General features: G+C 32.0%; 3 protein-coding genes and 1 long non-coding RNA gene across 6 annotated transcripts; 2 read left to right on the top strand and 2 right to left on the bottom strand.

The window, feature by feature from the left end:
- Positions 1-2,558: 2,558 nt before the first annotated feature.
- On the bottom strand, positions 2,559-15,787 carry LOC106082561 (longitudinals lacking protein-like). 2 transcript variants are annotated; one of them, XM_013245148.2, is made up of 4 exons: positions 15,593-15,787; positions 6,124-6,665; positions 3,555-3,641; positions 2,559-3,486 (listed from the first exon to the last, which is right to left on the bottom strand). In XM_013245148.2, exons 2-4 carry the CDS (start codon positions 6,223-6,225, stop codon positions 3,292-3,294), a joined length of 384 nt encoding a protein of 127 aa, XP_013100602.1. In that variant the 5' UTR covers positions 6,226-6,665; positions 15,593-15,787; the 3' UTR covers positions 2,559-3,291. The 2 variants fall into 2 exon arrangements, with proteins under 2 accessions (XP_013100602.1, XP_013100600.1); XM_013245146.2 differs by having other exon boundaries at positions 15,457-15,787.
- Positions 15,788-17,284: 1,497 nt separating this feature from the next.
- On the top strand, positions 17,285-19,480 carry LOC106082554 (nitric oxide-associated protein 1). Its single transcript, XM_013245131.2, has 2 exons — positions 17,285-17,903; positions 17,964-19,480. The coding sequence occupies exons 1-2, from the start codon at positions 17,429-17,431 to the stop codon at positions 19,460-19,462; spliced, it is 1,974 nt and encodes a 657-aa protein (XP_013100585.2). The 5' UTR covers positions 17,285-17,428; the 3' UTR covers positions 19,463-19,480.
- Positions 19,481-20,370: 890 nt separating this feature from the next.
- LOC106082553 (CDK5 and ABL1 enzyme substrate 1) lies at positions 20,371-106,612 on the top strand. Of its 2 annotated transcripts, XM_013245128.2 has the most exons (10): positions 20,371-21,054; positions 31,282-33,773; positions 96,120-96,500; positions 97,977-98,100; positions 98,170-98,312; positions 100,884-100,916; positions 101,373-101,475; positions 105,629-105,822; positions 105,890-106,094; positions 106,168-106,612. In XM_013245128.2, exons 2-10 carry the CDS (start codon positions 32,647-32,649, stop codon positions 106,306-106,308), a joined length of 2,451 nt encoding a protein of 816 aa, XP_013100582.2. In that variant the 5' UTR covers positions 20,371-21,054; positions 31,282-32,646; the 3' UTR covers positions 106,309-106,612. The 2 variants fall into 2 exon arrangements, with proteins under 2 accessions (XP_013100582.2, XP_013100583.2); XM_013245129.2 differs by lacking the exon at positions 100,884-100,916 and having other exon boundaries at positions 20,374-21,054; positions 106,168-106,611.
- On the bottom strand, positions 68,259-69,614 carry LOC106082555 (uncharacterized). The gene is made up of 3 exons (XR_001220522.2): positions 69,208-69,614; positions 69,037-69,138; positions 68,259-68,644 (listed from the first exon to the last, which is right to left on the bottom strand). It is a non-coding gene; the product is annotated as an uncharacterized LOC106082555 (long non-coding RNA).
- Positions 106,613-144,179: the final 37,567 nt, after the last annotated feature.

A 144,179-nucleotide genomic window follows, 5' to 3' on the forward strand; every position in this document is an offset into this window, starting at 1 on the left:
ACCACCATGGATTCTGCTAAAATTTGGGAGCTATATCTGGGTATAGAGCGATTTGGACCATACTTTGCACAGTTGTTGAAAGTCATAACGGAACAATACGTCACTACGTGCAAAATTTCAGCCAAAACGGATAAAAATTGCGGCTTGTAAGAGCTCAAGAAGTCAAATATGGGAGCGATATCATGTTCTAGACCGATTTGAACCGTAATTGGCGCAGTTGTTTAAAGTTCTTTAAAGTCACCAACACCAAATTTTAGCCAAATTGGGGCTCAAGAAGTCTGATTGGAAGATCGGTTTATATGGCTTTTTGGCCGATTTAGACCGTACTTGACACAGTTGTTGGAATCGCAAAGGAAAACCACATGCAAAATTTCAGCCAACTCGGACAAAAATTGCGGCTTGTAAGGGCTCAAGACGTCAAATCGGCCGATCGGTTTATATGGTTATAGACCGATTTGGACCGTACTTGACCCAGTTGTTGAAAGTCATAGAATACAACATGGAAAATTTCAGCAGAATCGGGCATAAATTGCGGCTCCCAGGGTCTCAAAAAGTCAAATCTGGAGATCGGTTTATATGGGAGCTATATCTAAATCTGAACCGATATGGACCATTTTGCAATCCCCGAACTACATAAATATTAAGTATCTGTGCAAAATTTCAAGGGGCTAGCTTTACACGTTCGACCGTTATCGTGATTTCGACAGACGGACGGACGGACATGTCAAGGGCGAATCAGAACGTCGAGACGAATATATATACTTTAAGAGGTCTTAGGCGAATATTTCGGGGTGTTACAAACGGAATGACTAGATTAGTATACCCCCCTCCTATGGTGTTGGGTATAAAAATGGAAAAAAAAAACTATGTGAGTTTGAAATTGCTGTAACTATCTTTGATTTTCGAACTCGAAAATCTTGAAAACACCATGGGATTGGTGAAAAAGAGCTCTTTCTACAATTATGCAAAGTTTTCGTTAAAAAAAAAATTCCAAAGCTAAATGTATTTTTGGCCTAAAATGCCATTTTTGAGGTCGAAATCACTGTAGCTCCATCATGCATTCCGCAGATCGAAATTCGAAGACAAATCCTAAAATAAACAAAATTCCGTTAAATTAAATATTTTATTTTTTATTCGATTCGAATTTGTTCGAGGGGTCCCAGTTGCAAAATAATACTTAAAACTACCTTATTCACAATACTTAATGTAGATTTGGCATAGGTTTTTTGACAGTTTCAAATCAAATAAACCTATTTTAAATCTAGACTTAGTTTTGTGAACAAGGCCGTAAATAAAAAAAAGTTAGGGTCTATTTTGACTAACGACGCCTGTTGATCATTACATGTAACTAAAAACAAAAGACGTAGTTTTAAAATAAAGTAAAAAGTAAATCTTTTTCTGGAAGATCATTTGAACTATATCAAAGACCTTGGTGGGATAATTCACTCTTTGGTATAACTTTAGGATTTCATTACTCTTTCTTTTTTGTGCTCTTTTTCTTTATTAAATTTAATCAATTTTCTCAGACAAACTTATTTTTCTACTCCCTTTCAATTCGTACTCTTCTTTAACGTTTCTATCTCTCTATCTCTGTTGACAAGATGGCAACACTTTCTCAAATACATAATCAGCAAATTAAAACTAATTCCTTTGGATGATTTTATAATTTTTATTTTCCATTATTCATTAAAAACTAAGATTTTTATATTATTTTCACATATTATTTGTTTTGTGTGTGTGTGTGTTTTTTTATTATAGATAATTAAAATTAATATTTATGTTTATATAAGTAATAATTAAATGATAATATTCAAGTATCATTCATATCAATGTTGTGTCGTATTGGATTGTGTATGCATGTGTGTGTGTGTTTTTAGGGGGATCTGTTTTAGAGCGGTGAGAGATGTTTGCAAAAATAAGGCGAATTTGAACAAAAGAAAATAAAAAGAAAATACAGCATATAAGAAGAAATACATACATATATGCACGTATAAATAAATTAAATTAAAATGTGAAATTATCCAATTGAATATAATTATAGTCTACGATTACAAATTAAACATAGTTCGAATTAATTTAAAATAAGATAAATGTAAAATTAAAGAAAGTAAATGAAATACTTCGCAAAATTAAAATTATCAAAATGGAAAACTGAAAACTGCAAGTTGAATGTTGTAAACACGAGAGTAGAGCTAAGTCTGATTTGTTCCATTTGTTATCAAATCCTAAATCGAACATTTTTTGTTTTGATAATTTTTTTCTTGATAATTGTTTATGTATTTCTCATATAAAATGTATTTTTAGAATCGAAAAGATTTTAAGAGTATCTTTTTCTTTGCTGACGCACTCAGAACTTGCATTAAAATTTATCGTTACCAACTTTCTACACTTTAATTGTTTTTTTTTTTTTTTTTAATTTCTTCTTTTGAAAGTATTGCGCAAATAAAATGTTGCCATTATTTAATTGAAATCAAAGCTTTATAAAAAATTATTGCAAATGCCGATTTTTATCAACATAGTCTTCACCGAACGGCTTTAAAATATAACCTTAATAATGGTTCATTTTTGTTGTATTTTCATCTGCAGCATTTATTATAGTTTTTAAATTGTAAATGATAAATAGAGCTTGGATAAGCATGGGATATAATGGATGTTAGAAACGTTTTATATGTATGCAAGAAGATTTGTTTTAGGATCTAGGATGATGTTGTTGGCTTTTCTGTTTCATGGAAAATGTTGTCTTGTTGATGGTAAGCGTTCGTTTATTTCTACGTGTGTATCGGTGTTGTAGGTAGCAAAGAGCTTTGGAATATAGAAAAGAGACGATATGCTTGCCTTTAGGGTTATCAAAAATAATAAAACAATAATTTGCAAATTGCCATTTAAAAAATATATGCTTAAATATCGCACAATTAGGTGTAATCAAATGTAATTAGAGATTCAATTTACATATTATTGTTATTTCAGCTTTTTCTTAAAATTTCCCTCGATTTTATTCTTTGTTGGCTCTTAGATTCTCTTAGTCTTCATATCGTCCTTCTTCTATTCTCTCTAGCTCTTTGGTATGTAGCTGTATTTGTATATGGAGTGTTATTGTTGTAATTGTGTTGTGGCATTGTCTTTGCTGTTCATTTTATGCGGATATTGTATGTGTGTGTGTGTTTTGTATATATTTTTTTCGTTTGTTTTTTTGTTATATGCAGCAACCTCTTGTCCAATGCATAAGAAATGTATGTTTGTGGGTTTGATAGTTTTATTATGTCAAAAGTACTTAATTATAGTTTACCACCATCAACCTTCCCGCTTTATAGAACTGGGTGTTTCTGCTAAGCCTTTCACTTTGAGGCGATCAGCTGTCTTAAGGAATGCAGGTAATTGTTCTTGCGATACATTCACTTCACCCGCGTACATAAATTCTAAAATTGCCTGCAGATGTATATAGGAAACATCCTTTAATATAATGATAGGATGTTTGGAAGGATTTTCCTGAAAACGGAAACAAATTAAATTTAAATTTTTCTATGAAAAATAAGTTAATGGTTAGATTTTCTTACCTCTAGCAATGCTTTAAAATACGGACTGCATGCAGACAGTACCATTTTGTGTGCTTTGCATGTTTGACCTTCACAGGCAAGTGTAACCTTAAAAAAAAATACAAAATAGGAAAAATGATTTAAGGTGGAAACAAGTATCAGGTGATTAATAGCAGGCAAGGCCTACACCTGAAGTTATAACTAAAAAATTCCCAATTTTATGGCTCTACCGTTTTTAAGTACCAGATTGTCCCTATGGAATACTTATAGAACAGGGACTGCCGCCTCAGTGTACGTGTTTTGTACGTTTTTTGCCCTGGGGTGCAGGCCCCCTACTCTTCTGGTACGTGTCTGAATTGAATTGAAAATAGAGAATCGTTTGAGAACTCTGGTTTTTATCGGAAGAAGCTAATCCATCTTCGGTCGGTGTCTTTTCGAAAGTATTTAAGATTGACAACGTTACAGGAGAATAGGCGCTACGCCAACGAAAGCAAAAGTGGGCCAGGTAACGTTGCAAGGGGCAGGGTCAACGTAATCAACAGTGGGTCACAAGCGCCTTCTCAAGAGACTATGTGACCGAAAACATCAACCTGAATATTACAATGCCAGAGCCAAAAAATACGTTTTAATGGTTCTCGACCATTGGCCCATCGGGTCATCGTAGCTCAGAGGCAAGCGTATCCGACTTTGACGCTGAACGCCTGGGTTCAAATCGCGAAGAGAACATCAGAAATTTTTTGCAGTGGTGGTTGTTGTTGTAACCACTTTTTCATGTGGAGGTGGGGGATCCTCGTGAAGCTCCTGCAGGTGGGCAAGCTCGTTCCGGTCTAAAGGATCGATCATCGTGGAAACAGCGTGGCCATTGGGGTTTTAAAGGCACCGGTGCCACCCGACCTCTCACTGAGACTTTCCGCTCAATACCGCTGATTGTCAATGTTCCAGCTTGTATGGTGCTCACAGCTATCCCGTAGCGGTATTTACCATTAACGACGATTGGCCTTAATATCTTCTCAAACAGCCAGGCAGCCATTACATCCCTGGAGCAGGTATTTCTGAATACAAAAACCGCCCTCGACTGTCGCAGATCTTTCAATAAAATGGCTGAATAGTTCAAAATTCACCTGCTCTAGGTGTCGGGCCACAGAGATATCAATGGGAATTGTAAAGCGGACGAGCTTGCGAGACTAAGTACTACCTTACCCATTCCAGGGAAACTGCAATCTGTGGGTATGCCTCTAGCGACATTTGAGCTAAGTTTTCAGATTCTGGCCCGAAGGTCAACGAATGATAGATGGTCACAAACAGGGGGTTGTGAGCATTCCAAAATTATGTCTCCTAATCTAGACTGCTTTGCTGTCACTGTCTCAGTCAGTGTGTCCGTCATGACAGGTCACTGTCTAATCGGAAAACATGATGACAGACTTAAGGTTGCCAGTAACGACTTTTACAGAAGTTGTGAGGACAGTTGTGAGACTATAGAACACCTTCTGTGTGTGTGTGTCCCGCACTGGCAGTCAGAAGGAATTCCACTTTATGTTTTCATTTCTTTGAGAACCTCTCTGATTAAGTGGACGTAAACGTTCGCAAGTTGTTGGGGTTTTTAAAGCGATCTGGATGGTTCAAAGTTAGGAACTAGAAGGCATCTTTCTTCTTCTGAACTTGTGCTATCACAATGGACGAAAAGTGAGTCTGATGGCAGGCTGCCACTTAAACCTACCCTGCTTTAGGTAAACAGTTTACTATAATAATGTCGCTCTGCGGCAAGTCATTCGTACTAGGAAAAAAGGAGGTCTCTTATCTTTGAGCTTAAACTTATATAGTACAGCAATCGTTTATATGATAAAAAGTATCCCCACTGTTCCTTAATGCAATGTACATGAAAAAATTTGGTTATGTGAAATCGTGGACTTAATAAGTCAGAAAACCTGAGAGCTAACTAACATCTGTGTAAGGATGTCACACGAAGTGGGTGTGGGGAAATTGGTTTACTTCTTAAACCATTCCGTGGTGTTTATCAAACCTGCGCCTAATGTTAGTGACACATATCTAGAATATTCTATGCTTGACTTTTAGCTCCAAGTCAAGTATAGAACTGCGAAGATAGAGTTTTAGCTTTAACCTGGGTCTTAACTTTTGGTCGATATTTGGGTTCCACTTTAAAAGTCTTATATCAGACATCTGTTAACCGACTATAACCGCATGGTACTAGTATAAGCCAATGTCCATCACTAGATATGGTTATGACCATGATAAAAATGGTCCCTGTTTCTTAATGGAATGTCTAAGGAATCTAACTTTGATGACATGCCTATTTCAATGCAAGAAATTTAAAAAAATGCGCACCATATTTGAAACATCAGGTTTGAGTTTTTTGATGTGGTGCCAAAATGTTCAGCGTAACGTGGGGAGCTTTAGCTTAGTCCGAACCATTTCCTACAAAATTCGCTAGTCATATCTAAGGTCATGCCAAAAATATGTCTGTACCAAAATTTAACATGATCCGATGAAAAGTCAACAATTAACATATCCAGACAGATAGACAACGGTTTTTCTCGGCGTTAATTTCGTTATTTTGAATGAATATACTTACATCTGTAAAGCTTTTCTCGTCCCTTAAATGCCGAAACGACGTAACCATATTCGTTTGAAAATCGTTCCATTTTAAAAAGAACTGTTGATCGGACGACATCATTAAAAAGCCGTTTGTGTGAGATTTGCGCACGCGCTTTTTGTGTTAACGAAGATTTCAACGGAGACCAATGGGGGGAGAAAGTATATGTGATGATGACTCTTTCTCTTTTTTCGTCTTTTTTCTTTACTTAACTTTTCGAGGTAAGACAAATTATGTAGTGGTGATGTTGATGGTGGTGGTATGAACCATGAATTGTTGGTTGTATGACGAAAAACGCCCTTGTTGTGTAAGGTAATGGGTCGTTCGTTTGGTTGGATTTATTGTATTTGTTGTTATGGTAAACGCAAGCACGCCAAAAAAGTAAAACGTTTTGTTTTATGTTATGAAAAATCTCTGTTGTAATGGTGAGGACCGTTGTAAAATACAAAAGCGAAATTTAGAATTAAAAATTCTTTGGCTTTGTTTGTTTTAGTTTTTTTCCAGCAGCGACAGTGAAGGCTCTGAAAATGAAAGAGAAAAATTGTTTAAAAAAAACGAAACAAATTATAAATATGTATGTATATATAACAGTCTAGGTATTCCTAGTTTAAATCCTAATAACATGCCATCTCATAGCCACATGAATGTTTACATTACACATGATGCAGAATTTCTTTAAATTCTCAATCATAACATTTTAGCTAATAAAAAGCTTCATCATAGGGGAGATATTGTTTTTGCTCAAAAAGTAGCACACATGTACACATCTTCTATGCTTTTCTGCTCATTTCATAAAGTTAACCACTTCTTGTTTGTTTTGGCTGAAAATGTCAAATGTCTGGCCGTATTGATACCAATCTAAAGCATTCAACTCTATCTACATACACACATGCATATGTGCATACTAACAAAGCATCTAAATAAAAGACTACAAAGCAATTATGCGATATTTTCTAACGGCTTATGAGTGTAATAGATATAAAAGCGGGGGGGTTTGTTTAGAGGACAGGCAGAACAGGAAAGGCGTTCATACAACCATACACTTTACGTTAGACGACGAAGGAAGAAACCTATACACAAAATGCTGATGGCTTTGATGGAAATTTAAAATAAAAAATATATTGGAGGAAAGTCAACGTTTTTCCCTTTAACTGTAAATAACACCGAGGAATGAAATACAAATTTTATGGTGATATTCATTTTCATGGTTAATACTTTACTTTTTTTATATTGTACTTTATAAAAAAAACTAAGTGGATTAAAAAGGTTGAATGAATAGCCTACCATAAAAATGAGCTCACTCGAAGACCAATTTGGCACATTGCGATACCCGGGTATACGTTTCTCACATTAGGTGATGCGAGGCTCTAGATTAGAACTAGAGATGAGGGACACTGGAGAAGAGGGAGCGGAGTCAGTCAGCGCCTATCCGTTACGTACCCATTAGAGTTGGTCAGTTTGTAAGGGCCAAAAAATTAGGTTTTCAAAATCGTAATGTGCGACAAATTCTACTAATATTTTCCCAAAAAATCATGTCTGGAATCAATATCGAGCTTTCGGGGTTTAAGGACAAACTTTTGTTTTTGGGCCAATATAAATAAAACTTCTAGTTTTATTGTTGTAGCAGTGTGTTTTACACTGAGGAGGCAGCACTTGCCGATGAAGAACTCCATCAGGTCAATTCGGTACGTACAACCGGCTGCCATGGGATGCACCCTAGTGTTCCTATCGTATGACCGGTTCATGTAAAAGCTATATCAGTTTTTGTTATATACATATCAGAGTGTATAGTTATGTTGTTTTTGTTGCCACATTTTTATGTGGAGGTGGCGATCCTCGTCAAGCACCTGTATGAGCATGCTCGTTCCGGTCCAAAGTACCGATCGCCGCGGAAGCAAGGTGACCATTGATTTTTAAAAGGCGCCAATTACTCGCCTTGTCATATCGAGCATCATAGGCACTCAGTATTTGTGCAAGAGCCGGTGCCACCCGGCCTCTCACTGAAACTCTCCACTCGATACCGCTGATTGTCAGCGACTGCCGTTGCAGCTACTCCGTATGGTACATTCCATTATCCGCAACCTGTGGACGGTAGCTCGCATCTAACACATGCATAGGTCGTACCTCAATGTTCCCGCCAGTGTGGTGCTTACTGCTATGTCGTGTCGGGTTGTATAGTTATAGTTTGGTTCTGCTTATAAACTCATACAATTTTATAACGGTTAATTTCTCTTACCTACCCCTAATACAGAATAAAAGTAGAATGATATATGCACAACGTGCAGTACAAGTAACAGCCGTAGCAACAACAACTAACTACCTTTCACTTTTCAAGGCAATTTTAATTTTAAACATAGTGAACGAATTCAGATGTAGCTCATGCTTAAGAGGTACATTGACGTCGCTTCTTTGCCTAAAAAGAAATGAGCGAAACTTCATATTCATAGCTTACTTAATTTTTTTTATAAAGCATTGCTTAATTTTAAAATAAAAGGGATTATTAAAGATTTTTAAGCATTTGTTTCTAAAGAGGATTTATTATACCCTCCACCATAGGATGGCTATACTAATTTCGTCATTCTGTTTGTAACACCTTAAAATATGCGTCTAAGACCCCATAAACTATATATATTCTTGATCGTCATGTAATTTTAAATTGATCTAGCCATCTCCGTCGGTCTGTCCTTCCGTCTGTCTGTCGAAAGCACGCTTACTTTCGAAGAAGTAAAGTTAGGCGCTTGAAATTATGCACAAATAATTTTTAGTATTGTAGGTCGGTTGGGATAGTAAATGGGCCAAATCGGTCCATATTTTGATATAGCTGCCATATAAACCGATCTTGGGCCTTGAATTCTTAAGCCTCTAGATTATCGTCCGATTTGATTTTTATTTTACAAGTGGTATTTTGGTATCACTTCCACCAACTATGCTAAGTATGATTCAAATCGGTTCATAACCTGGTATAGATGCCATATAAGCCGATCTTGGATCTTTACTTCTTGAGCAGCTGGAGGGCGCAATTTTCATCCGATTTGGCTGAAATTTTGCATGACTTGTTATAACTTCCAACATTTGTGCAAAGTATGGTAAATCGGTACATAACCGAGTTAGGGAAGCAATCTCGTTGACACCGCTTTTAATTCAGCCGGTGACACATTCACACGACATGGTGATTAAATATCCAAATATTACTTTATATTATTGAGTTATAACAATTTTTTTTAATTTTAATTATATAAAAAAAAACTGTGGCTTTTGTAGATTAGTAGATACCGTACGCTTTTAAAATAATGTAATGGTATCTAAAATAGCTTGTGGAAAAGTTTGCAAGATGCAAAATGAATCTGTAAACAGTATCTACCTACACGTGCTCATATTCCCGTGGTGCAATGAATGAAAAAAATGTGTATCGCACTTACAATAAACAAAAACCAACTTCAAACTAATCATCTTAGGAAACCATTCAACATTCACGAATGTAAAACGAAATGAAATTCGAAATTGCAAAAACACCAAAATGGAAGGTATGGGCATACGAGTATAAACAATGTTTTGCTGTGCTGTTTGTTCTTTTATTGTTGCCACCGTCGCCTGCAAATGGGTGAATGTGGTTGTTTAGTGGCGTTGTTGTTGACGACGACTATGATGATGATGATGACTTTTAGCGTCGTGATGGTAATCGAGTTTACTTTTAAAGCATACAAATTTGGTGAAGTGGATGAGATGTCGAAACAGAACAAGAGTTGCAATGTGTACAACTTTTTTTCTTTTACTTAGGTCTTCCACAAAACTTGGAAAATTTGGTATTCACGAAGATGCAATTCACAGTCATCTTAATGGAGTTTCAGAAAATTTGTCAATATTTTCTAAAAATATTGAATAAAATTTAAAAATATAAAAGTCGGGATTTAAATTGTTGCTTTAAGACCTCTAAATGCAAATGCAAATTTTCCCATGAACATTTCATTAAAGAACAGGGGCAAACTTCTCACATATCAATGAGTGCTGTCCGATTCAAGTTTTAAGCTCAATGATAAGGGACCTCCATTTTATAGCCAAGTTCGAACGGCGTGCCGCAGTGCGACACCTCTTTTTGGATAAGTTTTTACATGGCTGCCATACCAAATGGTACAGCACCTCCCAAATGTCGCCAGCATTAGGAGGGGATAACCACCGCTGAAAATTTTCATGATGTTCTCGCCAGGATTCGAACCCAGGCGTTCAGCGTCATAGGTGGACACGCTAACCTCTGCGCTACGGTGAAAGGACTCTTGTTTAAAGTTGTAATTCTTTTAAAAGAATGCAATTTCCATTCATGATTTCGTTTAGAAAATGTCCTTGCCGCACGTATACAACCTCAAGAGGGCTATTGGTAATCGTTGAGGATTTAAACCACGTGTCATGCACTGACAGTATGGTTGTTGTTGTTGTAGCCACATTTTCCTGTGGAGGTTTCGATCCTCGTCAAGCTCCTGTAAGTGAGCAGGCTCGTTTCGGTCCAAAAGACCAATCGCCGCGAGCACAGGTGGTTACATTGGTTACATAAAGACGCCAATAACTCGCCTTGTCATATTGAGCATCATAGGCAATCAGTATTTATGCAAGAGCCGGTGTCAGCCGGCCCCTCACTGAGACTCTTCGCTCGATACCGCTTATTATCCCCGACTGCCGTTGCAGCTACTCTGTATGGATGCGACCGGTAGCTCGCAGCCGAGCTTTTCGCGACATCAATGAACACCACACAAATTGAAGCTCAATGTTCCAGTCTGTGTGGTGCTCAGAGCTATGCCGTCCCGGGAACAGTATGGTGTTATGGTCGGGTGGACGAAACTTCAAAACTCCATATACTGTTCATAACTCTGAAGGAATGGCAACAAGCTGGCTTGGGGCTATACAAGTTGTTGTGGCTGTAACCCCATGACAGCCGGTTGTTGTTGTAGCCACATTTGCATGTGGAGTTGGCAGCAAGTTCGTTCCGGTCTATACGACCGGTAGCCGCGGGAACATGATGGTAATTCAGCCAGTCTTACGTACCGGATTGACAAGATGGAGTCTTTCATCAACAATGGCTGACGCCTCAGTCACAACACACTGCTACAACAACAACCACCACCATCACTAAAGTTAAGGGAGTTTCCCTTTGGTCAAACCCTTATTTTATAAAAATTGGTGCAACACTTTACCTGTTAAAGTCGAATGAATCTCTAATACTCCTAGTCATAGAATGCACTTTGCCTTCTATACTAAATGTTCTATACTAGATGACAACGTCACTTTTATGCTTTAAAAGACTAGGACCGGGCCTACAACACTGTGGGTTTGCAAATACAAATTTTCCCATGAAAATTTCATTAAGGAACAGGGACAAACGTCTCACATATCAATGAGTGCTGTCTGATTCGAGTTTAAGCTCAATGACAAGGGGCCTCCTTTTTGTAGAGAAGTGGGATAAACACCGCTGAAAAATTATGCTGATGTTTTTGCCAGGATTCGACCCCAGGTATTTACCATGACTTGCGGCCATGATAACCACTGCGCTACGGTGGCCTCCCTTGTGTTGGTGGTCCAAATTCCCACAGTGTACAGAAATTTGACAGGAACACTACAGTACTGATAATAGCATTAGCCTTGGTAGAAACGTATGTCAAAGGCGTGTTGTGTGATCAAATTCATCTATTTCATTTCAATAGTCAATTAAATCCTTCAATTCCGGTGATATTTATTCTCATGGTCATTAGCAGGACTCATGCCCATTTGGGAGAAATAACATAAATATAATTCAGTTGTTGTTGTAGCAATGGGTTGTACACTGAAACGGAAGCCCTTACCGATGAAGGCCTCCATCGTACAAACTGCAGTGACAATCCATAATAGGCCATCACCATATTAAATTTTTTATTTAAAGAAAATTTGTGATTTTAAATGTGGAAATAATAAATTTAATCATTAAAAATGTGACAAATTTGAAAGCGAAATTTGAAAATTTCATCAGCCTGGGAAGGGGCATAGGAGGATATTAAGTACTAATAATTTTGATTAAACTTAAACCCCGTTTAGAAGCCATTAAATCCGGATTTAATGGCTCGATCACCTGTTTTCCTTTTATAAAATCAGCATAAATCCGGATACACGTTGCCTATTCCGGATACACGTTGCGTATTCCCATATTTTTGCAAATGTGGCAACTCTCAAAGCTGTACGCATTCTGTGATATGCATAAAAAATAGAAGGTGGAATAAATATGCAATTATTTCGATTAAATCAAGCTCTTATTTTATCGAAGATATACAGAAGACAGAGGGCGCTCCATTCGTAATTGACGTTCATAAGAAAAGCCTTTTGGATACAGAAAATGACAGCACATATGTAAAGCACATGCCACGCAATAGCAGCTTTAGGCGATTTTGTTATCAAAGCTTGGCATAAATACTGCTCATAGAAATAGTCAAGCATCTAAGCTTTTAAAAATCCACTTGTTCTGGGTGCCCGGTCACAGAAACATCCCAGAACAAGGGCGTTTGCAAGACGAAAACAGGATGCACTTTGAGGATATGCGAACAGCTAAATAAAATTTCAAAACCAAACATTTATATTTAGAAAACTGATATATTCCTATTCTATGATTTCTCTGTGGAAATTATTAAAATTTTATTTAGGTTGAATTGGCAGTCCATTCGATGCCAGTCTGAACTGTGGTGAAAAGGAAACGAATAAAAGCGTGCTAAGTTCGGCCGGGCCGAATCTTATTGAAGAATTGCGTCCTCTAGAAGCTCAAGAAGTCAAGACCCAAGAACGGTTTATATGGCAGCTATATCAGGATATACACCGACTTAGGCTTTACTAGGCACAGTTGTTAGATGTCATACCAAAACAATATGTGGAAAATTTTAGCCAAATCGGATATGGATTGCGTCCTCTAGATGCTCGAGAAGTCATGATCCAAGATCGGTTTATATGGCAGCTATACCAAAACATGAACCGATATGGCCCAATTACCATGCCAACGAACGTACACTAATAAGAAGTATTTCTGCAAAATTTCAAGTGCTTAGCTTTACTGCTTCGAATGTTAGTGTGCTTTTGACAGACGGACGGAGAGACGGACGAACATGGCTAGATCGACTTAAAATGTCAGGACGATTAAGAATATATTTACTTTATGGGGTCTTAGACGAATATTTCGAGGTGTTACAAACGGAATGACGAAATTATTATAACCCCATCCTATGATGGAGGGTATAATAAAAAAATTAAAAACATGTGATATGAAGAAATTCCAAGGAGATAGAAGGATATATGCGCCAATACGCAACAACAAATTCGCTGTATTAGAACCCATGGTCTTGAGGGCCGAAATATATGATGATTTCGGAAACTGTAAATCCCCTCCCAGAATGTCTTTGCGTCTATTGTTGCTGAGATATTTTGTTTCGTAGTATAGCCCTATATAAAGGCTAAGAGCCATCTATAAAGACCGAGATATCATTCTCTACAAATACAGTATTCGCTTCCTACTTCTCGCTCCCTAGAAAGCGAAATTCTAAGTAGTCTGAAAGCCTCCTCCATCTGCCCTCCGCATGCATGGTGTCCAGAAGGTAACCTTGAAACTCGGGAGGAACCCCGTCTGGTTCAAAACGGTGACTGTCGACCATCTCCTCGTTGTTATATGCCCTCTCAATATTCAGGAAGGCCGCCATCGCGTACTTCTTCAGTTAAAGAGTCGTCTCGAATTCACGCATCACTGCGTAGGCGACCGACCTGCCCTTTAGTTTTTGTTAATAAAATTGTTTGTCGTTGGCTTGAGCAGAAGACTCTTCATATCTGCAATAAAACGCTAAAGGTTGTAAATATCGATTCCCGTAGCAGCTTGGACGGCGTATTTTAAAACTATTTAGCGCCGAAGTGTGTATTTTGACCATTGTCGTCGATACGTTATTTCGAAAGCCGGCAGCACATATTACGCCTTATTTTACTTTAACAGGAAAATCAGCAGCACACATTACGATTAATTTTCTTTAGCCCTTTATAAGGACAAACGTCTGTACAGGTTAACTTATTACAATGTTTTACACAATGCTTTATATTAATCAGTTGCATGTTCATTGCATTTTCCCCCCAAACAAAGAAACCTTATCTGGCAACACTGCTCATCTGTCAAAAGCAAGAGATAGAGATACAATAAATGCAACAAATACAATAGAGTATTTGGAAAACTGAATGTGTAACGTAGAATGGAAACACAAAGAAGCATGGATTAGACAATTCATAGAGGAAGTGGCATAAAAGAAAAATAAGCGTGGGAATGTAAATAATGAACCCAGGAATATTAAAGTATGAAGTACATGACAGAGATAACAAATTAAAGATATAATGGACTTTTATTTATTTATGTATAAATCTAACAGGACAACTTTAGAATAGTTTTGGCGTTGACATTTATCTTGGGTGCTAATAAAACTAAATTATGCAAACTAAAAGCACATCACCAATCACAAAGAAAATATGCCCTGCATGGTTTAAATGAAAACTTAGTTTTGATTATAAACATCACCTTTCACCTTTTCTTTCTCTTACAAAAATCTGCTTATCATGTGGTAACTCTCTAACATTTCGGTTTATAAAAGACCGACTGATCTCTGCTCTCTTTCTCTCTTGTTGAACTCCCTTTTTAAACGAACGAAAAAAAAATCATTTTTGCGTACGTACTTTAGTTTACAATGAAAAAGAAATACACATAAACACACCAATGCATCTTCCCGGTGGGCAAAATGTTCAATGTCCGTTACCAATCGCAACTAGAAAAGCCACAGTTTGGAATTTGCTTGGATGCTTAAAGTTTGCTTTATAAACAATTAATGTATAAAGGTTTATACTCATAATGTTTTATATTTGCAACACAATGTAGAATATATTGATTTGCAACACAATGCCAAATTTTACCAGCCGGTGAGTATTTAAGTTAAAACAACAAATTTGGAAACGTTTGGTAAATAAAATATTTCGGTTCCCCTCAAAATATCAACATGATACTTATGCATTTAACATTTTCCATTGTCACCCTTAATGCATTTCAATCCATACCGCCTTTATTATAGATGTCCGCATGAAGACGTGGCCAACTGGGTCTATCTTCATTTTAAACAACAACACAAACCAAACCACCACCAAGAAAAAGACACCATCATCGTCATTGCCATACTAACACAAACGGCTTCTTTCGCAATAACATGAAGTATGTTGTTGTAATTCATAGAAATTTATCCATTTCGTCTTCTATAAATTTTTTATTTTCTGCTTCCATAATATATTTACCCTTTCTAGTTTAATGTCTAAAATCCTTTATATGATGCGTTTTAAAAGATCCCTTCTGTTTCGTGCTCACAATCAATCACACTTGCACACACACATACACCAATTTCTTTCTCAGAAAAATAAAATTTCACTGTACTTTCTTTAGTTTCGTTTGCCGTGTCTACGTCTTCCTGCTTTTTGTTCTTTGAAGTTGTTTAATAAACTTTGTGCCGAGTTTTTCTTTTATGTTTGCCGCTTTCTTTATTAATTATTTTATTTTATTTCGTACTATTTTTTGGATTTTTATTTCGTTTACCGTTTGTCACCTCTTCCTCTTATAAAAATTAATTTCTTTTGTGGCCCTCAGCGGAATCTAAAAGTCGATTTTCGACTTATCGATTAACGATTTAACTTAATAATTGACTAATCGATTATGTACATATCCATTCACAATGGAAAATTCATCCTAACGTGAACCCGAAATCACGTTATGGCCAGTTTGCATGGTACATCTTGATGCGTGGTCATTGTAAGTTTTGGTAAAAATAATGGTGTATGCGTCACATGAACACAGAACCATCAATCATGGCTGAAAAATCAATATCATTTGATTTTTTCGATGATTTCTGTCTATTGATTACCCTTTACACAGATATGTGTAATCATTATTTAACAGATAGTGAAAAACATGTTCTGTCCAAAATAAAATTTTAAAAGGTGATGCAAAGTGTGGAAAATTAAGTGAAATCAAAGAAAAGAAACAAACGATGCACCGTGTTTGGCAAAAGCCGTCAACACGTACACACGATGAGTACGATCATGATGTGATGTAAAATAGCCTTTTAAGACGAATTTTCCATTGTGAATGAACATTTACATAATCTCGGCACCTGACAGCCGACATAAATTTTTTAATTTTTGTCAGTACTTGGCAATGTGGAAGTCAACTTGTTCTATTTTTACATTCATTCTTTGGTTACGTTTTCTATTTTCAGCCGGAATATTTGACGTCCTTAATGATGTTTTCGCAAGTGGCCTAACCTTCTTTAGTGTATCTTAACAGCCATAGCAAGAATAAAAAGGTTGGAAAGGCGAAGTCGGCCGATCAGAACTGCTTATGAGAAAAAACACTGACGTTTTTGTTGGCAGTCAAATGAACGCAACTTCAAACGAAATTTTTTTCGTTTTCACAAATTTATGATTTGACCGGCTTTCTCATAACTTTAACAGTTATTACGTATAAAGAAATCGGCTAATGCTTTTAGGTTACGTCATACGAAAATAACATACAGGTGTGATAGCAAAAATTATGAATCTCAAGGCCAAGGCGGATTTAAGAAAGTGGTCTCACGCGAACAGCTGGTCAGGTTTGAAGGTAGTAAGATGACAGATTTTTCTTTGCATTCTCTTTGATTTTATCTTCTTTCTCGCATATTCTCTGTTCATGTACTCACACGTATGCACACACGCACACAAATTTCTTTATGAGTGTTGACAAACGTCGATCAGCTTCATGACAAGATGGCGGATTGCACCACTTGATTTATGGTTGTTGTACAAAAGAGACCACCTTTAATTGTTTCGCCATGGCTCAACGCGTTCATTCTGTTTTGGCATTTAGACCAACTTGACGCTGACTCTTTGATTGGGTAAAGACTATTACGCGATGAGCTGATCATCAGTTTTTTCTAGCGTCGTTGACAATAATTCTATGGCTTTGAATTTAGTCATGCATTTTTAATTTTAGAAACCAATTTAGTTCTCTATATATTGATATTTTAGAAGACATTTTTTATTTGGAGAAAGGCAAATTGTATATTATTTGGCCATAGAAAGTTCACATTTGAGTATATTTGTAAATATGTTTACATATATTCGTATGTGTTATGACCCCTAGTATACATGCGTTGCATTTTGCACTAACTAAGAGTTATGCACCAATCAGCTGTTTCTATGCTGTGAAATTAAAAACAAACTTCGTAACTGAAACATTATGTTAAATCTGAATAGAATCCTTGGTAGAATCAATAGACATCAATTAGCTCCATTATGCCGCTTTGTATCCGACCAGTTGCAGGAGACACCAACCATCAGTTTACGTCAGAGAACCTATTTGGAAACAAAACAGAGATACAAGAACCACGAGCACGTTGTTTATAGCTCTTATTTGGAAAAGCAAGAGGAACACATGAGTTATGGGCTGAAGAGGTCACTAATAAATAAACTGAAAAGAGATAGAAAAAGACAGCAAAAAGAGTTACAACTTGGTTATGGAAATAGTTCTACGGAAATACCTAAAAATTGGATGGATGAATATGAATATTACAGCGGACCCTTGAAGACGGCAGTTGGAGAAGACCAGGAAGTGGAGAATACACTGGGAACTGCAGATCCCTCAGTCCAAGCCTCCAAGGTGCCTTGTAATGGTTGTGGAGCTCATTTACATTGTAATCATCACACAAGACCGGGTAAGCAAAAGCAATTAATTAAAAATATTTTTTAATTTCATCTTCAATTGATTGTCTTAGGTTTTATTCCCCTTGAAATCTTCAATGGGCGCACTACAAAGGAGCTGAAAACAATAGTCTGCCAACGTTGTCATTTTTTAAAGCACTACAATATTGCCCTCGATGTTGAAGTTACCCCTGAAACGTATGTCGAGACCATATCTCGTATTCAAGACCAATATGCCTTGGCCATAGTTATCGTAGACCTTTTAGATTTTCCCTCTTCCATATGGCCAGACATGCAGCAAGTTTTGGGTTCCAAGCGCCCCGTATTCATAGTGGGCAATAAGGTAGATTTGTTGCCACGAGATTGTAATGGTTACCTGGACCATATTAAGCTTTGTTTAAAAGAGGAAATTATCAAAACCGGCTTCGATAAAATGAACATCAAATATGTCAGTTTAATATCTGCAAAGACGGGCTATGGCGTGGAAGAATTAATAACACAGTTGCAAAAGATCTGGGCATATAAGGGCGATGTTTATCTTGTGGGCTGCACAAACGTGGGTAAAAGTTCACTCTTTAATATTCTATTAAATTCCGACTATAACCGACCGGAGGCTTCTGAACTGATATCGAGGGCGACAACATGCCCTTGGCCGGGAACGACATTACAGATGTTGAAGTTTCCCATTTATAGGCCTTCCGAAATAAGAGTTTACGAACGTTTAAAACGACTTAAATCAGAAAAATTTGCCAAAGCCGAAATGGAAAAATTGCGTTTGGAAAATGCACGAAAAAATGGCATAATTGAAGATGCCGTACCGATGGGTGTCATTGGAAGGACATTCATTAGAAGTGAGGAAGACGAGGTGGCGGATCCCTTTGCCGTAGGTGCTGGCACATCGCCAATCACCACACTCAACGAAAGAAGTAAAGATTATCAACAAGCACGTTGGGTTTATGATACACCCGGTGTTTTGCATCCTGACCAAATAACCAATTTATTAACAGCAAAAGAGTTGATGGAATTGCAGCCTAAACAAATGATTTCACCCAGAGCTTATCGCTTAAAGCCTGGCATGAGTTTGTTTGTGGCTGGTTTGGCGAGATTAGATTTTCTAAATAGTAACAGTGAAGAGTTGGATTGGGTGCAAGTCTTCCTTTTTGCATCTTTCAATTTACCAACAATGGTGGTGAAGACTGAGGGTGCCCACCAAATATATGAACGATATTTAAATACTCCCCTTATGCATGTACCAATGGGAGATGACAAACGTATATCACAATGGCCTGGCTTGCAATGTCACCCCGAAGAATTTCACATCAAAGGTTATATTTTAAAGCCAAAAATTAATGAGGTCAATTGTGCAGCTGATATAACACTGTCATCGGTGGGATGGGTTGGTGTGCGTGTTCCTGTAGATATTGAGTGTACGTTTAAAGCATGGACACCGGGAGCAAAAGGCATCTACTGTAGAAATCCATCATTGGTACCTTATGCTGAACGTTTAATAGGCAAAAAGATACGAAATTCTTTGGCCTACAATACATCGAAACCCTTCATATTTAAGAAATAAAATTTTAGTCGATAACAATTTTTTTTTATTTTTTAACATAAGCGAGCAAGATGGCTGAAACGTTATGCTCATTATTTAATGACGCCAATAACTCGCCTTGTTACACCAAGTATCATAGTATTTAAGCATGATCCGGTGCCACCCGGCCTCTCACTCAGGCTCTACACTCAATATGGCTGATTATCCACGACTGCTATTGCAGTTACCCCTTTTACAGATGGTTGGTACATACACGTGCACAGTATCATCAGTATGGGCTTATAAGCATCTTCGTTCTTGTGGTACGTATAAGGTTGTTATTGAAGCAGTGTGTTGTACACTGAGGCCGCAGTCCTTGCCAATGAAGGACTCCATCAATCCAATACATACAACCAGCTGCCATGCGTAATATGTAATAGTATGGGTACACGGCAATAGTGTGTGTGTGTATATATCCCATTACTGATTTATACCCATGGAGCATTGTTGACGCCATAACATAGTATATATGTACTAAAATTTATAGTTTTTTTTGCAAATGGGACTATTAAAACAAGAAAAAAATCTTCAATGCCTATTATGTCATCCTGTTACGCAAAGAAAATTCCATTTGAGCTGCATACCTGCAATCGAAATTTTCGGTAACGGTAACAATAATTAGCGTAAGATATGTCATTGCATATCGACAATTTCGCCAGAGGTGGATAATGCCCTCAAATGAAATCGAAATTCCAAAAGTTGATGACTGGATTTTTCGATTTTTTTTAATCCACTGAAAATCGACCTCGACTTTTTAACTAATCGATTAGTAGAAAATCGACTTTCAGATTATTAATCTTCGAAGTGTAGAAGAGTAAAACAGTTCATTCAATAAAGAAATTAAAGAAATCTTTTACTTTTTAACGAAATTTTGCTTTATTAATTGTGAAATAAGCCTTAGTGAAGTTAGATCAAATAAAAGGAATAGCCACCATTAAAGGAATTGTTTCGTTTCCTATTTTTTACGCAATTTCCAATACTGCTCCCCCAAGAATCCCCCTGTCCCATACGTATGACGAACCAACAACATTGTTCCAGCACAACCAATCGTTTATTTGAGTAATCATCCAACGCGAGCAAGTGAATCAAAAAAAAAGCAACAAATACATATAAGAAAGGAAGATAAACAGTTCAAAAATATAGCAAAAAAAAAAAAAAAAACACAAAGACCACTATATACGCTAAAGGGGGAGAAGTCTGAGGTCGTATACTGGGGTTGTCTTGTCGGCTAACTAACCAACCACCCAACGGCGAAACCAATCTTGAAAAAATATGTTATTCTTATTATGAGTGTATCGTCTCGTGAGTCCGGTTGAGTGTGATTGAAAAAAATAAATAAAAAAGCAATTTAATGTTAAATGGCTATGAAAATATTTTGTTGTAAAATAGTGCAAAAGCTTTTTTGTGTCTATCGTGAAAAAATCCTTGACCACAAAATTTTTGATTCCTAAGTGTTTTGTTTTGTGTATTTTCGATAATAATTTTTGGCAAAATGGTCCGTTTGAAACACTTGTAAAATTTCTCAATCACCCACAATTGTGAAATATTTTTCTGCACTTCTTCCTGTTGAGGAGGTAAGTAGTTTTTGTTGTTGTCTTGTATTCCTTATTTATAAAATTTTCCATTTACTTTGTTTACACGCCTTCTTACTATTGGGGGAAAATCGATTTTCTCCAATAATACACAAACAACAACATACAGCAACAATTCATTGTATTTTTCCATCACTCTTTTTTTTGTACGTTTACCATACATCATCGTTGTTGTTATTTTCCTAGTGGTTGTTCTTTTCTTTTCCTTCTAATCCAACTTGGGCTTCTGGTAATTTCTGTTTTCTTGGGTTGCTTGCCTTTGCCGGTTTTTCTCTATTTGTTTTTGTACTTTCCTAATGCTTTCCCCATTTTTAGCTTAAAGTCGTCATCTCCTTCAAATCGTGACCTCCACGAATTGCCATTTTTGCCTTTGACCACGTGACGTATTATTTTTCTTATTGCGTTCTAATTGGAAAACCAGTCTTGTTTAAGATTTGAGAAATAGTATATCCGAATTATTGATAGGAAAACACTTTGCATTTAGAATTCGTCTGAAGCGGACGCTTCGGGATTCGATGCTTAGTCATCGTTATACACAGTACAGTTATAACTGTACATTGGTTTTAATTCTGTATTTTTAATACACGTGTTTTAATTTACAGTTGGTGGGGACACCAACTTCGGAAGTACAACCTGGCATATAGAGTCGTACTCTGCCATTTCGATTAAAGTCCAAAAAAAAAAAAAAAAATTGATAGGAAAATACATTTTCATAAAAAATTTTCTTTTGTCAATTTTTTATTAATTTTTTTTTTTCAAAATTTCATATAAAATTTTGTAAAATTTTTATTTCCCTACAAAATTTTAATTTCATCAAAAATGTGAGCAAATTTTTTTTCAAAGAAAATTTTGTCAAATATTCATTTTAAGAGAAATTTTTGTCCACATTTTATTTTTTAAAAAACTCTAAGTAGTTTCAAACACACATCGCCTTCTTTGTCTTATAGCCTTTATTTGTGCCGTATATTGGCATGGCCAGCAAAAAAGTTCGGTTTTGGGGATAGTACGGCCCCCCAGAAATTTTACCCCGAATTCCTGCTCCCAAAAATCTTTCATTTGAACCCCATACTGCCATGGTCGAGAAATTTGGCCGTTGTTAGGGTGGCTTTGAGTTGAATTGGCCTCCTCTCAAATACCTGTGATTTGAGTCCAATATTACCGTGGTCCGAATATTTGTGTATACTTTGAATAAAATACTCAATATATTTATATGTGATTACAGTTGTATAACTTTAAGATTGGTGTATGGAATTTTTAAAATAATTGGTTCTAATGTTACCTTCTGTCATTCACAATAGATGTGTTTCTTTTAATGTCCGTACTATTTGGTAAAAATCAAACCATGACAATCCTAAAAATGATATGCTACAGACGCCTGCAATGGTTGCAAGATGCAAACCTTAACCGCGCTGTCGTTTAAAATGATTTTCTTATATATAGCAAAAATTAGACACAAATGTAGAGATTTGCTGTGTTTTGTTTTATTACTATATAAACAAGCCGCGAAAGGCAAAAATAAAATGCAAAAAGTATCCAATACAGGTCTGTTTGTTTGACGTCAGGTGGTAACACCGTTGCCAACCTGTCAAATAAGTATAAGTAAAATTTGCAAAGCATATACGGGCATAAAAATCAAATAAAATTTGCTTATACTTGTGTATGAAAATTTAAATTTTATTCTTACATTCACAATAGATTAATTCTTCCATTCACAAGAGATTAATTATTCAATTCACAATAGATTAATACGTTGTACGGGATGGGCGCCTTCAAAGCATGGAAGTTAGGATTCAGCTTCTATTTCACCAAGAGCGAGTATAACGCCGCGAAGCTCAGAGATCTTATCACGGAGCAAATTCAGACACTTGTAGCTGAATGTGATATTCGGATCTCTGTTGTAATTACCTACCAAGCAACTCATTGTTCAAGCAATTCCCAAATGGAAGCTGTTTATAAATTGACTACGGTGAAAGGCGTGTCTTTGCCTTCCACGATCTTCTTATAAACACATTTTTCCGAACACTTTTCAAAATATGAGTATGAGAGTTCGAGCTCAAGTATTGAACCACACCACCAGTTATGAGAAATTGTTTATGTAGGAAGCTAAGAGTTTTAAGCATTTGCATCAAATCAATAAAAACGTCATAGTAACCGTTACGCTTTTAGCTGCGGTTAATGAAGGCTGCGACTTAAGTAACGGCCGATTTTTTGGGCATAAGAATCCAATTAAACGCCCGAACAGTCAGTGAATTTTTAAAGCCTTTGTTCTTCACGAGCATGAGCATCATCATCAAGAACTTTATTAGTAAATTTGAAATCTTGGATCTTATGGCTTCGATACAAAACCTGACGTTAATTTAATTTGTCAAGGTCGATTTATTTAAGATGCATGGAAAAACCATTTTGCAGAAGCATGTTCTAGTGGCCGAAACAATACTCATGCTTCTGCTGGAGAGTTTGCAATCACTATGGCGTATTTAAGCTTTATGACATTTGTCTAGAAGCATTGCAAATTGCCAAATTGTGAAGAAGATGGAGATGACGACCTAAACTGTTAAGTGCCACTTTTTAATGAGTTAGATTAGGGTAGTGATAACAGCGTTGCTAATTATAAACCAGCAGATAAGCTAACAACTCTTCAAAATGAAGAGACTAAATCTGCTCATAAAAATAAAAATGGCGCGAACTAGTAACATACATACAACAGAGTTGCACTAATCACTAATTTTGACAGATAGTGCACTCAATATTTTGTTGTTGGGCAACTGCCACTACCTGCAGATGAATATATCGTGGGTTTAACTAAGCTTAATTGATGGTAGTCCTCTGGCCTTCACTGCCAAATAGCCCGCTCTTTCATTCCCCCTTACTCAGCTATGGCCCGACACCCACCATGCTGTTCTATGAGAGGGCGTTAATCTTCTTGGTTGTTATTGCCGTGATGGCCATTTAACTGTCCGTAAAAATGTTCACACTCGGCGTACACGGGATAACACCATAACATCTCACACATTCCGTTATCACCCGGATCTCCGCCTACAGAACCGTATTACGGTCAGGCAGTCGGTGTTGATGTAGACCCCCACTCTGTCCTATAGCTTTGATCCATCAGTGTAGTATGACATGACCTTTCAGATGGCAGTACCAGAATTCCGTCAATTCATTCCTTCCTGGTTACCTATCGTTGCCTTGATTATACCGCGATGGTATGACCTGCTCCTATCCTCTATCCATTCCCCCAACATTGGTGTATGTGATATATATTGGGTTGCCCAAAAAGTAATTGCGGATTATTCATATAGTCGGCGTTGACAAATTTTTTCAACCGCTTGTGACTCTGTAATTGCATTCTTTCTTCTGTCAGTTATCAGCTGTTACTTTTAGCTTGCTTAAGAAAAAAATTGTAAAAAAGTATATTTGATTAAGGTTCATTCTAAATTTTATTAAAAATGCATTTACTTTCTTTTAAAAAATCCGCAATTACTTTTTGGTCAACCCATTACAATAATGGGTTTAAACTTTGCTCTCTAACATTCACAATAGGTGTATTATTTTAGTTGGTCACACTATTTTGGTGAAATCCAAAACAAGCAATAGATTCCGAAAGCAAGTCAGAACTTCAATGTCCTTTACAATTATTGTTCTATACATTACAAAAATAAGACGCAAATTTAAAAGATTTTAATTGTAAAAACTTCAATAAAACCGTTAACCGGCCAACTACAAATAGCTGTACCAGCGCAAATATATGAAATGATTCATACCTACAACTTCTGGCATGAAAAAACATATCAACATATTCTTTTTTTCATAATTTATTTTGTTAATATTTTTGTTTACAAAAATAGGCATGAACCGATGTTCACCCATGCCCTAACATATTTGAATTCAGAAAGCAAGTCAGAACCTCAATGTCCTTTAGAGTTATTGTTTAAACATCACAAAAATAAGACACAAATTTGAAAGATTGTTTTCTATTGAGATAGCTTTCTTCGACCATTAGATTTTTAATTCCAACCCGTTAAAATAAAAAATATTTCAAATTCATTCCTTGAGAACTCTTAATTGTAAAAACTTCGATTAAAACCGTTAACCGGCTAGAAACAATGAGCTGTAGCAGCGCAAATATAAGAAATGATTCATACCTACAATTTTCTGGTATAGAAAATAACCCCTAGAGGCTTACTGTTTTGTTTTGATCAACATATTCTTTTTTTATATTCTATTTTGTTAATATGTTTGTTTACAAAAATAGGCATGAACCGATGTTCACCCATACCTTAACATATTTGTGCTGCTCCCCTTTAAAGGCCGTTTAAACTTCAACTTCAGATCACATACACATCACGTTTCAAACGATAACAATTATGCATTAGTGGGTAAACTCTGTAAGCTGGTCACTAAACACACAACCAAACACTTTCGAAGCTTAATAAGAAGAAAAATAACAACGACGACGAACAATATTCGGGGGGCTCGGCTTTTGTGTATCGTATATCACTACTTCGTGTTTTTCTGTTGCGATATTTCGCCATCACCATCACATTTTGTGGTGTAGTTTTGCCGGCGAACGCAGAACGATCAAAACAATACTTTTCTCCTTGCTTGCACATACCTACCGCCATACTTGTACGAACATGCATATACGAGTACATATATAGGGGAAATACTATACCCCTAAGGTATGTATGTTTATATGTGTGTGTTTGTAAATGGGTAAACATACTTCGGTTTGTATAAATATGATGGAATTGTAATAAGAACTCCTTAGTTTAAAATTGAAAAGCTAAAAGTGAAGTACAAAACCCAACAAAGTCTTTGGAGAAGATCGCAGCAGCAAACTATTCTTGCATTAGATCCCCACACGAATAAACAACGTTCTAACATAAATGTGGCAACAAAAAATTGTCATCATATTTTATGGATCCCCCCTTCATCATTATCAGCATTTGGCAACCTTATTGCTGTATCTTTGTTTGACATGTTATCTGCATGATTTTGACATACCTTAGAGTAAGAAATTACAATGGCATACAATAACTAGAACAGAAGATTTGACTTAAGTCTCAAGACCAAGCTGTACGTCTGTCATTAGCAGTGGCAAATGGATAAAGGTAAATATTAAGTGAATTAAAGAGATTCAATAACAACAAAGTGATTGGGTGGTAAAAATTATGCCATGCAGTTGACATATGTTATAAATCATAAAGAAAGTGTTATTGTTTTAATCACAAATTGTGAATTTGAGTGTTATTGTGATTGTGTACAGTTATCAGTAGCTCATAATATAATCACAATAAAAATTCTCTCTTTTTTACTCACTTTAAATTTGCTGTTCAGAGTGCACAACCGATGAGATTGTAATAGATATTATATAATAGACTTTTGAAAGTAGTATATGATATTGATAAAAGGAGACAAATAATACTTGTGCCTTAAACAAATTGTATTTTTATAACTTCCACCATAGCATGGGGGCTTACAAATTTCTTCATCCTGTTTGTAACACATGAAAATATACATCGGAGACCCAACAAAGTTTATATATTCTTGATCGTCTTGCCGTGTTAAATCGATTTAGCCATGTCTATACTTTCGTCCGTCTGCCCGCCCGACCGTCTGTATGTCTGTTCGCCCGTCCCTCCTCCGTCTTTCTTTCAAAAGCACGCTAACTTTTGAAGGAGTAAAGCTGGGCGCTTGAAATTTTTGCACAAATACTTGCTATTAGTGTAGGTCGGTTGGGATTGTAAATGGGTCATATCACATTGACCGATATGACCCATTTACAATCAAGTTAGCGGGCATTTGAAAAAAAGGCGGAGGAGGCGACTTGCCTTCTTGAGCCTCTAGAGGGTGCAATTATTATGGGACATGGCTGAATTTCATGACTATTAAGGTCGATATCGGTCCATAACTTGATATATGTCCTATATATTTGAAAAATTCATTCAAAGAAGGTGTCAAATGCGATTTATGGTGTAGGGAATATAAGATTCGGCCTGGGCTAAATTATAATGCGCCTTTACATGTTTGTTATATAATTGGACAATTTGATGACAAATATTTTAACACCTTTTATAATCAGCACCATACAATGAGGGGTATACTAAGTTAGTCATTCGTTTGTAGTAATGTACAGGAATATCGATCTGCTACCCTATAAATAGTCTTGACATTCTATTCGATCGAGTTAAATTTATCTTATCGAAACTTACCAACTTATCTTTAACAGTTCAACTCCAAAAATATTCCTTTTCTATTATGATGATGTTTTTGTCACCAAGTCATTCCAAACAAGTAGTCCAGTGAGTTAGCATGTAGTCAGTCAGTCTCCCATAAAATTATTTTGGAAAACGTTCAATTGTCGCCTTTTTGCAATTGTTCTCTCCGAGACTGTGTGGCGTGGTATTTTTCCATTCGTTTGCCGGTGTTTGCGTCCCAAAATTGTTGTTTTGTTTTCATTTTTCGCAATGACTTTGGCCGTCTGGCATGGTCGTCGGGCTGTTGTGCAGGCGGTGGTGATACCATGGCAATCTATTTATTTATGCGGTTGCTATTGCCTTTGGTCATTGGAAATAAATAGAATGTAGTTTTCATTTAGTATTTGTGCCGATTGTAGGTTTGGTGTACAATAATAACTTTTTTTTTGCTTTCTATGGTTTTAGAAGTTTTTGTTTTATGGAAAAAATCTAGAATTTTAAATTTTTTATAATAAAAAACAAGTTAAGGTGCCATCACAATTTATGTTCTTGGCTTGTGACATGTCAAAATTTTGCTATTGTTAAAGTTGCACACATAGTGTGATACGAATGAAACTAACACATGAAAATCACTTCCAAGTAGTACTCATGGAACAATTAAGATGTAGCGTCATTAGCCCAACAACAAAAATCTACCCCCAACGAAACTACATTGATTCCCAAATGCCGTAAATTGAAATGTCAAAGTGGTTTTAGAAATATACTTTGTTTTACAACTTCTATTCATCAAATTTGTTATATATTTGTACTTTCATCATTACAACACTGTCCAGTGTATATGCCATAAACAAGTCATAAAAATAAGAAAAGGCCAACTATACGCCAAGAAATCAGAAAATTTGTCAAAGTTTTGTTTTTATAAAAAGTGTTTACTTAAATAAAACAAGTAAAAGCGTGCTAAGTTCGGCCGGAATTTCGGTCGAATCTTGGGAACCCACCACCATGGATTCTGCTAAGAATTTATACAAAATAAATTTAGTTGTAGGGTTTTATTTTATTCTTTCTACTAAAATTCTGTTAAACCAGAAAAAATTGGGACAGTTGTTGGAGGTCATAACAGAACACAATGTGCAAAATTTTAACTAAATCGGACAAAAATTTAAGTTTCTGAGGGCTAAAGATATCAAATCGGGAGATCGGTTTATATGGGAGCTATATCGGGTTAAAGACCGGTTTTGGCCGACCTTGGCACAGTTGTTAAAAGTTTTACCAGAACACTACATGCAAAATTTCTGCCAAATTGGACGAAAATTGGGGCTTCCAGATGCTCCAGAAGTCAAATCGGGAGATCGATTTATATGGGAGCTATCTATAACCTGATATAGCTGATTTGGACCGTACTTGGCACAATTGCTGGATGTAATTAGAATTGGACCGTACTTGACACAATTGCTGGATTTAATTGGAGAACACTGCGTGCAAAATTTCATCCAAATCGGACGAAAATTGTGGCTTCCAGGGTCTCAAGAAGTCAAATCGGGTGATCGGTTTATATGCGAGCTATATCAGGTTAAAGGCCGATTTGGACAGTACTTGGCATATTTGTTGGAAGTCTTAACAGAACACCACATGTAAAATTTCTCTCAAATCGGACAAAAATTGCGGCTTGTAAAGGCTAAAGGAGTAAAATCGGGAGATCGGATTATATGGGAGCTACGTGGCACAGTTGTTGGAAGTTATATCTGAACACTATGTGCAAATTTTTAGCTAAATTGGATAAAATTTGCGACTTCCAGGAGCTCGAGAAATCATATCGAGAGATCGGTTTATATGGGAGCTATAACTAAATCTGAACCGATATGGCCCTTTTGCAATCCCCAATAAACTACATCAATATTGAGTATCTGTGTAAAATTTCAAGCGGCTTGTTTTATGCGTTTGACCGCTATCGTGATTTCTACAGACGGATGGACATGGCTAGATCGACTTAGAATGTCGAGACGATCAACAATATATATAATTTGTTGGGTCTTATGTCAATATTTCGAGGTGTTACAAACGCATACCCCCATCCTATGGTCGTGGTATAAAAATGTTAAAATTTTAATTTTATAGAGAGTTTTGCTAAATTTATTTTTTATGGAAAGTTTTGCAAAATTAATTCTTATAGAAAATTTAATCAAATTTTATTTTTATAAAACTTTCAGTCCTATTATGAATACCAAATACCTGGGAGTTTTTTCCTATTGCCTTTTCCCCTATTTTGAATAACAATTACCTAGGAGTTTTTTCCCAACTCATTTTTCCCTTATTCCAGACAAAATTTAAAAAAGTTGAATTTCTCCCAGGGAAAAGGGTAGGAATTCTGAATCGAAATAAAGGGGAGAATTAGACGATAAAATTTAGGCAACAATTTTCCCAAACAAGTGAAAGGGAATTAGCATAAAAATTTTGTAATTAAAATGAGCTTAAAGTAGAATCGAGCAGCGCTCATTGATAAGTAAGAAGTCTTGATGGAATGTTCGTTGGCAAATTTGCAACATTGCACGTCAAACCATGAATTATTTAAAAAATTCTTCTTCTACTGTGACAGTATATACTCCACAGGAGTAGAAATAAATCCATAAGTCGCTTTTCAGCAGAGCTATGTCCAGCAGTCATCTCAAACACCATGAAAAGTGGACTCCGCACGGAAATGTCGATTAGATCTTCAAGTTCTAGCTCCATAAAAGTAGGTCTTTAGAAAAAGCAGCAGCAGTAGAAGCTAACCTCTATACTCCTTAATAATGTAGTTCTGCCTAAGAACGACCCGGTGGATTCAGCCACTTAAAAACGCCAACGTGCAGTATTTGTGCCCGCATGCAACAGCACGATAAAATTAATCCATTTATCTCCCCACCAGACCACTCTGGAGGCATCTCATTTTACCAAACGCTTTTTGCATGAAGACGAAAAGTTGTTATCACAACACAGAAATATCTTGACAAGCAGGGCCAACACGATACAATTAATCCATTTATCTGCCCGCCAGACCACTCTGGAGGCACCTCATTTTTGCATGAAGACGAAAAGTTGTTATCACAACACAGAAATATCGTGACAAGCTGTAGACCATAATGTGCACTATTCAAATATTGTACAAAAAGTGAAAAAAAAACATTACAAAAGTAATACTAAACATGTTTGTAAACTTGTTTAACATCCTTTTTAACTTCTATTTGTATATTTTTCCATTTTATATTCTTTTTTCCGAAAAATAATGGTCAAATGTTTAGCGAAATAAAACAGCTGAAGCAAAACAGCTGTTTTTGAAAATTCGAAATTCCCTCTCCCAAATTTTTCCTCTCCCCATTCAATCACAATAGGAGGATATTATTCGAGGGAGAAATTAATTCCCTGGGAGTTTTCAGAATTGGTCTGATTGTCAAAAATTTATTTTTAATACAAAATTTTCTCAACAATATTTAATTATAGAATTTTCTGTTTTATTATTATTGCATTAGCTTTAAATAAAGCTTTTTAAGCCTTTTTTAGTCCTATGCATTGAAAGCTATTTTCGAATGCAGCAGGCATGAGAGAGGTACAGTGAGAATACTTGTTAACTACTATAGGCAGTTAAGATAGTTGTTAACTTGCCCACCCTTATGCCGGTGTCAAAGCTTTTATACTCGCTCTCTATGATAGTTTTATCACCCCTCTCCTCCATCCCTCATTCTTATTATTGTTTTTTTTTTTTGGGTTATTGCAATTTCCTTTAGTTGTTGTTCATTCATTTTTGTCTTTTTTTGTTTGTTGTTTATTTTTGTTTTACATCCATTTCCACTTCCTTCTTCAACATTTTGGCGACGTGCAGGGCGACAGCAAATGCAAATATTTTACACCCAGCCATTCGGCCAACCATCTATCCACCCATTTCCCCATACCCAAACCCACCCATTGCACTACCATGCGCTGAGTACAATTTAAACATATACTCATATTTCTTTCTTTATATTGTCTATGCTTCCAGAATTTTCCGGTAAATCAAATTGAAACCTGCAAGCAGACGGTTGCATCAAAACGGTAACACCAACAAAAAAAAAACTGCACTAAAATTAAAAAAAAATAAACCAAAACGCCACCTCAATATAAAAATATCAATTGAAAATTTGTTTAAAACAATTTTCTTGGTAGCGGAATTTCGGTATAATTACTTGATTGCTTATTTTCGATTCGTGCAAAATAATAAAACGTCAAAATGTCGCGTTTAAGTACTTCGTTTAGTAGTAATTTATATTTTAATTTAAAGACTAAAAAGTTTATGTGATATTAGTTGAAAGATAAACGGACACTTATTTGCACTATCGACAGTCATTAGAGATTCCCGTTTCTTTTCAATAACGCCGCGCCGCTACTTGAAAAGTTTCCTTTGTTACTAAAGGAGCTTTGTTTGAGGAAAAGTAGAATACCAACAACAAGGACACGCTATATCAAACATTCAAGCCATCATCATCATCATTATCAAAAACCTAAAGATATATGAAACGGTGAAGCTGAAAGAACAGCTGTCTTAAGAGAAATATTTGAGAGAAAGAGAGAATACTAAAGAGAGAGTAAGAATATAAAGAAAAATATTCCAAAAAAAGAGATCACATCTATTGATCAATACTTAAGAGATAGCAGTTACTTTGTGTCAACGAAAGAGGGAGAGGAGAGGAGAGAGAGAGCTTAAAATAAACAGTGAAAAATAACTGTAAAACTGAATATTTTTAAATCTTTGTATTCACTGGAATTTAATCGAGGAATTCGTTTAAGGACAGCATTTGAAGAAATCTGTTGGAAAAATCCATAATAACCGATAGAAGCTACAAGAGCTGACAATTTCAATAGAAAAACGAGACAAAGAGAAAAATAAAAAGTCTATAGAAACGCTATACGAGATACATCAATTGAAACAAGAGCCCTACCAACCAGCAGAAGGTTACGTTAAAGCCTTGAATTCCATTGACAAAGCATAAAAGGACCTTAAAAAAGTTCAACCTAAGCTCTCTGTGAAGCCTTTAAAAACTTGATAACTTGAAAATTTCTTTAGCGAGACCTAGTCTTCAGAGAAAGTATCTTCTCATAAATCAACTCTTGGAAAAACTTTCTCTTATAGAAAAAACAAACTTCTCAATCCTCGTTTTCTCACAAATTAAAAAAAAAACAGTTGGCAACTCCTGCATATTTTTTTGGCCTGGCAATTTTTCCCTTTTTATTGCACCTTGCCTAAAGTGTAGCTCTTTCGCACACACACACACACACACAACACCACCTTACTCGTCGATAGATCATCAACGGTGACTGTTTGCTTTTAAAACAGAGCACATTCATAAAGCCCAATTGTTACTGCCTAATGGCAAGTAGTTCGTTCAATAAGACGAGACACAGGCGCAGACTGGCTGCGATCTCGTTTCTATCGAATATTTCATTAGATGGCACACATCGGGATACTAAATTTGCAACAATTGGCATCTGTGGCACAGGTGCAGGCAATAACGCAACGTCGGCAAGATTACGCACAGGAGTTGGTGGAGCGACAAAGTACGGCAACAACGAATATCTCAGCGAAGGAGACGAAAATCTATTTGACATCGAGGCGTCAGCAGGCGTTGGAGGTATTAGCAGCAGCGGCAACGGAGTGGCGTCAGCAGCAACGGCCTTATCAATTGGCAATGGCATCGGTGGCAAATTCAATTCTGTGGGAGTGGAACTATTCGGTCCTCAATACAATGGCAACAGTCTCAACAATAACAACAGCAACACCAGCAGCAGCAACAACAATAGTCAGCAGCAACAGCAATCCTTCTATAATCAACAACAAAAATCATTCTATCATCAGCCACAGCAACAACAACAACATTCCCAGCAACGCAATGGCAGCATTGGTGGCGGCAGCAATAAGTCCCAACATTTGCCCAGCAGTGCAGCAAATGTACTGCTGGCCAGCTGTGCAGGCGCTGTCGCAGCCATGGATGAAGGCCACATGGATGTATTGGCCTCTGGCGGTGCTGGTGGCGGCGGCAGCGGCAGCGGCAGCCTGGTGGGAAGTGATGATGCCGGTAGTGCAGATGGTGATGGGCATTTTAGTGAAACTGAAAATCTGGGTTACAACCTGATAAATGCTGTCCCAATGCCAAACGCTACAAGCGATGGAGGTAACAAACCTTTGGATAAATTGTCGACAAACGCTACAGCAACAGCAGCAGTTGCAGCAACCGCTGCCAATGTATCCGTTATCCAACGTAATGCTAAGAGACCCAACTCGGGCAGTGGTCGCCAACAGGGCAATGGCAATCTTAAATGTAATGGCAAGATCAATCAAAGACAACAGCCAACATCCACTCATCATCCAACTCAACAATATCATGCTGGCGGCAGTGGTGGTTCGGGAGCCGAAAGTGGCAGTGATTCCGATAGCGTTAAGATACCAATGAAGGTATCCAGCATGGGAGCAGGCATATTGATGCCGTTGCGTGAAAGGTGAGTACACGAATTTTTTAATTATCACATTAAAAAAAACTAACTACAACAAAATACAAACTATAAAAAACAAAAACAAGTACACCTTTACATTTTTATACATTCCACCATACGATGGGGGCATACTAATTTCGTCATTGTGTTTGTAACTCCTCGAAATATTCTTCTAAGACCCTATAAAGTATATATATTATTGATGGTCATGACATTTTAAGTCGATCTAGCCATGTCCGTCTGTCCGTTTGAAGTACTCTAATTTTCGAAGGAGTAAAGCTACCTGCTTGAAATTTTGCACAAATACTCTTTATTAGTGTAGGTCGGTTGGAATTGTAAATGGGTCACGTGGGTCATGTTTTGATGTAGCTGTCATATAAATCGATCTGGGATCTTGATTTCTTGAGCCACTAGAGGGCGTAATTCTTACCCGATTTGGCTAAAATTTAGCATGAGGTACTTTATTATGATTTCGAACAACTGTGCTAAGTATGGTGGAAATCGGGCCGTAACCTTATATATCTGTCATATTAACCGATCTGGGGTCTTGACTTCGTGAGCCTCTAGAGGGCGCCATTCTTATCCGATTTGGCTGAAATTTTGCATAACGTGTTTAGTTATGACTTCCACCAACTGTGTTAGGTATAGTTCAAATCCTTCCATAATCTGATATAGCTGCGATATCAACCGATCTGGGATCTTGACTTTTTAAGCCTCTAGAGGGCGCAATTATTAGCTGATTTGGCTGAAATTTTGTACAACGGCTTCTCCCATATCGGTCTATAATCGGATACAGCTCCCACATAATCCAATTTCCCTATTTTACTTCTTGAGCCCCTACGGGGCGCAATTCTTATTCGTATTGGCTGAAATTTTACACAGTGACTTCTACGATGGTCTCCAACTTTCAAATCAATTATGGGCCGAATGGACCCATAACTTGATTTAGCTCCAATAGCATAGCAATACTTTTATTTTATCCTTCGTGTGCCTAAAAAGAGATACCGGGAAAAGAACTCGATAAATGTTCGACTCGACCCATGGTGAAGGGCATATAAGATTCGGCCCGGCCAATCTTAGCATGCTTTTACTTGTTTTTAAAAAAATTTTAATATATTTTTAGAAAGTTTTAAAAAACTTAATATTTAGGAGATTTTTCCAAAATTTCATATTTTTAGGAAATTTAAAAAAAAAATCATTATAAAAGGAAATTTTTTGAAAATTACATATTTATAGGAAGTTTTTCCAAAATTTGATATTAATAGGAAATTTTTCAAAAATTTCATATTTATAGGAAATTTTTCAAAAGTTTCATATTTATAGGAAATTTTTCAAATGTTTCATATTTATAGGAAATTTTTCAAAAATTTCATAATTATAGGAAATTTGATATTTATAGGAAATTTTTCCAAAATTTCATATTTATACGAAATTTTTCCAAAATTTCATATTCAAAGGAAATTTTTCAAAAATTTCATATTTATAGGAAATTTTTCCAAAATTTCATATTTATAGGAAATTTTTCCAAAATTTCATAATTATAGGAAATTTTTCAAAAATTTCATATTTTTAGGAAATTTCATATATATAGGAAATTTTTTCAAAAATTTCATATTTATAGGAAATTTTTCAAAAATTTCATATTTATAGGAAATTTTTCAAAAATTTCATATTTATAGGAAAATTTTCAAAAATTTCATTTTTATAAGAAATTTTTCAAAAATTTCATATTTATAAGAAATTTTTCAAAATATTCATATTTATACAAAGTTTGTTAAAAATTTCATATCACATAAATTTTTTTTTAAAATTTCATATATATAGGAAATTTTTTCATAATTTGATATTTATAGGAAATTTTTCAAAAAATTCGCATTTTTTAGGAAATTTTTCATATTTACAGGAAATTTTAGTTTTTTTTATTTTTTAATTGTTTTTATCTATACAAATTCTGTTTTTTATTTTTAATATATATTTTTTGTTTCTTTTTTTAATTTGCTTATTTTTTCTGTTTTTTATTTTTTCTTTGTTTTTTATTTTTATTGTTTTTTTTTATTTAATTATTTTTTTAAATTCGTTTTGTTAATTTTTTTATTATTTTTATTTTTTAGTATTTTATTCCTTTTTTTATTTTGTTCAATTTTTTTTAAATTTATTTTATTAATAATTTTTTATATATTTTTTTAATTTGTTTATTTTTTTGTTATAAAAATTTTAATTTTCTTCAAATTTTTTTATATTTTGAATATTTTGCTAATATATTGTTTTAACTTGATTCTTTTTCTAATTTTTTACATTTTTATTTTGTTATATGTTTTTATTATTTTTTGTTAACTTATTTAATTTAAATTATTTATTTTTTATTTTTATTATATTTTGCTTATTTTTTGTTTTAATTTTTAAAATTTTGTTTTCTAAATTATTTATTTTTTTATACTTGTTTTATATATTTTTTTATTTGTCTTTTTTATTTTTATTTTATTTTTTTTAATCACCTTCAAGATTCAAAAGATTCTGCATCATTTAGACTAGGTCAATACATATTTAGGTGCGTTAACGTCGCAGTAGTCGTCACGTTTCATTTGCCATTTTAAAATGCTCTCATTTCAAAAATTATTTAAGTGCTAAATAATTTTGTGTGTTTTTTAAACTCAATTACCATAAACAAATGCATATGCTAAACTATTGTTTATAGAACGTGCCTTAAAAGGGAGCACTTTCAAAGAACAAAAAAAAAAATATATAATAGAATCTAAATAGCACAAAAACAAAGTATTGTGATTTCAACCATGAATTAACGAATGAATGAATGAATTTAAAAAGTAATTGCATTGCATTTGATTTTTTCTTGGCAATAGAACCACTTTTGCATAGATCTAATTTTACATATTATACCAAAAATGTTGGCTTTTTTATTATTTTATAGTATGGGGATGGTTTAGTTCAAGTTCTAGTATTTGTACAATTTAAAGACCTATGTGTCATATAGTATTTGATGTTTACGTACAATTTATCTCACTTTTCACATAAAATCTAAATAATTCATTGAATTACATTTTTACGTTATAATTTCTTTAGATGAATCCCTTGGCTTATAAATAATAAAAAGAAATTGTTTACATTAGATTGCGGGAACAAAATTGCCATCAGGTGTAAACACATTTGTCATGGTTACCCAACAAATAAATTAAACTGTATATAACTAATAAAAGCTTCAACAGCAATAAATAATAGCCAACTGTTAGCCTCTTACAATCAAGCGCTAAAACTGAACTGTGTATATGAAAATGTTTAAATAAATTGTGCAGAAAATATTTAGAGGGGACAAACATAACTCAAGTTATGTAAAAAAAAATATCAATGTAAATGTATGGTGGCACTTAGAGAAATGAAAATGAAAAAGAGTATTAAAAAAATAAAAAAATTAAACAAAATATTAAAAATAACAAAAAAAGCAAATAAAAATTGTGGTTATGGGGAGGTTGCGCCCTCCTCGGAATATCACAAAATGAAGTACCTATTTTCACAGGGGGCCAAACTATACCATCTGTGAAAATGTCATAAAAATCAGTTCAGCCGTTTTTGAGTCCACTCGGGGCAAACAACGAAATCGCAATGCTTTAAGTATACTTTGATACTAAAACATCAAAAAAAGTTTATAGCAAACCACTAACAAATGTTTTTTTGTTTTAATAAAGGAACTTTATCCATATGCAGAGGATAAATCGATTGGTGTTCCTTATTCTTCCTTATTCTATTATAATTTCTATTTAAATATGTTCGTCTAAATCTAAAGCAAATTCAATCTATAAACTTTACAAAATCATAAGATCATGTACCCCAACATTCCTAAACCAATGATTGGCATGATATAAACAAAAGTCAATATCAATTGAAACTCTATTGGGAATTTGGCATAACTCATCAAAGATACCCTTTGAAGAGCAAGCGAGCGAGGCTATGGAGAGAAGAGAGGTGTGAAATGGCTGATATAAGCAAACATTATCTTGCTCAGCTGTAAAATTTGCCTTACAATGCCGCCACAAACCGCAAAACGTGCGGTTGATAGTTGTTAGCTATGCCACTGCTGCTATAATTGTGGCATGCAATAAAATAAATATAAAACAACAACAACGAAAACAAAATGAAAAAATAATATATATGTATATCACATTTGCAATTTGAGGTTTGTGGGTTTTGGGTGTTTGAGCTATTTTTAAGGTTTTGATAAATTTTTCTGAGAGTGAAAGAGAGGGAGAGAAATGTTTGCTGTCTAACATTGTCTCTGTTGATCAATAGATACCAATACCAAACATGCCTGTGTTGTTTAATATAGGCCGGCCTTTGTTGTTGTTGGGCTTAGTGTTACAAAGCATTCACAAAAATGTTTTTCATTTTTGTTTTTGTTGTAAATCAATTGCAATGTTTATTGAAAGTGTTATAACACCATCTAAATCGAAACCTTGCATGAGTTCATTACAACTTTAAAGGTCATTGTAGGAAAATAACAAAGTTTACACTTGGAAAAAAATGATTAGAAATCAGAGATCAGGAAAATTGAAGTGTAAGAAGAAAAGTAGATTAAAATAGCTCTTTTTTATTTAAGTACTATAAAGTGCGGTACAGCGAAAATTATAAGGAAATGACATCTATCCAGTACCAGAGCAAGCTTATGTAGAACATCTCTGTTCAGGATTGCCATGATATGTTTTTCACACTAAATTGTGGCCAACTGCAGAAATATCTCTATTATGAATGGCAAAATAAAATGTATACCAAACGCCATAGAAAAAAAATAGAAATAAGAAAATAAATGCTTTTTTAAGCTTAGCTATCGAAGAAAGACACTTAAAACACAATTAATCCTAATATAATGTAAAAGCAAGATTGTGTTGGTACTAAAAATTCCTTATGATTGTATGTATTTTTTTATTGAAAAAGAATTATTAAAATTTAATGTTTAAGTCGACCATAATTTATAGAAAATTCGACATTAAAATGTTTATAAAAGGTGTATAACATCCACTAAATACGAGATGAAACTTCATTTGATTCGAAAGTGCACTCGATCACATATACTGGAGCTACTAAATCTGAACCGATTTTGACTAAACTTACTAGAAATTGTGGTGGGCATTGAGAAAAGCGTTGTACACAATTTTGGTTAATAAATGCGCTTGAAGTGGCTCTAGAACTAAAAATTTATATTTTTATCTTTATCTATATCTGAACCAATTTTTATGAAATTTACCAGTAATATTAAGAGTCAGGAGAAATTTCTTCCTGCTAAATTTTGAGAGAATCGGTTTACAAATAACTACATTATTGCAATATTAGTCCAAATCGGACGAACATTATATGGTAGCTATATATAAATCTGAACTGCTTTCGACCAATATCTATAGATATTGTGGCGGTCATCAAGGAAAGCGTTGTACAAAATTTTTACAAGACTAGTCAATAAATGCGCTTGCAGTCTATCTAGAAGTGAAAATCGAGCGATATACATATATGGCAGCTATATCTAAATGTGGACTGATTTCTATGAAATTCACCAGTGATACTAAGAGTCATAAGAAAATCCTTGCAGCCAAATTTCAAGAGAATCGGTAAACAGATTACTATTTTATTGCATTATTACTACAAATCGGAAGAACATATTATGTGGGAGCTATATCCAAATTTGAACCGATTTTTTCCATTTTCAATAGGCTTTGCCTTTACTTAAAAAAAATATATGCCTTTATTTTGTAAAATTGTTCCCCCATGTTCGGCATTGCTATGCTATAAATTTGATCATGATTTGTGCTCGTAATTTGGTTTAAATTTTAATATGCCATTCACAATAAATGTATTGTATAGTTATCTTCGGGTGGCCACATTTAATTGTGAATAATATATTGGGTTGCCTAAAAAGTAATTACGGATTTTTTAAAAGAAAGTAAATGCATTTTTTATAAAACTTATAATGAACTTTAATCAAATATACTTTTTTACACTTTTTTTCAAAAGCAAGCTAAAAGTAACAGCTGATAACTGACAGAAGAAAGAATGCAATTACAGAGTCACAAGCTGTGAAAAAATTTGTTAACGCCGACTATATGAAAAATCCGCAATTACTTTTTGGGCAACCCAATACCACTACAATGCCGGGATAGATGTCAATTTCTTATAATTTTGCATCTTCTCTAAAAAAGTTCTCACCCAGGGATTTTTCCGAAAGCGATGAATTGCATAAATATCCAATACGAATATAATGCATTTTTCCCTTATTCCCCTTTACATTCTCTAGGTATTTTCCCACTTATGGCACTATATTAAATAAAGGTTGGTACGTTCCAATACTCGTGTTGCATAACCATTTGCGTACCTATTTACCACCTTAGAAAGAAAAACCAAACATTTTGTTCAAAGCCCTAGTACCTATTTGATATAATTGCGTATTGCAATTGCCACATTGTCAACCATGTTGCAAGCGGTTTTTATTAACCAACACCTTCTCAAGAATCGATCCAATAGCCCAAGTTGCTTTAGAATACCGAGCCTTCTTCTTTTATTTGTTCCTCTTTTTCCCTACAACCAACCCAACAACTACCCTCTAACACATCCACACCAAAACAGTTGATCTTTATGTCATTGTGGTTGCCTCATCATGTTGACGTGTTAGTTGTTGTTGTGGTTATTCTGTGTGAGGAAAAATTGTGGAAATGCCAAGCAATGTATGAACATTTCATGGCAACTGTAGGTTATTGACACTCATTAATTTGAGATAGAAGAAAAAATGCATTTGAAAGCTTTTTTCGGTAATGTTTTTGTTTTTAGCTTTTTTGTGTGTGGTGGCCATGCTACAACAACAAGAACAAGTGTTTTTGCTAACACAGGGAGGTGTGCTGGGTGTACGTTTGTGTGTTAGGGGCTACAGCCGCCAAGCGAATGCCAGCTGAAAGCAAAACTGAGAAAACAAGGTCAACGCAGCTCCTAGAGAAATCCTAAAAATAAACAATCCACTCACTCATCATCACAGTCATAGTGGTGGCCAAAGCAAGCAGCGGCTTATGGCCACTACAATATAGTAGTAACTGTAAACGGTATTATGACAGCTAAAAGCAGTGTTGCTGCATTTCTCCCCTCCCATACATTACAATGGAAGCTTTAAGCCAAAGCTTTTTATTGCAATACAGCGTCTGTCCTCTCAATGGGTTCAATGTATTCTCGACCTTTAGTTTTCACAAACATAATAGTTGAGCCAACTCATTGTTGTTGTTATGGTTGTCCTCTCCCTCTCTTAGTTTTGATTTTTTTATTTGGCTGTTGCATAGACAACGACGCTTGCTGCGCTTGCATACAAAGTTGTTAGTTTTGCCAAACAAAAAGCTTTTGCATTTGTTTAGTTGTCTGCTCATCAAAAAAAAAAAAAAAATAACTAACCATCTACCCACCCACCTCTACTTTACCAGCCCATTATTGTTATAATGCCTCTTTGGTTTTCATGAAGCTCTGAACCTACCTCAATTCTCAGTAGAGTATGAAAGGCCTGAGAGTACTACAAGAGAGTACACTGTAACAGCCGCTGTCTCTTGTTGTTGTGTGAATACATTGCAGGCAAAGCTTTTCTTCTTTTTATTCTGTTGTTTGTAAGCCTGTCAATAACCGCTAACAATGTAAGTCTATTTGAGGCCAATATGTTTAATTGTGAAATAGTGTTAAACAAAATTGCTTAAAAAATATAGAAAATTTTAGGTATTTTAGAAAAATTTTATATATAAAAAGAAGTGCTAAAAAATATTTTTAATAAATTGTAGCAACGACCAAATTGTCCATAATTTTAAAATATTTTCTATGAATTTTGGCAATTTTGGTGGAATTTTTTTTATAAAAAACAATTTTTTCATAGTTTTCTATAAAAAATCAAATTTTGACAAAATTTTTGGCGAAAATCTAATTTTCACAAATATTTTGGCGAAAATCTAATTTTCACAAAATTTTTTATGACAATTATATTTCGACAGAAATTTCTATGCAAATCCACTTTGGACAGAATTTTCGACGAAAATCCAATTTTGAGTACACTTGCGATAAACATTTAATTTTGTCACAATTTTCTATGAAATTCCAATCTTGACGAAAAGTTTAAGGAAAATAATTTAAAATTTGACAAAATTTTTTCTTAAAGGTGTGATTTTTTGAGAAATAAGGTCTAGACCTCTAACTTTTTTCTTTTTGTCACTCGCCATTTCATTGAAAGCAGCTGATTTTGTAAAAGAGACACAGCTGTTTTCAGTGAGTTGGCGAACGAATCGAGTAACAAAAATTAAAAGGATTACTGGTCTAGGCCGATAGTTTTATTATTAATCAAAAATGTATTTTTATATAAAATTTTTGCGAATATCGAATTTTGGTAGAAAAAAAATCCAAAAATAGAATTTTTTAATTTTGTTTTAATAATTTTTTTATTTTTTGTTTCCTTAATTTTGAAATTTATTATAAAAACCAAATTTTGGTGAAATTTTTTATTTAAAAAAAAATAATATTTACATAATTTTTGAAGAAAATCAATTGACCTACAGCCGGTCAATCCATACCAAGCAACCATACAAAAAATTGCAAAAATTACTTAAGGTCAACAATCCTCATAAAAATCAAACTGTAAAAAATTTCTTTAAAAATTAATTTTGACAAAATTTTTTATGAAAATTAAATTTTGACAAAATCTATCTAAATATAAAAAATTTGATTCTGTGTTTGTTTGGAGGCAACTTTGTAATTTTGCTGGTTTCTTAAAATTTTCACAAAATGTGGGGAGTGGTCTGAAAGGAGAAATTGGCTATATATTTCTTTGATATAGGAAACGGGGAGACCTTGTTAATATGAGGCTTAAAAGAAAGGTATTTGGTGCTAGAACTCGCATTTGTTAACCAAATTTGCTTGAGCTCGCATTTGTTATATTCGGAGCGAAATGTCTGAGGGACCGTCCCACTAATTTTTAATATTATTTGTAAAGCTTAAAAAAATTATTTGTTTCTATCAATTTCTATTAATCCTTTTTTCAACATAAAAATATTTTTTTAACTTATTTGACAGTAAAATCCTTTTTAAAGAGATTTCTACGAAAATTCAATTTTCTAGAATTTTATAAGATTTTATAAGAAATGCAATTTAGAAAACGTTTTTAACAAAGATTAAAAAAAAATATATTGCGTCGATATTAATAAGTTACTCCCGAGCGAAGTTTGTCCCTTTCCGCTATAAAATCTATTTCGAATTTCGTTTGTCTTTCCCTCTCTATCTGCTAGTTTTATGTGAGAGATATATACTACGAGTTTGTGACGAAGCTTTTATCTGGGTTTTGAGCCGTTTGTACTAGCTGAAATTGTGAGTAGGAGGCTTTATTGCTTTGTATTTATGAATTGCATGAGTTCAAGGAAGTTTAAAGCCATATCCCCTTTCGTCTGTAATCCATTCTTTTGTTAATTACTATTTCACTCTCTTTCTCTCTCTCTTGCCTTCCTCCTCTCTCTCTCTCTTGCCCTCCCTCCTCTCTCGCTCCCTCTTTTGTCCTCACCCTCACTTTTATCGTCACCCCCTCTCTTTCTTGCCCTCCTTCTATCTCTCTCTCTTACGTTGATTCATTAACAAATGTCCTATGCTTTAAAGCTTTTATCTAGCTTTTAGAACTTTTGGGTGGTAAGTTGGGAAAAGATTCGTTGGTTGCTTTGTATTTTCGAATTATCTGAGTTCAAGGAAGTTTAAAATCGTACACCCTTTCGTCTGCCAAAATTTTTCGGATTTCTATTTATTTCTCGCACTCTCCCACTCTCTCGCTCTCTCTATCTACTTGTTCCATTAAGATTTGTCTTTTGCATTAAAGCTTTTGTCTTTTTGGACTTTTCGGTTTGTAAGGAGGGGAAAGATGAGTTGCTTGCTTTACATTTTCGAATTGCCTGAGTTCAAGGAAGTTTAAAATCGTATACCCCTTCCGTTGCCGCTGAATTGTTTTCCTTCCTATCTGTCATTCTTAGGGCTCTTAACATAAAAAGTTGCACTTTGTATATGGTTAAGCGGTCCTTTTGCGGGCTTTTGCTTTTATGTGAATTTGCTATTATTTTTTATTTTCAAAGAATTTAAATGTCTTTTTTGTGATTTTTTAAATTATATGTATGAGATGGAACTTTCTCTTTGATATTGGGTATAGTAGGGCCGAATAAGCAGACAAATTAATCTGAAAATAAATTTTGTTTTAGGATTAAACTTACAAAGATGAAAAATTAAGCATTAAATTAAAATTAAAAACAATTAGAATAACGACAAGCAAAATCATGCTAAGCCCGGCCGGGTCGAATCTTATATTCCCTCCACCATGGATCGAATTTGTTAAGTACCGGTATCTCATTTTAGGAAAACAAAGGACTCAAACAATAGACTCAAAAGCGGCTGAACCATTTACCTTGAAATTTTCACTGTGTAGGTTGGACTGGAAGGAAACATAGGCTATATAATTTTTTGATATCGGGAAGGGGGAGGACCCTCCCCCTTACCCCAAAAGTACTAACCAAAAATGAAAGTGGACCGATCGCGACAATATGGGATTCAAATGAAAGGTATTCAAGAGTAGAGTACGAATAAAAGTTGGGTCCAAGTATCTAGGGGGCCGCCCCAACCCCAAAACCCCTTAAAACCTTTAAATGGTATTCGGGAGTAAATTACTAATATGGTCAGGAATTAGGAATAGGCTTTATAAATTATTGATAACGGAAGGGGGTGGACCCTCCACCGTTACCCCAAAAACACCACCCAAAATCTAAAGTGGACCGATAACGACAATATGGGTATCAAATGAAAAGTATGCGGGAGTCGATGTCGAAGTATAGGGAGTCACCAAAATGGGCACATTAGCCAATCACGGATATATGGGACTCGGTTTGTTTGCTCCGTACAGACTAAAAAACGGCAAAATCTATTTTCTCGAAATTTTCGCATATTGTGTAGGTTGGTCTGGAAGGAAACATAGGCTATATATTGGGTTGCCCAAAAAGTAAAAAAAAGAAAATCCTTCCTACCAAATTTCAAGAGAATCGGTTAACAAATGACCATTTTATTGCATTATTACTGCAAATGGGATGAACATGTATATCGAAATCTGAACCGACTTTTTACAAATTTCAATAGGCTTCGTCTCTAGGCCGGAAAACTTGATCATACCAAATTGAAAGACAATCGGATGAAAATTGCGACTTGTAGTTTGTACACAAATTAACATGGACAGACGGACGGACGGACAGACAGACAGACGGACATAGCTAAATCGAATCAGAAAGTGATTCTGAGTCGATCGGTATACTTATTAATGGGCCTATCACTCTCCTTTTTGGGTGTTACAAACAAATGCACTAAGTTATAATACCCTGTACCACAGTAGTGGTGTAGGGTTGCCAACAATGGTGAATAGGTTTTGTGGTGAATTCTATTGCCAACAATGGTGAATAGATTTTGTGACTTTTACTTCTCTGGCTGTTGGATTTTCTGATTCATTGTTTGAATCAGATTTTGTTTTATCGCTTTCATCATCTCATAGGTAGTTATCTGTTTTCCTTGTCCTAAAATCATCAAAGTCAGTATAGATCTACTTTGCATAACCTTTTTGTTTAGCTTCATTTATTTTTCGAAGTGTCCATCACAGATTATTTACATGTACTTGCCTGTTTGTGTCCATATAAGTGGGTTTATAAAGGGTGATTTTTTTGAGGTTAGGATTTTCATGCATTAGTATTTGACAGATCACGTCGGATTTCAGACATGGTGTCAAAGAGAAAGATGCTCAGTATGCTTTGACATTTCATCATGAATAGACTTACTAACGAGCAACGCTTGCAAATCATTGAATTTTATTACCAAAATCAGTGTTCGGTTCGAAATGTGTTCATTCACCGTAACGTTGCGTCCAACAGCATCTTTGAAAAAATACGGTCCAATGATTCCACCAGCGTACAAACCACACCAAACAGTGCATTTTTCGGGATGCATGGGCAGTTCTTGAACGGCTTCTGGTTGCTCTTCACTCCAAATGCGGCAATTTTGCTTATTTACGTAGCCATTCAACCAGAAATGAGCCTCATCGCTGAACAAAATTTGTCAAAATTTGAACACATTTCGAACCGAACACTGATTTTGGTAATAAAATTCAATGATTTGCAAGCGTTGCTCGTTAGTAAGTCTATTCATGATGAAATGTCAAAGCATACTGAGCATCTTTCTCTTTGACACCATGTCTGAAATCCCACGTGATCTGTCAAATACTAATGCATGAAAATCCTAACCTCAAAAAAATCACCCTTTATATTCTATGATTCTTGACAAGCGCTTCTGACTAATGGCATTTGAACTAAAGAGATAAAAAAATAAAAAAATTATAGAAAATATTTGTACGATACACAAAAGTTTCTGCAGAAATAAAATGTTGAGCAAATTTGTCATAGAAATAAAATGACAAAAGAAATACAATTTTTGGTGAAATTCATTATAGAAGTAAGACTTTCTAATACAAAAAAAGGTTGACGAAATGTTTCTAGAGAAATAAAATTTTGACATTTTCAAAAAAAATAATTGACAAAATTTTCAAAAAAAATCAAATATTGACAATATTTAAAAAAACAATTTTTGACAAAATTTTCAAAAAATCAAATTGTGACAACATTTTCAAGAAAAAAAAACAATTTGTAAATTTTCAAAAAAAAAATAAAATTTTGAAAAAAAGGTTGACGAAATGTTTCTAGGGAAATAAAATTTTGACAAAATTTTCAAAAAGAAAAAAAAATTTGACTAAATTTTCAAAAAAAAAAAATCAAATAACAAAATTTGACTAATTTTTCTATAGCAACAAGAATTTTGACCTAACTTTCTGAAACAGTTGAAAAAAATAGTTTGACAAATATTTTTTAGAGAAATAAAATTTTGGCAAAAATTTCTAAAAATCAAATTTTGACAAAAATTTTAAATGAAAATAAAATTTTGACAAAATTTTCAGAAAAAAAAATCGAAAAAATTTTCACAAAAAAAAACGGAAAAATTTAAAAAAAAAATCAAGTTTAGAAAAAATTTTTCAAGTTTGAAGCCATCATACCTAATATGGTTGAAAAATCTTCTAACCAAAGACGGAACGCGTCCCATAGTGGTTGGTGTGTGTTTATATCTTTGGCTTTCCTTTTCCATTTGCATCTCCGATCATTGAGCTCGTCTCGAAAGAGAAACAAACAAAAATTGTTTTGAAAAATTAAAAAAAAAAACAATTTGTAAAAATTTTCTACAAAGTTAAATTTTGACAAATTTTTCTATAGCAACAAAAATTTTGACTTAAAAAAATTTTTGATTAAATTTTCAAAAAAAAAAAAATTAAATTTTCATATAATTTTCAAAAAAAATTTTTTTTTTCAAAATTTTCAAAAAAAAATCAAAATTTTACATAGTTTTTCAAAAAAAACAAATGATAAAATTTTTCTACAGAAATAAAATTTCTAAAAAAAACGAAATTTGGCTAAATTTTCCAAAAAAAAATTTTGATAAAATTTGATAAAAAAAAAATTTCATAAAATTTTCAAAAAAAAAAAAAAATTAAACTTTCAAATAATTTTCAAAAAAAAAAAAAATTTCAAGATTTTTCAAAAAAAAATTAATTTTTCACATAATTTTCAAAAAAACAAAATGACAAAATTTTTCTACAGAAATAAAATTTCTAAAAAATCAAAATTTTCCATAAAAAAAAATTTGATAAAATTTAAAAAAAAATCAAATTTTCACTTAAAAAAATTTTTGATTAAATTTTCAAAAAAAAAAAAAAATTAAATTTTCATATAATTTTCAAAAAAAAATTTTTTTTTTAAATTTTCAAAAAAAAAATCAAAATTTTACATAGTTTTTCAAAAAAAAAAACAAATGATAAAATTTTTCTACAGAAATAAAATTTCTAAAAAAAACAAAATTTGGCTAAATTTTCCAAAAAAAAATTTTGATAAAATTTGATAAAAAAAAAATTTAATAAAATTTTTTAAAAAAAAAAAAAATGAAATTTTCAAATAATTTTCAAAAAAAAAAAAAATTTCGAGATTTTTCAAAAAAAAATGAATTTTTCACATAATTTTCAAAAAAACAAAATGACAAAATTTTTCTACAGAAATAAAATTTCTAAAAAATCAAAATTTCCCATAAAAAAAAATTTGATAAAATTTAAAAAAAAAATCAAATTTTCACATAATTTTCGAAAAAAAAAAAATTTTTTTCTACAGAAATAAAATTTCTAAAAAAATCAAAATTTGGCTAAATTTTCCAAAAAAAAATTTTGATAAAATTTGATAAAAAAAAATTGATAAAATTTGATAAAAAAAAAATTGATAAAATTTTCAAAAAAAAAATTTCAAGATTTTCCAAAAAAAATGAATTTTTCACATAATTTTCAAAAAAACAAAATGACAAAATTTTTCTACAGAAATAAAATTTCTAAAAAATCAAAATTTTCCATAAAAAAAATTTGATAAAATTTAAAAAAAAAATCAAATTTTCACAAAATTTTCAAAAAAACAAATGTTTTCAAAATTTTCAAAATAAATCGAATTCTGACAACATTTTCAATAAAGAAATTGTAAAAATTTTCTACAAATTTACAATATTGACTAACATTTCTACAGCAACAAGAATTTTGACTAAATTCTTTAAACAATTTCACATCCCCAATATGTTTATATGAACATTTTCCCATCATCTCAAAGGAAATAGCTAAGAATAAACTCCCGTCATTGGTCTGTTATGAAACACATCAACATTGCCAGCGAGATTTAAGATTTAATTTCACGGAATTTAATACTCCCGGAATGTCTTGTCTGTTTACTCAGCCCCAAGAATGGCATTACTTGACGTTGGTCAGGCTGTCAGTGATGAGGTAGGCACAAAAAGTCCACCCATTCATTCATTCATCAACTCAAACATCCATTTCAACAGTCGGTGGAATCATCCATTCATGCATCTATGATTCAACTCTTTTTTAATTTGTTTATTTTGTTTTTCTTGTTTTGGGGACTAATGGCAACTTTAGGGCAGCCCCGCAATTATTTCATATGATTGTATTTTTTATTTTTATTTTTTGCTCAAGTTATAGCTTACTTCCTGTGGGAACATTTCCAGTTTTTACGTTGCACATAAACAAATATCTTCATAACATAAAAATATACAAATTGTACTACAAAAAAATATTATTCCCCCAATAAAACAAACATCTAAAATTTATGATGATGGCAATAATTATGAAGATGATGATCGCCTTCATTCATTCAAGAATTTTTTTTTTCAATTTTGGTTTCCTTACATTCTACAACGAAAAAAAATCATTAATGGTTGTTAAAGTTTTAAATTTCACGCAGGAATTTTGTTTTTTCCTCTTTCATGAAAACAATCCATCTACTAAGGCGGAGAAGATCAACACTTTAACAATTAGGCTTGAAATGGCAAAAGTTTTGTGTACAAAAAAAAAAAACAAAAATCGTAAAGTGGGTTAATCAGAAAATAAAGGCGAGAGAGGTTGTATTGAGAAAAATTTTAAATGAGCTTAAAGAGGAAAGAAACCCTATTCTATTATTCTAAGAAATAAAAAATTAAAAAAACATTAAAAAATTAGAAGAAAAAATAAAACAAAATTAAAAAAATAAACAAAAAAAAAATCAACAAAAAAAAAATCAACAAAAAAAAAAATAAAAAAAAAACAAAAAAAAAATTAAAAAATATTAAAAAATATTAAACAATGAAAAAAACAAAAACATTTAAAGAAGAAACAAATAAAAGCGTGCTAAGTTCGGCCGGGCCGAATCTTGGGAACCCTCCACCATGGATTCTGCTAAAAATGTATACAAAATAAATTTAGTTGAAGGGCATAATTTTATCCTACATACCAAACTTCTGTCAAACCAACAAAAATTAAAGCTTCTAGGAATCGAACAAGGATGATCGAGAGACTGTTTTACTGAAAGCTATATCAGGTTGTAGACTGATTTGGACCGTATTTGGTACAATTGTTGGAAATCGCAATAGAACATCGATTGCAAAATTTAAGCCAAATGGGACAAAAATTGCGGCTTCTTGGGGCTCAAGAAGTCAAAACGCGAGATCGGTTTATAGCTATATAAGGTTATAGACCGATATGGACCGTGCTTAGGACATGTGAAGGAAGTCGAAAGAGAACACTATGTGAAAAATTTCAGCCAAATCGAATGAAAATGTTGGATTCCAGGGGCTCAAGAAGTCAAATCGGGAGATCGGTTTATATGGGAGCTATATCATGATATAGACCGATTCGGACCGTACTTAGCACAATTGTTGAAAGTCATAACAGAACACTTGGGGCAAAATTTCAGCCAAATCGGATGAAAAATGCGATTTGTTAGGGCTCAAGAAGACAAATCGGGAGATCGGTTTATATGGGAGCTATACCAGGTTATAGACCGATTTGGATCGTGCTTGGCACAGTTGTTGGAATTCATAACGGAAGAACACATGCAAAATTTCAGCCATATCGGATGAAAATTCCGGCTTCCAGGGGCTCAAGAAGTCAAATCGGGAGATCGGTTTATATGGGAGCTATATCAGGTTATAGACCGATTCAGAACGTACTTGGCACAGTTGTTGGAAGTCATAACGGAATCATACATAAAAAATTTTTGCCGAATCGGACAAAAATCCCGGCTTCCAGGGGCTCAAGAAGTGAAATCGGGAGATGGGTTTCTATGGGAGCTGTATCTAAGCCTGAACCGATATGGCCCATTTGCAATCCCCAACAACCTACATCAATATCAGGTATCTGTGCAAAATTTCAAGCGGCTAGCTTTATGGGTTCTCTCCTGGCATTTTTTAAACAATTTTCTCTCATGACATTTAAAAAAAATTCTATCGCAAGGCGTTTTCCGAGGCATTTTCTCTTAATGATAAATTGTAGGAATTTTTTTTCTAAAGAGAGAATTTACCATAAAATTTCTATCGAGACCTTATTGCTAGGAAATTTCCTCCCAAGATATTTTTTTTTTAATTTTTTATGTAATTTATCTCTTGAGATTTTGCAAGAAGTTTTCTCCAAAGACATAAATTCTTAAAAAAGTTGCTATAAGGACATAATTTCCAAGACAAAATTTTTTAAAAATTTGCTCTCATAACATTTAAAAAAATTGCTATCACTAGAAACTTTCCAAGACATTTTCTCTTAATAAAAAATTGTACACAATTTTTTTCTAAGAAAAAAATTTCTATCAAGACCTAGTTGCTAAGGAATTTCCTCCCAAGTTATATTTTAAAACGTTACTCCTATGTCATTTTAAAGAATTTTTCTCTCATGATATAAAAAACTTTGAATTTTAAGTAAATTTTCTCTCAAGACATAATTTCTACTAGAAAGCCACCGTAGCTCAGAGTTTGGTATGTCCCCCAAGCCGCTGGACGCCTGGGTTCGAATCCTGGCGAGAATATCAGCAATGGTTATCCCCTCTAATGCTGGCAACATTTGTGAGGTACTATGCCATGCATAGAAGCCATGTAAAAACTTCCGCCCAAAAAAGTATCGCACTGTGGCATTCTATTGGCTCAATGATAAGAAGGAGGTCCCTTATCATTGAGCCTAAACTTACATAGGACAGCACTCATTGATAAGTTTGCTCCTGTTCCTTAATGGAATGTTCATGGGTAAATTTGCATTTGCAATTTCTATCAAGACATAATTTTTTAATAAAAAATTTCTTAGAAATTGTGCCATAAGAGAAAATTTTTTGAAATGTTGTCTTTAGATAAATTTTCTTTTCTTATTTTTAGTTTTTTGAAAATGTCATGAGGAAAACAAAACCTTATTTCCAAGAAAATTTCTCTAAAGAAAACATTTTCAGAAAATTTTCTCTCAAGACACAATTTCTAGGAAATTTTCTCGCAAGACATAAGTTGTTAGAACTTTTCTCTCAAGACACAATTTCTAATAGATTTTCGCCTAAGACAAAATTTTCTCCAAAGACAAAATATTTTAGCAATGTTTAAAAACATAAAATTTTCTCTAAAGACAAAATTTAAAAGTAAAAAATTCTCTTGAAAATTGCCAAAATTTCCACTTGCTCCGATTTGTTTTGTGTTTTTGTACAGTTTTTATTCATTGTTGCAGGCCTACAATCTGACTTTATTTTCGAGATTTTGTTCTTAATTTTCTTATACTTCTTTATGCTTTTTTATTTTTTTTTATTTTTTATTTTTTTTTTATTTTTTATTTTTTTTTATTTTTTTTTTAATTTTTTGTTGTTTTTGTGTTTTTTTATTTTTATTTTTTTTTCTCCCCTTTTACTTTATATTTGGATTTTTTAAGCACCTGGCGAATGGTGTAGTCCTGAAACATGAAAAGAAATCCATCTTTTTTACCTTTGAAAGACCAACATTTTTTTCTTCTTTTTTGAAATAAAAGCGCAGGAAGCTAAAAAATGCATCAAGGCCATGTTGAAATGCATAACTTGTATGGGAAAGCTGAAATTGCATTTGCCGAGAACGCAGTACAGCATTCATTGCCTTGACCAAGACCTTGAAAAAGGATCGCATATTCTATGGCTGTCTCCTGTGTGGTTTGTGATGCACAAATATAGGGTTGCAATGCTCAGTATGAGATAATGCAAACCAAAAAGGCAAAGTTTTATGGATAAGACTAAAGGGGAGAAAATGAAATTTCCATCATTCGACATTCATGTAGAAATATGCAAGGAATTATTTTTTTATATTTATTTTTTTATGTCTTTTATTTTTTAATTTTTTTTCTAGTTTTTTAATTTTTTTTTCTATTTTTTATTTGTTTTTATTTTTTTGTTTTTATTTTTATTAGTTTTTATTTTGTTATAAGTTTTATTATTTTTTTTATATGTTATTTTATTTGCTTTTGTTTTCTTATATTTTTAAAATTTTTTATATATTGCATATTTTTTTGTTAATTTTTTATTTATTTTTCGTTATTTTTATTATTTATTTAATTTTTTTGTAATTGTTCAAACTTTTTATTTTAATTTTGTTTTAATGTTATAGTTTTATTTTGTTTAACCTTTTTTTTTAATTTTTTATATATTTCTTTGTTTTTGTATATTTTTTATTTTTTACATATTTTTTATTTTTTTATTTTTATTTCCTTTTTATATTTTTTTTTATTTTTATTCCCTGTTTTTATTTTTTTATTATATTACGAAATATTTTTTCTAATTTATTGTTGTTTTAGTTTTTATTTTTGTTTCACTTTTTTGTTTAATATTTGACCTGTTTTATTTAATATATATTTTTTCCTTCTTTGTATTTCATTTTAATTATTTTTTATTCTTTTATTTAGTTTTTTTTTCTAATTTATTGATGCTTTAATTTTTTTTTTTTAAATTTGTTTTTTTTTAATTTTTTAATTTTTTTTTATTTAGTTTATTTTTTTTAATTTTTTTATTTGTTTTCAAGCTAAACGCTTGAAATTTTGCACAAATACTTCTTATTATTGTAGGTCGTTTGGCATTGTAATTGGGCCACATCAGTCCATGTTTTGATATAGCTGCCGTATTAACCGATCTTGGATCTTGACTTCTTGAGCCTCTAGAGGGCGCAATAATCATCCGATTTGGCTGAAATTCGGCATGACGTGTTTCGTTATGACTTCCAACAACTGTGCCAAGTATGGTTAAAATCGGTCCATAGCCTGATATAGCTGCCATATAAACCAATCTCGCATCTTGACTTCTTGAGCCTCTAGAGGTCGCAATTATTATCCGATTTGGCTGAAATTTTGTACAACGGCCTTTCAACATACTTGTCAAATATAGTCTGAATTTCAGCCAATTCGAATAAGAATTGTGCCTTTTAGCGGCTCAAGAAGTAAAATAGGGAGATTGGTTTATATGAGAGCTGTATCAGGCTATAGACCCAGCATCATACAGCTCCCATATAAACCGATCTCCCAATGTTGCTTCTTGAGCCCCTAAAGGGCGCAATTCAGAGATACCGGGAAAAGAACTCGACAAATGCGATCCATGGCACGCTTTTACTTGTTTATATTTTTACGTTTTGCGCTAAATTTATGGGTCTTGAAATATTAAATACAATTAGCTATTGTCTGGCTGCAGACTGTGCAATATTAATTTAATTTCTTTTGTTTTTTTTGTAATTTTTTCTCATTATTTTATTTATTTGTACTTTTTTTTTCTTTTTTATTTATGTGTTTTTTGTATTTAATTTATTTTTTCTATTTGTTTTTGTAATTTGTTTTTGTTGTTTTATTTCTTTATTTTTTTAATATTGTTTTTTAATTTTTAAATATTATTTTTTATTTTTTTTAATATTATTTTTCATTTTTTTTAATATTATTTTTTATTTTTTTTTTTATTTTTATACGTTTTTATACTTTTTTATTTGTTTTTGATGCTTAATTTTTTTGATTTTTTTTTATTTTTTTTTTATTTTTTTTTAATTTTTTTTTTAATTTTTTTTATATATTTTTTTTAATTTTTTTTTAATTTTTTTTTATTTTTTATTTTTCAATTTTAGTTAATTAAATATAATAATAAAATTGAGTAATTTTTTTTCATTTGTTTTTTTTTTTCTTTGATTTGTTTTATTTTTTTTGCATTAGTAAAATTGAGTATTTTATTTTTATTTGTTTATTTACTTTTTTATTATTTTTGATTTTTTTTATATAATATTTTATTTTTTTTATTTTTTTTTTAAATTTTTTTTAAAAATTTTTTTATATATTTTTTTTTAATTGTTTTTTAATTTTTTTTTATTTTTTATTTTTCAATTTTAATTAATTTAATATAATAATAAAATTGAGTAATTTTTTTTATTTGTTTTTTTTTCTTCTTTGATTTGTTTTATTTTTTTTTGCAGTAGTAAAATTGAGTATTTAATTTTTATTTGTTTATTTACTTTTTTATTTTATTATTATTTTTAATTTTTTTATATTTTTAATTTTTTTATATAATTTTTTATTTTATTTTTTTTTTTATTTAATTTTTTTGCAATACTTTTAATTTTTTTGTTAACCTTTGGTTGACCTTTTTTTAAATCACTCAATTTGTATTCGAAATTTAATTAAAAAGACCTCAAGCCAAACAAAAACTCAGTAATAAAATTGAGCATTTTTTTATTATTTTTTTTTTTTATTAAAAAAGAAAAATAAATTTAAAAAGAATTCAGTAAATTGACTAAATTTTTTATATGTTTTTTTTTTTTATTTTATTTTTTATATTTTTTCCATTGCAAATTTCTAGTTTTTTTTTGCAATACTTTCTGTTTGGCCTCCTTTTTGTTTGAAACATAACTCTTCTTCTACCTCTACTGTACGTACAATGGCTGCTATTATGTCATCCTCAGACAAGAACAACACAAAAGGGATTTGGAAAAAATTACCTAACTACCTTACTACTTGCCTCACAGCCAGTCAATAGGCAACAGGATTGTTGCGTCAAGCTCGTTTCAAATTTCAAAACATTTTCTTAAGATCGTTGTCGTGGTAGTCGTTGTTGTCTTAGCACCTGCCACTTTTTTGCATTGGCAAAGCCCTCATTGCCTGTGCGTTATGGTTAGCTAAGAAATTGCGTCTTATAAAAATAAAATCTTTGTGTGTGGAAGGATGTCATGGGGCCCTGCACTCATTCTCTCGCTCTCTTTGCCAGGGGTAGCCTTTAGTGTTTTGTTCTTTCGTTCTTAAGTTGCTTAGTAGTTTTTTCTACACTGTCTTGACACACAAAAGGCAGTAGGAATACCAGGTTGGTTCTTCTTCTTCTCCCTCTTCTTTTTCATTGTGATCGTTTTGTTTTTCTTTTTGAAAAATTCAAGGTTACCCAGTTTTTAGTGAAGAGTGGTGGTTTCAAAATATCAACATCGAGCGAGCTGCTATAACCACATGTGTTGTTTATGTTGTTGTAGTTGGTGGTGTTGGCTTCTTCGATAAGTCCTTGATTTGCCCCTGACATTGAAAATAAAATAAAAAAGAACAAAATATAGGATAGCATAACACAGAATGGTTACAAAATACTTTAAGTGCCAAAGTGTTTTGTATGGCAATTTAAAATGCTAAGAGTTGCCAGATTGTTAGGGAGAAAGCAATGGAAAAAATTTTTTGATTCATTACTCATTTAGAATATATATTTTTTTTGTTTCTAAGAAAACATTTTGGAAGAAACAAATATTGATGAAACACAACTCAGAAATGTAAATATTTTTATTTGTCTTTTCATGATTTTTTGCGAACATCATCTAGCTCGAGATCATATTAAAAGAATAGCATAGCAAAAAACTTATAAAAGTTCAGCAAGTGTTTTTGGATTTTTCTTTAAGGAAATTCTTTAAACAACCTTGAAATGTTTGACATTTCCAAATTGACTCTTTACAGTTTTTTAATTAACAAATATTTGTTGTCTTAATTTTGTTTTTATCAGTCTTTAACATTTTAGCTTTTTAGCTTTGATTGCTTTTGTCTAGCAGGCACTTGAGATCTTTCACAATTTTTTTTTAATTTTTATCGCCAGCTACTTTAGCTGACTTTTGTGATAATGTCTCGTCGTTTTGTTATTGTTGTTTTTTTTTTAATTCTGATTACTATACAATCCAACTTTGTGTGTTATTATCATCATGTTCTTCAATGTTGTAAATTAATCTACTTCTACTTATTTTCTGCTGTGTGTTTATTATGGAACAATATATTGTTGATTATAATAATTTATATGGCATATGCCGTATAGTATGTGTATTATGGGGTATAATAATTTATAATCGTATCGTTGACAAAAAATGCAATTAAACAGTGGTTTTGGGGTTAATGTTTATTTAAATAATACGACCTTTTAATTTTGTTTTTAATATTATATTTTTAATTTTTTTTTATATATTTTATTTTGTTTATTTGTTTATTAACTCTTTCTTGTTTTTATTTTTAAAAATTTTTGAATTTTTTACTACTTTATTTATTTCAATTTTTTTTAATTTTTAAATATTTTTTTATTTAAATTTTTTTATTTTTTTAACAATTTATTCATGGTTTTTAATTTTTTTATTTTTTGATTTTTTTTTTGATTTTTTCTATTTTTTTCAATTTTTTTATTTATTTTTTTCCATTTTTTATTTTTGCAATTTTTAATTTATTTTTTCAATTTTTTTGCCAAAATTTTTTTTATTATTTTTCGAATATTTTTTATTACTATTTTTTAGTTTTTTATTTTTTCAAATTTTTTTAATTTTTCAAATTTTTTTAATTTTTTTTTTATTTAAAATTTTTTTTAATTTTTTATAATCCTTTATTTTTTTCAATATTTTTTGTATTAATTTCCTATTATTTTTATTTATTTTTATTATTTTTCGAGTTTTTTTTTTAATTTTTTATATATTATTTTTAATTTTTTTGTTTTTTTTATGGTTTTTTGAATTAATGGTTTCTTGAATTAATGAATTTTTTTTTATTATTTTTTAGTTTTTTGTTTTTGTCCCTATTTTTTCAATATTTTTCTTATTAATTTTCTAATATTTTTTATTTTGTTCTTTAAATTTTTTTTATTTTTGAAGTTGTTTTATATTTTCAAGTTGTTTTTTATTTTTTCATTTTTTTTATTTTGAAATTTTTTTTTTATTTTATACATTTTTTATCTTATAATTTTTTTATATTTTATTTTTTTTTTGTTTTAAGTTTTTATTATTGTTGTTTTTTATTTTATTTTATTTTTAAATTTTTTTTGTTATTTTTCCATTATTTTTTTAATTATAATTTATTTTTATTTTTTTCAATTTTTTTTATTTTTCAATGTTTTTTTATTTTTCATGTTTTTTTATTTTCTCGATGTTTCTCTATTTTTAATTTTTTTTTTACTTTTTCGATGTTTTTTTTATTTTTTAAATATTTTTTTGTTTTCATTTTTTTAAATTTTTGTTTTTATTCATTTTTTGCATTTATTTTATTTTATTTTTTAAATTGTTTTTTATATTTTATTTTTTTTTTTATTTTTATCCATTTTTTTATTTTTTCATTTTTTTTTTATTTTTTTTGTTGTTTTTTAATTTATTTTTACTTTTTTTGTTATTTTCCATTATTTTTTTTATTTTTTTTTGTTATTTTTCCATTATTTATTTTTTAATTTTTAATTTTTTTTATTCTTTTCTTCTCTTCTTGTTTCTTAATTTTTTTATGTTTTAATTTTTTTAATTTTTGTTTTTATTAATTTTTTGCATTTATTTTATTTTATTTTTTAATTTTTTTTCTTTTTATAAATTTTTTTTATTTTTTCATTTTTTTAATTTTTTTTTTAATTTTTAATTTTTTTTTTGTTTTATGCTTTGAGTTTTTGTTGTGTTTTAATTTATTTTATTTTAAAATTTTGTTTTGTTATTTTTCCATTATTTTTTTATTTAATTATAATTTTTTTTAATTTTTTTAAATTATTTTTTAACATTTTTTTTTATTTTTTCGATGTTTCTTTATTTTTTAATTTTTTTTTTATTTTTTAAATTTTTTTATGTTTTAATTTTTTCAATTTTTGTTTTTATTCATTTCTTGTATTTATTTTATTTTTTCATTTTTTGTTTTATTTTTCCCAGTTTTTGTTTTTTTATTTTTTTTTCAAATTTTTTTTTTTATTTTCTACTAAAATTTTTTAATTATTATATTTGTAATTTATTATTTGATTTTAATTTTGTCTTTATTTTTTTTTATTTTCTTATCTAATTTTTTCTTATTAATCTTCCAGTGTTAAATTTTAAATTTTTTTCCAACACCATATTTCCTGCCTTCTTCAACCTCTGTGTTATTTGACTAATGTACATATTTGCCATGCAATAACCACTATGAAATAGATGGACATTTGTTTGATTATTTGTTTCATATATCGCCTATATAAGAAATTCAAGCTTTATTTTTTATTGAATGTATGAAATATGCCCTGATAAGAGTTGAATGTAAATAAACTCAAGGTAAACAAAAATTTGTGTTTGTTTACATAGTCAAATATAAGATCCGTAAAATGAAAATTCTTAAGCTAACACAAAAAAAAAAAAAAAAATTCAAGGAATTTCCTCACATTAATTGCTCATAAATCCTTTTGGGCTTAACAATTTTATTTTTGAGGGATTTTCACACAACACCTTTATAATTGTGAATGTTATATGAGAGATTAAGTTTTATTAGAAACAAGGCATATATGAATTAATAAACTCGTTGCCAAGATATTTTTTCACAAAGCGAATAGTTTTTTGTATAACAAATTTAAAAAAACAATTAAAACATAATAAAACGAAAATAAAAACAAAAAAATTAAAAAAAGAAAAAAAAAAATCAAAAAGTAAAAAATAGTGATCAAAATTAATATAAAAATGAAAACTAATAGAAAATAATAATTTTATAATAATAATTATATAAAAAAATATAAATAATTAAAAAAAATATTAAATAATAAAAAATAAAATATTAAAAAAATATATTTTTAAACATTAAAGAAATTTAATAAACAAGAAAAAAATTAACATTAAGAAATGTAAGATATTTAAATAAAATATAAAAATTAAAAAAAACACAAAAAATAAATAAAAACAGTAAAAAATAAATTTAAAACAAAATTAAAAACAATAAAACATTAATTAACATAAATTCAAAAAATTTCAAGAATTGAAAAATAACTAAAAAATAATAAAAAACAAATAAAAAATATAATTTTTTTTTTGAAAAATTTTTTTTTTTTTTTTTTGAAAAAAACTTAAAAAATTTTATGGAAAAATTAAAAAAAAATTTTAAGGAAAACACATTTAGATCATAAAAAAACAAAATAAAAAAAATAAGAATTTAAAAAAAAAATTTGAACAAAAATTAAAAAAAATCGATTAATATTTTACAAAAAAAAAAAAATTAAAAGAATTTTACGAAAAAATGCAAAAAAAAATTTTTTTCGGAAAAAATGCAAAAAAAATTTTTTAAAAAAAAATTCGAAACATATGTTATAAAAAATTAAAAAAATATTTTTTAAGAAAAATTTAACAAAAATTCGTAAAAATTTAAAGAATTAAAAAATAACTAAAAGATCTGATGTACATACAAATAAAAACCATTATTTTTTTAAATAACTTATTGAAATTATTTTTTCATTGAAGGAAATTATTTTTTTTTTTAATTTATAAATTGAAAATTTTTTAATTGTGATTTTTTTAATTTTCTTTTTTCAGGTTGGTATTCGTAAATTTGTACATATAAATAAAATTTGCCAGGTAATTTTTTATGTGTAAATTATTTAATTAACAATAAGCTATAACAATGTTTTCCATCCCAAAAAATACCACCAAAAATCAATTTTGACCGAACGGAACAATATGGGACTCAAGTGAAAAGTTTCCGGGAGTAGAATATGAATATGGTGTCAAAAATTGGATCCAAGTAATTGAGGGGTCGCCAAGAGAAGAACTAAAGAGAACCGTCCAAAATAAAAAGTGGACCTATCGGGACAATAAAGGCCTCAATAAATGGTATAGGAGAGATGAGTACGAATATGATATTAAAAATTGGATCCAAGTATCTAAGGAAACGTCCCAAGCCCAAAATCAAAAGTGGGCCGATCGGGACCACATGAGACTCCAATGAAAGGTATTCGATAGCAGAGTACGAATAGAATTGTCGAATATAAAAAATTCAGTGTAATTTCCAAGAGGGCCGCCCCAAAGCCAAAACCGTCCCAAGTGGGCATATTAGACCATCATGACAATATGAGACTCATATAAAAGGTTTTAGGGGGTAGATTACGAATATGGTATTAAAAATGAGCTTTAAATGATAGGAGGTTGTTTACCCCTCAAAATAGCTACCAAAATGTGAATATATGTCAATCATGGCTATATGGGGTCCAATAAAAGGTATTTGGTAGTAGATAAACAAATTGTACTGGGGAGATAAATATGGTAGTAGGTGAGAAACTAATTAAGGCACAGCAGAGCGGGCCGGGTACAGCTGGTTTTTCTATAAAACATAGAAATCCCCTTGTTTTCCTTAAAAATTATGTTTTTCACCTTAATTACCTTTGCTTTTTTTTTTCTTGTGTTTTCTTTTATGGAGACCGACAATGTTGTTGATTCTCAAATGGCGACTTATTAAAATGTTTTTTCTTTTTTTTTCATTATTTATTTCCTTAGCTTTAAGTGTTTCTTTGAGTTCATAGTGCTTTGAGGCTTGTCTACTCTTCTCTTTACGACGATGATTTGTTTTCTGGATTCTCTTTTGATTTTTCTATTTGTTTACGAAAATTAAGGCAAAGCAAAGGGAACAACACACACACAAATTCAATTCAGCTACCTAGTCACGTATGTGTGTAGCTAAAGATAATGGGGGGCAGCATGGCCCATAAGCCCATTAACAGTGTGGCTTTTGTTTTGGTAAATTTCGTGAAAAATAATATTACAAAAAAAAAAAAAACAAATACACACAAATAAAAAATCAGCGAAAAAACAGAAAAACTAGCCATAAGCAGTTTCTTTCTCCAAAAAATACAACCAAAAAAAAAAAAACATCATAACAATCTAAAAAACCAACAACAACCTGAACTATTGTTTATATGGATCATTGAATTTCTACAACGCAAATAAATACTGGAAATGGTTGGTAGATCTTTGATAGACTGAGTGTTCAATTTTTTTTTTTTGATAAATAAATTGCTGCTTTTATAAGACCTTGTAGTTTTTTTTTGGTTTATTCACTTAATCAGTGTTTTTTTTTCTTTGTCATTTGGGTTTATTTATAAGAAATTGAAATAGAACTCCTAGAATTCAGCGGATATGACCATCCACTACTACTTTGCCCATCTGTTTGTTGATTGATATAAATTTATGGGTGTTGATGACCACAGACATTTGATTTGAGGTTTGCCTTAGTTTTTAGTGAAGTATATAAATGGCTATAAAGCCCTTGGATTTGTTTTTATACCCACCACCATGGGATGGGGGTATACTAATCTAATCATACCTTTTGTAACACCTGGAAATATTAATCTGAGACCCCATAAAGTATATATATTCTTGATCTTCTCGACATTCTGAGTCGATCTGGGCAAGTCCGTCCGTCTGACGAAATCACGATAGCGCTCGAACGCGTAAAGCTAGCCGCTTGAAATTTTGCACAGATACTTACTATTGAGGTAGGTCATTGGGGACTGCAAATGGGTCATATCGGTTCAGATTTAGATATAGCCGCAATATAAACCGATCCCCGGATTTGACTTCTTGAGCCTTTAGAAGCCTCAATTTTCATCCGATTTGGCTGAAATTTAGAACAAAGACTTGTGTTATGACTTCCAACATCCATGCCAAGTATGATCCGAATCGGTTTATAAATAGATATAGACCCCATATAAGCCAATCGCCGGATTTGACTTCTTGAGCCCTTACAAGCCTCAATTTTCATGCGATTTGTTTTTAATTTGGAATAAAGTCTTGAGTTATGACCTTCAACGTCCATGCCAAGTATGATCCGAATCGGTTTATAAATAGGTATAGACCCCATATAAGCCAATCGCCGGATTTGACTTCTTGAGCCCTTACAAGCCTCAATTTTCATTCGATTTGTTTTTAATTTGGAATAAAGTCTTGAGTTATGACTTTCAACATCAATGCCAAGTATGATCGGAATCGATTCATAAACAGATATAGCCCCCATATAAACTGATCCCCGGATTGTACTTCTTCAGTCCTTATAAGGCTCAATTCTCATCCAATTTGGTTGCAATTTAGAACAAAGGCTTGAGTTATTACTTCCAACATCCATGTCCAGTATGATCCGAATCGGTCTATAAACAGATATAGCCACCATATAAACCGATCTCCCGATTTGACTTCTTGAGCCCTTGGAAGTCACAATTTTCATCCGATTTGGCTGAAATTTTGCATGTAGTGTTCTGTTACGACTTCCAACAACTGTGCCAAGTACGGTCCAAATCAGTCCATACCCTAGTATAGCTCCCATATAAACCGATCTCCCGATTTGATTTCTTGAGCCCCTGGAAGCCGTAATTTTCATCCGATATGGTTGAAATTTAGCATATAATATTCTGTTATGATTTCCAATAGGTCCGAGTGAGTCCATAACCTGATAACTTAGTACGCTTTTTGCTTGTGTTTTTTTTCATTACAGTTTATGACACATATATAAGGCCATATAATCTTATCTGTTTGACAATTTCCAAATAAAATGTCTATTTTTATGACCATATCAAATATACCTAAAGCACTTGGGCCTATAGCAGATAAGGTCACGTGATATTCATTTCATACTCTTCAACATATGATGTTGGTATACTAATTTCATCATTGAATTAATAAAGTAAAATTTATATGAGATGCTTGATCGTCATGACATTCATACGCTCGCTCATACGCTAACCTAGTAGCGAGTTAAGATATTCTCTGCGTTCTGCATCATCTGTGTCTCTTACATCACCATTGATATTTGCATACAAATGCTTTGTTGTTGTTTTTTACAACAAGCAATTATTAACACTTTTAAAGCCGTTGTTTTCATTACTTGAAACCAGCCATAATAAGTTGTATCTTCTTGTGGACCCATTAGTATCATCAGTGTCTCTGCAAGTTAAAACCACCAAGCATATGCAAGTTTGTTCATGAACATTCATCAGTGTCTCTGCATGTTCATCAGTGTCTCTGCAAGTTAAAACCACCAAGCATATGCAAGTTTGTTTATGAACATTGTACCTAGGAACAGGATCTTGCCACCATGACAATGTTTTATTGTTGTTTCTTTCGAATAAAACGCCGTTTAACTTGTTCAATTTTTTTCTCTACAGATTACTTGTAAAACCTCTTATTATTTTTTTTTTGCTTGCTCATATCTGTCATGTCAATCCGTTGTAATCTCCTGTGTAATGCGAATGTCGGAAGTAGTCTTTTAAATAATTTTTGTTTACATATGCATGCCCATTGTATTTAATTTCCTATATTGATTTTACTTTAAGCTTAAAGAACCTAACACTGAAAGTGAATATTGCCATTGTGTGTGTGGTAGTATATGGTGCAAAAAAATCTAAAAACATACTTTTCTTAAGAGCAGTTCTTTTCTTATGTTCCTGGATTTTGTTATATATCGTTTTTTTTTCCTTCTATCATTTAATGAAAAACAATTTATTTTAATTTTTCTGTTATTGACACAGCAGTGGCGTTTACCATAGCGACATTTCTCGCATGTATGTGAGTGTTTTTTTTTCTTCTTTAGACTATTGGCATAAATGGTACATCACGTGCTCGATGATAGTCTGGGTGTTTGTTTGTCTGTCCGTCTGGTATGCTGCTCATTGGCAATGTGTAATAATTAGAACACTGTGCAGAGTATTTGTATTTGTTGCCATGCACAGACATAGTCTGTTGGGGTAATCGATAGCAGCTACAAGCCAATGTAATTGCTGGCATTACATGACAGTGCCAACAAGTAAGTACACTCAACAAAATTATGTACGAGTAGTAAAATTACAAATAAAAAAGAAAGAAAACTTCATACGATAGCCCAGAGTGTTACAGAGCTTATGTCAGAATGACATGATAAACCTCAATCGCTAGGTCTTTGAAGATGCAGTAGGAAATCAGAGTATGCTAGACTATGTCTTAGAGACACTGATGCAAAGAGACATTAATGAGTATGATGACTTCAAATATAGGTCGTAGAGACGCTGATGATGCAGAGTATTTTTTTAAAGGGTGACTTTTCGACATAATCATAAAGACATTGAAGAGTATGATGACTTTAACTGTAGGTCATAGGGACATGGGTGAAGTTAATTAAAGTAGACTTCAATTGTAGGTCAGACAAACATTGATGATGTCAATTGTTTTAGAAACCACATGTAGGCCGTATAGACATTGACAATGCAGATTGCTGTAAATAATCAAAGTATGATGACTTCTAAAATAAGTTTATGATACAAAAGAATATTAAATAAAATTTTTTGTGTGTACCTACCTTAAAAAAAAGATTAAAATTTCATAATCTGAAAGCCTGAAAATGTCTATAAAGATAAATTTAAAAAAAATATTTTAATCATACTGGGGATATTGGAACTTTATTCAAATTAACAGGTTTGTTTTAAAATGTGCGTTTTCTGTGCTCCATTTAAAAACAAATTTTTGTTATATATTTCAAAGTTTCAACTTTGAAAGCAAAAACAACTTTTTAATATTAATAATAATTTATTTGTTATATAAAACTTTTTATATATTATCTGCTTTTATGTTCAATACTTCCAAAAACCTTTGTCTGTCAATATATTAAAATCTTTATTAAAACAAAAACGAAAAAAGCTATCATTTCTGTGTTGATAGTGAAATTTAATTGTTATAGCAAACATTTATTTATATAATGCAAATATTTATACACACATAAAATTGTGGTGATAACACCAGTTTAACACCTTCCTTGTTCACAATTGTCTCAAATGAAAGCAAAATAGGAATGAAAGGCAAAACAACAATAATGCTATTTGCGTCATCAACTTGTTATGGAGGAGGTGCCCAAGTAGACTATGAAATACAAACTAAAGTGTAAAAATACAACAAATACAAGAAATGTAAATTCTAAATATAGACAAGCAATTAATTGATTCTTGAATTTATATCAATAATAAATTAATTTTTGTATACATTTCTACTTCAAACAGACACAAGTTTATTTAAATAAAATTTATTTTTATATGCATACTTATATAAGTATAGATGAGATACTCTTGACATTAGTTTGTATGAGCTTAGGTCATTGGTTTATGATAGTAAAAGAAACAAAACAGCAATACGAAAACCAAAACCATACATAAAATCATTTGTAATCTTGTTTGTAGTCTAACAATAATGTGGTGTTTTTGTTTTGAATATGAAAGTAATTTGTTAATGCTAACATACAATTAGATTTTTTTTTGAATAATCAATGGGGTTAAAAATATGCGATTAGCCGATTTTATTGGATAGTGCAAGCAGACATTGGAAAATATATTAAGGAGAAATAGAATGCTAATGATTAAAAAATCGATAAATTTTTTTATCGATAATTGATAACAATATTATCGATAATCGATAACAATTTTATCGAAACTCGATAACTATTTTATCGGTACTAGGTAACTATTTATCGATTACTTTTTGTCGATGACAAATTAAACGATAACTAAATTATAGTTTCTCGATAACCAATTTTCTGATAATCGATTGGTTATTCATTGAAAACCATTTTACCTATAACCAAGGTAATTATAACCATAGATATTCATACAAACAGTTTTGTTTTCTTTTTGAATAATCGATAGATACTATGGGTTCAAAAACATGCGATTCTCTGATTTTATTGGAGAGTGCAAGCAGATATTGGAAAATATATTAGGTAGAAATAGAATGCTAATCGATGAAATATTTATCGATAATCGATAACAATTTCATCTATAATCGATAACAATGTTATCGTTTCTCGATAACTATTTTATCGATGACTAATTTAACGATATCTAACTTATCGTTAATCAATAACCAATTTACTGATAACTGATGACTAATTCATCAATAATTAATTTACCTTTAATCAAAGTATCAATAACCCCAGATGTTCATACAAACATTTTTGTGTTTCGATGCAATAAGTTCAAAAACAGGCGACTCTCCGATATTTTTGGAAAATGCAAGAAGACACTGGAAAATATATTTAGGAGAAATAAATACTCGATAACTATTTTATCGGTACTAGGTAACTATTTTATCGGTTACTTTTTGTCGATGACAAATTAGACGATAACCAAATTATCGTTTGTCAATAATCAATTTACTGATAATCAATGACTAATTCATCGATAATCAATTTACCTATAACCAAGATATCTATAATCACAAATGTTCATACAAGCAGTTTTGTTTTCTTTTTGAATAATCGATAGATATTACGGGTTCAAAAACGTACGATTCTCCAATTTTATTGGAGAGTGCAAGCAGACAGTGATATTAAGCAGAAACATTATGCTAATTTGAAAGAAAATCAATAAAATTTTATCGATAATCGAAAACAATTTTATCGTTACTCGATAACAATTTTATCGTTACTCGATAACAATTTTATCGTTACTCGATAACAATTTTATCGTTACTCGATAACAATTTTATCGATAAAATATTAAAAAGGATGCCCCTAATCGTTGAGCTTAAAATTTAACCGGACTGAAGTCCTTAATGTATGTTCATGGGAAATTTAGAAAAAGTAGATTAACCTCATAGTCGATTACTCTGCAAAGGATGTATTTATAGCCAATATATCGATAGAATCGCTAGCCTATTAATAGAGAATCGAGTTATCTTAAACCGATTAATCGATATCGATTTCTTTGCAATGCATTTAAATGGTTTTAAAAACCATAAAAAACCATAATCGATTTTTAATTAATAAATATGAGACTATCTGTTACTCGAGGTATCGAGTATCGATACTCGATCTATCGATGTCTTATTTAATGGCCTACTTATTTTTGGCTGATTCATTTATAGTCAATTAATCGATATTCCATTAAACGATATTCACTAAATCGATATTCAATTAATCAGTTTGCGATTTATCAGTCGCTTTACAATAAATTAACAAGCGATATAATCTTAATCGAACAAAAACCGATTATTCGATATCCCATTGACTGATTTTTAATTAATAGATATCCAATTATTTAATACCCGAAGTATCGATATCTGATTTATCGATGTTTTTTTGGCCGATTAATCGTTGGCTGATTCATTTAATCGATTGGGATTTATCAATCAATTTCCAATTTCCCGAAAATCAATTATTCGATATCCGATTAATCAATAGACAATCAATTATTCGATATTAGATTTATCAATCGACAACCTATTAATTAATATTTGATTAATCAATCGATATTCGATTCATCAATCAATATCCGATTAATCAAACCATATCCGATTAATTAATTGATATCCGATTGCGCAAACCATATCCGATTAATCATTTGGCATTCGATAAATCAATCGATTTCTGATTTTACAATCGATATCCGATCCGATAACCGATTAGTCGATTTTTAATTTAGCGAAAGCAGATTCGTAGAGAACCAATTTATCGATGACCGCCGATTTGCCGACAGGCGATAGCAAAGAAACCGAAATGCCAAATTACAACCAAATTGGTTAGAAAAAGTGACTGCAATTTTCAAACTACCGAAAATCGGTGGTGTCTTTATATTACGGTAGGCTGAACCGTTATTAAAAACACAGACCGATATTGTCATTCTTTTTCTGCAACCTCACTTTACTACTTGCAATTTTAACTCCCTACCCGCATCGCCACCCTTATCGTAAGAGTCCAGAGTTCAGAAATTTGAATATTATCGCTCAAGCCTACCAGGCAAGCAGTTTACTTAGAAAGTCTCCATGTTACGTACATAAAGACCACATTTTCTATGAAGCTCTCTTCTTTTGTGTTTTTATTTTTTTGCTTTAATCATTTTGTCGAATAGCTAATTAAATATTTACGCACAAAATGTTTAAATGCCTAGGGGCATACTTGAATCACCTTCCTTACTGCTCACACCATTTGTGGCTTTAGAGAAACAAAGTCTTCATTTCCTTTCTCTTCTCTTATTCTCTCATTCTTTTGGACATCGAAATAATGAATAGTGTTATTCTCTCATTTTGCATAATTAAATTGTTTTTGGGTTTTTTTTGACTCGTGCCAGGCATTGCACTGCTAGAGCAGCAATAGCTCGGTTTTCTCACAGTCATTAATTACTGAGCTCATTATGTTTATGTGGCGAGGGTGAGTATGATAAGGGAAGAAACTGTACCATTAGAAATTGGGGAAACTTTGTTTTAAAGATAAAAAAATGATTTATATTAAAAATTTTAAAATTATTTACGATTTTTTTTTATTTAAATTAGACTATTGTAATATTTTTTTCTTTAAAAGGGGTTTTCATAGAAAAATTTACAAAAATGTTAATGTTAAATTATAATTTTGTAAAAATTTCAAACAAAATCTCTACAATTTACATTTTGATTGAATTATTTTTTTTAATTGGATTATCATAGAATATTTTTAAATTTCATAGAATTACTTGCAAAACTCAGTGAGAATTTCCAGTGTCCAAACTTTATTTTGAAGTACATTTTGTCAATATAATAATTTTTGTCAATATTAGCCCTAACACTTCCAACCTCCCTCTTCATAGCAACCCACAAATGAATATGGATTTACCTTTATTGCATTCTCGTGAATTCCCATCTGCATTTTTGTTTTCTTAGCATTCTTTTTGTGCGAGTGTGTTGCTGTTTTCCCTCATTAAATTTGTCATCACGTCTGGAATTTGTATCCAATAAGCTGATAAGATTGTAGAATGGGTAAGTTTGAAGAATTCACGCCACATACCATGAGGGCGAACACCAAATGCATGGAATGACTTTGCAATTAAAACAAAACCCAGCAAAGGAATTCACATTTAAAAACAAAATTAAAGAGATTTCCCTTCCGTCCGGGTTTGTGTTTGATGGCCGGTCGTTGATGGGCTTTAGTTTTGTGCAGCTAATTACCGCCTTCTAATGTGCGCTGAGCGCCTGGTGGAAAACTCCAACTAATTAACAGCGTTTTATTTTAGTGGTGACCCACCGCCATCATACCCTTTCTTATCTGAGCCCATCCGTTGTTGGTGGGCCTTTTCCATTTTGTTAATTGGTTTTATTAATTGGTTCGTTCGTACGCCTGCCGGGAGATGAGCCAAGGCAAACAAAGACAATGTAAAATGCCACTTGACACCATAGAGTGCTGGTAAGCGACGGACAGACTGCCTGTCTGACGGACGGACACGTCGCTTGCATGCATGCAAGTATTTCAAGTGGATACTTAGTGTAATGTGTGCGCTGAGATTTTTGTTGTTGGAATTTAAACATTTAATTAGCCATACAAAATGATTTAAATTAATTGGTTTTAAAGTTAATGTTGTTAAGGAACGTTCATTATGTTATTACTTACGTTCTATAGAAAACAATTTATATAGACTGTTTCTTAAAATTCACAAATTTACCATTTTAATAGAATTTTTTCACAATTTAAATTTAGCAAAATTTTTTTTTATAGAAATTTTTTCATTTTGAAAGTTCTCAGTGGAGAGTGGAGACTAAGGAGAATTGGAGCTTTCGTAGAAGTGGAGATTTCAGAGTTTTGGGGACTTGAGAGAAGAGAATACTTTAGAGAAGTCGAAACTTAGGAAACTTCAGAAAAGTTGAGACTTGAATGAAGTGGAGACTTCGGAGAGGTAGAGACTTGTGATAAATACCGAACTCAAAAATGTGGAGAGTTCAGAGAAGTGGAAAATTCGTAGCAATGGAGTCTTCAGAAAGTGGAATCTTCAAGATAGTGCAGTTTTCTTAGAAGTGTAGTCTTTAGGAAAGTGGAGACTTTGTAGATTTCCGGAAAGTGGAAATTTGATGAAATTGGAGACTTTATGGCAGTTGAGAATTGAGAAAAGTGATGAATGTAGGGAAGTGAAGATTTTTAAAAAGTGGAGACTTCAGGCAAGCTGAGATTTCCAGAAAGTAGAGAATTCGAGGAATTGGATACTCCAGAGAATTGGTGATTTTAGGTAAGTTGAGTTTTCAGAAAAGTGGAGTCTTCTTGGAAGTGTAGGCTTCAAGAGAGAGGATACATAATGAAGTGTAGACTTTAGAGAACTGGAAACTTTCCAGACTTCGGGAAAGTAGAAATTTGATGGATGGAGAGACTTTGGGAAATTGGAGACTTTAAAAGAGACATCAAGAAAGTGAAGACTTTAAGATAGTAGAGTCTTTATGGATGTGGAGACTTAAGGGAAATTAAAACTGCAGAGAGGTACAGATTTCTGAGAAGTGGGACTTCTGGGAAGTGGAAAGTTCAGGGAAGTAGAGATTTCTGGGAAGTAGATACTTTTGGGTAGTAAATCTTCTAGATAGTGGATACTTCAGAGTAGTGAAGATTTAGAAAAGTGGAGACTTCAGAAATTGGAGACTTCAATAAAGTGGAGATTTCAGGGAATTGGAGATTTCAGCGAAATGGAGACTTCAGGGAAGTGGAGACGTCTTGGAAGTGTGACGTCTTCCGGAAAATTAACACTTCTTGGAAGTGTAGGCTTCAGGACAGAGGAAACTTAAGGAAGTGAAGACTTTAGGAAAGTGGAGACTTTACAGACCTCGGGAAACTGGAAAGTTGATGAAAGGAGAGATGTTAGCAAGGTGGAGACTTTACAAAGAGATTTCAAGAATATGAAGAGTTTAAGATAGAAGGGACATTATGGCTATGGAGACTTTGGGGTATGAAAATTGCAAAGAGGTTGAGACTTCTGAGAAGTGAAGACTTTTGTGAACTGGAAAGTTCAGGGAAGTTGAAACTTCAGGGAAATGGAAACTTCAGGAAAGTGAAAAGTTTAGGGAAGTGGAGACTTGAGAAAAGTAGAGACCGAAGGAAGGAAGAGATTTCTGGGAAATGGCGACTTCAGAGAAGTAGAGACTTTTGGATAGTAGAACTACTGGATAGTGGAAACATAAAGGAAGTGAAGATTCATGGAAGTGGTGACTTCAGGGAAGTGAATTCTTCAGGAAAATTAAAATTTCTTGGAGTGGTGAAGTATGAAGTATAGATTTCTGGGATGTGAAAACTTCAAGGAAGTAGAGATTTGTGGGAAGTGAAGACTTTAATGAAGTAGAAACTTTTGGATAGTAGAACTTCTGGATAGTGGAGGCTTCAGGCACGTAGAGATTCAGGGAAGTGCAGACTTTAGAGAATTGGAGACTTCAGGGATGTAGAGAATTCAGGGAATTGGGGCTTCAGGGAAGTAGATTTCTTGGAAGTGGAGACTTCAGGGAAGTGAAGTCTTCAGGAAAATTTACACTTCTTGAGAGCGGACCCTTTAGGAGAGAGGAAACTTAAGGAAGTGAAGACTTTAGGGAGATTAAAGGAGAGATTTTAGGAAAGTGGAAAATTTGAAAAGATACTTTGAGAAAGTGAACACTTTAAGATAGTGCAGACTTTATTGGTGTGGAGACCTGAGGGAAATAGAAACTGCATGGAAGTAGAGATTTTTTGGATGTGGAGACTTGAGGAAATTAGAGACTGCAGGAAGGATGAGATTTTTGGGAAGTGGCGACTTCAGAGAAGTAGAGACATTTGGATACTAAAACTTCTGGATAGTGGAGACTTCAGGGAAGTGAGGATTCAGGTAAGTGGTGACTTCAGGGAAGTAGAGACTTCTGGTTAGTGGAGAATTTGGGAAGGTGAGATTTCTTGGAATTGGAGACTTCAGGGAAGTGAAGTGCTCAGGAAATTAACATTTCTTGCAAGTGGTGGCTTCAGAAGAGACTAAACTTTAGGAAGTGAAGACTTTAGGGAAATTTATTGGAAGTAGAGATTTAGGGAAATTGCAGTTTTTAATGAAAAGCTTCAAAAACGTGGACACTTTAAGATAATGTAGTCTTTACGGTTGTGGAGACTTGAGTAAAGTAGAGAATGCAGGAAAGAAGAGATTTCTGAGAAGTGGAGACTTTTGGAAAATACTGACTTCAAGTCAGTACTGACTTCAAGGACGAAGAGTCTTTTGGGTAGTAGAAATTCTGGAGAGTGGAGACTTCAGGGAAATGGAGACTTCAGGGAAGTGGAGAATTCAGGGAATTAGAGACTTTAGGAAAGTGGAGATTTCTGAAAGCTGAGACTTCAGGAAAATTAAGACCTCTTGGAAGAGGAGGCTTCAGGAGAGAACAAACTTGAGGAAGCGGAAGACTTTGCGGACTTCGGGAAAGTGGAAATTTAATGAAATTATTGATTTTAGTAAAGTGGAGACTTTAAAAACATGTTTCAAATAGTAGAGACACTAGGATGGTGTAGACTTTAGAGATGTAAAGACTTGATGGAAGTAGAAATTTTTGGGAAGTTGAGTCTTCAGGGAAGTGGAGATTTCAGGGTAGTGGAGATTTCAGGGAGTGGAGACTTCAGGGAAGTGGAGACTTCAGAGAAGTGGAGACTTTAGGGAAGTGGAGACTTTAGAGAAATGGAGACACCAACAATTCACTTTTGAAAACGTTCATCAAAATTTTATAAAAATTTCAGGGAATTGGAGGTTGTAGGAGACTGCAGAGTGGAGACTTTCAGGAGTAGAAACTTTTCAAAATTTTATTTCTATAGAAAAATTTACTGTCAAAATTTTGTTTGCATAACAAATGTTGTCAACTTTTTTTTCATAAAAATATATTTATATTGTAGTTTTAAAGAAAATGTTATACAAATTTTACTTTAAGAGATAATTTTGTCAATTTTTTATTTTAAATGAAAATTTTTAAATTTTTTCGAAAAATATTTTGTAATTTTTTTTTTATTTCAGTGTCAGTATTTAGTTTCTCCGATTGTTTAGTGTAATTTTAAACTGATTCGTTTTCTGAGTGTATTGTTAAACCTTTTCATTTAACTCCCACATTACACACATTACAAATCCTTGGAGGCTAGCGCTGAACATTTATTTTTCAACTTTAATTAAAAACCTTATCCTATGTTAACTATTGTGTCCTTTCTTCTTAGAGGGGCTAAGGAGCTCAGTTGAGCTATTTTGTATAACGGCTTATCTTCCTTACTCCATGCAGCAATACCAACTCCATTGTACTCATTACCCAGACTCTTTCTATCTCTACTCTCCATCTCTTGCTTTTGTTTCGCTCACTAATGAGATATGTTTGGTACTCCTCTGTTTGCTGATTATGTTGACTGGCCGTGGCTGTGGCTGCCTGACTGTTTGACTGTCTGTTAATGTTATGCGGCAGCATATAATAATAATTAATTTAACCTCGACCTAGTACTAATTAACTGAAGGTAATTTAATGGGAGCCCAGCATTTGGAAATCACATTTTTGTGTTTGAGTTTCGGGCCAACAACAAAAATCCTGCAAGAGGTGCTTTGTTTTGTTTTTTCTTCTTCTTGAACTCGGTTTGTGTTTTTTTATTTTTTTTTTTTGGGAAATCATTCATTAAAGTTGTCGGTAATGAGGAGCAACATTTAGACAGACAGGCAGGCGGTTTCACAGCCGTCTAGCGAGTTGGTGGGTTAAACAGTTGGATATGTTGCTATGCGTTTATCGATAACATTGCCATTATTGCATTTAATGACATTGCTTTTTACCATTGCATGGTGAGTAAGACCATTTTTAAGACATTTGGAGTATTTTAGGGCCGCTAAGCTTATTATTTGAGGAAAACATGAACAAGGGTGGCCTTAGAGCCACTAAGACGAGGGACTAACCTTTTTTATTCAGCATATGCGATTTTGTATTACGATAGAGATAGTGAGTGGTAGGGGTTTAGAACCAAAAGTCCAAGAGCTCAGTGTGGAGCTACATTTTTTACTGGGCCTAGCAGTTTATACAACGAAAGGAGGTTTAGCTAGCCTCATACTCTTAGACTCATAGTTCTAAAAATCTTTTTTTTTTCTCTATGGACAGTGTATAATTGTCAGTGATACATTTTTGTGTTAAAATTTAACACAGCCTGTGAGGTAAAGAATTTTCTATGAATGTAGTAAAGTTTCGTTGTTTAGTTTTGAAAGTTTTTTGATTTAAATAACACATCACCCTTTCTAGTGTGGTAATAACAGGTTGACAGAAAATAAAAGCAAGAACAAACTCATTTAAGAATATTGACACGGAAAAGGCTAAGAAAATTATATTGCCAAATATTTCAAACATACTTTGTGTTATTTGCCTCCTTATTCTATATAATTAATAAAGTTAATTAGCTTAGGAAAAGCTAAAGAAAACATACAAATAAGGGAGGAAAATGTATGCTCATTTTCTTGCCAAAGGCATAAAAGCTTTAAACACTAAACATCCCCCCATTAAATGCTTAGCGTTGGCCGCCATTATTCGTTATTGCAGACTCTAGCGATTAAAAGTTTCCTTTCACTTGTCTACGAAAAACATTTCTCGATTTGTTTTACTTTTCATTTGTTTCTATTCTTTTCCATTCCTTTTGCCCAATCACTTTGTATTTTATTAGCTAATTAAATGATTCATTTTCTATTTCATTCTGATAGCCCATCATACATTTATTTAGACCATGGTAATTTGACACCTGTGTCTGTGGCAGTTTATGCTGTGAGATTTAATTACCTACATTTGTTATCTTTTTAATGAGCTATAGTTTTTATGGCCAAATTAACAAAATGTGTTGAAATAATACCAAATTTGTTTTGGCATAACCAAGCGACCATGTTCCACCTAATTCTGATATCCCATCAATTTTACAGAAGGGTTGACAATGTCTACCAACTGTTGCTGAGGGAAGAGAATGTTGCAGTAGAATGTACGTAAAAAAGTCAAAGTAAATGTGTTGGCAATAGGTTGCCCAAAAATAATTAAGTTCAGTATTGTGCTACCATACACTCAGAAAAAATGCAAAGATAGAACAACCAGATAAAGATTAAAAGAGTGAGTTCCTATTTTGTAGTGATAACATAAACATATATGTGGGGACAACAGAGAAGTGGAGAATTTTGTGAAGTATAAACTTGTGAGAAGTGGAGAGGGAAGTGAAGACTTCTGAAAAGTGGAGACTTATAAGAAGTGGAGACTTCTGGGAGGTAAAGACTTTTGAGAAGACATTTGTCACGAGAAGACTTCCAGAAATTGGAGACTTCTGAGAAAAAGAAATTTCACTGAAGTGGAGACTTCTGAGGAGTGAAGGCTTCTGGGAATTTCGGTGAATTCGAAAGTGAACATTTCATTAAGGTGGAGATTTCAGTGAAATGGAGACTTTTGAGAAGTGGAGACTTCTGAGAAGCAGCGACTTCTGAGAAGCAGCGACTTCTGAGAAGTGGAGATTTTCATGAATGAGGACTCCTGAAAAGTGGAGCCTTCTGAGAAGTGAAGACTTTTGAGAAGTGGAGGCTTCTGAGGCGTGGAGGCTTCTGAGACGTAAAGTGAAAGTCTTAACTTGAACTTTACACTTCATTGAAGTCTACACTTCATTGAAGTCTCCACTTCATTAAAGTCTCCACTTCATTGAAGTCTCCACTTCTTAGAAGGCTCCCCTTCATTGAAGTATCCATTTCATTAAGGTCTCCACTTCATTGAAGTCTACACTTCATTGAAGTCTTCACTTAATTGAAGTCTCCACCTAATTGAAGTCTCCACTTAATTGAAGTCTCCACTTCATTGGAGACTCCACTTCATTGAAGTCTTCACTTCATTGAAGTCTCCACTTCATTGAAGTCTCCGCTTCATTGACGACCACACTTGATTGATGTCTCCATTTCAATGAAGTCTCCACTTCATTGAAGTCTCCTGTTAATTGAAGTATCCACATTATTGAAGACTCCACAACATTGATGTCTCCACTTCTTAGTAGTTTCTACTTCTTAGAAGTCTCCACTTCATGGAAGTCTCCATTTCATGGAAGTCTTTACTTCATGGAAATCTCTACTTCATGGAATCTCCATTTCAAGGAAGTCTCATCTTCATGAAAGTTTTCACTTATTGAAGTCTACACTTCATTGAAGTCTACACTTCATTGAAGTCTACACTTCATTAAAGTCTACACTTCATTTAATTCTACACTTCATTGAAGTCTACACTTCATTTAATTCTACACTTCATTGAAGTCTACACTTCATTGCAGACTACAATTCATTGAAGTCTACACTTTATAGAAGTCTCCACTTCATTGAAGTTTCCATTTCATTGAAGTTTCCACTTCTTTGAAGTCTCCATTTAGTTGAATTCCCCACTACATTGAAGTCTCCACTTCATGGAGATCCCCACTTCATGAAAGTCTCCACTTCATGGAGGTCTACACTTCATGGAAATCTCCACTTAATGGAGAATTTTCTTTAGAAATCAATTATTTTCAAAATGTTCTCTATATGTTCCCAAAGTATTCATATCCTCAAGGTTTTCACTCCTAAGTAATTTCACTTTTAATGTAGGCAACTTGTTTTTTTTCAATATTTTTAAATAAGAAAATATTTGTAATTTGACAAAAATTTCAATTAAAACAACTGTTTATTACAGTGCCAAAAAATTTTTTGTATTTGGGATTGCTCCCATATTTTTTTTTTATTATTATCTTGTGAAGCCTAACATCTGCCTGCTTTAGAACTCCTTCATTTAACCAAAAACGTTAAATTTTCTTTTAAGGTTAAGAAAACATTTGAAAATTGTAATCTTCCTGGTTGAAACTGCGTCCCTGGTATTTCTTTCATTACCTTTGACATTTATTGACCGTTGAAACCCATTAAGGGTCTAAATTAATTACAAAACTTGACGTTTTAATTAGTAATTGTCATTCACTTTCATAACGCTAAGCAGATTGAACAAATGGGCCTCTTTCGTTTTTCAGTTTAGGTATCATTATCATCTATTGCTGAAAGCCTAGTAATTTTGACATTTATTTGCTGCGCAGTGCCATTAGCTGGGAACCATTATTAATGGACCACTTTATAATTTTAATTAGGGTAATTTTAGTCTTTTGTTTATACAAAAAAAAAACAGCCAGGGGGTTAGAGCAATGCAAGACAAACTCTTCAGGTGGTAGTCTATAATGCCTTAGTGACTGAGACTGACACTTTCTTTCGATTTCTGTTCTCCCATTCCTTTACTCATTAAGTCTTGACATTCATTGCCTCTATTTGAGTTTTTAATTAATTATCCCACCAAACCTAAGAAGAATGCTGTTAATGACCAAAACGTGGGGATTTGCTAATTGCCCATTAGGTTGCTTCTTTTTACAAAGCTAAAAACTTAAAAAAACTATAAAAAAGGAATAATGAAAAAAATAAAAACTGAGAACTATAGTCAGGTAATTAATTATTCTAAACGAAAACAAAACAGAAATGCGTCAATGAAATTAATGTTTTTTTATACCCTTTTTTCAGTAGTCTAGCAGTCCATGTTGGGCGCCGGCATTTTTCAAGTTGTTCTTTTTGGTCGCCGGCTTCTTTGGAAAACAAAATTAATGGAGAAATACCCTTTTATAGTAATAAAATGTTGGTATTGTTTTGTTATTTGATTTGTTTTACTAAAGCGGATTTAATATCCTTTCCTTCTGTAGCTGTTATCCTTACACTTCACCCCATAACATGGACGACATCTCAAATTATCTGCCGTTTACGTATCATCTATTCTTCTCTTAGCTAAAATCTCAATCAATTCAGTCATAGTAAATGTTTGTCCTTTATAATCCTTTTGCTTGTCTTTAATTAAATGACATAAAGTTTTATTAAACTTCACTTGGCGTATAAAGATTTTCTTTGCATCACTATCATGAATACACAACATTACAACCAACCAACATTTCCCCTTGAAGTTATCTTCTTTGATTTTCTGCTATCCCATTATTTTCCCCATTAAGTCTGACGTTTATTAATGCCCATTATCATGATATAATTATCCCAATTGTGGTTTTAATTACCAAACTAAAGTCCTTATGTCTGAAAAATCTTCCCCTGGCATGGAGGGAAATGTTCTTCATTGCTGGCATTTGGAGTTTGTATAACAGAGACCAATGGAGTAAGGGTTGTAATGAGCAACTCATTTCGTAGGCTAAATAGAATGCCAGGATATCGTCTTTCTATTTGTACTGATTTCCTATTCCTTATTCATTAATAGCGCCACCTAGGAATCCTCTGGGAGAATTTAATGAGCTTTTGGTTTTAATTACTCTCCCACACTAAATGGCAAGAGTAAAGGTTTTTATAAATAATCCGCTTATCAAATCCCTAAGACTTTAGTGATGTCGTTATAAAGTTGATTAATGTGAGGTATTGTAAAACAAGTAAAAGCATGCTATGTTCGGCCAAGCCGAATCTTGGGAACCTTCCACCTTGGATTCTGCTAAAAATGTATACAAAATAAATTTAGTTGAAGAGCATATTCTACATGCCAAACTTCTGTCAAACCAGCAAAAATGAAAGCTCCTAGGAACCGCAGAAGGAGCAATATTAGGTTATAGATTGATTTGGACCGAATTTGGCACAGTGGTCGGAAGTCGTAACAGAACGTTGCATGCAAGATTTCAGTCAAATCGGACAAAAATTGCGGATTGTAAAGACTCAAGAAGTGAAATCGGGAGAACGGTTTATATGGGAGCTATATCAGGTTATAGATTGATTTGGACCGTACTTGGTACATTTGTTTGAAGTTATAACAAAACACTACATGCAAAATTTCAGCCAAATCGGACAAAAATTGCGGCTTGTAAGGGCTCCAGAAGTCAAATCGGGAGATCGGTTTATATGGGAGCTATATCAGGTTATGGACCGATTCGGACCGTACTTGGCGCAGTTGTTGAAAGTCATAACAGAACTCTACATGCAAAATTTCAGCCAAATCGGACAAAAATTGCGGCTTGTAAGGGGTCAAGAGGTCAAATCGGGAGAACGGTTTATATGGGAGCTATATCAAAATCGCTTAGCTTGTGTGGAGAGAATGTTCCATTTACAGAAAGCTCAAAATACCTGGGTGTTTTGCTGGACAAGAAATTGAACTTCAGATCCAAAATTTTGGAAAGGACAAGAAGGGCAACTCTTGCCCTATACACCTGCAAGAGAGCCATTGGCAAAAGTTGGGGGTTTAGACCGCGTGTCATGCATTGGGTATATATTGCAGTTGTCAGACAATATAATGCTATATGGTGTTGTGGTTTGGTGGACGGCGCTTCAAAAGTCCACCTACTGCTCAATACTTAGCCAGATCCAAAGGATGGCTTGTTTGTGCATCACAGCCGCACTGAGGGCGACACCATCTGATGCACTGAATTTAATGCTACATTGAATGCCTATGGACATTGGGGCTAGACAGATTTCTGCGATTACCGCTGTGAGACTAAGTGAGCTTTCTCTTTGGTCATGTGGCGGCTATGGATACTGTGTTATCCTTGATACAATATCCGATGTTCCAGGCAGTGTGGATTACAACCTACCTGAGCCGCTTTTTGGAAAACAAGTACTGTACCACTATGCCTGATAGAACCGATTGGAACTACGATATCCCTGGTAACAGAAGTTACATAGACTTCTATACGGATGATTCCTTTGGGGTGTACTCTAAAGATCTAGAACTGGTCACATCGAAAAGGATACCCGACCACTGCAGTGTGCATCAAGCGGAGATCCTTGCAATTAAGGAAGTGGTGGAATGGCTAAGATATAATGTCATAACGACGATTGGCATGAATATCTTCTCAGACAGCCATTTAATCCCTGGAGAACTTATTTCTGAATACAAAAACCGCCCTCGACCGTCGCAGATCTCTTAACGAGATGACTGAACAGTTCAAAATTCACCTATTCTGGGTGCCGGGCCAAAGAGATATCCCAAAACTATGTGGCCTAATCTTGACTTGTTGAGGTCTACTGCTTTGCTTTCATTGGCTAGAACAGACGTCTCAGCCATTGTGTCCGTCATGATAGGTCACTGTCTAATTGGAAAACATGCTGACAGACTGAAGGTTGCCAGTAACGACTTTTGCAGAAGCTGTGAGAACATCGAAGAAAAATAGACTATAGGACACTTTCTGTGTGCGTGTCCCGCACTAGCAGTCAGAAGGAGTTCCACTTTAGGTTCTCATTTCTTTGAGAACCTGTCTGATTTAGCGGATGTGAACATTCGCAAGTTATTGGGCTTTTTAAAGCGATCTGGATGGTTCAACGGTAGGTACTAGAAGGCATCTTCCTTCTTCTGTTCTTGTGGTATCACAATGGACGAAAACGTCTAAGTGAGTCTGATGGCAGACAGCCACTTAAACCTAACCTAACCTAAACTAGCTCTACGCGTTCGACCGCAATTGTGATTTCGACAGTCGGACGGACGGACATGGCTAGATCGACTCTGAAAGTCGATACGGTCCAGAATATATATACTTTATGGGGTCTTAGGCGAATATTTCGAAGTGTAACAAACGGAATGACTAGTTTAGTATACCCCCATCCTATGGTAGTGGGTATAAAAAAAAGAATTAAAGAAAATTTTGCCAAAATTTTTATAGAAAATTTTTTCAAAATTTTTATAGAAAATTTTGTCAAATTTTATTTCTATATAAAATTTTATCTTAAAAAAAAAATTTGTCAAAATTTTATTTTTATAGAAAATTTTGTCGTAATTTTCTTAATTTTTTTTTTAAATTTTTTTATAGACATTTTTTTACAAAATTTTTTTATAGAAAATTTTTTTTATAAAAATTTTTGTATAAAATTTAAAAAAAATTTAGAAAAAATTTTGACTAAAAATTTTGTCAAAATTTTTATAGAAAATTTTGTCAAAATTTTTATAGAAAATTTTGTCAAAATTTTTATAGAAAATTTTTTCAAAATTTTTATAGAAAATTTTGTCAAATTTTATTCCTATATAAAATTTTATCTTAAAAAAAAAATTTGTCAAAATTTTATTTTTATAGAAAATTTTGTCGTAATTTTCTTAATTTTTTTTTTAAATTTTTTTATAGACATTTTTTTACAAAATTTTTTTATAGAAAATTTTTTTTAAAGGCAATTTTATTTTTTTTAGGTAATTTTGACAAATTTTATTTCTATAGAAAATTTAGTCAAAATTTTATTTTTATATATTTTTATTTTTGAATTTAGTCAAAATTTTATTTTTTTTAGAAAATATTATTATACCCTCCACCATAAGATGGGGGGTATACTAATTTCGTCATTCTGTTTGTAACTACTTGAAATATTCATCTGAGACCCCATAAAGTATATATATTCTTGATCGTCGCGACATTTTATGTCGATCTAGCCATGTCCGTCCGTCCGTCCGTCTGTCTGTCGAAAGCACGCTAACTTCCGAAGGAGTAAAGCTAGCCACTTGAAATTTTGCACAAATACTTCTTATTAGTGTAGGTCGGTTGGTATTGTAAATGGGCCATATCGGTCCATGTTTTGATATAGCTGCCATATAAACCGATGTTGGGTCTTGACTTCTTGAGCCTCTTGATTGCGCAATTCTTATCCGATTTGAATGAAATTTTGGACGACGTGTTTTGTTATAATATACAACAACTGTGCCAAGTATGGTTCAAATCGGTCCATGTTATGATATAGCTGCCATATAAACCGATCTTGGGTCTTGACTTCTTGAGCCTCTAGAGTGCGCAATTCTTATCGGATTGGAATGAAATTTTGCACGACATGTTTTGTTATGATATCCAACAACTTTGTCAAGTATGGTTCAAATCGGTCCATAACCTGATATAGCTGCCATATAAACCGATCTTGGGTCTTGACTTCTTGAAGAACTCGGCAAATGCGATCCATGGTGGAGGGTATGTAAGATTCGGCCCGGCCGAACTTAACACTTAGCGCTTTTACTTGTTTTTATACTCAAATTTTATTTTTATAAAAATTTTTATCAAAATTATATTTTTATAGAAAATTTTGTCAAAATTTTATAAAAAATAAAATTTAGATTTTAATTTTTATAATAGTTTCTGGTTTCCAATTAGCTTTGTACCATTTTCAAGGCGTTGTGTACATTTGGCAACTATGCCCAAAGCCTTTGATACTGATTTTCCTCCTTCAAGTAATTGTTGTTCCAGAATAGGCTAATTAATCAAAAGTTTTTAAAACTTTCCTTGACCAAAGTAGAGTTAGTTCCACAGGCTTTATGAGCTCCTATGATTTTTTCATTAACACGCTTTGCAAAAAATTTTAATTTGCAAAACAAAATATTGTTGAGGAGCTTTCAAATTTTGTTTTACGGTTATAATGGGCTTCATTGAAATGTTGTGTTGGTCCATCATTGCTCAAACTTTTTTCTATTTTCAGTCCTGTGTGTTAAGTAGTGCTAATTCCTATATTGGTACTCTACTCACTTTCCTTTTATTCATCTCATCCTTTCATTTGTTTCCCTGATTTTTACTACAGACTGCTTTAAGGGGGGTGTGTCTCTTTATTTTCCATTTCTCTCTTTCTTCTTTCCTTGACTAATTAAAGTTTTTGTTGAATCACTTGTTAACATTAGCTTTTTCGTAAAATTTTTCATACACATCCTAGTTTATGTTATCCCACTACCCACTCGTTACGCTTTCATTCCTATAGTCCCCTGCTACACACTCTAATGCTGAGTGACTAGTTGATGCCACCCCCTCCCCCCATTTGCCATGAAACTCAATGGCATTTGTTGAAAAAGAAAGAGTTTTCCAACATCGATGGCCAAGTATAATGAGTAACATCTGGGACCTTATTTGTATGTATTTGAAGCTTTTTGGGTTTGGGGGAAAATTTCCTTGCTGTACTGTGTTTCCGCTAACTAATTAAAAACGTGCTGGTAATTGTAGAGCTCATTTGGAAGACTTCATTTATAGAAATTGAAGCTTTCTTGTGTTTTATGAATACCCAGTCCTTACTGATTGACAGCCAAGTATAGTTAGGTAATGGTGGGAAAAATGTTCCTTTAAACGTAGATCTAACTCAAATTAAATACCGAAATTGATTAAGTTTTTCCACTGGCTCTTTTTTTACGCTGACCAATAAGGAAATAAATAAAACTTATTTCTTTTTGCAAACACAGTCTAGGGCAGAGTTCTATTAAAACGCTATACTGCACTCTAAGTGAGGCTGTGTGGGGTCCTTACCACTACCTTAACCAACCAAATGTAGGCGCATGACTGTTCCTTTTCTAAGGATGCTTCTGGGCTTATTAAGACTCATTAACGTTACCCACTTCTGTTACAGCGGTGGCTGGTAGAAAGGGCAGTATTTTTTGGTTTTAATACCCTTGTGATTTGTTTTGAGCTCCTGTTGCTCACTAAGGTGAATAGTATGTATGTCGATGCTAAATGACAATACGATTATCCTCCCTTACATTAAATTTTGCAACATCTCGGTGTTGTTGTTTTGTTTTCATTATCTTGCTTTGACAGGTGCGTATAAGTATGTCGTGACATGAATATATTAAGCAGCGAGAATACTGAAAGAAATAACTGAATAGAAAAAAATTTTAAAAATAATCAATTTACGAAAAAAAAATAGATTGTACAAAAAAAAATTAAAAAAATAATAAATGAAAGAAAAAAATAAATTGAACAAAAAAAAAAATAACAAATTAAAAGAAAAAAATTTAAACAAAAAATAAAAATTAATTGAATTAAAAAAAAAAAATAATTGAATTAAAAAAAATTTTAAAAAAATAAATTGTTCGAAATAAAATAAATTAAAAAAAAAATAAATAAATCAAAAAAAATTTTTTTAAAGTAAAAAATTTTGTTCTTGGTTTATCCAGCTTAGACCAATGTGTTTTTTTTCTTACTTCTATTTCAAAACAAAACAACGAAAACACTTTAAAGAGTCTCAACATAAATGAAAGAAAAAAATAAATTGAACAAAAAAAAATAACAAATTAAAAGAAAAAAATTTAAACAAAAAATAAAAATTAATTGAATTAAAAAAAATTAATTAAATTAAAAAAAAAATTCATTGAATAAAAAAAAATTAATTGAATTTAAAAAAAATGAAAAAATTGAAAAAAATAAATTTTAAATAAATAAATCAAAAAGTTTTTTTTTTTTTAAGTAAAAAAATGTTGTTCTTGGTTTAACCAGCTTAGACCAATGTGTTTTTATTTCTTGCTTCTATTTCAAAACAAAACAACAAAAACACTTTAAAGAGTCCCTACGTTTGTGGTGTGTTAAATGTTTCAAGGGGCGGGCTGCAATGATCGCGATTTCGGACTTTGCCAGGGGCCTCGTCAGACTGCTATGTAATCTTTTGGTGGCATAGCAGTCTGACGAGGCCTCTGGCAAAAGCCGAAATCGCGATCACACCACAAATGTTGAGACTCTTTAAAGTGTTTTTGTTGTTTTGTTTTGGAATAGAAGCAAGAAATAAAAACACATTGGTCTAAGCTGGTTAAACCAACAACATTTGAGTTAAAAAAAAAAAAAAATTCAAGAAAATCGGTTCAGTCGTTTCAGAGTCTATAAGGAACACACAAACAAACCTACAACAAACACAAATTGATTTTTGTTTAATAAGTTTATAAAATTTAAAAATTTTTTAAAATTAAAAAAAGAATTTAAAACAGATGTTGGAAAAATATAATTAAAAATTAAAGAAATATAAAAAAGCAAAAAAATAAAAAATGTAGACGAAAAAAAAAATAACAAAAGAACATAAAAAAATAAAAATATTAAAAAAAGACTTTTAAATAAAAAAATTATGAAAAATTAGAAAATAGAATTATGAAATATTAGAAAAGTCATAAAAAACAAAAAGTATTTAAAAAAAAATTAAGAACAAACTTAAAAAATATTATTGGGTTGCCCAAAAAGTAATTGATTGGATGGATTTTTTAAAAGAAAGTAAATGATAACTGACAGAGGAAAGAATGCAATTACAGAGTCACAAGCTGTGAAAAATTGTCAACGCCGACTATATGAAAAATCCGCAATTACTTTTTGGGCAACCCAATACATTTACAAAAGTTTTAAAAATATAAATATATAATTAAAAACAATTTAAAAAATTTTGCATATATATATAATATTGTTAAATTAATTTAAAAAATTTAAAAATTAAAAAAAGATTTAAAACAAATGTTGAAAAAATATAATTAAAAATTAAAGAAATGTAAAATAAGTAAACAAAACTATTAAAAAATATAAAAAAATTAAAAAAGCAAAAAATATAAACAAACAAAAATAGTAAAAGAAAATGAAAATACAAAAAAATTAAAAAAAAAAATTAAAAAAAAAATTAAAAAAAAAAATTAAAAAAAAAATTAAAAAAAATTTAAAAAAAATTAAAAAAAAAAATTAAAAAAAAAAATTAAAAAAAAAAATTAAAAAAGAAATTAAAAAAATAATTAAAAAAAATAAAAAAAATTAAAAAAAAAAATAATAAAAAAAAAAAATTAAAAAAAAAATACAAAAAAAAAAAATTAAAAAAAAAATAATAAAAAAAAATTAAAAAAAAATAATAAAAAATGTAAAAAATTAAATATTTACAAAAACAAGAAATAAAAAATATGAAAAATTACTAAAAATTTGAAAAATCGCAAAAAATTTAAAAAAATTAAAAAAGTAATTTTTTGCGTGTAAGTGTAAAATTTATAGGACTGGTTGTGGTGAGAAATTGCGCTGACTTCTTTGGTTGTCCATTTCCGCAGCTCGTGGTTGGAAAACAGATAATGAGGATTTTGTCTTCCAACCTTAATCCTAACAGTTACAAACCTTTGCTTTAATGTATGGGGAACGAGGGCGCTGATGGTAGTAGTAGTAATAGTGGTAAGCTTGGACATATTTTGTTTGTGCTGAGTTCCAACAGTTTCGTGGTGGTAGCCAAAATCTTCTTCAATGACAGCAACTGTATTTGTTTCGTTTTTTATGTACTGACATGCGAAAGGCTTCCTTACAATTTGCCTTCAAATGACATGATTACCCTCTGTCATAGCTGACCTAAAGTTGTTATCCTAGTTGCTCTTCATGAAGTCCTGTTTGTTACTCATTAACTTTGAGAATTTTAACAACCAGCCAAAAGGCTAAAGTCTAGTCTTGCCAAGGCCCCCTTTGGGGTGTTAATAAATGGGAAAATAAGCAACAACAACACTTGAATACATTTTCATTTCCACCACCACCCGCAAACATTCTTTTTTTTTTAGGGCAGAGCACCCCCAAAAGTTTTCGTTTGTTGTGTTTGCTATACCATCATTAAGTAATTAAAAATAGGTGCGTTTTTCGTTGGAGCCAACATCCTTTCTTTATTGCTGTTAGCCCAGTCCTTACTCATTAGCATGGGAGTATATTTAGGAGAATTTGTGAAAGGAATGAAAAGAGCCTCCTTTCTCTCATTGGCTAAAACACAAAAACCGCTATGCCTTCCCCAAAGGCATGCTGGGAAGGGATGAGAGCAATTTTTCACATGGCCTTTTCTATGTAGACATTACCATTCTTCACTTTAGTAGTTTTATATAAAGAGTTTAGGATTGTCCCCCCCCCCCCCCCCTTTTTAATTAGCCAAAATGTACATGGGGAAATCAAATTTAATGAAATTGTTAAGATAATGAGCTGGTGGTGGTTTTTGTGTCCTACCGATTTTTCTTCGCTCCCAATACTTGCTCATTAGGGAATGGAATTTGTGGGACTTAATGGTGTAACACGGTAACTGACAGACAGTTTGTATTTTTTTTTGGTTATGGTGCTGTCCATTTTATAGGCAAGTTCTAATCATACAAGACTTGAAATTATGATTTTCATTAATTTTTTTTTATTTAAGAATTTTAATATTAATCGATAATTATTTGATTTTTTATGAAAAAAATTTATTTTTTCAATTTATTTTTTCTATACCCACCACCGAAGAATGGGGGTATATTCATTTTGTCATTCCGTTTGCAACACATCGAAATATCCATTTCCGACCCTATAAAGTATATATATTCTTGGTCAGCGTAAAAATCTAAGACGATCTAGCCATGTCCGTCCGTCTGTCTGTTGAAATCACGGTACAGTCTTTAAAAATAAAGATATTGAGCTGAAACTTTGCACAGATTCTTTTTTTGTCCATGAGCAGGTTAAGTTCGAAGATGGGCTATATTGGACTATATATTGATATAGCCCCCATATAGACCGATCCGCCGATTTAGGGTCTTAGGCCAATGAAAGCCACATTTATTATTTTTTGCTGAAAATTGGGACCGTGAGGTGTGTTAGGCCCTTCGACATCCTTCTTCAATTTAGCCCAGATCGGTCCAGATTTGGATATAGCTGCCATATAGACCGATCTGCCGATTTAAGTTTCTGGGAGCCATTAAAGCGCATTTATTGTCCGATTTCACCGAAATTTGGGCCAGTGTGTTAAGTTAAGCCCCTCGACATACTTCTGCAAAATGGCACAGATCGGTCCAGATTTGGATATAGCAGCCATATAAACCAATCTCTCGATTTAGGTTTCTGGGAGCCATCAATGCGCATTTATTGTCCGATTTCGCCGAAATTTGGGACAGTGAGCTAAGATAAGCCCCTCGACATACTTCTGCAATATGGCACAGATCGGTCCAGATTTTGATACAGTTGCCATATAGACCGATCTCTCGATTTAAGTTTTTGGGGGCCATCAAGGCGCATTTATTGTCCGGTTTCGCCGAAATTTGGAACAGTGAGTTGTGTTAGGCTCTTCGACATTTTTCTGCAACTTGGCCCAGATTGGTCCAGATTTAGGTATAGCTGCCATATAGACCGATCCGCCTATTTAGGGTCTTAGACCCATAAAAGCCACATTTATAATCCGATTTCACTGAAATTTGACACAGTGACTTATGTTAGGCTTTTCGACATACGTGTCGTATATGGTTCAGATCGGTTTATTTTTAGATATAGCTACTAAAAGTATCAATATTTTTTTATACACAATTGATCTATGACTTGTACTTATTAATATGTGGTCCCAATCGGAATATATTTCGATACAGCTGCTAAGGGGTATACTTTATGCATATCTCACCGGATTTTGACGAAAGGTGGTTTACTTATATACCCGAGGTGGTGGGTATTCAAAGTTCGGCCCGGCCGAACTTAACGCCTTTTTACTTGTTTTTAGTTTATTTTTAATTTTTTTAGTTTTTTTTTTATTTTTTTTTTAGTTTTTTTTTAATTTTTTTTTTAATTTTTTTAGTTTTGTTTTTAATTTTTTTTTTAAATTTTTTTTTTATTTTTTTTTTTCAATTTTTTTTTTTAATTTTTTTTTATATATTTTTTCTATTTTTTTTAATTTTTTTTTTGTATTTTTTTTTAATATTTTTTTTTAAAATTTTTTTTTTTAATTTTTTTTTAATATTTTTTTAAATTTTTTTTAAATGTTTTTAATTTTTTTATCTATTTTCATTTATTTTATTTTTTTATTTATTTTCATTTATTTTTTTATTTCTTTTTATATTTTATTACTTTTTTAATTATTTTGTTAATGTATAAAATTTTATATTTTTGTATTTTTTTATTCTTTTTTTAATTTTTTTTATTCTTTTTTTAATTTTTTTTTAATATTTTTTTTTAATGTTTTTAAATTTCATTTATTTATTTTCATTTATTTTTTTATTTCTTTTTATATTTTATTACTTTTGTAATTATTTTGTTAATGAATAAAATTTTATATTTTTGTATTTTTATACCCTCCACCATAAGATGGGGGGTATACTAATTTCGTCATTCTGTTTGTAACTACTCGAAATATTCGTCTGAGACCCCATAAAGTATATATATTCTTGATCGTCGTGACATTTTATGTGGATCTAGCCATGTCCGTCCGTCTGTCCGTCCGTCCGTCTGTCTGTCGAAAGCACGCTAACTTCCGAAGGAGTAAAGCTAGCCGCTTGAAATTTTGCACAAATACTTCTTATTAGTGTAGGTCGGTTGGTATTGTAAATGGGCCATATCGGTCCATGTTTTGATATAGCTGCCATATAAACCGATCTTGGGTCTTGACTTCTTGAGCCTCTAGAGTGCGCAATTCTTATCGGATTGGGATGAAATTTTGCACGACGTGTTTTGTTATGATATCCAACAACTGTGCCAAGTATGGTTCAAATCGGTTCATAACCTGATATAGCTGCCATATAAACCGATCTTGGGTCTTGACTTCTTGAGCCTCTAGCGTGCGCAATTCTTATCCGATCAGAATGAAATTTTGCATGACGTGTTTTGTTATGATATCCAACAACTGTGTCAAGTATGGTTCAAATCAGTCCATAACCTGATATAGCTGCCATATAAACCGATCTTGGGTCTTGACTTCTTGAGCCTCTAGAGTGCGCAATTCTTATCCGATTGAAATGGAATTTCGCACGACGTGTTTTGTTATGATACCCAACAACTGTGCCAAGTATGGTTTAAATCGGTCCATAACCTGATATAGCTGCCATATAAACCGATCTTGGGTCTTGACTTCTTGAGCCTCTAGAGGGCACAATTCTTATCCGATTTGAATGAATTTTTGCACGAAGTATTTCGTTATTATATCCAACAACTGTGCCAAGTATGGTTGAAATCGGTCCATAACCTGATATAGCTGTCATATAAACAGATCTGGGGATTTGACTTCTTGAGCTTTTAGAGGGCGCAATTCCTATCCGATTTGGCTGAAATTTTGCATGACGTATTTTATTTTTACTTTCAACAACTGCGTCAAATAAGGTTCAAATCGGTTCATAACCTGATATAGCTGCCATATAAACCGATCTGGGATCTTGACTTCTTGACCCCTAGAGGTCGCAATTATTATCCGATATGCCTGAAATTTTGTACGACGGATCCTCTCATGACCATCAACAAACGTGTTTATTATGGTCTGAATCGGTCTATAGCCCGATACAGATCACATATAAATCTTTCTCTCTATTTTACTTCGTGAGCCCCAATGGGCGCAATTCTTATACGAATTGGCTGAAATTTTACACAGGTCTCCAACATATAATTTAATTGTGGTCCGAACCGGACCATATCTTGATATCGTTTTAATAGCAGAGCAACTCTTTTCTTATATCCTTTTTTGCCTAAGAAGAGATGCCGGGAAATGAACTCGACAAATGCGATCCATGGTGGAGGGTATATAAGATTCGGCCCGGCCGAACTTAGCACGCTTTTACTTGTTTTATTTTTTTTTTTATTTTTTTCTTCAATTTTTTTTTTAATATTTTTTTAATTTTTTTTTAAATGTTTTTAAAAATTTTTAAAAATTTTGTTTTATTTATTTTCATTTATTTTTTTATTTCTTTTTATATTTTATTACTTTTTTAATTTTTTTTTATTATGTATAAATTTTTATTTTTTTTATTATTATTTTGTTATATTAATGAATTGTTATTATATTATATTTTGTTATTTTAATTTAATTTGATTTTTAAATTTTAACTTTCTTTAAATTTTTTGTTGGAGTTTATCATTTTTCATCTCTTGTCTTAAAAAATTATTTGTTTTATTTTTTCTTCATTTTGCATTAAGGCTCTCCTATGTAGCTTTGTTTATTTATTCATCGATAATTATTTATTAAATTGTTTGTCATAATATTTACTACGTTCACGTTCCCTTGTTCTTTTGTTATTTTGCTGCAATTGTTTATTATGACGATATTTATTTGCCTCTTATTGTCTTTTTTCATTATCATATCCACACGCCCACAAAAAAGAGATACATGCGAACACATATGATGTGATTCACAATATAATGGCATTTTCAACACGTGTTTGGCGATTTGAAGTATCATCCAGCTAGGCAACCGGTATGGCAAAGGCAAAAGTTGTCTAGCGCAAAAAAAAGTTAAAAATAAAAAACGAAAATGAAACCAAAAAAAAAAAAATGAGACAATAAAAAATTCTAATATAGCCAAAGCGCCACCTGATTTCATAATTTGTTCGATTTTTTTTTTGGGTAGAAACGACATTTTGTTATTTCCAAAGAGTGTCTATTATCCCGAATTGTACACGGAAACAACAAAATATTAAATAAAAAAAAATAATAAAAAAATAATTTTAATTTTTTTGTAATAGCAAAAATACAAAATAATTAAGAAAAAAATTACAAAAAAATCATTATAATTTTTTTTATATATTTTTTATCAATTTTGTAGGTTTTAAAACAACAATTTTAACTTTAAAAGTGTCCCCAAACCATAAAATCAGTCATTTTGGCAAATAAGCCAAAAAAATGTGTTAAAAATAAGAACAAAACAATTAAAAGCGTACTAAGTTCGGCTGGGCCGAATCTTTTGTACCCTACACCATAGATCGCATTTGTAAAATTCTTTTGCCATTATCCCTTTATGAACTAACAAAGGATAATGGATAACAATTGCTATGCTATTTCAGCTATACCAAGTTATGAACCGATTGGGGCTATACATGGTTTAACTCTTGGAGACCAAAGTGGTCATTGTGCAAAATTCAATTGGTTCAAAAATTAAAATTAGTAGATCTGTTTATATGGGAGCTATATCAGGTTATGGACCGATTTAGGTCATATATAACACGTATGTTAAAGGACACACAAGAAGTCTTTGTGCAAAATTTCAACCAAATCGGATAGGAATTGCTTCCTCCATAGGCTCAAGATGTATAATAAGGAGATCGGCTTGTATGGGGGATATATCAGGTTATGAAGCGATTTACATCATACTTAACTCAGTTGTTAATGGTCAAACCGGAACAAAATTTCAGACGAATCGGATAATTGTTGCGCCCTCTATCGGCTCAAGAAGTCAAGATCCGACACTGGTGTTTATGGGAGCTATATCTGATATGAGCCATACTTGGCATAGTTGTTGATGGTTGAACATGAACACTTTATGCAAAATTTCAGCCAAATCGGATAATAATTGCGCCCTCTAGCGGTTCAAGAAGTCGAGATCCGAGATCGGTTTATATGAGAGCTGTATAAGGTTATGAACCGATTTGGACCATACTTGAAAGAGCTGTTAGAAGTCAAAATAAAACACTTGGAGCAAAATTTCAGCCAATTCGGATAAGAATTGCGCCCTCTAGAGGCCTAAGAAGTCAATATTCAAGATCGGTTAATATGGCAGCTATATCAAAACATGGACCGATATGGCCCATTTACAATCTCAACCGCCCTGCATTGATAAGAAGTATTTGTGCTAAATTTGGACCACGCTCTTTCCGAATCTATCCAATAGTGTTAAAGAAACCAAGATATTGGCAATTTTTGACCAAAATTTGGTAATTTTTCCTTATTTTGCACATTTTTCAGAGAAAATGGCCCACTGTGGCGAACTCGGAAATATTGGCCTGAAACCGTTTACAGGAAATATAATAGGGACCACGCTCTTCCCGAATCTGTCCAATCTGAATCCGAAATAGTAAAGAAATCAAGATATTGACCGTTTTTGGCCAACATTTGGTAATTTTTCCTTATGATGCCCCATCTTTCAGAGAAAATGGTCCACTGAGGCCAGGTAAACAACTGAAATAATAAAAGTTGTGAAACTGAAAAATATTACAATTTTTTTTTAATTACGTTATATATTTTTTTTATTTTTTATTTTTTTTCTTATATATTTTTTATTTTTTCATTATTTTAGTTTTGTTTTTATTTTTTATTTATTTTTTTTTTTATTGTATTTTTTTATTTATTTTATTTCTAATTTTTTTGTTTCTGTTTTAACTGACATTATTTTTTTTTTAAATTAATTTTTATTTTTTATATATTGCATATTAATATTTGCCATCATGAGAGTTTTAATTCTATTTTTTTTTTTATTCCTTCTCTTTTATTTTTTTCTCTCCCATTTTTTTGAAATATTCATTTTTCATGTGTTTTCGCTTCATACTTTTTTAATTAAAGTTCATATTTTTTTTTGATTTCACAAGCACGTGATAGTTTTTTTTCGAGCTCATTGCAAACACATGGCGAATTCGTGTTAAATGAAATTCATGATCACTACTTTTTTTTTATTAGTTTTTGCATCAGATAAGAGATTCACGAAGACCAATGCCCTACAAACACATACTCATGTGTTTTGATTTATTTTTATAAGCATATAAAATATTTAAAATATGTCTCTGTGGCAGAAGAGTAGACCTTCAAACATATGTGTGTGTATAAGGGTGGGAAGAGAAAATACGTTTTTTTAAAATACCACCATTGTAGGTGTAGGAAAGCTTCTGCGATGAGACAAGCACATCACAGAAATGTTTTGACTACCGCCACCCCCGGAAAAGTTTTACCTACTCCCAGCCCCAGAAAATTTTTGGCTACCCCAACCCCCTAGAATTTTAAAATTACAAAAATTGCTAATTTTATTGCTTTTAAAAGGGTTGTGGGTCCTTCCCGCCCCAGAATGATAAACTGGTTACACTATTGACCACCATAAATGAGGTGTATAAGACATACAAGAATTAAATTTTTTAAATAATTATTTTTAACTTAACTTGTTTTTTTTTTTCATATAATACTACCCACCCCATTGTACCTTTATGCCTTGATACTTTAAAGCTAAAACAATGCGTTGACCTTAAGATTATGTTTCACGAAATAGTCAACGTTTATGTTGAGCAGCTTTAAAAACAAAAATGTTGTGTAGTCTTCAGCATTTTTCTGATCGCCTGTTACTTGGGCTCCAAACATAAGTATATGCAGAATAGAGCCCCCAGTTGTCATTCACTGCATGCCTGAGTATGCATGTAAGTAAGCCTAGAGTTAACTCAGCAAGCTCAGCATGTTGCTTAGAGTAAGGGGTGCTCACCGCAAGCCTGCGTTCATAGGTTTTGAGCATTTGTTTTGGCTTTGTTGTGCTTTTATGATTTCTGTCCAGCTTTGGCTTTTGTTTTCCAGTTATCATTAGCTACACCATTGCCGGTTCAAACTATCAAAGCGATAATTTTTCAAGGTCCTTTTTGTTGAGTATTAACACAGTGTTGTTAAACTTGGGGGAAAAATACTTCCGATGCCATGTGCGTTTTACGTTCGGCCCTGTGGTTGCATTTATTTCAAAAAAGCCATTTTTTTTTAATTTTTAAACATTTTTGAATTTGACTGCCAGCTGTTTGATTATGATGGCCTGTTCGCAGCTAGATCAAATGCTTAGGTTAAGTTCTACTCTGCAGAGGATTAATTCTCAGTTCTTTGTTAATAAAATGCTTAGTTTGAGTTCTAGCTTGAAAAAGATTCTTAGTTTAAAGAAACGCTGAAGTAGCAGATCTAAAGTGATTTCCATAAACACTACTAACAATTCGTGTGTCAGTGTGAATCTTCAAAATGATGTTTAAAATCTTCTATTAGATGTTCTTTTGATTGGATTTCTTATTCAATTTCAGTCATGCTAGGGCTTAGAATCAAACAGAGGGAACATTGCGAATTCTAAACAAAACTTTTGGTTTATCACTTACGATATTTTCAAGCACATCTTTATTAATTTTGAATTTTTATAATTAGTGACTCGATTTTTGAGTTTATTGTTCTTAATAGATTGCTGGAGTCTTAGCATGACCAGACGACAAAAACTTGTTTATATACAATTTTAAGTAACTATCAAAATTTTGTGAGAAATGAAGAAAAATGTTTTGTAATGCCTACTGTATAAGGGATTTTTGTGAATATAATAACAAAATTTTTGCAAACCCACGTTTAGAGTTCTAAGGGCTAAGAAGTCACATGCGGGTATTCGTTTATATGGGGCCTATATCTGTTTACAGACAGATTCGGATCGTACTTGGCATGGATGTTGTAAGTCATAGCTAAAGTCTTTGTTGCAAATTTTAGCCAAATCGGATGGAAGTTGAGGCTTCAGCAAGTTCAAAAAGTCAAATCCTGGGATCAGTTTATATGGGGTCTATATTTGTTTATAGACCGATTCTGATCATACTTGGCTTATATGTTGGAAGTCATTACTCAAGTCAATGTTCCAAATTTCAGCCAAATCGGTTGAAAATTGAGGCTTCTTAGGGCTCAGGAAGCCAAATCGGATGAAAATTGAGGCTCCTGCAAGTTTAAGAAGTCAAATCCTGGGATCAGTTTATATGGGGCTATATTTGATCATTCTGATCATACTTGGCATGGATGTTGGAAGTCATAAATCAAATCTTTGCTCCAAATTTCAGCCAAATCGGATGAAAATTGAGACTTCTAAGGGCTCAAGAAGTCAAATCCGGGAATCGGATTCTGCAAGTTCAAGAAGTCAAATCCAGGGATCTGTTTATATGGGGGCTATATCTGTTTATAGACCGATTCCGACTATACTTGGCATAAATGTTGGAAATCACAACTCAAGTCTATGCTCCAAATTTCAGCCAAATCGGACGAGAATTGAGGCTTCTTGGGTCTCAAGAAGTCAAACCCGGGATCGGTTTATATGGGGATTATATCCAAATCTGAACAGATATGGTCCACTTGCAATCCCCAATGATCTACTTCAATAGTAAGTATCGTGATTTCGAAAGACGGAAGGACGGACGGGCGTGCTGTATTTCGAGGTGTTAAAAACGGAATGACTAAACTAGTATACCCCCATCCTATGGTGGTGGGTATAAAAATGCAGCGAATTTATTTCACTTATCCGTAATTTGCTGTTAAGCGTAGTTCGGATAAGTGAATTTAGTTTCGTGTTAAGCTATATAAGCATAAGTGCAGTCGAATTTTCATGTCAACGTAGACAAGACATAGACAAGACATAGACAAGACATAGATAAGACATAGATAAGACATAAACAATACATAAACAATATATAGACAAAACAAACTCTAGATTAAAAAAAAAAAAAACTTTTTGTAAATACAATTATTTAAAAAAAAAATCCTTTTCACCTAACCTTCTTTTCTTTCTTCTCCGTTTTCAGAACCTTTAGCAATGTCTCTAACGATTTACCACCCGAACGTCGTGCACGTCTTAATACGGCACCCGGTATGCGTGTCGGCAATAGCAATTCAACATCTATGACCTTTGGTGGCATCGCCAAGAGACCATATAATATAATTGGCTCCACGATTTCGCATATAACCGATGATAGCAGCACGGAAAGTTTAACACCCGGCTCATTTGGCAATCGTGGCAGTATACCGAAATCGGTGCAAATCAATGATGCCAAAGATTTGCGTCTGATGGGCTCACAGGCCCACAAGCAACATCAGTACAAAGATGAGAGAGTAGTTTTAGTATCGCGTAAGGTGCCGTTTTTCATATTTTCGGCATTGCCCTATTATAAGGGTAAAAATGGAAGGTGAGTAAGAAAAAAGTAAAAGAAAAAGAAAAATAAAAAAATAAAAGAATAAAATGAAACAAAAAAATAAAGGAAAAAATAAGAAAAATAAAAGAAAAAAAAAATAAAAGAAAAAAAATAAAAGAAAAAAAAATAAAAGAAAAAAAAAATAAAAGAAAAAAAAATAAAAGAGAAAAATAATGGAAAACTATAAAATAAAACAATAAAAAAAACGAAAATAAAAAAGTAAAAGAATAAAAATAAAACAAAAAAAACAAGAAAAAGCGAAAAGCATAAAAAAATATAAAATAAATAAACAAAAAAATTAAAAAAATATAAAAGAACAATATAATAAAAAATAAAAGCAAAAAAGAAAAAATAAAATCAAAAAAAAAAAAAAAAATAGTAAAATAAAAAAAATAAACAAAAAATAAAAATAAATAAAAAAATAAATAAAATATAAATAAAAAATAAAAAAATAAAAAATTCAAATAAAAGTAAAAAAATAAATAAAATATAAATAAAAAATAAATAAAATAAATAAATAAAAAAAAAAAATAAAAAAGATAAATAAAAAAAATAATAAAAAAAAATACAAGAAAGAAACTAAAAGACAAAAATAAAGGAAAAAATAAGAACAACAAATAGAAAAAAAAGAAAATAAAAGAAAGGAAAAATAAAAGAAACATATAGAAAACAGAAACTAGAGAAAGCAACGAAAGAAAATAAATAAAAATAAAATGGAGTCCATTAGTCAGATAAGAGAAAAAAAAAATAATAAAAAAATAAAAGAGGAAAAAAAATTAAGATAAAAAATGAAAGAAAATTAAAAAAAATATATATAAAACAAACAAATAAAAAATAAAAAAATATAGAACATAAAATAATAAATAAAAATAAAAGTTAAAAAAAAATAAAAAAATATATAAAAAATTAAAAAAAAAATTAAAAAAAAAATTAAAAAAAATAAATAAAATAAATAAATAAAAATATAAAGAAAAATAAATAAAAAAATTTAGAGAAAAATAAATTAAAAATATATAAGGAAAAATAAATTAAAAAAATATAAGGAAAAATAAATTAAAAAAAATAAATAAAAATATAAATAAAATTAATAGAATTAATAAAAAAAGTTAAAAAATAAATAAATAAAAAATTAAGGGAAAAATAATATTAAAAAAAAAAATAAATTTAAAAAAAATAAAAGTCAAAAAAAGAAAAACAAGAAGAGCAACAAAGAGGAAAAAGAGAAAATAAAATAAAGGAAAAAAATGAAAAGCGAGAGTACAACAGAAAATAGAGAAAATAACGAAAGAAAAAATTAAAAATGTAGTCCATTAGTCAAATAAGGACTAAGGGCTTGCCTGATATTTGAGCAAATAAATATAAAAAAACTAAATAAAAATAAAAAATAAAAAAAATTAAAGGAGAAAGAAGAAAAAAACCAAAAAATTTTAATTTCTTGATTAATAAATTTTTATTATTTTTTTCCTTTAGAGCGGAATTACGCAAAGAGGGTCGTCGTCGCAATACTTCGGCTTCACGACCCTTGTCGGCCATCAATGATGCTCCCTTTGATCCTTTTGATTTATTGGGCATAGAGAGAGGTGAAAGTGGTCAGGTGAGTTATGGAAAATATTTTCCAAGAATAAATTTTCAATTTTTTTTGTGTTTGCTTCCTTATTTTTAGGATATTTCCTACGGCCATTTATTGATACCCTCCCGCCAGTTTACCAAGGAGGGCAAAAAGCATGGAACCACCAGTAGCTCTTTGGTTGAGGGTCAAATTGAAATAACTGGTACAGCGGCTTTGAAGAATCACGGGATTGCCAGGTAAATATGACGAATATTTCGAGAGCTAAAAATAAAATTGACAAGAAAAAGATAGTTAGTGCAAGGAAAAATGGAAAGCAATATTAGAAGAAACTAAGGGAGAAAAGAAAACGTAAAGAAAGAATTCGAATTTGGGATATTAAAATTGAGAGAAGGTTCAAAAGTAATACAAAATAAAGACCTCGAAATAGTATTAGTTTTTGCTCTAAGTCCCTTAAACCTTCAGAACCCTTTTATACGACATGATATACGATATTCGTTGAAGATATTACGAAAAATGCCGGTATGATCAATTTAATAGCCAACATCAAAATTTCTGGCATACATTTCCAACCTTAACTCAAAAAAATTGTTTAAGTTGCAATTAAACCGACAACAAACAAGTCCAGCTAATATGACAATGAGCGAGCCCCTTTTTTATGTATAGTTGGTTTTTTGTCATTCCCTGTCTGTCTGTTTGGAATCACTTACTGTTTTGCAGTTTTTATCTTTTTCTGTTTTGTTTTTCCCTACATGTATGTGTTTAATTTTATGGTTTAATTTTATTTCTTCAATGCTTATTGACTTCAAGCATTTGCTTATTGAGGCATATTTTTTTTTTTAAATTACCAATTATTGACATATAATGTTTGTGGAATTCTTTTCTGAGGTTTTATTTGGTTTTGGTTTCGTTTTTCAATATTTTTCTTATTTATAAAAGAATCAAGTGAGTTAAGGAATTTTGGCATGTGGCCAAAACAAGTGGTTAAAAATTTTTGTTGAGTAAACGTTTGCCTTAACCGAAAGAAAAGCTGATGCAATCAACGTAATATGAGTACATCAAAATAATTTCATTATGATGGAAAGAGGAAGTTCGGTATTAAAATATTAATGGCAGGAATAAAAACAAAAAGAAAGAAAATTTTTTCCTAAAAATTGACAAATTCAAATTTTGGCTCAAACTTTCTGAAAAAGTCAATAATTTTTTTAATTGTCTGTGAAAATTAGAGGATATCCAAATTTTTGTTGGAAAATTTAATTTTAACAAAATTTTCTATAAAAATCTGTATTTTGACAATTTTTTTTTTTAAATTAATAAAAGACGTAGACATAAACAAGACAGAAAAGACAAGACAAAACATAGACAAGACATAGACCAGACTTAGATAAGACGTAGACAAGACATAGACAATATAAGGACAAAACATAGACAAGACATAGACCAGGCCTAGATAAGACATAGACAAGACATAGACAAGACATAGACAAGACATAGACAAGACATAGACAAGACATAGACAAGACATAGACCAGGCCTAGATAAGACATAGACAAGACATAGACAAGACATAGACAAGACATAGACAAGACATAGACAAGACATTGACAAGACATAGACAAGACATAGACAAGACATAGACAAGACATAGACAAGACATAGACAAGACATTGACAAGACATAGACAAGACATAGACAAGCCATAGACAATAAATAGACAAGTCATAGAGAAGATATAAATAAGACATAGACAAAACATAGACAAGACATAGAGAAGATATAAATAAGACATAGACAAGACATAGACAAGACATAAACAAGACATAAACAAGACATAGACAACACATAGACCAGACATAGATCAGACCTAGATAAGACAAAGACAAGACATAAACAAGACAAAGACAAGACAAAGACAAGTCAGACAAGACATAGAAAAGACATAGACAAGACATAGACAAGACATAGACAAATCATAGACAAGACATAAACAAGACATAGACAAGACATAGACAAGACATAGACAAGACATAGACAAGACATAGACAAGACATAGACAAGACATAGACAAGACATAGACAAGACATAGACAAGACATAGACAAGTCATGGACAAGAAATAGACAAGAAATAGACAAGACATAGACAAGACATAGACAAGAAATAGACAAGAAATAGACAAGCCATAGACAAGACATAGACAAGACATAGACAAGACATAAAAAAATTAAAAAAGAAAAAACAAAATAAGACATTCAGTGGTAACAGTGTATCACTACTATCTATCTGCAATCCCTTGCAGCCGGTTGTACGTACCGGATTGATTCGATGCAGTTTTTCATCGGCAAGAGATACCGCATCAGAGTATAACACACTTTTACAACAACAACTATCTATCTGCAGCTTTTGTGATCATTAGTATAGTGAGAAATCTTATTAAGTTTTAAAAATTGTTTTTGAGTGAATCCAATATTCCCAGTTACTCAGATTATAGGGATTAAAACCTTTTCGAGAGTTCTTCAATAGTTATATTATAAAACTGTATTGTAAATTTTCTTTAATAAACATATCTCAACGTTTCTTCATCCATAATAACCTTAGAAAAAACATTCCCCTTTTCAAAATCATTTGATATACTAACGAAAAATCCCCTTCATCAAGAATAATTAAGAAAACCCAAAATGTTCATACGAAAACATTTGTTTTGAACCATTTTAGTATATTGTTGACATATGTTTCTGCTCACTCACCACCATTCTGTCCTAATCATGATGTATTCTTTCATAATTTCCAAAATCATTTTTCTTTTTGCAGGACAAAATTTATGACACGACATAAAGGCCAATGGTAAAATAAAAAAAAAACAAAACAAAACAAAAAATGTTTCTCTGTTGTTTACATTCAATGTCAGTGCGTTTCTTTGTGATCGTGTTTGTAGTTACCAAACCAAATAATAATAATAATTGTATAACTTCAACCAATACTATATAGAAGATTGGCAACGCTTTTTTCAAACAAAAACAAAATATGACAATATAAAATTTTTTAAATTTTATTGTTTTGCCTAACCAAAAGTCAAAGATAAACAACTTATTTTTACCATAACAGTCCTCCTCGTGTGTGTTGTGTAGTTAGAATGTCCTTAATATGTCATATATGCTCATAATTACATTTTGTTTCAATGTTCTTAGATAGTCGCATTCATAGCCAAATTATTCATAGTTTATGCTGAGTATTATAAAAAATTTAAGATTTTTTTTAAATTGTTTTATTACATGTTTGTGTTTGCTTTATCTTCCCTAGGTGTTTTACGTATGAGAATAATAATCGCAATAATGCCGCCAGCCCTTCGCCAGATGTGAAACTCGATTTTGATGAATCCTTGGACACAAGCCGAAGTTCACAAGTAAGTTTGACAATGAAACATTAAATTTTAAATATAATAAACGAATTATTAATATATAAAAAAATAATACATAAAATATAAAAAAAAATTAAAAAAAAAAAGAAACATAAAATATCAAAAAATAAGAAAAAAACATGTACAAGACATATACAAAACATAGACAAGACATAGACAAGACATAGACAAGACACAGACAAGACATAGGCAAGACATAGACAAGACATTGGCAAGTCATAGACAAGACATAGACAAGACATAGACAAGACATAGACAAGACATAGACAAGACATAGACAAAACATAGACAAGACATAGACAAAACATAGACAAGACATTGGCAAGACATTGACAAGACATACACAAGACATAGACAAGATATAGACAAGATATAGACAAGATATAGACAAGATATAGACAAGATATAGAGGAGATATAGATAAGACATATACAAGACATAGTCAAGACGTAGACAATACATAGGCAAGACATTGGCAAGACATAGACAAGACATAAATAAGCATAGACAAGATATAGAAAATGCATATAAAAGACATAAACAAGACATAGTCAAGACATAGACAAGACGTAGACAAGACATAGACAAGACATAGACAAGATATAGACAAGACATAGACAAAACATAGACAAGACCTAGACAAGACATAGACAAGACATAGACAAGACATAGACAAGACATAGACAAGACATTGGGAAGACATTTACAAGACATAGACAAGACATAGACAAGATATAGACAAGATATAGAGGAGATATAGATAAGACATATACAAGTCATAGACAAGACATAGTCAAGACGTAGACAAGACATTGGAAAGACATAGACAAGACATAGACAAAATATAGACAAGATATAGGCAAGATATAGAGAAGATCTAGATAAGACATATACAAGACATAGACAAGACATAGTCAAGGCGTAGACAAGATATAGATAAGCCATAGACAAAACATAGACTAGATAGAGACAAGACATAGACAAGACATAGACAAGCCATAGACAAAACATGGACATGACATAGACAAGATATGGACAAGACATAGAGAAGATATAGATAAAACATATATAAGACATAGACAAGACATAGTCAAGACATGAACAAGACATAGAGAAGCCATAGACTATAAATAGACAAGACATAGACAAGATACAGACAAGACATAGATAGGACATAGACAAGACATACCCAAGACAAATACGAGACATAGACAATACATAGACAAGATATAGAAAAGACATAGACAAGACATTAAAAATACATTGAAGAGACATTGGAAAGATATAGACGTGACAAAAGGGAAAACATAATTACAAAGTAAAGATAAGATGAACCCAAGACTTAGATAAGATATAGACAAGGAATAGAGAGGATACAGACATTACATATAAAACATATACAAGATAGCGGTGATGAAACAGATAAAATAGGGACACTCAAAATATACTTCCCGTGCCGAGTTTCAGCCAAATAGGTTGGAAAATGTATACATCTAGGGACTCAAATCCGCATCGTTTGGGTGCCGGGCCATAACGGAGTAAGGGGGAATGAAAGGGCAGACGATTTGACGGTGAAGGCCAGAGGACTGCCATCAATAAACTTAGTTAAACCGAAGCCTTCCGGATCGACCCAGTCCGAGTTAAGGGAGTGGGCGACGAATGCGCATGCAACATTGTGGAACAGCGAAACGGTTGGTAGTACAGCGAAAATCCTATGGGGGATCCAGATCGTAAGAAGACGAGACTATTACTGAGAGGAAGCAAGAAGGAAGTCAGTATAGCTATTGGTGTTATAACGGGACACATAGGACTTCGAGCTCACCTATGTAAAATCGGTGCGGCAAGTGATAGCATGTGTCGAGCAAGGGGGAAAATGATAAAACGCTTGAGCATTTCATTTGTCATTGCCCGGCTTTCGAGTCTAACAGATACCGGTACTTAGGTGGAGACACAATATCAGACATGAACCAACTTAGGGGAGTGGTATTGAAAACAATTAAGGATTTTGTAAGTAGCACGGAATTCCTAACTTAAAAATTTCTTTTTAGAGGTTACTTTATAGTTTTTAGAGCGCACAAGAAGCCGATTACTGACTTAGGTATATATCCATAGTGGCATGGAGCGAATTAATATCTGCACCATCTTTTCAACCTAACCTATGCTAGGGACTCAAGAAGTCAAATCCGGGGATCGGTGTATATGTGGGCTATAACAGTTTAAACCGGTTTAAACTGATCATACTAGGCACGCATATTGGAAGCCATAATTAAAGTCATGGTGTCAAATTTCAGCCAAATCGTATGCAAATTGGAAGCCTCTGAAGGTTCAAGACCTCAAATTCGGGTGTCGGTTTATATGGGGGTTATATTGGGTTGCCCAAAAAGTAATTGCGGATTTTTCATATAGTCGGCGTTGACAAATTTTTTCACAGCTTGTGACTCTGTAATTGCATTCTTTCTTCTGTCAGTTATCAGCTGTTACTTTTAGCTTGCTTTAGAAAAAAAGTGTAAAAAGAGTATATTTGATTAAAGTTCATTCTAAGTTCTATTAAAAATGCATTTACTTTCTTTTAAAAAATCCGCAATTACTTTTTGGGCAACCCAATATTAGTTTATGGACCGAATCGAATCATACTGGGCACGGATAAGTCATATTAAAGGGTGACTTTTTAGGTATTACCTTTATGGCAACACTAGTTTAAATAGCTCACGTACGTTTCGTATTTTGTTTCACTGTCTAACATCTTCAGTTTGGTCTATAATTTAATCATTAATCGTCTTACAAACGAACAACGCTTGCAAATATTTTTTGCTAATTTATTGACTCATTTTTGGCTCAGTGGTTACGTAAATAAGCATAATTGTCGATTTTGAAGAGTAGATCAGCCATAAGCTTTGCAAGAGCTACCAATGCATCCCTAAAAAGTCACAGTTTGTTGAGGTTGAGGTTTATGGGCTGGTGGCATCATTGGACCGTACTTCTTTAAAGATGATGTGAATGGCGAGTACTATCGTGAGATGATATCCATTTTTTGCAAGAGCTTAACCTGCATGACATCTGATTTCAATAAGAGGGACTTATTGAGAGGCGAGTTCGGTGAAGATTTTATTTCACATTCGGTACCGGGCAATTGGCCGCCTTTAGACTAGAAAACGAATTTTATATCCAATTTTGGAGCCAAGTATTAGGGGTTATGCCCTAAAGCACCCTAAAGCAAACTGAACTTAATTTCCGACTATGGCAATATATTTTTTGGGAGTAAAGAACGAATTTGATATCTAGTTGCAGGGCAAAGTGCACACTTGCGGAACAAAGACCCTGGGGTTCAAACAGGACTTATTTACCGATCATATCACTCATATAAAATGTATTTGAAAGTAGAGCACGAATCTTTTATTTGCTTTGAGGGCCAAGTGTCTGGGTGGCCACCCCACCCTTGAAATACCCCCTAAACTGGAAATATTTTCCAATAGGGTCATATAGGACTCAATAGAAAGGCATTTGGGAGTAGAGTTAAAATTTGGCCAGAAACCGAGCAGGGGAAAACTTCTCACACATCAATGAGTGCTTTCCGATTTAAGCTTAAACTCAATGATAAGGGACTTTTTTTTATGGCCGAGTCCGAACGGCGAGCCGCAGTGTGACAGAACTTTGGGGAGAATTTTGTACATGACCATGCATAGATAGCATGGTACCTCCCTAATGTCGCCAGTCTTAAGAGGCTTTAAATTTTGTCCGATGTTCTTGCCAGCATTCGAACGCAGGCGTTCAGTGTCATAGGCTATAGTTGAACCAATTCGATATCCATATTTAGGGCGAAGTGTTCCCAACCTAAAAAGATATTAGGGAGTTAAAGAAGGCGCAGCGGAGCGGAGTGGGATCGGTTCGGCTAGTAGTAAAAAAAAAATTATAAAAAAAATTATAAAAAAAAAAATTATAAAAAAAAATTATAAAAAAAAATTATAAAAAAAAATTTTATTTGGTAAAATATTTAAATTTAAAAATCCATTTGCTAAGAAAATCCGATCATTGAGCCCGTCTCGAATGAGAAACAAAAATCAGATTTTTGACTATTTTTCATTATTTAAAAAACATTTTGTATAGTTTTCTCATATTATTCTTCTCTTCTTTTTTACAGCTTCAACAATATTCGGCCAATATTTTGGATGATCCTGAGTTAATTGCTGGCAAACATCGCACATTGTTGACATTTACTTCGTATATGACATCGGTTATCGATTATGTCAGACCATCGGATTTGAAAAAGGAGCTGAATGATAAATTTCGAGAGAAATTTCCTCATATACAATTGACCTTGAGCAAACTGAGAAGGTAAGAAAGAGAAAAAAAAACACTCAAAAATTAATTTTAAATATTTTCTTATCTCCATTCTTTTTAGCATAAAACGAGAAATGCGTCGCATTAATAAATTGGATAATCGCATTGATTTGGTAACCATCTCACAGGCCTATGTGTATTTTGAAAAATTGATATTGGCCAATTTGATAAATAAATCCAATAGAAAATTATGTGCCGGAGCTTGCCTATTGCTGAGTGCCAAAATGAATGATGTCAAGGGTGATTTATTGAAAAGTTTAATAGAGGTATAGAAATGATAAAATATAAAATTTTTCAATTTCTGTATATAATTTTTATTTTGCTTTTGTTATCTTCTAGAAAACTGAAAATGTTTTCCGCCTGAATCGCAAGGAATTGATTTCCTCTGAATTTGCAGTTTTGGTTGCTTTAGAATTTAGCCTACATGTACCCATGCATGAGATCTTACCTCACTATCAACGTTTATTGTACGAATCCTAGAATTGGCCTAAACGCTTTGTCGATAAGCGTTTTCTAACGGCAGCCGCCAATACATCGCGTCATTATTTTCGTCGTTGTGCCAGCAGTAAAAAGTGAATTACAGAACAGTAAAGGCAACTAAGTAAGAGGTAATTTTATAGAAAAAAAGGAACTTTGTTTTTTAAGTCAACGATTTTTGTATTAATTTTAGAAAAAAAATCGATAAATAACGGTATACGATATTTTTTTTTATAACGGAAAAATCGATTGTCTAGTTAACACAAAAACGCATATGGGTATTTTAATAATGAAAAAAAAAAAATCAATTAAAATTAAAATTTATAAGAGATAAAGAGTTGAAGATTTGTCACAGGTTTTTTTTTTGTAAACATCTGTCCTTAATCACAATGACATTTATATATGTATAGTCACTGGTATTTGAAACAATGATTTTTTTAACTTTAAATGGTAACCCATTGTAAGAGAAAATGTCTTATAAACATTCCATAGACTACAATGGATATTAGTTACAGCCAAGCTAGACATCTCTATGGGGTTATCCTTTTTAAGGTTACTTGCGAAAATCGAATATATTGTAAATGAAAATTATATAAAAAAAAAATTAATGAAAAAAGCAAAAAAAAAAAAAAAAATTTAATGAAAAATTAAAAACAATTATAAAACAAACTTAAATAATATTCCAAAAATCATAAAATTAAAAAAAAAAAATAAAAAAACGCATTATCCAAGAATGCCGATTTAAATGTATTTTTGGATGGTGCCACATCTTTCATTCACCCTACATGAACGTATCAATATGGACGTTGTATTTTTTACAGGCTTAGCTTTGCCAATATCGGCGAATAGCTCATACAGCTCTTTATTCATTAAATATATGTATGTGAGGGGCTTCTAGCACCCTCGGTTACGGTTATAAGCCCCTTTACTCGGAAACCTTAGGTCCATTGTATTCTTCCAAAATGGTATTCAGCATAGTTCTATAAAAGGTTGGCATAGCATTTAGCCTCAACGGCTCTCATTGGCTAACTTATATTAAAACGAATAAAAAAACTAATTATGAGAATAATAGTAAAAATAATTATGTCTCAAATGCAAAAAGTAAAATAAAAAAAAAAATTAAATAAAAAAAAAAAAAAATTATATAAAAAAAAATTATATAAAAAAAAAATTAAATAAAAAAAATTAAATAAAAAAAATTAAATAAAAAAAAACAAAATTAAATTTAAAAAAAAAAAAAATAAATATATATATACACAAATTGGCCTAAAATATACAAATAATTCATAAAACAAACTAAGCACACAACAATCCGATTATGGGCTTAGGTGTATGTCCATAGTGATCCGCGGATTAGATCCGCACCCTCTTTTCAACCTAACCTAACTTTAAACAAAGTAAATCGTATTGAAATATTAATGTAATTTTTTTAAAATAATAATCCAAAAATTAAAGAACAGCCCAGAAATAAAAAAAAAATAATAAAACAAATAAATAATACACAAAAAAGTTTTTTATTTTATAAAAAAATAAAAAATATAAAAAATTAAAAAACCTTAAGTAAAAATATTTCGAACCTACAGAAAGCTTAAACAAAATTATAAAAAACGGGAAAAAAAAACAAAAAAAAACATGGCTACATAAAATATTTTTTTTTACATCTAAGAGCAAAAAAAGAGCACATTATTATGAAAAAATACAATTGGGACAGATGAAAAAAAAACTTGCAAGGAAACATATTTTCATATAGCAAAAACAGGAATCTTTCGAAAAATCGTATGAAATGTAAAAAAAAAACTAAGATAAAGACAAGTAAAAAATTCACATGATATCTCCTTAATTTCTAAAAACTTAAATTTTTTTTTCCTAAAATTTGTTTTAAATTTTTTGTAATTTGCTTACTTATGTCCTTTTAAAATTATTTTTTTTATTTAAGATTTTATTTTTTTTTATTTAAAATTTTAAAAATTTTTTAATTTAAAATTTTAAAAATTTTTTAATTTAAAATTTTAAAATATTTTTTTTTATTTAAAATTTTAAAATATTTTTCAATTGAAAATTCTAAAAATGTTTTAATTTAAAATTTTAAAAATTTTTTAAATTATTTTTTTTTTAAGAAAATTTTGTAGTTGTTTTTATGTTTCTAGAAAGAGAAAAAATTAGAAGAAAAATTTAGAAAAAATTATAAAAAAATGCAAAAAAGTTGTAAAAAAGCTACAGGACTAAAAAAATTTAGAAATTTTTTTATTAGATTGCTTGTAAAGGAAAGAAAGAAATCTTTTTTTATACCCACCACCGAAGGATGGAGTGATGGGGAAATATGACTTTCCGGCCCTATAAAGTATATATATTCTCGATCGTCGTAAAAATCAAAGACGATCAAGCCATGTCTGTCCGTCTATCTGTTGAAATCGCGCTACAGTCTTTAAAAATAGAAATATTGAGCAGAAACTTTTCACAGATCCTTTTTTTTCCCATAGGCAGGTTAAGTTTGAAGATGCGTTATATCGGTCTATATCTTGATATAGCCCCCATATAGACCAATCCACCGATTTAGGGTCTTAGGCCCACAAAAGCCACATTTATTATCCGATTTTGTTGAAATTTGGGGCAGTGAGTTGTGTTAGGCCACTCGACATCCTTCTTTAATTTGGCCCAGATCGGTCTATATTTGGACATATCTGCCATATAGACCGATCCGCCGATTTAAGGTCTAGGCTTCATAAAAAGCGCATTTATTGTCCGATGTCGCCGAAATTTGGGACAGTGAGTTGTGTTAGGTCTTTCGACATCTTTCATCAATTTGGCCGCGATCGGTCCAGATTTGGATATAGACCGATCTCTCGATTTAAGGTCTTGGGCCCGTAAAAGGCTCATTTATTGTCCGATGTCGGCGAAATTTGGGACAGTGAGTTGTATAAGGCCCTTCGACTTCCCTCTTCGATTTGGCCCAGATCGGTTCAGATTTGAATATAGCTGCCATATAAACCAATCTCTCGATTTAAGGTTTTGGGGCCATAAAAGGCGCATTTATTGTCCGATTTCTCCGAAATTTGGGACAGTGAGTTGTGTTAGGCTCTTCGACGTTTTTCTGAAACTTGGCCCAAATTGTTCTAGCTTTGGATATAGCTGCCATATAGATTGATATCTCGATTTTAAGTCTTGGCCCCATAAAAGGCGCACTTATAATCCGATTTCACTGAAATTTGACACAGTGACTTATGTTTTTCTGAAACTTGGCCCGAATTGGTTCAGATTTGGATATTTGTGCCATATATATCGATATCTCGATTTAAAGTCTTGGCTCTATTAAAGGCGCATTTTTAATCCGATTTCACTGAAATTTGACACAGTGACTTATGTAAGGCTTCCCGACATCCGTGTCGTATATGGTTCAGATCGGTTTATTTTTAGATATAGCTACTAAAATGGCCAATATTGTGTGTATTATTATTTTTGGTCCAAATCGGAACATATTTCGACATAGCTGCTATGGGGCATAAGATATGCATTTTTCAACGTATTTTGACGAAAGGTGGTTTAAATATACACCCCGGCCGAACTTAAGGCCGTTTTACTTGTTTCTATTAAAAGTACAACTGTTTTGCATTTTTTTATAATTTTTTCTTTAAAATTTTTTCTTTTAAATTTTTTTTATACAAAATTTAATAATTTGTTTATCTTTATAGGCTTCTAATTTTTTATGTAAATGTTTTTCCATATTTTTATATCTACCCGAGTAACAAAAAATTAATATGGTCAGATCCAATAGTATCTGCCATCAGACATGTTTGGATCAAATAATATCTAATCAGATACAATTTGATCTCAAATTTATACCGAATTTTAAATTTTTTCACTAGGGTATATGTTTTTCTAATTTTTTCTCTAAAAGGTAGAAAACATTTAAAACTAATATAAAAAAATATAAAAATTTGAAAAACTCGAAAAAATTCGGAAAATAATAAAAAATTCTAAATACATAAAATTTTTTTTTTAAATAATAATATTCGGACAGCTAAATCTTTTAAGAAGTAAAAAATTCTAAAAAAAATTTTTGAAAAAAAAATCACAAAAAATTTCGAAAAATCTTAAAAATTAATAATCTAGCATAGTACTTAATTAAGGCAAAATATACAAATGTTACTTAGCATATAGTTTTAACTAATATCTAACTTTAAATCTTTAAACTAGTAACTAAATTAACACTACAACTAATTGCTAACATATATCTAAGGTAGTGCAAATTCTTATACTAACAACAACAAAAAAATCGATGGCTCGATGTTAGAGGAAAAAAAAAACGAAAGAAAACAAAAATACAAAAAATATGCATACATATACTTTATTAAATAAATATATATGTATAGAAGTTTAATTAAATAATAATTATATAATAATAAAAATATTTTATATAACTATTACTATTAAATATAAAAATATAGCACTAATAATAATAATGTAATTAAAGTTAATTAATATTAATTACATTAATAATTTTAATTTTAATTTTTTAATTAGCTGAAACTTTAAGTTTTATGTTATGACCAAAAATTGTATTAGATTTGTTTTTTAATTATTAACACTTTAATTATTGTATTTTTTTAAATTAATGTAATTAATTTAAAAATATAAATAATTTAGTAATGCTTTGAGTTATGTTTAACATTTTTTTAACTAAATAAAAATTAAACAATACTTCAAATATTTATAAGGTAATGATTTTATAGAATTGTTAAATTTTTGTTTTAAAATAAATAATAATAAAAAAAATTTCCAATTTTTTTTAAATATTTTTGCTATAATTTTTTTGTTGGCCTGTTATAGGCCGGTCATGTATATGACTACTTACGATTTTTTTTCTTCTCCAAAGTGCAGTCGAACTTAATGACCAGGAGAATTATGTGAAGCGGAAAGATTTGATTATTGTAAAGTTACTGAAAAGAAATTGACTGATCAAAAGATCCTTTGACATTGACATAGCAGCCATTGGTATGGGTTTTGTTTTGAAATGGGGCTAAAATTTTTTGTTCACTACCATCGCTTTGCCCATCACTACTGGGTTTGTAGTTCATTTTTGTGATATTTATTCAACGTCCTAAGAAATTGGCTTATGTGATGACGAAAGAGATGCACAGATACAACATCCCCATTCACCTGCAGGTCTATATCTCATTCATGAAATTTTCTCAAATCAATCTTCTATAACAACATCATTCTCATAGCAGCTTTATCGATATATGGGCCGATTTTGGACCAAATTCGACACGGATATTGAGAGGTCTAATAAGTATTTTTCAATTTTGTAGAACAAAATATTGGTCTTTTTTGTGGCCATATCCAAATATAGTCCAACCTGAACCATATACGACAAGGATGTCGGGAAGCCTTACATAAGTCACTGTGTCAAATTTCAGCGAAATCTGATTATAAATGTGGTTTTTATGGGGCCAAGACTTTAAATCGAAATATCGGTCTATATGGCAGCTATATCCAAATCTGAGCCGATCTGTGTCAAATTAAAGAGGACTACCGAAGGGCCTAACACTACTCCCTGTCGCAAATTTCGACGAAATCGGACTATAAATGCGCCTTTTGTAGGCCTAAAACCTTAAATCGAGAGATCGGTCTATATGACAGCTATATCGAAATCTGAAACGATCTGTGCCAAATTAAAGAGGACTGTCGAAGGGCCTAACCCTACTCCCTGCCCCAAATTTCGACTAAATCGGACAATAAATGCGCCTTTTGTAGGTCTAAAGCCTTAAATCGAGAGATCGGTCTATATAACAGCTATATCCAAATCTGAACCGATCTGAGCCAAATTGAAGAGGTCTGTCGAAGGGCCCAACACTACTCTCTACCCCAAATTTCGGCGAAATCGGACAATAAATGCGCCTTTTATGGGTCTTAAGCCTTAAATCGAGAGATTGGTCCATATGGCAGCTATATCCAAATCTGGACCGATCTGTGCCATATTTCACAAAGATGTCGAGCGGTCTAACTTATCTCACTGTCCCAAGTTTTGGCAAAATCGGGCAATAAATGCGCCTTTTATGGATCTTAAACCTTAAATCGAGAGATCGGTGTATATGGCAGCTATATCCAAATCTGAACCGATCTGTCGAAGGGATTAACACAACCCACTGTCCCAAATTTCGGCGAAATCGGACAATAAATGCGCCTTTTATGAGTCTTAAGCCTTAAATCGAGAGATTGGTCCATATGGCAGCTATATCCAAATCTGAACCGATCTGAACCAAATTGAAGAGGGCTGTCGAAGGGATTAACACAACCCCCTGTTCTAAATTTCGGCGAAATCGGACAATAAATGCGTCTTTTATGGATCTTAAACCTTAAATCAAAGATCCGTCTATATGACAGCTATGTCCAAATCTGCACCGATCTGTGCCATATTTCAGAAAGATATCGAGGGGCCTAACTTAACTCACTGTCTCAAATTTTGGCAAAATCGGGCAATAAATGCGTCTTTTATGGGCCCAAGACCTTAAATCAAGAGATCAGTCTATATGGCAGCTTTATCTAAATCTGTACCGATCAGGGCCTAATTGAAGTGGGATGTCGAGGGGCCTAGCACAACTCACTTTCCCAAATTTCAGCATATCCGATTTTGCTTTTATGGACCTAAGACCCTGTCTGTCCATGTTAATTCGTGCACAAACTACAGTCTTCAAATTCGGTATGGACATATTTTTCGGCCTAGAGACGAAGCATATTGAAATTGGAAAAAATCGGTTCAGATTTGGATATAGCTTCCATGTATATGCACGTCCGATTGCAATAATAATGCAATAAAATGATCATTTGTTGACCGTTTCTATCGAAATTTGGCAAGAAGGATTTTCTTATGACTCTCAATATTACTGGTGAATTTCATAGAAATGGGTCAGATTTGGATATAGCTCCCATATGTATGTTCATCAGATTTGCAGTAATATAGCTATAAAATGGTCATTTGTTACCCGATTCTCTCGAAATTCGGCAGGAAGGATTTTCTTATGACTCTCAATATTACTGGTGAATTTCATAGAAATCGGTTCAGATTTGGATATAGCTTCCATATATATGTTCATCCGATTTGCAGTAATATAGCTATAAAAAGGTCATTTGTTAGCCGATTCTCTCGAAATTCGGCAGAAAGGATTTTCTTATGACTCTCGATATTACTAGCTAATCTCATAGTAATCGGTTCAGGTTTGAATATATTGTAGCTCCCATATATATGTTCATCCGATCTGTAGTAATACAGCTTTACTCGAAATTTGACACAGGAATTTTAATAATCTATCAGGATACATCCGCCGTGGTCCATCAAAATTGGTTCAGAATTAGATGTAGCCCCCCTTTTGGGTTTATAGGGAAGATGTAGGGTATTATAAAGTCGGCACCGCCCGACTTTTGCCTTTCATTACTGGTTTCTTAATAATTTCTTGATTTATACAATATATTTTTAAAATTATTATTATTTTCTTATTATTTTTTTTTTATTAATTCACAATATTTATTTTAAAATAACTTCCTTTCATATTTTATAACCACCAACATAAAATAAGGGTATACTAATCTAGTCATTCCGTTTGTATCTCGATGCTCTGAGTCGATCGATCTCTGTCGTAATCGCGATAGCGGTCGAATTTTGCACAGATACTTAATATTGATGATGATGTCGTTGGAGACCGCAAATGGGCTGGTTCAGATTTATATATAGCTCCCATATAAACCGATCTCCCGATTTGACTTCTTGAGCCCTTACAAGCCGCTTATTTGACCGATTCGGCTGAAAGTTTGTACATAATGTTCTATTATGACTACCAACTACTGTGCCTAGCACGGTCCAAATCGATCTATAAGTTGATATAGCTCCCATATAAACCGACCTCCCTAATTTGACTTCTTGAGCCCTTACAAGCCGTAATTTTTGTCCGAATTGGTTGAAATTGAGCACGTAGTGTTCTGTTATGTATTTAAACCACTTGCTCAAGTACGGTTCGAATCGGTCCATAAGCTGTTATAGCTCCCATATAAACCGATCTTCCGATTTGACTTCTTGAGCCCTTACAAGCCGTAATTTTTGTCCGATTTGTCAGAAATTGAGCACGTAGTGTTCTATTATGACTTCAAACAACTGTGTCAAGTACGCTTCGAATCCGTTAATAATGTTTCTCGATCATCCTTGTTCGGTTCCTAGAAACTCATTTTTGCTGGTTTGCCCGAAGTTTGGTATGTAGAAATTTTAAAAATTTTTATGTTGTATTTATTTGTCCAGCCGAAACCAACATAGGTTTTGTTTATTTTTTAAATAGAAAGCAAAATAAAATCCCGTATTTTAAAGTTTTAGGCAACATTTGGTTGCGTTTGGAATATTTTTAATTGAAATATTGGGTTGCTCAAAAAGTAATTGCGGATTTTTTAAAAGAAAGTAAATGCATTTTTAATAAAACTTAGAATGAACTTTAATCGAATATACTTTTTTTCTAAAGCAAGCTAAAAGTAACAGCTGATAACTGACAGAAGAAAGAATGCAAGTACAGAGTCACAAGCCATTGAAAAAATTTGTCAACGCCGACTATATGAAAAATCCGCAATTACTTTTTGGGCAACCCAATAAATATCTTAAATTTTAAGTTTATTTTTTTCTTTAAATTCCTTGGTTCTATGGAAACAAAATCCTTTAACAATAATCTAGTCGTAAACAATATATCAAAGATATAAAAATTTATCTATAATTAAGTAGAAATTGCCACAGAACGATTCGAAATTGTTATGGCAATTTCTTATACACAATTATGGGTTGGTTCTATGAAGGGTCTTACGTTACCCAAAGAATGAAAAATATTTAATTTATAAGATTTGTAGCGCTTAAGCTATACATTTAAATCTAAGCGTTTTAATTTAATATAACAACAATTAATATTAATAGTCATAAAAAATATGATAATAAATTATAATAATATCGAAAAAATAAATAAATAAAAATATTTAAAAAATTTAAAAGATTTTTCTTGCCTTGATTACATTTTCTTCATGTCATATTCCTTATCATCAAGAACAGGGCATACTCACCTCAGCTCTAATCATTCAAAATTTCAAAGCTTTATCTCTAATCGTTCTCGAATGACAGATTTCATACTGGTTTTGATTCGATTCTAACCCACAGTGCGTTGTCAAGATTTGAACAGACGGCCGGACGTAAGATCGACTAAGAATGTCATGACGATTAGGAATATAATCTAATGACACTTCTTAGTGTTATCATTCTCCCCTTTCATATAAATTCAGCCCATGCTCTGCTATGCAAAACATGAGAGTAGTGCAAATATCGTGGTGTGTGTGTTTTCTCTCAGAACGGCTCACTTCATTAACAGAGTAACTGTCAAATACGAACAACAACAATAACTTTAAATCAACCTTACTTTGATTAGTTCTAAGCAAATGGTGAACTGCCACACACATGCATAATTCCTTAGATAATTACCATTAATGGCGTATAAGATTTCTTAGAAAAGCCGAAAAGTTCAATAGCTGTAACCGAAGCAACAAATTCTGATTTAGAATAATCACTCCCTACTTGCTTCATTGGGCCAACCATGGCATGTTTAACAGCAGTTATTGTTATTGCTCGAACATAGTAGTCACTTTGCAATAGAAATAAACCGTTCATAGTGAGAAACTAACTCACCACTAGCTACTTGCAATGCTCTCTGCATAATATAGCAGCAGAGCATGGACAGAATAAATATCAAATAGAGAATGAGAATGAGTATGTCATCAACTTATATGTATTTGCAGCTTCGTACATCCACATTTCAAGATTTTTGTAGATGTACAAATGACTATGCCCGTTTTACTACAACTATCATACATCTTATGATAACGGTAATTACATTCTCCCATTTCATATGTATTCCGCCCATGCTCTGCTAGTCTAAGCACGAGAGCAGTGCAAATATCGAGTAGTGAGTTTAACACTGAGAACAGCTTATTTTACAATTACACATGGATTTCTATGTTAGCGCAACAACAACGACTACTAATTGAACTTACCTTGGTTGGTTATAAGCAAGTGGTGAGTTACCACACAGCCGATTTGATATTTCACGAGGTATATAAAAGCCGAAGGGCTCACTTGCTGCAGCCGAAGCACAATTTCTCATAGACTCTATGACATAGAGTCATCGATATAACGAGAACTCAACATAAGCTTATTTTTGCCAATCTAGTTTATGGTTGATCAGTCGTTGTTGTTGCTGTTGCTTGAAAATACCAGCAATTACTTATGCAAGCTTGTAACTTATTCATCATTAGTTTTTTACAAATAACAAAACTATGAAATATGGAAATGAAAGGATTGAAAGTGTCATGAAATACATGTCAAAGGCATGCGCAAGACCATTCAAGACACACTAACAATCATACAGTATTTCAAGAACTAAACTCTTCGTTTAAAATACAACATTGTATGAGACAATTGAGAACAGAGTGAAACGAGAACAAGCCACCAAAATGACGAGATAAGTGAATGCAAAAAAGAGCCCTTCAGCAAAAAGAAGATTGATTCAGATTTCAGTAAGTGCACATTGTACAATGCATGTAGGTATAACTATTCTTGTCGTATGCTTTCATAGTTCGTGGTTGATTTGGCAAAAACATGTGTAAACACACACACACTCGCACGCCTAGTTTTTTATATGAGAAAAAAAAGTTTTCAAACGATTTGTGTAGTCAGTTGTTTAACTATTGAAAATGACAGGGAGACGCTTTCATATACAGCGAGTAATATCTTATATCTCACTGTAGCTGCGTTGAATTCGAGATAAAAATACTCCCAAGTACTGAATGGTGGTGGTTTTTTTTAAATTATCTACTCTACAGCAACTTGTTCGTTTTACTCTAACTTCAGTATCTCGCTCTTCAGTAGTCTTGAAATATGACATCATTGTGGAGCGTTCACGAGTTCAGCAAAAACAGTCACCATTGAATGGTTTTGTGTAGGCCTTTGGTACATGTGCAGTTTTAGGCAATTCCATTCGATATTTATCGAGTGATTTTCAAATTTAGAGAGAAGTTGTATAGAGTTAATTATTATTGATTTCAACCAAAAACAGGAATTCCAATTTTAAAGGCTTTAAGGGCAGTTTGCATCTCTGGCGAAAATTTTGTTTCCATAAAAAATGCATTGCCATATTCTAGGCGAGATTTTCGATTTCGATACCGTTACCGAAAATTTCGATTGGAGCTACGCAGTTCAAATGAAAATTTCTTAGCACAACACGGAGACATAATAGACATTGAAGAATTTTTGCTTGCAATTACGAATTAAAATGCATGATTTTATAGCTCCATGCAACATGAAATAAAATTATTTGCAAATAAAAATGGTTCATTTCAGCTAATATGTATGTACTTCATTAGCCAAAAATGAGTACATATCGGGCAAAATAAAGAATTGATCTTGTAGTCTACACAGCTATTTTCCAGTGGAGAGGAGGTGGAGAGGTTCGCCGGAGGTGCATACCCAGCTTTAAGTGGTGTACACACCTCAAACGAAATTTTCGGTTGCAGCCAAGACATTTATACCTCTACTGGAAAATAGCTGTGTAGATAGCGACAAACATCGATTCATAATGTTGCCCGATTTTTCGTCATTTTTGGCTAATAAAGTATATATATACTAAAATAAATAGTGTTTATTTGCAAATAAATATATTTAATGTTGCCTGAAGCAATAAAAATATTAATTTTCACTCCTAGTTACAAGAAAAAAATTCTTCAATCCCTACTTTGTCACCCTGTTACGCTAAGAAAATTTTATTTAAGCTAACTTGCTACTGAAACTTTCGGTATCGGTAACGAAAATTTCTCTAAGGATATGTCTATGCATTTCTCATACAAACGACATTTTCGCCAGTGGTGCATAATGGCCCTTAGCCCCAAATCTTTAAAAATTGGCCAAAATGGTTAATCAATGTTTGTCGCCATATTGTTGTTGTAGCCACATTTTCATGTGGAGGTGGCGATCCTCGTCAAGCTTCTGTAGGTGAGCAAGCTTGTTCCGGTCCAAATGACCGATCTCCGTGGGAGCAGGGTGGCCATTGGTTATTTAAAGGCGCCATTAACTCGCCTTGTCATATCGAACATCATAGACTCTCAGTATTTGTGCAAGAGCCGGTGCCGCGCGACCTCTCACTGAGACTCTCCGCTCAATACCGCTGATTGTCCGCGACTAAAGCTCCAGCTACGCCGTATGGAGCATTCCACTATCCGTAACCGTTGGACGTGACGGGTAGCTCGCAGCTAAGTTTCTCGTGACAGCAATGAACAACACCACACAGATCGGACCCAATTTTCCAGCCTGCTACCCCGTGCGGGGCGCCATCTTGAAGTCTACACAGCTATTTTCCAGTGGAGATATACATGTCTTGGCTGCTACCGAAAATTACGCCAGAGGTGCGTACTCTACTTTTCGTTTAAAATAAAGATAATCACCTATAATCAACAACTTTGCTATGTTGTTGCCCTCTTCATGTCATTGCCTTGGTTAGAAATAAGTCTCCACTCTCCCAATATGACAGCGCCATCTGTAGATATACATTATTTATGCTGTAGAGGTTTGAATCTAAGCTAGATATGAGTATACACCAACTTAGGAACCTTTAAACTAAAGGAAAAACATGTAACATATTTGTTGTTGCCGTTAAATTCAAAACTCCAGTTTTTTTATGGAAAAAAAGTTTTTGCAAAATATTCAAAAGTCTTCTTTAAAAATAGAATTTTGCGCTAAATTAAAAATAAAATTTCGGCTTCCAGGGTTTCCAGAAGACAAACCGGGGATTTGGTTATATTCGAGCTATATCAAAATTTGAACCGATATGGTATCCCCAACGACCTACATCAATAGTAAGTTTCTGTTTCAAGCGGCTAGCTTTACGCGTTCGACCGCTATCGTGATTTGGACAGAAGGACGGACGAACATGGCTATGTCGACTTAGAATTTCGAGTCGATCAAGAATATACTTTATGGGGTCTTAGACGAATATTTCAAAGTGTTATAAATGGAATGACGGAAGTAGTTTACCCTCATCCTATGGTGGAGGTATAAAAATACTACTTTTACTATGAAAATAAAATTTTGACAATATTGTAAAAATTTTGTATCAAAAAATTTTCTATAGAAATGAAATTTAGACTAAACTTTCTATAGGAAAACGTGTTGACAACTTTTTTCCATTTCAAAATAAAATCTTATCTTAATTTTCTTTAAAATTTTGACAATTTTTTTGTTTTTAATAAAATTTTGACATTTTCTTTAAATTTTTTTTTTCAAAATTCTCTATAAAAATAAAAATTTTACAAAAATTTCTATAAAAAAAATTAAAACATTTTCTATGAAAATAAAATTTGACAAAATGTTCTTCAAAAATTATTTTTTTTTTCAAATCTCTCACCAAATGTTAATATTTATCTTCAAAAACTAAATTTTGACAAATATTTTCTGCAAAAATTAAGTTTTGATGAATTTTCATCAAAAATTAAATTTTGCAAAATTATATTCAGAATTAAAATTTTAATATAATTTGCAATAGAAATAAATTTTTTACAAAGTTTTCTTAACAAATACAATTTTGGCAAAGTTTTCTTTAAAAATGAATTTTTTTAAAATTTGTGAAAAATGAATTTTTTTAAAATTTGTGAAAAATAAAATTTTGACAAAATTTTCTTTAAAACTTAATTTTTTTTTAAATATTTTTCCATTAGATTTTTTTTTTAATTTTATTTTTATAGTAAATTTTGTTAAAAATATATTTCTATTATAAACTTTTAAAAAGGTTTCTCAAAATTTTTCTATTAAAAAAAATGTTGAAAAAATTTTCTACAGAAAAAAATTTTTTTGACAAAATTTTCCATAGAAAAAAATTTTTTTTTGACAAAATTTTCTATAGAAAATTTTTTTTTACAAAATTTTCTATAGAAATAAAATTTATTTTATATATATTTTTTTTGTAAAAACAAATATTAAATTGTTTTAAAATTTTTCCAAAAAAAAAAATTTAATTCTTTTTTTTTCACTAAATATTTAAAAGAGATGTCAATTAAATTTTCATGAACTTTTCAATAATTTCATCTGTCATCTCTCATCTCATCCATTTTTGTTAGCCTATTTTCCAAGGTAAATTTAAATGCTCCATTTAATAGGCAGCGTGCCTAGATTATCCAGATTCAAGCAACAAAAAATGATTTTGGGCCTTTTGTAAATAAATCGTCTGCTTACCATCAACCCATCCAATTTTTATCTATGATATTTAAAAACAATAACAAAGGTCACCTTGTGGGTGCCACATATGCCTATCCGTCTGTATGTCTGTCTTATGGTCTTCCCCTTGTTGAGTTCTATGTGTTTTGCCTTTCTATCCCCCGTAGTTTACATTGAAGTGAGACAACCAACTGACCCCCACCATTGCTACTGCTACGCATTTTATGCTGGTCTGTCAGACATGTACGCACATGTGACTGCTGATAGCCCACCATTTGGGAGCAGCATTAGCATATAACAACGACAACAAGTGTTAGTGGAGGGTGTAGGCCAGTCAGTCGGCAAGCATGCCATACTAAATGTTTGAGTGGTTCATTCATTCGTTCATTAATTCTGTAAAAGAAGAAGGCCTTGCTTGCTGGGTTTACAGTTGAAACAACAGCAACAACAACAACAATAAAAAAAATGCATTTGATTGTTTAAACAAAAGAGTCGTGTGTGCGTTTGTTGTTGTTGTTGTTTTTGGAATTTTGAAGTGTTGGGCTTTATTATTCTTGTTTTCCATAACGGGTGACCCCATACAGTTTGGGTTTTTAGAAATTTATTGAAATAAAAACTTTGAGCATGGCATCGGGCTGGCTATGCTGAGAGCCTGGCCGGAAAAGCTAACTAATCCGCCCCTACAAAATGAATTTATTTGTCCACCTAACTGGTGAACATGTTTGTTTGTTTGTCTGTCTGTCGGTATGTTTTGAACAGCTTATTGATATGCTAGGAGAACTTGTTTGTATAGATAAAAGTGGACAATGAGTTGATTGGAGGCTTTTCAATTCAAATGGTTATGTGAATGAAATGGATGGCAATAGAATTGAAATATTGAAAAAAGTTTCGAAGAAAATGAATGCAAGTAAAATTTTGACAAAAATTTCTTTAGCACAGAAATTTTCTATTGCGAAATAATTTTGGCTAAATATTCTATAACAGTTTTTTCCCCGTTCCTAAATGGAAATTTCATGGGCAAATTTGCATTTGCAAAGACACTTTCGGCTCAAAAAATTTGACAAAATTTCTCATGGCTAAAGACGTTTTTTCCCATTAGTAAGAAAATTTCCCATTAGAAGGAAATTTCAGCAAAATTTCCCATAACAAGGAAATATGACTCTCATAACGAGGAAATTATGACAAAATTTCCTACACCAAGGAAATTACAAGATAATTTCCCACAACTTGGATATTTTGGTAAAATTTCCCAAATGGTTGGACATTTTGGCAAAATTTCATTAAGCTAAGATATTTTGGCAAACTTTTTCATACCTTAGACGTTTTGCCAAAATTTCCCATTAGTAGGGAATTTTAGGAAAAATTTTCAAAAGCTAAAATGTCCTAGAATTTTTGCTAAATTTTCCATAACTTGAAAATTTGGGCATGATTTGCTGGAAGAAAAATTAAAATTTTCAATTTTCAATAGCAGGAAAGAATGTCTCAAAGGTCAAAATATTGACAAAATTATTCAAATTTTGAAAAAAAAATTTCAATTTCGACAAGATGTCGAATTTTGACAAATTTAACGAAAATTTCCCAATTTCTGACAAAATATCCCAATTTTGACAAAATTACCCAGTTCTGATTAAATTCCTTAATTTTGACCAAAAATTCCTAATTTTGATAAAAATTCTTATTTCGACAAAATATCCCAATTTTGACAAAATTACCCAGTTCTGATTAAATTCCTTAATTTTGAATTTTTTATTTTTTACAAAATATCCTAATTTTGAAAAAATTTTCCTAATTTTGATAAAATTTCTTAATTTTTAATTTTTCTTTACTTTTTTTTTAATTTTTCTTTACTTTTTTTTATTTTTTTTTTACAAAATTTCCTTATTTAAACAATATTTCCTAATTTAGACAAAATTTCCTTATATAAACAAATTTTCCTAATTTTGACAAAATTTTCTAGATTTTAAGAAATTTTTCCAAACCTGACAAAATCTCCTTATTTGCTCAAAATTTCCCAGTTTAAGCCCAATTTCCCAATATCAACTACATCAGTTTAATTTGATACAATTTTGACAAGAGTTCTCCTCTTTGATAAAATTATCTAATTTTTACAAAATTTCCTTATTTTAATACATTTTTGAAATTTGACAAAATTTCCTTACTTTGGCAAAATTTCCTAATATTGACCGAATTCCCTAATTTTGACTAAATTCTCCAAGTTTTGAAAAAAGTCCCAATTTCGACAAATAAACTGATTTTGACAAATTTTTACAATATTAAAAAAATTCCAATTTTGAAAAAAATTTTCCAATATTTCCGTATTTTGACAAAAATTTCACAATTATGACAAAATTTCCCAATTTGAAAAAAACCCTAATTGTGATAAAAAAATCACAATTTTGACAAAAAATTCCCCAATTTTGACAAAATTTCTTTAGGAAACAACAAAATTTCCCAATTTTGGCAAAATTTCCCAATTTCCTAATATTGACTTAATTCCCCAGCTTTGACTAAATTTACCGAATTTTGAAAAAAGTCCCAATTTCGACAAAATTTCCTGTTTTGACAAAATTTTTCAATTTTGACAAAATTTCCCTAAAAAACAACAAAACATAGGAAACAACAAAATTTCCCAATTTTGAAAATTTTTTTCAATTTCAGCAATATTTCAAATGAAGACAAAATTTCCTTTTTTTTGACAAAATTCCCTATTTTGACAAATATTCCCTATTTTGACAAAATTTCCCTATTTTGACAAATATTCCCTATTTTGACAAAATTTTACAATTTTGTCAATATTTCCCATTTAAAAAAAAATTCCAATTTTGAAAAAATTTTCGAATTTTGAAAAAATTTTCGAATTTTGAAAAAATTTTCGAATTTTGAAAAAATTTTCGAATTTTGAAAAAATTTTCCAATTTTGACGAGTTTTGACAAAATTTCAACAATATTGACAAAATTTCAACAATTTTGACAAATTTTTCCAATTTTGACTAATTTTTCCAATTTTGACAAAATTTCCCAATATTAAAAAATTTCCCAATAATACCAAAATTTCCCGATTTTGAAAAAAAATTTCCCAATTTTGACAAAATTTCCCAAATTTGAACAAATTTCCCATTTTCGAAAAAATTTCCCAATTTGAAAAAATTTCCCAATTTTTACAAGTGTTGTCAAATTTTTCCAATTTAAACCAAATTTAAAATGAAGACAAAATTTTGACATTTTCCCAATCTTGAAAAAATATTCCACTTTTGACAAGTTTTGACAAAATTTTAACAATTTTCACAAAATTTTGTAGTATAAACAAAATTTCAAAGATGACAAAATTTCCTTATTTTGACAATATTTCTCAATCATGACAATTTTCCCGATTTTGAAAACCATTTCCCAATTTTGACAAATTTTTCCAATTTTGACAAAATTTCCCAATATTGAAAAATTTCCCAATAATACCAAAATTTCCCGATTTTGAAAACCATTTACCAATTTTGACAAAACTTCCCAATTTTGACAAAATTTCCCAATTTCGACAAAAGTTCCCAATTTTGAAAAATTTTCAATTTTCTATCATATGCCATAACAGACAAAAATTTCACAATTATGGCGAAAATATCCCATCTGGACAAAATATACCCCAATTCTGAAAAAATTCCCCAATTTTGACCAAATTTTCCAATTTTGACCAAATTTCCCAATTGTGACAAATTTTTTCAACTTTGACAGAATTTTGAAAAAAATTTCCAATCTTGACAACATTTCCCATTTTTGACGTAATTTCCCATTTTGAAAAATATCCCTTTTTCCAATTTTCTATTTTTGACAAAATGTATAAAATTTGACAATTTTGATAAAATTTCCCAATTTTGACCAAATTTCCCAATTGTGATAAAATGTTTCAACTTTGACAGAATTTACCAATTTTGACAAAAATTCCCAATTTTGACAAAAATTTCCAATCTTGACAACATTTCCCATTTTTGACGTAATTTCCCAATTTTGAAAAATTTCCCATTTTCCCTTTTTGACAAAATGTATAAAATTTGACAATTTTTCTCAATTTTGACCAAATTTCCCAATTTTTACCAAATTTCCCAATTTTGACAAAATTTCCCAATTTTAACCAAATTTCCCAATTGTGATAAAATGTTTCAAGTTTGACAGAATTTACCAATTTTGACAAAAATTCCCAATTTTGACAAAAATTTCCAATCTTTACATTTCCCATTTTTGACGTAATTTCCCAATTTTGAAAAATTTCGCTTTTTCCAATTTTCCATTTTTGACAAAATGTATAAAATTTGACAGTTTTTCCCAATTTTGACAAAACTTCCCAATTTTGACAAAATTTCCCAATTTTGACAAAATGTCTCAATTTTGACAAAATTTCCCAATTTTGACAAAATTTCCCAATTTTGACAAAATTTCCCAATTTTGACAAAATTTCCCAATTTTGACAAAATTTCCCAATTGAGATAAAATTTCCAATCTTGACAACATTTTCCATTTTTGCTGTAATTTCCCAATTTTGAAAAATTTCCTTTTTTCTATTTTTGACAAAATGTATAAAACTTGACAATTTTTCCCAATTTTGACAAAATTTCCCAATTTTGATAAAATTTCCCAATTTTGATAAAATTTCCCAATTTTGACCAAATTTCCCAATTGTGATAAAATGTTTCAATTTTAACAGAATTTACCAATTTTGACAAAAATTCTCAATTTTGACAAAAATTTCCAATCTTGACAACATTTCCCATTTTTGACATAATTTCCCATATTTGAAAAATTTCCCTTTTTCCAATTTTCCGTTTTTGACAAAATGTATAGAATTTGACTAGTTTGATAAAATTTCCCTATTTTCAATTTTCTATTTTTGACAAAATGTATAAAATTTGACAATTGCTCCCAATTTTTGCAATATTCCATTTTAACAAAATATCCCAAAATTCCTGAATTTTTCAAGAATTTTCAATTTGGGCAAAATTTTTCCATTTTAGACATAATTTCCCAATATAGACAAAATTTGCAAATTCTAACAAAAAGTTTCATTTTGACAAAATTTTCCAATTCTCACAAAATTCCCATTTTGACAAAATAAAAAAATTCACAATTATGACAAAACGTCAATTTTGAAAAAAATTTTCCATTTGTAAAAAATTTCCCACTTTCTACGAAATATCCAAATTTTAACATAATTTCCCAATTTTCCGTCTTTGCAAAATTTCCTAATTTAGACAAAATTTCCCAATTTGGACAAAATTTCTCAATTTGGACAAAAGTTCCCAACTTTGACAACCTTTCTCAATTTTGGAAAAAAAAGATCCTAATTTTGACAATATATTCCAAATTTGGCAAAATTTCCCAGCTGGCATAAAATTTTCCAATTTTGGCAAAATTTTTCAATTTTTTACAAAATATCCCAATATTGACACAATTACCCATTTTTGCCAAAATATCCCAATATTGACATATTACCCATTTTTTGTCAAAATACCCCAATATTGACACAATTACCCATATTTTGACAAAATTTTGCAACTTTGACATACATTTCTCTTATCATAGAAATTTTAACAAAATTTCCCTTAACATAATTTTTTTTCTTTACCTTTAAATAGAAGCTTTCTTAACATGTTGAACCAGATGCTGTATAGAGAATATTGACAATTTTCTAGCATCTGCGCTTTGGCTACAAAATTGCTCTCTCCCTTTATCGATCGATTCAACAGGCGTCATACATGGGTATTCGCAAGCACACTCATACACACCCATCCTTGCACAAATAACTTCCTTTACCTGCATTTTGAGAGCAATTGTGAAGGCATCAACTGTTTTTATTTTCTGTTTGCCTGTTACACAGTGTGGGAAAATCGATGGACATATTTGGGTGTGCTTTTTATAGGGTACATTGGTCATGAATTAGACATTGGGTGATACTTGTTATATATATAACATAGGTTGCCCTTTCAATGGAATTGTCCAATGCTTAACATGTTAGAACATATCATTTGTTTTAATTTTCCAAAGTAGAGGCTAATAGTGGAACCAAAACCCTTACACAAGAGAATCATTATTGACCAATTTCTCGCTTCTGCGCTTTTTGCAAAGAATTTTCTCTTTATCGATCGATTGCAAGCAAACAAAGGCGGGTAACACTATCATGGTCTTTGAACTCTTATGAGTTTATGATTGTTTTTTTTTTCTTCAATTTGAATGTAGCTTTGCTGTGTTTACATTTTACTAACACTTTCTGAACTCCTGGTATATATTTCCTGAAAATTATAGGGAAATATTGTGTTTTTCATCGATTTTTTTCATATATTTCCATAATAAATCATTTTTTCCGATAGCCTCATGTATTCCAATATCTCATATTTTCCATCTCTAATTTCTTATTGTATCTTTTGTTTGTTTTTCAGAAATTCACAGAAGAATGTAGCCTAAGATAACTTAAGTATGGCATGATTTTCCGGGAATCATCATGAAAATATTCATAATAATCAGTTAATCACCATCATCATAATCTTTTTGAAAAAAGACAATTTCATGGTGTCACATACCATATTTCATCGAGTCATATACCTTATGTGAGCTAAAGCTGTTTTGTTGCCTGTTCTTTTATGTTGAACAATATGGGAGACTTCACATCGATTTCCTATTTATCAACGATTTTTTGCCTAACATTTATCAGGATCTCTGAAATCGCAGTAGGAGTATACCCCAGATGATGTTTATAATGGATTTACCATAGAGTTGATGGTGGTAAGTTGTGATGAAATCAATTTTTCTTACTTATAAATCGATCGATAAAGAGAAAATCTAACAACATGCGTATAACTTAATAAATATTTTTATATTGGGTTGCCCAAAAAGTAAGTAGTCGGTGTTGACAAATTTTTTCACAGCTTATGACTCTGTAATTGCATTCTTTCTTCTATCAGTTATCAGCTGTTACTTATAGCTTGCTTTAGAAAAAAAGTGTAAAAAAAGTATATTTGATTAAAGTTCATTCTAAGCTTTTACTTTCTTTTAAAAAATCCGCAATTACTTTTTGGGCAACCCAATATTTAATATATTTTTTATTTTGTCTTTTTTTTGTGTGTAATTTTAATAACAGAAATTTTTTAATCTCAATCTCTGGGAGGTGACCAATTTACGTATACGCAATTTTTTTTTTATCTTACTCATACCACCCCACTTACACAGAATTTATATAAGTCATACGACCCGGTGTTCACGGTGTTATTTTGCTACTAATTCTTGTAAGGGAGCTATCATAACATGGTGACTCATATGCTGTAAAGAGAATACATATTGAACGATTTATTGCATCTGCGCTTTAGCTGTCAATCTCTCTCTCTCTCTCTATCGATCGATTCAACAGTTGTTCCACCAACTACCACCCACCATGTGTACAACACACACACACACGCACACACACATCTACAGTTCCACTGCTACTCCTTTTTCTTAGCTTTGAGGAATTGTTTAAGGAAACTGCCCGCTGTTACCTCTACGCCTTATACATTTTTGTTTAAAATCGATGTTAAAAATGCAAATTTGCCCATGAATATTCCACTAAGAAACAGGAAGTTTAAGTTGAATGATAATCAATGAGAAGTTCGCATATTATAAACAACAATAATAATAGCAATTCCCTTATGGTGGCAGTAAGGTAACACAGCCATACTTCTATAAATCTCTTTGGCGGGTTAAAGATTTGCCAGATTTTTACAATCAAGACTAAATTTTTTTGGTTTATATGGAATTAAAGAAGTCCAAAGGCTTTAGGCAGTATGTTTGACTGTCAAAGAATATGAGAAAAATGCCTGAATCTGCGCTTTACTCCAAAAATTCTCTCTTTATCGATCGATTTAATGGATGTTTCAGATGAATCATTTTAAAAGAAGTCTTGACCTTAAATTCCTCACCTTAACCTTTGCAAACTGTGGCAGAATGTGCATAACTGCCATTTTCTGTACTCCTGTTAATTATTTTATGAAAAATCTTTGGAAATATTGATTTTTGTAGGAAAACTTTTTCCATACTTTACACTGTATTGCAGAATAAAAGCATTTAAAGAAAAATTGCAAAAAAATACTTGCGTGATATTTTTCTTTTAATTTTGTATTGAATTAAAAATGAATGCAGTAAAATAATTTTGTATGTTACTCATACAACCCCATGAACTTTATTTAAATTAATCATGCGACCCAATGTTCACAAGTATTTATCACTCATTATTGAAAAAGAACAACCTTATAAAAACGATTGATTTTATAATTCAATCTCTTAATTTAAATTTAAAGAATTTATCTTATTTCATTGTATATTGAGAACACTAATTTTTAATTTAAAATATTGGGTTGCCCAAAAAGTAATTGCGGATTTTTCATATAGTCGGCGTTGAAAAATTTTTTTATAGCTTGTGACTCTGTACTTGCATTCTTTCTTCCCTCAGTTATCAGCTGTTACTTTTAGCTTGCTTTAGAAAAAAGTGTAAAAAAGTATATTTGATTAAAGTTCATTCTAAGTTTTATTAAAAATGCATTTACTTTCTTTTAAAAAATCCGCAATTACTTTTTGGGCAACCCAATAAATAAAAGCGTGCTAAGTTCGGCCCGGCCGAATCTTAGAAACCCATCACCATGGATTCTGCTCAAATATGGGAGCTATTTCTGGTTATACGCCGATTCGGGCCGTACATAGCACAGTTGTTGAGAGTCATTACGGAACACCACATGCAAAATTTGAGCCATATCCGATAAAAATGGTGGTGTCCAGTGGCTCAAGAAGTCTATTCAAGAGAACAGCTTATAAGCGAGCTATATTAGGTTGCAAATTGCAAATTTTGTCCATGAACATTCCACTAAGGCATAGGGTCAAACTTCCCACCTATCAATGAGTGCAGTTCGATTCAAGTTTAAAGCTCAATGACAAGGGGCCTCCTTTTTATAGCCGAGTCCGAACGGCGTGCCGCAGTGCGACACCTCTTTGCAGAGAAGTTTTACATGGCATAGTACCTAACAAATGTTGCCGCCATTAGGAAGGGAAAGCCACCGCGGAAAATTTTTTCTGTTGGTCTCGCCAGGATTCAAACCCAGGCGTTCAGCGTCATTGGCGGACATGCTAACCTCTGCGCTGCGGTGGCCTCCGATTTAAACCGTACTTGGCACAGTTGCTGGAAGTCATAACAGAACACTATGAGCAAAATTTCAGCCAAATCGGACAGAAATTATGGCTTCCAGGGGTTCAAGAAGTCAAATCGGGAGATCGATTTATATGGGAGCTATAGCAGGTTATTGACCGATTTGAACCGTACTAAGCACAGTTGTTGGAAGTCATAACAGATCACAATATGCAAAATGTCAGCCAAATCGGATGAAAATTGCGGCTTCCGGGGATTCAAGAAGTCAAATCGTGAGATCGGTTTATATGGGAGCTATATCAGGTTATTGACCGATTTAGACCTTACTTGGCACAAATGTTGGAAGTCATAACAGAACACAACATGCAAAATTTCAGCCAAATCGGACAAAAATTACAGCTTCCAGGGGCTCAAGAAGTCAAATCGGGAGATCGGTTTATAAGGGAGCTATATCAGGTTATAGACCGATTTGGACCGTACTAAGCACAGTAGTTGAAAGTTATACCTTAATACTATGTGCCAAATTTCAGCCAAATCGGACGAAAATTGCGGCTTCCAGGGGCTCAAGAAGTTAAATCGGGAGATCGGTTTATATGGGAGCTATATCAGGTTATAGACCGATTTGGACCGTACTAAGCACAGTAGTTGAAAGTTATACCTTAATACTATGTGCCAAATTTCAGCCAAATCGGATGAAAATTGAGGATTCTATGGGCCCAAGATATGGCCCATTTACAATGCCCAACGACCTACATTAATACATAGTATCTGTGCAAAATTTCAAGCGGCTAGCTTTACGCGTTCGACCGCTATCGTGATTTCGACAGACGGACGGACGGACGGACCAGGCGAGATCCACTCATAATCTCGAGACGAACAAGAATATGTACATAGTGGGGTCCTAGAACAATATTTCGAGGTATTACTAATGGAATGACTTCGTTAGTATATGCCCATCCTATGGTGGTGGGTACAAACATAACATTGGAGGATAATTTGTATGTTACTCATACGACCCAAAGTACTGAATTCAAATAAGTCATACGACCTAGTGTACAACAATTTGTGTACCCATCACCATAGGATGGTGGGTATATTCAGTCATTCCGCTTGCAACAAATCGAAACATCCATTTCCGACCCTACAAAGTATATATATTTCAGATTGTCGTAAAATTCTAAGACGATTTAACGATGGCCGTGTGTCTGTCCATCCGTTGGTTGTAATCACTCTGCAGCCTTCAAAAATTGAGATATTGAGCTGAAATTTGGCATATATAGGTAATTTTTATGCACGCAGGTTAAGCTCTTGAACGGAGCACATTGGACCATATCTAGATATAGCCGCAATATAGACCGATCTGCCTGTTAAGGGTTTCAAGCCCGTAAAAGCTTTCTTTATTAAGCGATTTCGCTGAAATTGTAAAAAAATGAGTTGTATTAAGACCTCCGATATCCGACTCCAATATGGTTCATATCGGGCGATATTTAAATAAAGCTGCCATATAGACCGATCTACCGGTTAAGGATCTGAAGCCCAAAAAAGCTTTATTTATTATAGGATTTCGCTGAAATTTGAAATAGTGAGTTGCCGAAATTTGGGAGAGTGAGTTGTGGTAGGCCCTTCGACATCCTTCTTCAATTTGGCCCAGATCGGTCCAGATTTGGATATAGCTGGCATATAGACCGATCTCACGATTTAAAGTCTTGGGCCCATAAAAAGCCGTATTTATTGTCCGATTTCGATGAAATTTGGGACTGTGAGTTGTGTTGGGCCTTTCAACATTCGTCTTAAATTTGGCCCAGATCGGTTCAGATTTGGTTATAGCTGCCATATAGACCGGAATAGGGTATTATAAGTTTTTTTTTGCAACGCTAAAGGAGAAGAGCTAGACTCATTGATAAGAGTACCGATCGATTCAGAATCACTTTCTGATTCGATTTAGTCATGTCCGTCTGTCCGTCCGTCCGTCTGTGAGTCCATATATTCTTGTAATCAAAGTACAGGTCGTATTTCTTGTCCAATCATCACATATCACTTTTTTCGCCCAAGGACAAACGCTATTGATTTTGGTAAAAATCGGTTCAGATTTAGATATAGCTCCCATATAAATGTATCGCCCGATTAGTACTTAAATGGCCGTAGTAGCTACAATTTTCAACCGATCTGCACAATACTAGGCACCGATTGTTTTGTCACTTTTTTAAATATATCTGCAAAATTTCACCAAAATCGGTTCAGATTTAGATATATCTCGCATATATATGTATCGCCCGATTTACACTTAAATGACCGTAGTAGCTACAATTTTAACCGATCTGCACAATATTTGGCACCGATTGTTTTGCTATTGATTTAAACATATCTGCAAAATTGCATCAAAATCGGTTCAGATTTAGATATAGCTCTCATATATATGTATCGCCCGATTTGTACTTCAATGGCCGTAGTAGCTATAATTTTCAACCGATCTACTCAACATTTGGCACAGATTTTGTTGTTACTGTTCTCAATATATCTACAAGTTTTCGTTAAAATCGGTTCAGATTTAGATATAGCTCCCATATATCTCTATCGCCCGATTTGCACTTAAATGGCCTTAGTAGCTACAATTTTCAACCGATCTGCACAAAATTTGACACGGACTGTTTTGTTACTGATCTCAACATATCTGCAAAATTTCATCAAAATCGATTCAGATTTAGATATAGCTCCCATATATATGTATCGCCCGATTAGCACTTAAATGGCCTTAGAAGCTATAAATTTCAACCTATCTGCATAACATTTGGCACATATTTTGTTGTTGCTGTTCTTAATATATCTTCAAGTTTTCATAAAAATCGGTTCAGATTTAGATATAGCTCCCATATATATGTATCGCCCGATTTGCACTTAAATGGCCCTAGAAGCTATAAATTTCAACCGATCTGCACAATACTTGACACCGATTGTTTTGCTACTGATTTAAACATATCTGCAACATTTCATCAAAATCGGTTCAGATTTAGATATAGGTCCCATATATATGTATGGCCCGATTTGCACTTAAATGGCGGTAGTAGCTACAATTTTCAACCGATCTGCAAAAAATTTGGCACGGATTTTTTTGTGGCTCTTCTTAATATGTCTACAAGTTTTCATAAAAATCGGTTCAGATTTAAATATAGCTCCCATATATATGTATCGCCCGATTTGCACCTAGAAGCTATAATTTTCCACCGATCTGCACAACATTTGGCACATATTTTGTTGTTGCTGTTCTTAATATATCTTTAAGTTTTCATAAAAATCGGTTCAGATTTAGTTATAGCTCCCCTATATATGTATCACCCGATTTGCGCTTAAATGGCCCTAGAAGCTTTAATTTTCAACCGATCTGCACAAAATTTGGCACCGATTAGTTTGCTACTGATTTAAACATATCTTCAAGATTTCACCAAAATCGGTTCAGATTTGGATATAGCTCCAACATATATATATCGCCCGATTTACACTTATAAGGCTGTAATAAACACAATTTGTAACCGATCTGAACAAAACTTGTTGTTATTATGTTTATTTATTCTTTTTTCATTTTTTCCTAAAATTTTCTTTTTTTATAATTTATTAAAAAATATTTTTTTTTTTTAATAAATTTTAAATTTTTATAAAACTGTCGTAACATATGGACCCATATGCTGTAAAAGGAATATGGACAGATTTCTTGCATCTGCGCTTATGTTGGCAATCTCTCTTTATCGATCGATTCAACAGCTGGTCAACCATCTGCCTTCCAATCATCATGTGAATCATACCCACTTTAAACTCCTTTTGTTCCTGACATGTGAAATGGTTTAGAGTAACTGTCCTATGTTATCTCTGCACCTGATACTTATTTGTGGAAAAATCGATGGCAGTATTCGTTTATTATTTACTGCGCATGTTATTGGTTACCCACAGTAGCATAGAAAACCTTTCAAAGTTTCTTATGCCTTATTCCTTTATTTGATGATGGGATTGTCAGTTCACTTTAATCAATACTTCATTAGTATATTTTATTTATGGAATTCGAATAAGTCAAAAGCTATATAACCATTGGTCTAAAAGAGCAGGTATGTATGGAATTTTCGCACCTGCGCTTTCTACCAAAATTTGCTCTTTATCGATCGATTTACCAGATGTTCGAAAAACAAACAATCATATGTGCAATAGTCATGACCTAACACCTCTCACTTCAACCCAAAAAAGTAGTAAACATATCTGTAGTAGAATTTGTGTGGTGTGTTGCTGTTTCTTTTGGGCACCTGGTACAGTTTTTCTGAATAATCTATAGGAATATTGATTAGCATAGATCTATTTCTTCTCTTATGTTTTCTATGGGACACCAAAATCCATAGTAGGGAAAGAAAATCTAAATTTAAATAATTTTCTCTTATGTGAACATAATGGGTTGCCCAAAAAGTAATTGCGGATTTTCAAATATACTTTTTTTACACTTTTTTTTTCTAAAGCAAGCTAAAAGTAACAGCTGATAACTGACAGAAGAAAGAATGCCATTACAGAGTCACAAGCTGTGAAAAAAAAAATTGTCAACGCCGACTATATGAAAAATCCGCAATTACTTTTTGGGCAACCCAATAAATTTTTCTATAATTTGCTGCTATGATAATCTTACATTTATTTTATAATTAGTATTCAATTCTGAGTATTTTGTATATAATTCAATACAATTTAATAATATTACTCATACAACACCTTGGAAAGAAATTCAGATAAAGCATACGACCCCCAGACCTCAACTATTGTAAATTTAAGGCCTAATTCACTAAACTTAATGTAGATTTCAAATAGATTTATTTGACAGATTTTCTTTATAGCACAGTCCCATAACCCTATTTTAAGGTTTCATTGAGTTTTGTGGATAAGACGTTTAATCTTTACCCAGATTTCTTTTGTTAATAATTTTCTATCTTTTTTTTAATTTTTCCAACATTTTCAATTTTTATTTTAAAGAAATGCAAGTTTTCTTTAAAAAAATTGAAAATGTTGGAAAAATTAAAAAAAAAGATAGAAAATTATTAGCAAAAGAAATCTGGGCAAAGATTAAGCTGCAAAGGGAATTTTCCGAAAATTTCTTGCTTCTGCGCTTTTGCTGTGAATCCCTCTCTTTATCGATCGACTTACCACATGTTTCAAAAGCAAACAATCATAGGTACAATAGTCATGACCTTAAGACCTCTCATCTTAAGGTGTGGCAGCATTTGTGTTGCTATTTGTTAACCTCTGAGAGCCTGGTAGCTATTTTCTAAAAAATCTATGTTAATATTGATTGTATAAGGGGTCATATTTGAAGTGTTTATAATTTCTTCTCTTACTTGAAATTTCTCATAATTTTTTTTAACATTTTCTGTGGTAATAGGAATTATGGGATGGTCATAGTTTGCCATAATGGGGCGGCACTCACCACACCAAATCAGCTTATGTTTCATTAATTTGCATTTTATTTATTGGGTTGCCCAAAAAGTAATTGCGGATTTTTTAAAAGAAAGTAAATGCATTTTTAATAAAAAAAATGAACTTTAATCAAATATAATTTTTTTACACTTTTTTTCTAAAGCAAGCTAAAAGTCACAGCTGATAACTGACAGAAGAAAGAATGCAATTACAGAGTCACAAGCTGTGAAAAAATTTGTCAACGTTGACTATATGAAAAATCCGCAATTACTTCTTGGGCAACCTACTAACATCAGATTCTGTAGTTATTTTGTCATCACTCATACAACACCTTGAACACGAATTTAAATAAATCATACGACCCAATGTTTACGACGCTTTTGCTGTCAATCTCTTTTTCTTTCACTCTCACTCTATCGATCGATTCAACAGTTGTTCCATCAACTACCACAATGTTCACAACACTCTTGCTGCTCTTTATTGATCGATTTAACAGATGTTTAAAATATGTGTTATAGTTTTGACCCAAGACCCTCACCGTAGCCCGAAAAGCAGGAGCCAAATATTAACAATTGTTTTTTCTGTATGCCTGGTACTTATTTCCTTAAAAATCTATAGAAATATTGATTGTAATAGGCATATTTCTTCTCATATACATTCCACTGAACCGCAATATAAGAAAGTCGGACGGAGCCGACTATATATTGCCCTACACCCACCCTATATCAAAATCTGAAACGACTGTCAAACAAATCGTTTCAAAACTGTTGTTACTACGGCCATATAAATGTCAATCCTGCGAAAAAATATTTATGGGAGTTACATCCAAATTTGAACCAATTTTGATGAAATCTCGCTGATAAGTTTAGATCAGTAACAAAACAATCCGTGCCAAATTTTGGCATTGGATTGGTTACAAATTGTGTTTATTACAGCCTTATAAGTGCAAATTTTGTGCAGATCGGTTGAAAATTGTAGCTACTATGGCCATTTAAGTGCAAATCGGCCGATACATATATATATAGAAGCTATATCTAAATCTGAACCGATTTTGGTGAAACTTTGCAGATATGTTAAGATTGATAACAAAACACTCGGTGCCAAAGTTTGTGCAGATCGGTTGAAAATCGTAGCTACTACGGCCATTTAAGTGCAAATCGGGCGATACATATATATGGGAGCTATATCTATATCTGAACCGATTTTGATGAAATCTTGCCGATATGTTAAAATCAGTAGCAAAACAGTCCGTGCCAAATTTTGTGCAGATCGGTTGAAAATTTTAGCCACTACGGTCATTTAAGTGAAAATCGGGCGATACATTTATATGGGAGCTATATTTAAATCTGAACCGATTTTGATGAAATTGTGCAAATATGTTAAGATCAGCAATAAAACAATCCCAAAACAAATTTTGGGCAAATCGGTTGATAATTGTAGCTGCTACGGGCATTTAAGTGAAAATCGGGCGATACATTTTGTACGGGAGCTATATCTAAATCTGAACCGATTTTTACCAAAATTTTGTCTATAAGTAGGTTAAGTTCGAAGATGGGCTATATCTGACTATATCTTGATACAGCCCCCATATAGACCGATCCGCCGATTTAGGGTCTTAGGCCCATAAAAGCCACATTTATTATCCGATTTTGCTGAAATTTGGGACAGTGAGTTGTGTTAGGCCCTGCGATATCTTTCTTCAATTTGGCTCGGATCGGGCCAGATTTGGGAATAGCTGCCATATAGACCGATCTCTCGATTTAAGGTCTTGAGTCCATAAAACGCGCATTTATTGTCCGATGTCGCCGAAATTTGGGACAGTGAGTTGTGTTAAGGCACTCGACATTCTTCTTCAATTTGCCTCAGATCGGTAAAGAATTGGATATAGCTCCCATATAGACCGATCTCTCGATTTAAGTTTTGGGCCCATAAAAGGCGCATTTATTGTCCGATGTCGCCGAAATTTGGGACAGTGAGTTGTGTTAGGCCACTCAATAACTTTCTTCACTTTGGCTCAGATCGGTCCAGATTTGGATATAGCTGCCATTTAGACCGATCTCTCGATTTAAGGTCTTGAGCCCATAAAAGGCGCATTTATTGTTCGATGTCGCCGAAATTTGGGACAGTGAGTTGTGTTAGGGCACTCGACATTCTTCTTCAATTTGGCTCAGATCGGTCCAGAATTGGATATAGCTGCCATATAGACCGATCTCTCGATTTAAGTTTTGGGGCCATAAAAGGCGCTTTTATTGTCCGATGTCGCCGAAATTTGGGACAGTGAGTTGTGTTAGGCTCTTCGACATTTTTCTGCAACTTGGCCCAAATAGACCGATATGCCGATTTAAAGTCTTGGCCCCCTAAAAGGCGCATTTATAATCCGATTTCACTGAAATTCGAAATAGTGACTTATGTTAGGCTTGTCGACATCCGTGTCGTATATGGTTCAGATCAGTTTATTTTTCGATCTTTATTTTGTTATACACAATTGAACAATGACTTGTACATATTAGTATTTGGTCCAAATCGGATCATATTTCGATATAGCGGGTATGGGGCATAAGTTATGCATTTTTCACCGGATTTTGACGAAAGGTGGTTTACATATATGCCCAAGGTGGTTGGTATTCAAATTACGGGCCGGCCGAACTTAACGCCTTTTTACTGATTTTTTTTTTATATTTTAATTGTTTTCCTTGATAGCTATGATTTTTTTTTATATTTTTTTGGCTTAAAAAGTTTTTTCAAATAATATTTTTGTTTGTTGTTTTTAGATTTTTTTTCAATATTTTTTTTGTGAATTTCATAGAAAGGTTTTCCCCTTTATTTTTCCTTTAAACTCATTATCTTAACTCTGCTATTGTAATTTAATATCTTTGATCCTAAGTCTTATATGCAGTAATATCCAAAAAATAAGATCTCATAACTCTGCTTTGTAAATATGAACGTAATAATGAACCAATAAAGATGAAATTGAAAATTGGAAAAAAAAAATTCAATATTTTTTTTTATAATTTTTTTTTATATTTTTTTTTTATTTTTGATTAACCCATTAACGCCTGACCATCGATTCTTTGCCCGATTTTGATGAAAAAAAAATTAATTTTTGAAACAAAAAATCTTTTAATTTCTAGTCTTATTTGCCTGTTAGGGCGAGGATAATTTTTCTAATGATGTGTTAATTTCTCTTCCGAGACGAGCTTAATCATCGAAATGGGAAAAGTAGAAATAAAAGAAGATGCACCACATCAATCATGATGTGAAGCCTTTCGACCCCTTTGTAAGGAGGGGGGTCATAATCAGAAATTTTAGGTGTGAGGGCTTCGAAGGTGGTACATTGGTAGGTTGTATTTATATCGAAGAATTGCGAAAGTTATTTTGTGTATTACTCATACAACACCTTGAACGGAATTGATATATCTTATACGACCCAATGTTCATTACAATTTTAAAGCAAAATTTTTACATAGACTTCGTTTTGTGGATGATTTTTTTTTTTATTTGATTTTATTTATTTTTTAATTTTCTTTTTTTTCATAAAAAAAAACTTTAACAACACAATGACCCATATGCTGTGAAGAGAATTGTATATAATTTCTAACATCTGCGCTTTTGCTATCAGTCTCTCTCTCACTCTCTCCCTCTCCTTATCGATCGAATTAATAATTGTTCTATCAACTACCACTCACAATGTACACATCATGCACACACACACACACACACACATACATCTATCATAACCACAGTTACTCCTTTTGCTGTGGAGATTTGTTTAGGGCAACTGTCTGTTGTTATCTTTACGCCTTATACATGTCTGTTTATAATCGATAGCAATTTTCCTATTATTAATTGCCTATGTTATAACACTCTTCTTAAAGCTTCATTTAAATATTTAAAATAGCCAACTCACTTTAATCAATACTTTATTCATTTGTTTCATTTATGAAATAATTGTAAAGTTGAAAGGTTATAGACCGTATGTTTGACGCTTTAATAGGGAGAAATAGATTATTGGCGTAATTTTTCGCTTTTGCGTAGTATTCCAAAATGTGCTCTTTATCGATCGATTTCACAGATGTTTCAAAACAAACAATCATATGTGTAATAGCTTTGACCCAAAACCCTCACCTTAGCCCCAAAAGCTGTAGCCGAATGTGTGAAACTGCCGTTTTCTGTATGCCTGGTACATATTTCCTGAAAAATCTATGAAGATAATGATTATAATAGGCATATTTCTTCCCATATAAACAACACTGAACTGCAAAATAAGAAAAAAAAGTCGTACAAAAACTGGAAAAAGTCGCTTTGGAGAAAAAAACTTCGTGCAAAACTTTTTGTGTGTTACTCATACAACCCCATGAACTGTATTCAAATCAATCATACCGCCTAGTGTACGGCAATTATTTATTATAGACTTTTTAGAGAGACTTATTTAAATCTTTTAAATCTTGAGACGAAAATGTTTTTATTTTTTTAAAGAGTTTATTAATTTACCCATTTTTTATAATAATTTATTTTTTCATATTTGAATTGCCTAGTTAGATAACTGTGATTAATGCTAATATTTTCTTGTAAAATTTTTTTTTGGTTCAAAAAAAATAATTTTTTATAAGATTCTTGTGTTTTTTTTTAATTTTTTTCTAATGTTTTTTATAAATTAAAAAAAAATCTTTTCTTTTTTAATTTTTTTTTAATATATTTTTCTTTTAAATTTTTTTTTATGTATTTTTTTAAATTTTTACCAACTTATAAACACCTGACCCTCGAATTGTTGTCCAGTTTTAAAGAAATATAGTATGTTCATTATTTAGAGCATTTATAAAACGCAGTAATTTTTGTTTTTAATTTTTTTTAATTGTTTTTTTTTTCTTAGAAAATTAAAAAGAAAAAAAATTTTGAAAATAATTAAAGAAAAAATAAACTGCTTTTCCTAAGCCACTATGTTTTTTAAAAAAAAAATCTGAGTATTTTATGACCATTTAACGAAAAAGTCGCTTCGGATAAAAAAACTTCCTGTACTACGGTGTGTATTACTCATACAACCCCATGAACTGTATTCAAATCACTCATACCACATAGTGTACCTTAATTTTTTTGATTGGATTTTTTTGGAGAGATCTTTTATAAATCTTGGAACGAAAATGTTTTGTTTTTCTTTCTTTAAAAAATTTTTTGTTTTGATATTTTAATTGTTTTGCTTAACAACTGTGATTTTCTTGTTTTTTTTTTTGAGTTAAAAAATATATTTTTATAAGATTTTTGTTTCGTTTTTAGTTTTTATTTTTTTTTTATATAATTTTTTTTTTTCGATTCACACCTGACGCTCGATTTCTCGTCCAATTTTGATGAAATTTAATATTTTTATTATTTAGAGCGTTTATATGACGTAGGATTTTTTTTAATTTTTTTTACAAAAATTGTTTTTTTAGTAAATTAAAAAAAAAAACACCTAAAGTACCTCAATTTTTTGATTTGATTTTTTTTTTGAGACACCTTTTCTAAATCTTTCAAATCTTGGAACGAAAATGTTTTTATTCTTTTTAAATCGTTTTTTTTTAATTTTTGACAATTATTTTTTTAACTTTTTAACTGCGATACTGTGTTTTTTAAAATTTTTTTAGCTTAAAAAATTTTTTATCAAATTTTTATTTTTTTTTACAGTTTTTTTTTATTTTTTATTATTTTTTTGTATTTTTTTGTTTTTTGTATTTTTTTTTTTATTTTTTTTTGTATTTTTTTTTTATTTTTAAAATTTTTTTTTATTTTTTAAAATTTTTTTTTATTTTGTAAATTTTTTTTTAATTCTTTTTAACCCATTAACACCAGGCCATCGTTTTCTTGTCCAATTTTGATGAAATTTAATATGTTAATTATTTAATTTTTTATAGTTTAAAATTTTTTTTTTTAAATATTTTTTTAAATTTTTTTTGTTTTTTTTAATTTATTTATTTTTAATATTTTTTTATTATTTTTTAATTTTTTTTTTAATTTTTTTAACCCATTAACCCCTGGCCATCGCTTTCTTGTCCAATTTTGATGAAATTTAATATGTTTATTATTTATTTTTTATAGTTTTTAATTTTTTTTAAATATATTTTTTTAAATTTTTTTTTTAAATATTTTTTTAATTTTTTTTTTATTTATTTTTTTTTAACATTTTTTAATTTTTTTTTTAATTAATTATTTTTTAAATTTTAATTAACCCCTGGCCATCGTTTTCTTGTCCAATTTTGATGAAATTTAATATGTTAATTATTTATTTTTTTATAGTTTTTATTTTTTTTTAAATATTTTTTTTTAATTTTTTTTTATTTATTTTTATTTATTTTTTTTAATATTTTTTTATTTATTTTTTTTTTTTAATTTTTTTTAACCCATTAACCCCTGGCCATCGTTTTCTTGTCCAATTTTGATGAAATTTAATATGTTAATTATTTATTTTTTTATAGTTTTTTTTGATGAAATTTAATATGTTAACTATTTAGATCCTTTATATTGACATGTTTTTTTTTAATTTTTAAACAATAATTGTTTTGTTTTTTTGGAACATGTAGAAAAAACTTTAAAATTTTGGAAAAAAAAGTAAAAAAAATTCTTTTTATTTCCGCCGCCCCTAAGTTTTTACAAAAAAAAAAAACATTTTCTAAATATTTTATTACCATTTAGCGAAGATAAGTAGATTTTAATGACTTTGACACAAAATTGCGCCTGCCTGTTGTAGACTTATCGCCGTTAATTTATTTTTATGGATAAACCATCTAATACAACGGCACAATAAAATGGTTTCCAAAAATCTTATTCTTAAGAATTTTGAAAATATTTTTGGATATAAAAAATTGCCGACTTTCAACCAGTGAATTTTCTCCAAACAACGATTCAACCTAATATGAAGCAAAACAAATTAAAAAAAAAAATCATTTGTCTACCTTATGCCAATCCAAATTTCATGAGGATATCTCTTTTTTAACTCAAGCCAGAATTTTTCTAAGACACCTTTATTCATTGGTATTTTTTTACCCATTTGTCGTCAATGGGTTAATTTTAATTTTCTAATTGTCATATTTTTTGATTTTTCCTTAATTTTTAACCTTTTTTCATTTAATGAATATTTTTTTTAATAACATTTCATTATTTCTTTTATGTAAGTGTCATAACATAAGGGTCCATATGCTGTTCTGTTTATATTAACAGATTTCCTGCATTTGCGCTTTTACTGCATTTCTCTCTCTATCGATCGATTTAACAGTTGCCTAACCATTCGCCACCCATTATGCAAACACCACCCACTTCTACTGAGGCTTATGTATGTTACTCCTGTTTTTGTTGCGTGAGGAATTGTTTGAGCCAACTGGCTTGCAACTGCCTTATGTAACCTTGCCGCCTTATACAATTTTTTGCTGAAAATCGATGGTAGTTTTTGTCTCTCATTTACTGTGCAAGTTATTCCATACCCATAGTAGTGATGGTAAAGAAATTTCATGTCTAGATTGATTGAAGGAGTCCATTGTCATTCACTCTAACGTGATTCACTCAATGAATTTTGGGAAGTTGTAATTTAACAGACTGTGGGAGTGTGAGGGGATAGAAAAAGAGGAAGGAGGAAGAAGGGGATGGAAAAAATTATATACGAAATTCTCGCATCTGCGCTTTACCCAAATATTTGCTCTTTATCGATCGATTCACCAGCTGTTTCAAAGCAAACAATCATAGTTGCAATAGTCATGAACTAAGACCCCTCATCTTAAACTATAGCAGATTTTTTATTTCTGTTTGCTATTTCTTGAGAGCCTGGTAGTGATTTTCTGAAAAATCTATAGGAATATTGATTGTATATCGATTTAAATATTTCTTTTCTATGTTTTCTATGGGACTACAAAATGCGTAAAAGGTAGAGAAATTCAAAATTTAAATAATTTTTGCTACGCCTAGGATTTCTCAACACTTATGTTTCATTTATTTCAATTTTTAAATATTCTCTAATTATTTGGCTTATTACTCATACAACACCTTGGACGGAATTGAAATAAATCATACGACCCAATGTCCATAGCAATTTTAATGAAAAATTGTACATAGACTTCGTTTTGTTGATGATTTTCGTTACATAATTTTTAAAATATTTTTTTATTAATTTTAAATTTTTTTTTGCGTTGTTTCAAATTTTTCCTAATAAAAAACCTTTCAAAACATAATGACCCAATGCTGTAAAGAGATTTTGTAACAGTTTTTTTTTGCACCTGCGCGTTTGATCTCTAACTCTCTCTTTATCGATCGATTCAACAGTTGTTTCACCAATTGCCACCTACTATGAACACTACACACACATACATCTATCATAACCACTGCTACTCGTTTTCCTTTTGCTGAGGGGATTTGTTTGGAGCAACTGCCTGTTGTCATCTTTACGCCTTATACATATCTGTTGAAAATCGATTGCAATTTTCCTATTATTAATTGCGCATGTTATAATAATCTCCCTAAAGTAGCATTATGGTGTTGGAATTGCAAACTCATTAAATCAATACTTCATTTATAAAAGATTTATAAAAGTTGAAAGTTTGTTATCAGAATGTTTGACACCTTTAAGAGTGAGAGAAAAGGATAGGGTAAATTTTGCTTTTGCGCACTACCCAAAATGTGCTCTTTATCGATCGATTTCACATATGTTACAAAATAAACAATCATATGTGTAATTGTTTTGACCTAAGACCCCCACCTTAGCCCGAAAAGCTGTAGACGAATGTGCAAATGTTTTTTCTGTATGCCTGATACTTATTTCCTGAAAAATCTATGAAAATATGGATTATAATAGGCACGTTGCTTCTCATATGCATTAGACTGAACTGGAAAATAAGGAAGGAGTCGGAAAAAAAAAATTAGAAATAGTCGCTTTGGGAAAAAAACTTCGTGTAACACTTTGTGTGTTACTCATACAACCCCATAAACTGTATTTAAATCACTCATACCACCTAGTGTACCTCAACTTTTTGATTTGATTTTTTTGGAGAGACCTTTTATAAA

Source organism: Stomoxys calcitrans, chromosome 5 (genome assembly GCF_963082655.1).
Source record: "Stomoxys calcitrans chromosome 5, idStoCalc2.1, whole genome shotgun sequence".
Lineage (NCBI taxonomy): Eukaryota > Metazoa > Arthropoda > Insecta > Diptera > Muscidae > Stomoxys > Stomoxys calcitrans.

Bases quoted from the DNA above. Each gene is read 5' to 3' on its own strand.
- LOC106082561 (XM_013245148.2), bottom strand. From the start codon at position 6,225: ATGATGTCGTCCGATCAACAGTTCTTTTTAAAATGGAACGATTTTCAA. The intron at 3,642-6,123 runs GTAAGTATATTC...TTTTTTTTTAAG, and splicing joins ACGAGAAAAGCTTTACAGAT to GTTACACTTGCCTGTGAAGG. The intron at 3,487-3,554 runs GTAAGAAAATCT...TTCCGTTTTCAG, and splicing joins ATTTTAAAGCATTGCTAGAG to GAAAATCCTTCCAAACATCC.
- LOC106082554 (XM_013245131.2), top strand. From the start codon at position 17,429: ATGTTAAATCTGAATAGAATCCTTGGTAGAATCAATAGACATCAATTA. The intron at 17,904-17,963 runs GTAAGCAAAAGC...TGATTGTCTTAG, and splicing joins TAATCATCACACAAGACCGG to GTTTTATTCCCCTTGAAATC.
- LOC106082553 (XM_013245128.2), top strand. From the start codon at position 32,647: ATGGCAAGTAGTTCGTTCAATAAGACGAGACACAGGCGCAGACTGGCT. The intron at 33,774-96,119 runs GTGAGTACACGA...CTCCGTTTTCAG, and splicing joins TTGATGCCGTTGCGTGAAAG to AACCTTTAGCAATGTCTCTA. The intron at 96,501-97,976 runs GTGAGTAAGAAA...TTTTTCCTTTAG, and splicing joins TATAAGGGTAAAAATGGAAG to AGCGGAATTACGCAAAGAGG.